Raw genomic sequence first — 141,676 nt, 5'->3', positions numbered from 1 at the left:
GGGCCCACCCTGATGATCCCAACTTAATATCATTTACATCTGCAAAGACCCTATTTCCAAAAAAGGTCATTTTCTCAGGTACTTGGAGTTAGGACTTGAACATATCTTTTTTAGAGGACACAGTTCAACTCATAACAACGATATTAAGTCAAAAACCAGTTAATTTGGATACATTATTGAATAATGCAAGAAAAACATGCAATTGGATTGAGAGAGTATTAATGCTGTCGTCACTGCCATGTGACCAGCAGTGAGACAAAATTCCTGGCGTCTTATCAAGTGTTCAGTAAATATTGGGGACTCTCCACCCAGGCGGGAGAGGAAGGCCCCGATAAATGGGGCTTCACATCTTCTGCTCCAGCCTCAGAGGTGTCACCAACAGAAGCTAGAACTTGTGTCTGGGGTGGCCGTGTCATGATGTCTTGTCAACAGAATGTGCATGGGGTGACACATACGGCTTCCAGGCAAATGCTGGGCACACCTTTCCATACTCATCCTCCTTCTGCCAAAAGGTGCAGACACGACAAGGGCCAGGCGCAGGGTTCTTAACCTAGGGGCCATGACTTTGGGTGGGAAATAAATTACGTGTTTATTTTCGTTAGCCCCCAGCACCTCCCTCAATTATGAACACAGGCCACCACCACAGAAACACGTTAGCGGTACCCGTGGCTCCGTCACAGACTGAAATAACACGGATCTTCACATCAAAACGTGGCAATTGGAGAGACAAGAGCTGCTTCTGTCCTCCTCACTTCAAAGCCACGTAGCTGCTATACCTGCTGCCGTTCTTTGACACGTGAATAAAGAGGCACAGACATTACTATCCTGCACATTTGTTTCTTAGTATTTTGATAACTGCATCTCAGCATAATTTATTTCCTTTGTAATATTACATATTTTACTTCATTCATTTTTAAAAACCTTATTTTGACAAGGGGTCCATAGACTTCACCAGGCTTCCTAGTGTGTCCATGGCAGAAAAAAAGGGGAAGAACCCTGCACCTAGGGAGCAGGAAGCGAGGAGGCAGAAGGAGCCGGGGTCCTGCGTTGCCGTGTGGAGGAGAGCTGCCACTGACCATACCACCGCACTGCACTACTGTGGGGGGAATAAAAGCAAACTCGTGTAAACTCACGGACGACGTCAGAGTTTATTTGTTACAGCAGCCAGTCTCCCTAACCTGACTGATAGATGGCCGGACACAGTGACTGCACACAGCTCCCACCCACAGCTAGAAGCCACCACGAGTATCCTCGTGGGGGAGGCTCTGACGCTCAGTGCACCAGCTCCACTCAGCCCGGGGTCCCAGGACCCAGGCCCAGGGGCTGCCCCAGAGGCCAGACCAGTCCTGGTCTCTCGAGGGCTTCCTGTGCTGGTCCAGGTAACTGAGGCCAACTCTTCCCTCGAGCCTGGGACGAGACCAGCAGCCTTAAGGGACCAAGGGGCGGAGGCTCGGGAAGAGGAAAAGGCCCCCAACAAGTTTCAACATCATCCTGAGATGCCTGTGAATCCCAGCCCCTGAGCCAGGCCAGAGCGAGAAGACCCTGCAGCCCCCAGAGCGAGTGTCCCCAGGGCCCAGCTGTTTTGTAGCCGGTCTCCTACATGAGTGTCCCTGCGTTCTCTGAGGGCTCCTGCTCCCAGTGGCTCCTTGTCTCCTTTGGTCTTCACGTCTCTCCACGAGGAAGGGACTCATCCCTGTGAAGCAGATCAGAATATGCGCCCCCTAAATAGGCCACTTTGGTAGAAGGATTATTTTGGGCTGAAGACAATTAAGCAACAGTAAACACAGAAGGCGCTCTCTGTCCTCCCTGTTTCTGCAGAAAAGTAGGGCATACATTTCCCTTTCATAAAGGAAACTCACATTTGTAAAGGAAATTTCTGTTTGTAAAGGTGTCCTCCTCTCTCACACCAGGAGGCGAAGAAGGACTCCAGAAACAACTGGTATACTTGAGGTAACTTGAGTCTGTAAGACAAACCTTACTAAACAACTCTTATTTACCACACATATCCTAGTACCTTCTCACAACTTAACCTCCCCAGGAGCCCAAAGCCCCTTTTCCTTTGTCAGTCTCTTCTCCACACTTTATCACCCTTTGTTGAGTTAAAATGGTTAACCCCAGGTCCAACTGCCTCTACGTTTTCGCTTCTTTTCTATGAAGCTCCCATGTACATCCATAATAAGCATTTTCCCCTGTTAATCTGTCTTTTGTCAGTTTAATTTGCAGGCCTCAGTTACTTAACCTAAGAGGGTAGAGGCAAAGGGATTTTTTTCTTCTTTCCATACACCTGCTTTGCAGGTGGGAAAGCAAGGCTTGGGAAGGGTAAACGACGTGCCCAGGGCTAGACAGTGAGTACAAGACAGAGGCTGATTTCAAACTCTTGCCCCAGAAGTCTATGCTCTTAGCCACTCTGGTTTGATCAGGGACCCTTGCTCCTCCGAGCTGCTGCAACAGTTTAGCACTTGCCCATAAGCTGTCTTGTACGAAATGCTTTAGTCTCCCAAGAGCCGGTCTCCAAAACTCAGATCTAAGTTCCTGGGGGAGGAACCAGGATTACACCTTCTTCCAAATCCCCGCTGTTCCGTGTGTGGAGTGGAAGCTGCCAGGCACCCCACCAGCTGCCAGGTCTGGCACCTCGAGAGCCCGGCCTCCCTCCTCCTGCCCCTGACTATGTGCTGTTGCCACAGGGCCGCCCCCAACAGGGTTTCCCAAAGGTGGGACACACACCACGGCTGGTAACCGAGGAGATTTTAGGTGGTCCCCACTACGTGTTTTTATTTTAAAGGCTGAAGGTTTATTCTCACATGTATTAGAAACAGTACGTAACTAGAACGTCAGTCCTGTGATTTCAAGGATGTTCCTTAGGACAAGGCTAAGGGAAAAAAGCGGGCTGGAGTGGGTAGGAGCTGATAGAAGTCAATTTAAAGGAAAGCACCAAGTGGGACGGGGAGGCATGGACATGGCAAAAGCACGACAGTGGCAGAGAAATAGCTGAGGATGGAAGGCTGGCTCTCGGGCAGACCCCATGAGCACCCAGCATCCTTCATCGAGCAACATCTCACTAACGAGAGGAGCTTTGTGCAAAGAAGGGGGTCTGCCCTGACCAACCCGCATTTAGGTTTCAAATTGCCACATTATTTACATGAAGGAACACAGACTAAAGGAAGAAGTGTTGACAGGGCGAAGTATTAAGAGCATTTTACATCTGATAACAGCAAGTGCAAGCCCTCTCTGAGCAGCCGGAGAGCGCCAATCCTGATAGGGTACAGGGTAGCCACCGGCTCGTCCATACGGCCCGCTGCTCCAGGAGGACCTGTGCACCAGGCTCTGCTCGCCTCAGCAGGCGCCGGGGCCCCAGACGAGGTCCCTGAGGCTGGCTGCTGGCCCTGCTGCCCGAGGGTGGCAGGCAGCGGGCAGATCCAGGGCTCTCTCACTCTTCCCAGGACTCGGGTCCACAGAAGGAGCTCCGTTACATTGTTGCGGTTTGCTGGTCTCACTTCTCTGCTTGTTCCACGATGGCAGGTTTGTGCCATCCTGATTCCAAGTCGTGCATCATGAGCTGAGGTGGGCATGGGCAGCACAGGGATGTAACGGTTCAGCCACTGGAGGCGAAGCCCCCTAGAGGGGTTTTTGGAGCCAGACTGACTCAATAGGGGTCTAGCCAGGGCAGTGCCGGAGGTTAGCCCTGCAGGGTGAGTCACTCCAACAGGAGTCTGGGCTGCAGAGGCCCCAGGCTGCAGGCTCCTTCCCTCACAGAGTGGAGGTTCAGGGGTCCCTGTCCTGCTGGGGGGTCTAACCTAGACAGGTGTTCCCATCTTGGAACGGAGGTATCTTCTTTCCTAGCAGCCCACCTTGCTCACCCTCCCCTTCCTGCCTGCCAAAAAGCCCCTTCCTGCCTGAATCCTACCAGCCAGCCTCAGTACGCCCACAGGCTCCCCAGTGGCCCACCCCTTGTGGGGGACCCGGGAGCTGCCCCCACTTTTTTTCTCTGAGCTGCTGCCTCCAATGTGGAAAGGGGGGCACCAAGAACGGGCAGAGAGGAGAGCTAAGCCGCTTGCTCCTGCCCTGCGCACTGTCCCCGCCCACCTGCCAGGACCAACATTCGCATTCCATTGGTGCCTCCATCATGGACAGAGCTATGGGTCCCCACACCCGGAGTACTAACAGGTTGCTGCCCAGCCCAGGGTGTCAGAAGCTAAAACACACAGCCACCCTCACCTCGGTTTCCTGTGCCCCCTGGCACTGGCATCATTCATTCATTCAACCCTCACCACAAATGTACAAGGTAGGAACTATTGTCACCCCATTTTTCAGAAGAGGAAACCAAAGACGGGAAGTTAGAGACTGACCCAAGATCAGTTTCTCGCTAGTGAAAGGAGAGGCAGGAGAACGCAGACACATGGCTGCCCAGCCCTCAAGAAAGTGGCACAAGGTCCAAGACTGGTCAGAAGAGGGCCTGGTCCAGGCCCTGTACAGCACTGGTCCTCTGGCTGCTCTCCTTCTGCATTTGCCTAGGACATCATCTCCCACTGCCAAATCGAGGGTCAATCTGGGCCTGCCTGGGCCGAGCTTTGCCCTGGGGAGGTCCTGGGACATCCAGAGCCTGTGTTCCTGGCCAGGCGGGAAGGTGGTCATGGTGGAGAAAAGGGTGGTGGAGCACACAGAGGTGCATGTGCTCATCCAGGAGCCTGATGACGGCCCAGGCCAGGCCCACTGGGGAGAGGCAGCCACTCCTAGCCTCAGCCTGTGCTTTCCTTCAACACACTTCTCACAACAGTGAGCAACTAACTAATCACGTGATGAATTGTTTAGACTCATCCTGCCTGTTAGACCCAGAGCTCCGTTAAGGCAGGAGCCACATCTGCACTGCACATCACTGGATCCCAGCACCAAGGACAGTACCTGGAGCATGAAAGGTACTCAATAAACATGTTGGAATAGGTAGATGGATGGATGCATGCATGGATGAATGGATAATGGATGGATGGATGGATGGATGGATGGATGGATGGGTGGGTGGGTGGATGGATGGATGGATGTATAATGGATGGACGGATGATAAGTGGATGGATGGATAAATGGATAATGGATGGATGGATGGACAGATGGATGGATGGATGGATGATGGATTGATGGATGGTGGATGGATAGATGGGTGGATGGAGAATGGATGATGGATGGGTGGATGGATGATGGATGGATGGATGAAAAAATGACAGTTCTTCACTCTTACCCTGTTATGGGGTAAATTGTGTCCCCCAAAGATTCATATGTTGAAGTCCTAACCCACAGTATCTCAGAATGTGACCTCATTTGGAAATAGGATCATTGCAGATGTAATCAGTTAAGATGAAGTCACACTGGAGTAGGGTGACCCATATCCACTAGGACTGTGTCCTTATAAGAGGAGGAAAATGCCTTGTGAAGACACAGAGACACAGGGGAGAGGCCGTGTGATGACAGTGGCAGAGATTGGAGTGATGCATCTATAAGCCAAGAACACCGAGGATTGCCAGCAAACCACAAGAAGCTAGGAAGAGGCAAGGAAGGATCGCCTACAGGTTTCAGAGAGAGCACGGCCATGCTGAAACCTTGATCTTGGACTTCTGGCCTCCAGAACTGAGAGAAAATAAGCTTCTATCGTTTTAAGCCACTCAGGTTATGGTGCTTTGTTATGGTGGCCCCAGGAGGTGGTACCTGCCCCCACGTCCAACCGACAAACCAACATCTTCCACCACCTGCAGAGCCGTAATAATTCTAATAACAACACTGACACTCGTACCGACTGCCCAGGGCTCTTCGTCAGTGCAAAGTGCCTGCAGATCCACGACCTCATCCACGTGCTCATTTACTGCAGCTTCTGAGCACCAGCTACCTGCCCAGCCCTGTGTCGGCGACGGGGACATGGCGAGCTCCCAGCCTCATCTTTATCACTTGTCATTGTCACCCCCACATTCCTGATGAACAACTGAGGCTCAGAGAGCTTCCATGACTCTCTGTCTCAGTCAGCTCGAGCCGCCGTAACAAAAACACCACCGACTGAGGGCTGAAGCCACAAACACGTATTGCTCACAGTTCTGGAGGCTGGAGGTCCAAGATCTGGGTGCTGGCAGATCCGGTGTCTGGTGAAAGCCCGCTTCCTGGTCTGTAGACGGATGTCTTCTTCTTGTGTCCTCACATGGCGAGAGCAGAGAGGAAGCAAGCTCTGTAAGGGCACTGACCCCATTCATGAGGCTCCACCCTCCTGACCTGACCACGTCCCAAAGGCCCCCCTCCTAACGCCATCACTCTGGGGGTCAGGATTCCAACATATGAATCTGGGGGGCACATGAACATTCAGTCCAGAGCACAGTCCCCAAATCACCCCGCTCCGAGGGCGACACTGAGGGGTACTGTTTACGGCCTGTGCACGGGGACGCCAAGCTGGGTGTTGCACATGTTAACTGAGACCAGCCAGGAAGATGAACAGTGTCGAATTTCCAAATATTTTGAATGTTCTTAAAGAACGTATTCTCTTCCCATTCCTTGTTAAAGAAGGCAGTGGGTTATAGCAAAATCACCCCCAGTGAGGGCTCTGAACCCCGAGCACTTGCTGTGTGGCTTTGAGGGACACACACATGCTCTCTGAGCCGGAGCAGTCAGGCCTGTGAACAGAGGCTCATGACCCACTGAGCCCCCGGGCCGGCTGCACTTTGTGAAGAGTGCGGAACCCGCTGCGGGAAGGGCCACGTCTGTGTGCATCTCAGCGGCCTGGGGGCTGGGGCACATGCATCTTCAGGTCATTATAGAAGCCACCAGCTTCCCCACGAGTATCTCCCAGCACAGGCTGCTCCAGGACAGGGGGTGAGGGAGCCTTTGGTGGGTGCTGGAGCCTGCTCACTCCGCCTCGGAGGGGCTCACATTAAATTTCCTGGGATTTTAGGGGCCAGATGTTAAACATAGCCGTTATTACAAATTAAAGTATATAAACTCACAATCAAATAAATTATAATAAAAACGAAGGTAATAAGTACTCGAAATTCCTCACTCCCTAATTGGTTCATCACATTTTACTATTTCCTGTGCCCTTGAGGTTATTTGCATCTGTCTTGTCCATATGGGGGACTCTGCGACCACACCTCACTGCCCCTCTCTTCTCAGCCCTGCTCTCAGCGATGTCAAGCTGGAGAACTCAAGACCAGCCAGGCGAAGAGTGTACAGACCACGGAAAGAGACAAGCCTATAAATCAAGGTTTGATTTCTTGTCTTGCAGATTGTCTGGACTTAGAAAACGATAGAGAAAACACTAATAATGCAGATTCAACTTAAAAGCGTGTTGTGTCTGTAGCCATTAGTTACACTGCAAAGAACACAAACAATTGAGGAAATCATCTCCTAGTGTTTGAAAACCAGCATCCAATTCAGCACAGAAGTTGCTCACGTCGTTGACAAACTGGTGAAGTTCAGACATACGTCTTTGTTGTCTCGCTTCTGTCTTGCTCCCCAACATAAACAGAAGCACAAGCTAACATTCACATCAGAAACACACGCGTCCGTCAATGGCAAGCATTGGCTGACTGTGACAAAGACAGGAGTTTGGCAAAAATCAACAAAAGCAATCTGCGAGAATCAATTGACCATACGGAGTTTACAGTAGAGTATCGTCTGCTTTGTTACTACTTGTCAACTGCGTGCTCTGTATCCTTTATGCCGGTAGAATGCGTACGGACTCACGTGCACGTGTGTGCACACATTCTGTGAGAGAGCCGGCTGTAGACAGCACCAGCACACCGCTGACTCTGAGCACTGCCCACCGTGGCCTTCTGCAGCCCTCGGCCTGTCCCACACGTTCACTCCAGGTGGCCGCATCTCAGCGCTGGTCCTGGAAAATACCACCATCACTGGCCTTGAGGACAGTCAACTTAAAAAGCAAATTTTCTTGTTATTTTATCTTAAAATCAGTTTATTCAGGAATAGTCAAAAGAACTGCAATTGGGAATGTGTACGCTATCTACAACGAACCACAGGCAAATCCAGGTAAGAAAGGAGGGAGCTGCTTAAAGAGGAAAAGGGGAAGTAGGGGGCGGTTTTCTAAACGAAAGGCCACTGGGGGAAAGCAACAGTTCTTGGGGAACCTCCACACTGTCTTCCACAGCAGCTGCACCGTTTTACCTTCCCATCAACAGCGCACAGGGTTCCAGTTTTCCATGTCCTCGCCAACACTTGTTTTCTGTTTCTTTGATGGTAGTCGTCCTAATGGGTGTGAGGTGGTGTCTCACTGTGGTTTTGACTTGCATTTCCCTGGCGATTAGTGATGCTGAGCATCTTCTCATGTGCTTGTTGGCCATGGGTATGTCTTCTTTGGAGAAATGTCTATGCAAGTCCTTTGCCCTTTTTTTCAATTGTGTTGTTTGATTTTTTATTATGAGTTGTAGGAGTTCTTTACATATTCTAAATATTAACCCCTTATTCAGAGACATAATTTGCAAATATTTTCTTCCATTCTGTGGATTGTCTTTTTACTCAATTGATAGTGTTGACGATTATCGAGTAGTTGATCTTTGATGCACAAAAGTTTTTTATTTTGGCGTCGTCCCGGGAATTTGGCTTTGAATGTCAAAGCACGATCATTTCAACAAGCACTTGGAAGCATCCAGGGCCAGCCCCGAGTTAGGTTCCGGGGACACAAAGAAAGACCCAGAGCCGCCTGCAGTCTGCAGGGTGGCCAGCCTCACAAGCAGACAATAATAAATGGTCACATCTCGGTTACGGCACCGAACAGACAGCTGTCTGGAAAACATGCGTGCACACATGCACTCTCGTGCACACACACACACACACACACACACGTGTGCACACAAAGAGAGGAAACCATGACAAAAGCTGCCTGAGAGGTCAGGGCAACCTCACAGCAGAGGAGTCATTTGAGAGTTCTCGAAGCTCCTTTGCACAATGGAAAGGAATCCTAGGACAGCCTGGGTCCCCGGGGAAAGGGCGGCTCTCTCAGCCCTGCCTGAAAGACAAAAGTCACAGTGAAGGCCCTTAAGAGGCAGGGCCTGAAAGGACTCTGGCGGAGACCCCTGTTTCTCCACCAGGGTTGAAACCCCAGAACCTCACTAGGGCCCAGCGCCTGTCACTCCCTGACGCCCCACAGCCTGCTGGGGACGTGACCACACTGGGAGCCCATGGCTCTCCCGCACTCTCCCAGCCCCATCTGTGGAAGGGAATAATGATCCATTTGTATTCGTAAGACTATTGTTCGGAAGATTAATTAAAAGGCGAGAGTATTTTTACCATCTGTACTAATTTGGGGGAAGAATCTAGAAATATAATTGTATTATCTGTAACTGAGGAATTCACACAGATCCCTCTTGGAATCAGAATATTAATATGTCTCCCAGAGAGAGGCAGCAACACTACTGCTGCCGTTCCTCCTAAATTAGCCCAATTAAATGAGCATAATTTTAAATGTTTGGCTTGGGGGAGGTGGGTAACGGCAGTCATGCACCAGCGAGGAGCAGACCGGGCCTTCTCCCTCAAGTTTGGGGAAACCACATCGACAGGCAGGCAGGAGGCCAGCCCACCGCCACTGGCCCCCCGCAGGCCTGGGCTGCTGCTCTGGGCTGGGATTCGAGCAGAAGGGGCGGCACGGATGTTCTGGGCATCAATAATGCAGCAGGGAAATCAGGTCAGCAGCAGGGTACGGGAGGGAGGTGTTCAGAGATGCAGCCCCGGGCCAGCATCCGCTCGCTTCCACCTGAGCGGGTCCTCAGAGCTTGGAGTTGGTGACCCAAAACCTCTGTCCCCATGGGGCTCAGAAGAAGGCCCAGCCCTCGGTGCAGCCAGACTAGTCACTATTAAAGGACACAAAGTAATAAACAATCAGTCAGGGTTGAAGAAAGGGTGGTTGGGAAGGCGTTGGCTGGCAATGGTGCCTGTGGAGAAGAGAAGGGTCCTCTGCAGACCCCAGGCTGTGCCGTCTTGCCTGGACTGGGGCAGGCAGGGGAGCCAGGCTTGGGGACCCCGCTCGACCCTGGGAGGTGGTGAACTCCCACACCAGGTCATGGGCTCTGCAGTAGCCCCAGGCCACTGAAGGGCTGGGGAGAGAGAGATTTCACAGATGCCAGGTCCTGGGGCAGTGAGGGGGAAGGAGCATGACACTCAGGAGGGTACACATTCTGCCAAGCTCCTCCTGCTCCTGGAAGACCTCCCTGGAGCGTCCCCTCAAGGCCCTCAGGACTCAGGGGCTTCATTGAATTTCTTAATCCACATTCGTGTATGTGCTGCTGGGTCAGCTGCTCACTGAGGGATGCTGTGCTACGAAGGCAGTGTGATCTAAAAGTGCATACACACGTGCACATGTGCTGACACACGCACGTGCACAGGTTTGTCACACACATCAATGCATATGCGGGCACGTGAATGCACACATGTGCACATGGGCTTTGAAAAGAGGGTTCAAACCCTGGTGCTGATGCATACCAACAACGTGACTTCGGGCAAGTTTCAGAACCTTTGCTGAGCCTCTAATTCCTCGTTGCAAAGTGTGGGCAATATGTCCGCCCCACGGGGTGGGGGGGTGACGGAATACAGATTCCAGGGGCCCATTCATTTCAAGACAGCACAGCTGACAGACAGGATGCTGACCCAGGAGACCCTGTCCTCTCTCCCCATCCCCCGAGGTAGGGATAGACAAACCACTCCCCCCCCATCCCTCCCAGAACAGGGGAGGTGTCCATCAAGCATCTAAGTGTTGACTCATCTCCCTAAAGGACCAAGGAGATAGGAGCCCAGGTATAATAAAGCGCGGCTGGCCGTGCGTGCAGGCAACGTCCTCCCCGGACAGAGCTCACCGCAGCCAGCGTCGGGCACCGTCCCGGCACTGCGAAGGTGAGCCTCCTCCAGGAGATTTCCCCAGGTAAGCTTTATGTGCGGAGGAAATGAAAAGAGAAGCTGCGTCTGAGGCGCTCTCCGAGACACTCAACGCAGAGGGAGGGAGGATTAAAGGATGCCACATCCTCTTGGCGCACTTGAGAAGAATTAGGTCATACTAAAGCGTGTTTATCTCCCTGCACCTTCCTGCGGAATGACGAGCTCCCACGGGCTCCCAAGCAGCCACTGCTCCATTATAAATTTGTCCTCCCCGGCTTAGCCGTTGTCTCGCAGTCGTGGCTCTCAGAGTGAACGCACATTCTTGATCAAACAGCACCACCACTCATGCACTGAGCACCCACTGAATATAAGACCCTGTCCTGGGCAACAGGGGGAAGCCTAGGTCATGACGAGATCGGGGAAAGTGGAATGTAAGCAAGGCTGCAAGGCAGTGCGTAGGTTCCTAGACCATCAGAGATAAGGCAAAGAAATTCCGGGACTGGGGGCAAGGCCCAGAATCAAATAATTTGGGGAGCCCCTGGGCCCCCTATTTTGTTATATTGGGAGAAAATGAAATGAGCAATTGCAGTCGGGCCCCTGCAGACACTGGGATGGGGGATGCAAGGCCAGGGCTGCAGTTCCCAGACACACAGGGCTCGGAGCTCTTCCCCCAGAGCATGGCGGGAGTCAGGGCAGGGTGGACGCCACATTAACACAGTACCATCAAGTCCCAGATGGGCAAACTGAGGCCAAGAGAGGAGAGGAGTCCAGGTCATGACCCCAGACCCACCCTTCCAGTCTCCTTTGAGTTCTGGAAGCTGTCCGTAGAGAAGGCAATTCCCCAGTTGGCCACCCCTGGTCCCAACTTCTTACCAGGAAGCTCTTCCTCCACCCACGAAGGCCCACCAGCTGTGCCTTCGCTGGGAGCTGATCTGCAAATCTCCCCGGGGACCCTGGCCCTCAGGGGCAGATCGTGCTGGCAGCAGAGCGACCCCGAGAGCACTTTGCCTCTCCTGCACTCACACTTCGTCCACCCACCACGTCTATTCTTCCAAGCAGTGCACCAGGGGCCGCCAGCATCCACCCATCTGTTCATCCAACAAAGACTCTGAGCATGTCCTCTGGGTCGGCCTTCAGGCTGGACCTGGACACAGCAAAGAGCTAGCCTTGCTTACTGCTCTCCGTAAGGGAGAACCCTTTAGCCTAAGTCTTGAAATGCTTGCGGACCTTGCCGTCACAACATTTTGCTGTTACGATAGTCCCTCCCCCATCACAATAGGCCCCCCATCACAATAGGCCCCTCCCTCTTATTACAATAGTCCCTCCCCATCGTGATAGGCCCCCCCATCACAATAGGCCCCTCCTTCATTGCTAGAGTCCCTCAATGTATTACAATAGTCCCTCCAACATCACAATAGTCTCTCCCCATCACCATAGGCCCCTCCCTCTCGTTACAATGTCCACTCCTCCATCACAATACGCCCCTCCCTCATTGCAATAGGCCCTTTATCCCCTTACAATAACCATTTGGAAGAAAGTCTCCCCTCACTAAGTCGGATTGTTTTCTATTTGACAGTAATCACAGAAGGTCTCTCTGGGGAACGGCCCGTGGACAAGAGCAGAAGGACGAGAAGCCAGCTGTGTAAGGATCTGAGAGGAGGACATTCCAGGCAGGGGCCGGTGTGCCCCTGGGTGGAACAAGACACAAGAAGAAGCGGGTGGGAGTGGAGCAGAGGGGAGAGGGGAGGGGATGGGAACGGGCGAGAGGAAGGGGGAGGCCCTGCGGGCACGGTGGGAGTGTGGAGAAGCTCCAGCAAGCAAGGCCAGTGGGAGGCTGTTTTGACAGTCAGGTGGGGGTGGGAGCAGGTGGAGGCACGGAGAGGCAGTGGTGTGGAGACAAACTCAGGAGTCACTTTGAAGCAAAGGTGGGAGGGGTGAGAGGCAGAGGAAGAAGCAAAGACTCTGCAGTTTTGAAATGGCAAACAGAAATGGAAAGATTGGCAGAGGAGAAGTTATTCGACGTTCGCCACAGCCTGGATATGCAAAGTTGTGCTGCTGTAACAAAAAAAAGGAAATAAAGAAAGCCCACTGCTTAATGCATTAGTCAGCTGTTGCTACAATAATGCTGTGTAACAAACCACTGCAAACCTCAGTGCTTACAACACAAGCATGGAAGTTTCTCAGCCTTCGGTCTGCACATCTGCTGGGGCAGCTCTACCGGGGACAGCCTCACCGTGGGTTTCCACCCTCTCCTTGGACTCACAGCCAGGGGCATGCTCTCCACACGGCAGATCCCAGGAGCACACTGAAGGCCTCTACTGTGCAACGTCTGATAACATTTCCTCCGCCAAAGCAAGTCCCACAGCTAAGCCCAACGTCAACAGGCGTGCAGTACATCTTCGCTGTACTTCGGTGTATTGGAAGGTTCCGCGGCAGAGGGAGACTGAAAGCTGAACATGGAGACGAGGAGAAGACTACGAAAATGGACACTAGGCAGGTACAGCCCAAGAGGCGGGAGGAGAATCCGCGACCTGGGGGCTGGAGTGGGTATGGGCTGCAGGGATGAGGACACAGGCCCAGCGCAGTCAGTCGTCCAAGGACAGTGTCCGCCAAGGGGAGCAGAGAACAGGGCACAGTGGCAGGGGCAGGGGCAAGAGAGGTTTTTTGTTTTTGTTTTTGTTTTATAATTTTATTTATTTATTTTTTCCCCCAAAGCCCCAGTAGATAGTTGTATGTCATAGTTGCACATCCTTCTAGTTGCTGTATGTGGGACTCGGCCTCAGCATGGCCGGAGAAGCGGTGCGTCAGTGCCCGCCCGGGATCCGAACTCGGGCCGCCAGCAGCAGAGTGCGCGCACTTAACCGCTAAGCCACGGGGCTGGCCCAAGAGAGGTTTTCTAAGACTGGATGTTACCACGGACGAAGCTGATGGGAGTGACCCGGAGGGGAGATGACTGAGGAGGCAGGAGACGGGAGATAATTGCAAAAGCAAAGTCCTTGAGTAGGCGGGAGAATGGAGGCAAAGCCAGGACGGCCCACACGGGGTCGGGAGCGGGGGAGGTGGCTTGGCTCAAAATGTCCAGCCCGCACCCCCAGCCCACTCCCACTTCAGACACAGCCCCACGCAGAAGTCGTGGCTGGCAGAGTGGATCCCTTCAAGACGGTGAAGGCCCCCGTTAAGAGGTAGATGTTATCTGGGGGGAAACAAGTCATTTTCAACACTTCGTTTGTAACAAATTTGCCAAGTCACCGGGTCCCTCTGCTGGGGTGAGAGAGCAGGCAGGTTGGGTGGTCTATTTTCAGTTCAGCATTGTCTCTGTCACCTCTGCTTTCTCCCTGGTTCCCCAGCTCCCCTGCCAGGGTTCCAGGCTAGATTCTGCCCAGCGGAAGCAGCAACGGGGGGCAGCCTCACGTGGGGGTGGCAGAGGAAGAGAGGCATTATTCTGTGGAGGCAGCTGAGGTGGTCGGGGGTCCAGGGGTCCTCTGGGAATTGCTCACCTCGGTGCTGTGGGCAGCCAAGGTCACTCGTGGGGCTTTGCTGTCATCTCTGCACTTCTAGGTTTCCTAAACGCACCTCCCTGACCTTCACAGCTCTCCTCAGATGTCGGGGTGAGCCTGAGATTCCCTCAGTTAAATACCTCACTCTCTCCTTTCCCCTCAAAATACCTGAGTAGCTTCTATTTTCCTGCCCAAGTCTTGATTAATACTTGCTGTATGGAGGGGAGGAAGGGGGAGAGGAGGTGCTGGCTGGCAGGAGGGATGCTGAGCATCCTGTACCTATGGCGAACACACCTCCAAGGTACAGGAGAAAGATACAGGAGGAGCAAAGAGACACCGTGGCACTCCACTAGTTGTCATTCTGCAATAACAGCAATTTCAGCTGGTAGCGAGGCCAAGTAGCTAAAGACTACATTTCCCAGTATCCCTTGAAGCTATTTGTGGCCATGTGACTAGATTCTGGCCAACAGGACATGAGCAGAAGTGATGTGTGCAACATCTAGGTCATGATGACCTTAACCAGAAAGGCATAAGTTCTCCCCTTCCTCTTTCCCCCTGGCCACTGGCCGCGGGTGCAGAAATGATGGCAGGAGCTGGGGCAGCCATGTTGTGATGGAAGCCACCTGTTGAGCATGGCACAGCATTTAGATGAAAGGAGAATGGCTCCTTGACATTGTGGAGCTGCCATATAAACACTGGACTGCTTATGCTTGGACTGTTATGCAAGAGAAACTGATTTCGCTGTTGTTTCAGCCATGGTGATAGTCTTCCCCTCTTACAGCAGCTGGAGCCTGTATCTTAACTCATGTTGACTCTGAAGAGAAGCTTCATCCTCTTGGGAGGGCTCAGTGTTAAAAGCTATTTGCAGAGGCAGAAACTCCAGCTGTTCTAGGTCTGAATTTCTTTTTAAATCTAGTGTCCTCTGGCAGTGAGGTTGCAATTTTCTATTTCAGGAGGAAAAACAGTGCATACCATCTAGACCTAATGAAAGTCTCTACTATTATATTAGTTAAGGTAATGCTAACTGTTCTAATCAAACAAACCCAAAAACATATAATGGCTCAACACGACAGTACTTTATTTTTTGCTCAAATAAAGTCCAAATGGATGTTCCTTATCCTGATCCTCCAAGCTGTGACTTAGGGACCTGGGCTCTTTCCATTCCTGGCCAGTGGAGTCCTCTACTGGATCCTCTCATCCAATCACTAGATGAGGAGAGAGAATGAAATAGTGTGAAGGTGACGGCTGGAAGTAGCATCCATCCCTTCTGTCCACCTTCCTTTGTCCATAACTCAGTCACTTGATCCTGCCTAGATATACCAGAGGCTGGGAAATGTGACCCCTGCCTGAAAAACCAATTCCCAGTGACAGCTCTATGGTTTGGAAGGACAGTAGAGGTCTTTGATGGACAGCCAGCTGTCTCTGCCGTGACTACCAAGAATCCTAGGGTGGTTCCAGCAATTTATAATAAAAACAAGGGTAAACTTACCCGTGTGGACATGAACAACCATCAGCTCTCCATTTTCTGCACTAAGGAGACAAAAGCAGAGACTGAGAAGTAATCCAGACACGGTCCATTTGGCTGAAAGATCAGAGCCTGTTTCTTTTGCAGCCAACTGACCATTCCAAATCTGTGGTTGTCCCCCCAGGGGGAGGGAGGGAGGGAATTTTCTTCACCAAGAGCCCCAAAGGTTTCCTGTGAGGAGGGAGAAGCCAGACTGGGGTCACCGTAGGACAGTGTTTTCAAGCCAGAAGGGGTTCTCCAGTTCACATAATTCCTGTATGTATACCCTGCCTCTGACTTGTCCAGAAGCAATTCAATCTAACTTGCAAATTTAACCCAGATATAAGCTGGGACCCCATGTGTCCAATCTCTGAGAAATGGCCTTCAAAGAAGAACAGAGTCACAGCAAAAGTACCTTCAGCCTTGCTTGAATCTCTTGAGAAAACGATCATGGATCTGATTTAGAGTCCATAGCTGTACCTCTCAGAAGCTTCTTTCCTCCCTTTTCTGGTTCTTTCGCTTCTATATCTGTGCCAGAACCTCTCACAGGGAAAATTCCAGAAACCCTCCCTGACACCGAGCCCATCCAGCTTTTGCCTCTCTCCCCCTCCTCCTCCTCTTCGTCTTGTGTTTGTTATAGAGACCGACTTAGCCTCTCAGATGCATCATCCATCTTCTCTCTGCTCTAACGTTTCTTCTCCTTCAGCTTCGCACCCAATCCAGGAGCCGACATGAAAAAGACAGGACCCCGAGTCCGTCTGAGAGGGCACCGACCTGAGCAGGCCAAAGAAAATCCCTTTAGTGGGCAGGGTGGGGAGAAGGCTGGGACCCTCACACATTAACAGTCTTATCCTGTCACCTGAAATATATACGATTCACCGGGACAGCGGGCACGAGTGCATGGGAAGACTGGCAGAACGAAAGCCTAGGAGAAGCTGTAAGATGGAACTAGAAATTAATTAGTCCCCAAAACCTGTGCATTGACTCCTAAGCACTTGCTATGGCGGGTCCTCAAAATTAGCTCCAAACATGGACAAAGGACCCCGTAGAGCAAAACAAGTGCTCAGAAAAAGCACAAAGCGTGGTTTTTACTACTGCCGTTCAGCGAGCACTTACTATGGACCAGACGCTACGATGGGCTGCACACGAAGAGCGGTATTCAATCCTCCCTTTGTCTTCTCTTTACAGAAAAAGACAAGCAGCATTAGCAGCGTGTCTCGCTTCACCTGGCAGGCAGACGGCCGAGCCGGGATTCAAACCCAGATCCATCGACTGCAACAGCTCAGGTTTTTAGTCATTCTTCTAAGATAAGAAAGACACAAACCCATAAAGAGGAGCCAGTGTGACAGACTCCTAGCCTCTGCACAAGGACCCCTTCAAAGGGCCATCTCTACAGCTAATTCACTGCCATTAATCCAGACCCAAATTCCCAGCACTGGCTCCAGCTCACGGGGAAGAAAAGCTCTCAGCCAGGGTGTGAAGCGGCTTCTCTATCTGTGTGGCTTCACCTGGACTCATGCAGGTCCCGGGGCCCAAGCTTGGAGCCTCTGCCTCCCCGTGCAGCGCGGGAATCATCTCCCCCTTTATGCGAGACGCCATGTGGGGGAAGACACGCGGGCGAGCAGGAGGGACCTGACGCTTGGGGCTGAGATTAACATCCGGATGATGTACAACTAAGAGGCAGCGTGGTTTTCGGAGCTAAATCACACCCTGCATGCTGCCTATCGATTTTTGCTTCTCCTCAGCTGTAGGAGTCGGGAAGGCTGCTCTCGCCGTGATATTTCTGGCATTCTCGTCCCCAGTGAAAAGAGGAATTGCGGTGTTTGCTGAAATTAAAGGTCAGGTGGGAGGAGTGAGCAGGGCGCAGGTGGAGCTGGTGAGTGGAAGTCAGGGAGGAGAGGAGATTGGGACTGAGGCCGTGGGGCAAAGGACAGAAGCAGGTGGACCTGTGTCACTGGGGGAAACGACCCCTCGAGCAATATCAGAACCTGGTGGAGTTTATGTGGGGCCCTGGGAGCCACCACAGAGTGAGGTTTAAAAAGTGAGCGGAAGCCCGTTTGCCTTAGATCCCAAGTCACAGAGCAGCATGACGTAACAAAAGCAGCAGTTACACTTGTAAGTTAGGTTAAATCGCTTCTGGACAAGACAGAGGCAGGATGTAAAGAAAGAAATTACGTGAGAAACTCAGAGGGGAGCAGCGTTTGAACGGAGGCTGGAATGAGGAGCCGAGCAAGCCTGGGGGCAGGGAGAGACGTGAGGAGAGGGTTCCAGGCAGAGGGCGTGAAGGGCACACGGGCTGCACTTTCATCTTGTGGGGTGCTAGGGACCGAACGGTGTCCCCCAAATCCCTTGTTGAAGCCCTAACCTCCAGTGTGACGGTATTTGGAGGTGGGGCCTCTGCGATGTCTGAGGTTAAATGAGGTCACGAGGGTGGGGCCCCGTGATGGGACTGGTGCCCTCATAGGAAGAGGAAGAGACACCAGGGCTCTCTCTCTACCATGTGAGGACGCAGCAAGAAGGTGGCTGTCTGCAGTCACGGAAGAGAGCTCTCACTAGAACCCAGCCCTGCCAGCACCCTGATCTCAGACTTCCAGCCTCCAGAACTGTGAGAAATAAATGTGTGTTTCAGCTACCCACTCCATGGTATTTGTTATGGCGCCTGAGCTGAGTAAGACACGGTGTCTTTATCTGGCTTTGGTATCAGAGTAACACTGGACACATAGAATGAATCAGAAAGTGTTTTCTCATCTGCTATTTTTTTGGAAGAGTTTATGAAGATTTGCTATTAATTCTTCCTTAAATGTTTGGCAAAATTCAACAGTGAAGCTGCCTGTGCAAAGGCCTGCATAGCGTGTGTCTGGCATGTTCGAGGCACAATAGTGAGGAGGTTGGTGTCACTGCGGGACAGACACGGGGAGCAGAGGGCAGCAAGCCGCGTGCAGGGCCCCAGGGCCATGGTAAGGAGCATGGCATTATGCAGGGGAGGTGATAAGATCTGCCTCATGTGGCTGCCAGCACGCAGTGGGAAGGCTCTGGCCGGACAGGGATGGAGGCAAGTGGTTATTGGGGGGTTGGGCTCTCGCCACATCGCACACAGGAGCTCTTCATGTTGGACTCTGGGATTTGGGTCCCCTTGGTGGAGTCCAGGGTCGGGGCCCAGAATCAGCCTGAGGTCACCTTGGAAAAATGCCATGTGTCGGGCGCCTCTTCCTCCTGCCCACCTGGCTTCCACTGCCCACCCCAGACCCCCGTCTCTGGCCCCCAGAGGACTCCAGAGGGCGTGTGTTTCATGCCGTATGGAAAACAAGCCACACTCACTGCAAACCACACAGCCCCTTGAAGTCATCAGAGCCGCTGCATGTGGAGTGAAGAGGAAAAGAACACAAAATTTACAATTGCAAATTGGAACTCCTCTCTCGGAGCCCGCACGGTAATCTAGCTCACGAGCAGATGGCGAGGAAGCGTTCCAGGAACGTGTTATAACACATCACTGAGCAGCAGAGAGCAGACGGGTTCCAGAAGGGACCAGCTGCCTGTCATTCCACCTTGAGGGGCTCCTGGAGGGACGCTGGGGACAGGGCCTGGGACAGGTGGCAGGAGCTGGCCCCATCCGCCTCGCTCTTTCCTTCTGACCTTCCCTCTGCCCTTGACTGTCACCACTGCACAGGGGGGTCAGAACCACGACGTCAGGGCCCAAAGACCCACAGAAACTAAGTCACATAGCAAGCAGCTGAGTACGGGAGGCAGGGGGACCAGACGCTCCCTCTGCCCTGCGTTTTAAATTCAGGACAGGGGGGACAGAATGTCCAGGAGGCAGCCAAAACACACCCCAGTCTCTACCACAGCAAACAGCCCGAGTCGAGTGGGGGACCCGAGGGAGCGGCGGGAGAGGGAGAGAGAAATGCCCCAAGAGGGAGGAGAGAGGAGCCAGAGAGGCTTCTCTACTTTATGCAAATGAGAACAGGTGTGCATGCAACCTGGCGCCGTGCCATCACAGACACACGTCCTTGATTTCGCCAATGCCAATGCCGCGAGCAAGGCCTCCACACTCCCGGTGCTGCTCTTTGCAGGGAAAAAAAGGCATCGCTCCATGAATGGGTTTTCTTGTAACCGTGCTGTCATTCCTTCCTCCCAGAGCTCCTTCACTGACGTGGAGATTTGAAGGCTCGTCACCCACAAAGACCCAGGGCAATGGCAACGCGAAGCCAGTACAGATCCTCAGACCCTCGGAGGGAGGCCGCAGTCCAGTGACCCAGCCCTGAGAAGTCAGGAGGACTGTCAGGGCCTGACAACAGCTCGACCCAGTGCTCTGGGTCTGAGTTGGGGGCCAGGGGAGGCTGGATGAGTGAAGGACAATGAGATAGCCGGGCAGGACCCCAAAGCCCAGGCGGGACCCCAAAGCCTAAGTAGAGCCAATCGTGGGGAAACGGGGTGTGGAGGGAAACACGTTCCCTGTAGCTGGCACTACCTGAGCAGAAGCACAGCAGAAGGACAGCACCAGATACAGCCAGGGGACAGCTTGAGTTTCGGTCAGACCAAAGGGACTCCAGAAATTTCTATGGCTGAGTCTTTGATGCGAACTGGAAATTTTCAACGAGATGCTGACAAAAAGTGTCTCTGAGCAGTAAAAATTAAAATACACACATACATAGAGATTCAGTGGGGTGGGGAGAGCCAGCTGGCTGGGAGTGAAGAACGCAGAGAAAGGGGCAGGACCTTCGGCCCCTGCGCTGGGACCTGCCTTTTCTGGTGAGGGCTTGGCTCCCACTCGCCGTTGGAGCATTCGTGTCCCAGCCGGAAATCGGTGAGAACAGAAGCACCAAGGATCCTGAAGGTTCTCAGGACCAACTGCTCCTCTGTGAGATGTTAAACGTTTTTAGCATAAATCCAATAAATTTCACAAAGAGTGTTCTTAATGCACTGCCTGCTTCTCCCTGAGAGAAAAGAAGAGATTAATAATGTTAACAACGGAAAAGGGAAACCCCAGAAAGATGGTTTGGGACCGTGCCAGGCCGCACTTGGGTTGAATCGGGCAGCAGACTTCATTCGCTTCATGGGGAAGGCCTGGGAGGGACTCGAGTCCCCGCAGAGCTCCAGGCAGCGCGTCCCCTCGTCTGCCAGCAGAAACCGCCCCCGGACCCAGGACTCTCCAGGAGGGCAGAGCCCTCTGTTTCTCAAGGCTAAGGGCACACACGGCCTCCCCCTTGGAGCGCAGCCCCGTGGCCACGCCAGGGCTCTCGAGGAGCTCCGGGGACATGGCCTGTCCCTGTCCCCAAATGCACAGGGCCAGCATCAGGAACAGCATTGTGTTTGGGATGTCGTCCCGAGCAAGCGAGTCTATTTATTCATTTGTGAATTGCGAAATTAATTCCACAAATATTGACGGAGAGCTTTACTGAGCTCTTTGAACGGAATAAATGAAGGTGTTGGCAGAGTCCCTGTTTAAGCCTCTGTCTTACTGACTCTCGGGCTTCGCAGGACATCTTAGGGCCATTTTGCAAAGTGTTCTCCTAGTTCCTCCGACCTGAAGACACCGGCAGGCTGGACACTGAGGCCATTAGTTCAAATCCCACTCTACTATTTTTGAACCTTGAAAAGTCACTTCATTGCTGTGTTAGTTTCCTAGGACTGCCATAACAAAATACCGTAGACTGGGCAGCTTAAACAATAGAAATTTATTTTCTCACAATTCTGGAGGCTAGAAGTTGGAAATCAAGGTGTCGGCAGGACAGGTTCCTTATGTGGCTGTGAGGGAGAATCTGTCCCAGGCCCCTCTCCTTGACTTGTAGGTGGCCTTCTTCCTGTTCAAGTGGCGTTCTGCCTGTATGCATGTCTGTGTCCAAATTTCCTCTTTTTATAAGGACATTAGTTCGATTGGATCCGGCCCCACCCTAATGACCTCATTTGAGATCTTTACTTCTATAAAGACCTGTCTCCAAATAAGGTCACATTCACAGGTCCTGGGGTGAGCACTGCAGCATGTGGATTCAGGGGGCACACAATTCAACCCATAACAGTGTCTGAGCCTTCATCTCTGGACACCTGCCAGGGTGCCTCCCAGAGCAGATGTGAGGACCTCCTAGGTGCGGGCCTAAGAAGGCGCCTGGGAGCTTTAAAGGGCTGTGCTAATGGGACAGGGCATGCATCTCCAGCACCCTGAGGAAACCACAGCTCTCAGGAGGGCAGGAGAGGATGTTAGTACACGGCCTCCCAGTAGAGAGCATCCTTTAAGAAAAGCCAAGTTTCCTTGAAGAGATGTGAGCATAAGGCCGGAACCATGGCGCCAGACCGATCCGTTTCTGCCTGCTAATTACACTGCCTGCCTGGTCTGGTGGCGTTAGATGCTAATCAAGACCAGCTATTCAGAGGTAACAGAAAAAAATAAAAATGAAAAGAGGCAGTCCCTTGGTGGGAGGGTTTTGGCGTTTCATCTGAATTCCATAATGAATAATTTATATAAAGGCTTTATTGGAGCCCAGCATTCCACAATAAACGTTCCATGAGAACATACGCAAATATTTCAGCATCAGTTTCTCTCTGGTGGATTCGGCTGACAACCCAAACCAGATTTGAGTTGCTACGTTGCTTATTTACGAAAAATATCATAACCTGACTTTTATTTGCATTTTTCCAGACATTCAAGGGGTGATGGATTTGAGAGGCCCAGGCGGCAAATGCAGCTGCTCCTGTCAGATCCAGCAGGGAAGGGAGGCCCTGAATTCTGGAGCAGGAAGTGAGGACAGGGGCTCAGCTGTCTGCATCTATTCGCCTGCAAAAAGCAATGAGGAGAGAGACGAGGAGGGGAAGAGCCACCTGGTTTCTGAGGTGCTATGTGGCCACATGTCCTGGGCTGTCCCTGAGTGAGGTGGGGTGTGGTCACAAGAGGCTCGAGAAGTCCCCATTATTCAGCTTAGGAAGAGGGGTCCAGAGTGTAGCCGTGGGGACAGGAAGGCTGGTTCAAACCCTCCTCCTCGCTGGGTTACTTGGCCTCTCTGAGCCTTCACCATCTTCCTTTATAAAACGGGAAAGAGAGAACCTACCCTCTGGGACTGTCACCAGGGTTTAATGAGATGATGCAGGCAGCCTGGCCGGCACATCATCATTCACGCCCAAAAAACGCTTGTCGAATGGACGAGTGCATGTTCGTGTGTGGCCCAGAGCCTGGAATGAGCAGTCCACCAATGAGAACCGTTATTTTTGATGTTACTGTTTCCCTGGCAGCGGGGAGGGGTGGTCCTGACTCAGCTGCAGCGTCCAGGGATGCAGCGCCCCCCGACTCGCTGCCCCCAGAGTTCACGTAGCCTCAGCTTTAATACTTTCTTAATATTTATCTTCCTCATTCATGGATTCATTTCTTTTTACTGTTAGATGGCCTGTGTGTGCTCAGCAGGAGCTTTCACACAATCAGCTGCACACGATGTCCTTCTGAGGGTCTCCAGGTCACCCAGCCCCATGCAAGTCTAGAGGATTAAATTGGGGGCCAGAGGAGGGAAAGGCAGTGGAGGAGACCCCCGGCTCTGGCTCTGCCCCTCCCACCCCAGCCAGGTGGGCAAGTGGTCCTGGTTTCCAGGCTGTGAGGGCCACCTGCATTCTGAGAACACTTGGATGCGGCCACGGGTGCCTGAGCAGCCATGCTTTCTGCCTGCTGAGGATGCTCGGCCATGGGTGGAAGGGTAGGGGCAAAGATGGGGGGCAGAGAGGGGGTAGGATGGGGTGGGACCCGGTGCCCTGGGAACCACAGAGAACACCTCATCTTGAAAAGACCTTGGTGGTCATCCTTAGGCATAATGGCCTGTCTTGTAGATGCAGGTGTCAGCCCCCAGTTCCATCCCTGATCGGCTGGGTGACTTTAGGCAAGTTTCTTAACTTCTCTACACCTCTGTTCTCCCATCTTTAAAATGGAGTCATTATAATCCCCTCCCAAAGGGAAACGGGGAGGGTCCCGGATGGGATTGTGCCCATGCGGCCCAAGGCACAGCTGATGTAGTGCCAAGTGTGCACTCAAGAAACGTGAGTTGTCTCGTACAACCTGCTAGTTTTGGGGAGAAGAGAGGGAGATGCAGGGGTGGGGGACTTCCCGTCGTCCCTCAGTGCATCGCTGGCACACAGGTCACTTGTGCCCTTCCCCACTCCCTCCTTCCCCACAGGACCCCATTTTTGGTTTCGTGTCCACCCCTCCTCTGCACTGCCTGTGGACTTGGGAGGCCAATCCCATCTCTCATTCTGGATGGAATCTGATTAGCCAATCACAGTATGCCATCCTTCTTGCCAGTGCTTATTTCAGCCAATCAGCACATGGAGTTTCCTGGTGACTACTATAGGTCCAGGAGCAGACATGGGACCTAGGCTGGCCAATCAGAGGGATGAGACGGACTCTCCATCTTTCTCCCTCTGGGTGTGAATGAGCAGCTTGATGTCCCATCAGCAGCTGGCAGCACCCACCTTCTGCCTGAGGGCAAGAAGAGGCAGAGTCAAGGGAACTGGAGAACAGTGGACCTGGAGCCCTGATGGTGCTGTGCCTGCAGCCCATTCGCCTCAGAATCTGTGCTTACATGCAATGATGCATCTCTTTATGGTTAAGCCATCTCAAGTTGGCTCTTCCTTTACTTACAGCCTGAGGTGACCTTGCTGGCACAAGTCTGAGAGTCATTCATTCATTCATTCATTCATACCATCTCCGTGAGAACCCAATATAGCTGGGCACTGCCCCCAGTGCTCACAGTCCAGGAGGGGAGACAGACAAAGGAACAGACACACACCACCAGGGTGAGCATAGGACGACGAGGAAGGGTCTGATAGGCACCTGAACAAACCTGGCAGGAGGGGTGGGGCTGAGTGGAACAGGGTCAGGGAAGCTCCCTGTGGAAGCAGAACAGCTTCTGCTGCACCAGGCATCTTGTGAGACCGGGGTGCCATGGTTGGGCTGTTTTCCTCATGTCCCTTGGATGGACCATCTGACTACTGAGAAATGCCCTCCTTTTATAAAATTAAAGGGTCTCAATTGTGGTGACACCTCCATCGCCCCTAAATGTCCAAACCTGGGCAAAATTGAGTCAGTAGAGAAGCACACAGTGGGATAAAGAAGAAAAAAGGTAATGGCCAAACTAAGGTTTTCACCAAATCGTATTCGAAGCTTCTTGAGAAAGGTCACCTCAGTTTTTGAAGACCCACACAAAGTGCTATCAACTTTAATTCAAACACTGCCCTCCTGTCCTGCACAGGCCTTGAGAAGAGCCTCCTGGAGCCCCCTGTTGAAGCATAACGCCTGTGCTCTAAGGGTGCAGGGCGGCAGGCTGGCCGAGCCCAGCTGCCTGGGATCAACCTCGCCGCTCACTGGCTGAGTGACCTCTGCGAGGCTCAACCACCTCCTGTGAAAAATGGGGTAACAATGGTGCCCACTTTCATGAATTAATGTGAGAATTCTACAGCTAGAAATAAAATTTTTAGCACTGCTTCTGGTTGGCTCATGCAATAAGTGCTCAATAAGTGTTAGTATTATTTTCTAGACATTTTAATTCTAATTAAACGTTCTACAGGCAGAGACTTATGCTCCTGGCCAAGTAGAATAAGGAAATGGATTTACCTTGTCAACCAAAATAACCAAAAAAGGAAAAATATATGAAACAATGGTTTTCACACCACAAACATCAGGCAGCAAAGGACAGTAATACCTGAGACACAGGAAATAAACAAGGTGAACCAAAGATCATCCCTCTTGCTGTACTCGGGGGGTTTTCAGACTGCAGGGGCAGGGAACCCAGATGGAGCGCAGGGGACCCCAGATGGAGGAGACAGAGCTGAGAATCTGGTGAGACCAAGGCATCCAGAGTGCACAGGAGAGAGTATCAGAGAGAGGAGAACTGCAGAGAGAACTCTGGAGATCTGCAGAAGTTCCCTTCAAGTATTCAGCAAAGAAATGATCAGTGCACGCAGCTGAGGAAACCATCTATGGCTGGGGAAAGAAGTCCCCAAAAAGATTAGCGGGAATAGTGCCCAGTGCCCACACAGGGCTGAGAATTCTTACTGTTCCCACCACCAGCCTGGGAAGTCCCATAATTCATGAGGCATTGGGTAGAGTACTCAGAAGGGTCTTATCTCAGTCATGGGGATGAATTACCTCTCGACCAAATGCTGATCTGGTCCCACCTAACAAATCTTAAAAGCAAGGTCTGACAGGATCAAAATGTTCTCAAATAACTTAACTACTTCTCAGAACAAAGCTCAGGAATATTTTAGATCTATAAATATTATCCAGCAACCAGCAATGTAAAATTCCAATGTCTGGCATCCAATCAAAAACTTCTGGGCATGCAAAGAAGCGTGGAAACATGACCCATAATAAGAAGAAAAATCAATCAAATCAGAACTGACATAGATGTTAAAATTATCAGACAAGGACATTTAAAAAGTTATTACAGCCAACACAACATTGAAGGAGAAGTACAAAGTGGGAAGACTGATGCTACTCTACTTCCAGACTCTCCATAAAGCTACAGTAATCAAGACAGTGTGGTATTGATGATAGACTAGACAGATAGGCCAGTGGAACAGAATAGAGAGTCCAGAAATAGACCCACATAAATAGAGTCAACTGATCTTTGACAAAAGAGCTAACCCAATACAATAGAGCAAAGATAGTCTCTTTAACAAATGGTGCTGGAACAACTGGACACCCACATGCAACAAAGCAAATCTAGACGCAGACCTCACACCCTTCACAAAAGCTAACTCACAATGGATCATAGACCTAAATGTAAAACGTAAAGCTATGAAATTCCTAGAAGGTAACATAGGAGAAAACCTAGCTCACCTTAGATATGGCATTGACTTTTTAGATACAATGCCAAAGGCATGATCCATGAAAGAAATAATTGATAAGCTGGACTTCATTAAAATTAAAAACTTCTCCTCTGCGAAAGACAATGTCAAGAGAATTAGAAGATATGCTCAGATTGGGAGAAGATACTTGCAAAAGATACATCTGATAAAAGACTGTTACCCAAAATATACAAAGAACTCTTAAAACTCAACAATAAGAAAACAAACAACTCAATTAAAAAATGTGCAAAAGACCTGAACAGACAGCTCTCCAAAGAAGACGTATAGATGGCAAATAATCATGTGAAAAGATGCTCCACATCATATGTCATCAGGAAAATACAAATTAAAAAAAACAAACAGTGAGATACCACTGCACACCTATTAGAATAGCCAAAATCTGGAACACTGACAACCAGATGCTGGCGAGGGTGCAGAGCAACAGGAACTCTTCACTCATTACTGGTGGGAATGCAGAATGGCACAGCCACTTTGGATGACAGTTTGGTGGCTTCTCACAAATCTAAACACACTCTTACCACACAATCCAGCAAGCATGCTCTTTGTTATTTACCCAAATGAGTTGAAAACTTATGCCCACACAAAAACCTGCACATGGATGTTTATAGCAGCTTTGTTCAAAATTGCCAAAACTTGGAAGCAACCAAGATGTCCTTCAGCAGCGAATGGATAAATAAACTGTGGTCTATCCAGACAGTGGAATATTATTCAGTGCTAAAAAGAAATGAACTATCAAGTCATGAAAAAATATGGAGGAAACTTAAATGCATATTTCACTAAGTGAAAGAAGCCAATCTGAAAAGACTACGTATGTATGATTCCAGCTACATGACATTTTGAAAAAGACAAAACTATAGGGACAATAAAAATATCAGTGGTTGCCAGGGGTGGAGGAGGGAGAGATGACTAGGCAGAGCACAGGGGATTTTTAGAGCAGTGAAAATACTCCGTATGAGATTATAATGATGGATATATGTCATTATACATTTTTCCAAACCCACAGGATATAAAATACCAAGAGTGAACTCTAAGGTAAACTGTGGACTTTGGGTGATTATGATGTGTGGATGTAGGTTCTTCCTTGCTAAAACAAATGTACCATTCTGGTGAGTGATGTTGATAATGGAGGAAGCTATACATATGCAGGGGCAGGGGGCAGGTGGGGCATCTCTGCACTTTCCTCTCAGTTTTGTTGTGAACCTAAAACTGCTCTAAAAAATAAAGTCTTTTAAAAAAGAAAAAAGCTATTACAACTGTATCCCATATATTCAAAAAGTTAGAGACATGGAAAATATAAAAAGACCCAAATCAAACTTCCAGACATGAAAACCACAATATCTCAGATGAAAATACACCAGATGGAATTAGTAGTAGATTAGACATGGCAGGAGAAAAGACCAATGACAAAGACAGAGCAATAGAAAGTATCCGAAACAGAACACAAAGAGAAAAAATAATTTTTTTAATTAACAGAGAATTAGTGAGATAGTGGATAACTTCAAGCAGCCTAATATACATGAAATTGGAATCCCCAAATGAGAAAAGGGGAACAGAAAACTTATTTGAAGAAATAACGGCTGAAAATATTTCCAATTTGATAAAAACTACAACCCACAGATTCAAGAAGCTCAATGAACCTCAAACACAAGAAACATAAAGACACATCATAATCAAATTGCCTAACCTCAATGATAAAAAGAAAGTCTCAAAATTAGCCAGATGAAAAAGACGTGTTACATAAAGAGAAACAAAGATCAAAATGAAGACAGACCTCTTACTGGAAACAATGTAAGCAAGAAGACAGTAGATCAACATCTTTAAAAGACTGAAGGAAAAAAAACAAAAAAAAAAAACCTGTCAACCTAGAATTCTGTGTAGTGAAACTATCTTTAAAAAATAAAGGCAAGGATTCCAACTTCAGATGAGATGAAGTAAGTACACTCCACCTCGTCTCTCCCACTAAACACAACTATCATGCCTGGACATGTGCAGGGACCAGTTATTTGAGGACTTTGAAAAGTAAATAGTAGAAGGCAGATTGAGAAAGAATACCAGATTTTTTTTTAAGCACCACCAAATCAGCAGTGAGTTCATCATTTTTTTCGTTCAGTATCACCTAGCCTGAACAGAGTATAGCTCAACCCCAAAAGTGGGCTTTGGCACGAACAGAGAAAGCTTCAGGAGAAGCCTTCTAGTTCTGGTTCAAGAAGGAGGAACAGAGCCTCCTAATGCACAGAGAAAATGTGGAAATCCCACATCTTTTCTCTTCTGTCTATTTTCTCACACCCCAGCCCCTAAGTAATCCTGCAGCAGTGTTGGCAGGACCACCACAGAAACCCACCAGAGCCAAAACTCTGAGGGAGGGAAACTTCCTCTCCGGTTAGTGGCTCTGTGGTCCCCAGAGGGCAGGGAAAACCCCATCGCTCTTTTCCTCTTTCTTCCTCCACCATTTGGCGCCAGACAATGGTGTAGTCACAGAAGTGCACGTCAGAGCAGGGTCCCTAGAGCCCTAGGTTTCTGACCAAAGGATCAAAAAGGGTCAGAGGTTATGAAGAAGATTGCAGAGAGGGAAAGCTTTGGAAAGCAACCCCATAAAGTCGTTTATGAATTCCTGATCTCACCTCCCAAGCTGCCTGTGCCATGAATCTGATCCTAGACAGTACACCAAAGACTTTGAGAACTGAACCCCCTCACAGATGGAAGGCTGGCCCCTCAGGTGCATGTGCAGGACAGATTTGAATAGCACTCCAAAGGCTTTGAAAACTGAACTGACATTGGAACTACAACCCACAGAAGATGGGTTAGAACATGTGGCTTGAACCTAACCAAGTTTATTGCTTGCTAAAACAAAAATAACACCATTTCTCAAAGAACTTAAACAAAGCATGGAGTTTCATAACACAATATTCACAATTTCCAGGATATAATCCAAAATACATGGCATATAAAGAACAAGTTTTTTCTCAACTAACATGGAAAAAAACAATCATTGCCAATGCCAAGATGACACGGATGCCTGACAAAGACTTTAAAGCATCTATTATAAAGATGCTCCAAAAGGCAATTGCAAACACTTTTGAAACAAAAGGAAAAATACAAAGTCTTGGCAAAGTAGAAAACATAAAGAAAAACCAAATGGAAATTTTAGAATTCAAAAATACAACAACTGTTGGGGCTGGCCCGGTGGCATAGGGGTTAAGTTCATGCCTTCTGCTTCAGCGGCCCAGGGTTCGCTGGTTCGGATCCTGGGCATGGACTGACACACCGCTCATCAAGCCATGCTGAGACGGCGTCCCACAGAGAAGAACTAGAAGGACCTACAACTAGGATATGCAACTATGTTCTGGGGCTTTGGGGAGAAAAAAGAGGAAGATTGGCAACAGATGTTAGCGCAGGGCCAATCTCCCTCAAAAAAAAAATTTAAAAAAAAATACAACAACTGAAATTTTAAAACTCACTGGATGAGGGAAAAACCCCACTGGATGGGGTCAAAGTAGATGAGAAACAATAGATTAAAATGTTAGTGAAGTTGAAGCTAGATTGATAGAAATAATCAAATCTTAATGATAGAATAATAATGGGAAAAATAGAGATTCAGGGACCTATGGGATAATTTCTTATAAAGGTCTAACATTCGTGTCACTAGAGTTCCAGGAGGGGAGAAAGAGTACAGTGCCGAAATAATACTTAGAGAAATAAGGCCTGAGCAGCTTCTCAATTTGGTTAAAGACATAAACCTACAGGTTGAAGAATCTCAGTGAACCACAAACAGGACAAACCCAAAGAAATGCAGCTCTCCTCCGTCAGTCACTTAGAGACGGGGCACCGTGATCATATAACACAGCACGTCAGTTACTACAATACATCCAGATGCAGAGGGAGCAGAGGCAGGGCATCGAATGGGTACAAAAGTCCACTCCTTCAAAGTGACTTTGACCTTTCCTTTTCTTTACTGCAATTCTCTCTCAAACCATATCAGTTAAATTCAGCACTTCAAGAGTTACAGTTGTGCTTCCAGGAGATCATGTCACCGCAGGTAGTGGGTGGAGGAGGGGAGGCTAACTGAGGGAGATGGAGAGAAGGCTGGAGCAGCCATAGAGGTGCTTTCCACTTTGGCTCCTCATCCCAGGGTCCGCCTCCACCCTGTGCTCTCCCAGCATCGTGGGAGCACCCTGGACTCTCTCTGCCCCGTTACATCCACCATGGCTTCATCCTTGGTACCACCAGCCACACCTGCATCCAGGGTCCCTCAGGGCCATGCAGGGTGGTGACTTGGGTGCCTGTATCCAACAGAGCTATAGCAATTTGATCCCTCTCCTCCCTGAAGTTCCCAGGACATTTCAATGAGCGTGTAGGGCCTTTGCTTCCGACTTGGGGCAGAGAGACCTTGACCCCACCCCTAACCCTTAAAGCAGCTGAGATCCGGCAGAGGGGGATGAAGGATCTGGGAGACGCAGAAGAAGTGTCTCCACACCAGTAGGCAGGACACATTTACTTTCCAGCAGCGTGGCAGCTGCTCGTGGCTCAACAGCCCAAGTCCAGCCCACCGAAAGCCCTACAGCAGCTCTGGGACCTGTTAAACCCTTTCTCCTCCTGGCTGGAGGGGACAGCAACAAACAAACTTCTCATCTTTTCAGCCAACCTACAGTCCTGTGTCCGCTGTGGAGCCCCTGGACCTTTTCTCCTCCCGTCTGGAGGAGAGAGCAAACATCAAAAGCATATTTCGGGCTTCTTGTTTCAACCCTACCTGCGGATATCCAGCCTTCATCCACCTCCCCAGCCCTCCCTCACTTACAGGCAACAAAGGAGAGGACCACGTATTGCCCAAGTGACCACACAGTTTGCTCTGCTAACAACTTCCACGGGATTGCTTCAAGCACATGAACCAACCCCCAGGGCCCTCATGTTTCTCCTCCAGGGGCCACATCACTGACAAAATCCCACCCTCATCACCAATACTGCTAAGTCAGAAACTGTGATGGGTCTGAGGTGTTGCCCTACTTGCAAACTAATAAATCAGTCTGCCACAGTTTTACAGACATATTCTGGCAGAAAAACACAAGACTCTGGCTAGAGTCACAGGACAATTATTACCCCCAGCAAAGATGGCTTCCAGAGCAGCATCTTAACACGAGTTCCCCAAGCCCCAGCGCCCCCAGGCCGTGCAGCTAGAGCAAGCTGTTAGCTGCATGTGCAGCAGTTGCAACACAGGGAGGAATCTCACAACTATGAGACCTGGAGCTTCTAACGTGGCCAGCACATCTGCCCATCCCTCCCTCCCAGAAGCCCTCATCTCTGCTCTGGAATGTAAACAAATGCTCTCCAGGTGTGGGAGGGGAGGCCTGGGGGTTTATAACCCGAGAATGTGGGCTGCCGTCTCCGTCTCCGAGGAGAGGCACGTCTGCTGTTCCAGCAGCTCGTTAGTGCCCTCTGCTCAGAGGGGCAGACTGTGCAGACCGTGAAATAGTCACAGAGATTGTCTCCTATAGCGGACTGACTGGTTTGGAGGGGTCTGCTTCTAGCTGGCAGGTGAAGCGGAAGAGGCAGTGGGAGGTCCCTTGTTCCTGGGTGGGCTCCTCTGGAAGCCGAGCATGGGGAGCTATCCACATGGGCAGATGCACTCTGCTAGAGGGACCTCAGACAGAGTGGAATGACCTGGCCTGGAAATAAACAGGAGTCTCACACCAAGGCAGTCACTGGTCTTCTTTCTCGCCAGGAAAAAACTAGGACCTGTGTGGGTGGGGGCCCCAGCGTGGCCTCACCCTCAGGGCAGGAATAAGTGGGTTCTGTCCCCAGTGTTGCCCACAGTGCCACACTGCACCGGACCACTCTCCAGGTGAGTCAGGGGCCGCAGAGCCTGCGGACCATCTGGACCACTTGGCTTACAAGTTGCCTCTGCCTCCCGAGGCAAGCAGTGTTCTCGGAGGCCTTCTCTACTCTTCCCTGCAAGAACGTGGTCCCCAGAGTCGAACAGCCTGCATACAAATCCCAGCTCTGCCATTTCCCAGCTGTGTGACCTTGGGCAAGTTCTCAACCCCTCTGTGTCACTCAGGTGGGGAAAATGGCAGTGCCTCCACCACCAGGCGGTCTGAGTGCTGAGTGAGCTAATAGAGCGCTTTGGATGGTACTGGGTACATAGACGATGCCCAGTGCTGTTAAAAACCACTGACCTACACTTGGCGTCTCGACCTCAGAGGTGCTCCTCAAATACAAACCAGCTCTCCCCGCTCCCCAGCCACTATCACCAAGAACAACTTCCTCTCCCCACTCCTTCCCTCCCAGAGGAACAAAATATGGCTGTTTTGGTTTCCTGGGGCGGCTTAAACAACAGAAATTTAGTCTCACAGTTATAAAGGCTGAGGTCCGAGATCAAGGTGTAGGGTGGGTTCCCTCTGAGGCTCTAAAGGAGAATCTGCTCCGTGCCTCTCCCTTGGCTTGTAGATGTCATGTTCAAGGCAGAAATTGCTCTTCATGCTTGCAGCTTTGGGGGGAGAAAGTCGGGGCGAGAAGGGGCGTGGAGAGCCAGTGATGGGCGTCCTGTGTCCAGGCGCCTCTGCAGCCTCAGATCCAGACACACTACAAATGACTCTCAGGTGCCCCCCATCGCCAGCACACCACCGGCAGCCATGGGGCACCGCCAGCCTCCACACACCTGCGAGGATGAGCAGGACAGAAGCTGAGTTCCCAGATTATCCAAGTCCTAATTCCCCTCGCCAGGAAAAGCAAAATCAGCAGGCAATTGCTCCCTGGGTATTCTCTCTGCTTATTGTACGTTTCTCTGGCTCCTGGAATTAGCCACCGTGCTGGGTGCTGCGTCAGAGGGCAGCCCTAGGACCCCAGGGACTTGAGCCTGGGCCCAAGGATGACCCCAGCAGGCCGTCTGCTCACAGCACGTTGGTGCAGCTGGGAGTGGGGATCCCCCCAGGTCTCCCAGCTGAGACCCTTGGAGGCATCCAGAGAGGTGCTGCTGGTGGGAACTTCATAAACTGCAGCATGAAATATTTATCCACTTACACTCGCTTAAGTAATTTCAGTTTGCTGGAAATCAGCATCGTGTTTTCATTTTTAATGAGCCTTCTGTAGAGCAGCCCCTTCTGTCACTGTCAGGTGTTGGGGGCAGGAGCTTCCGCAGGGCAAAGCAATTTTAATCTCCCTCCACAAACAGTGCTGAATAATGGACCACGTTGGCGGAAGGCTCGCCCGCAGCTGGGGGAGGTAGGCCTTTTAGTTTAAGCAAGCGCCACGGTTGCTACGGCGGCTCAGAGCCAAGTGTCTCCCCTCTGCTCTTCCCACTCTCTGAACACCGAGGACACTGGTCACTGCTTAAGCAGAGGCCACGGGGGCTGTAGTCAGCTGAATGATGGCCCCCTAAGATGTCCCCAGAACCTGTGAATATGTGACCTTACATGGCAAAAGGGACTTTGCAGATGGGATTAAGTTGAGGATCTTGAGATGAGGGATTATCCTAGATTGTCTGGGTGGGCCAAGGTCATCACAAAGTCCTTTTAGGAGGGAGGTGGGGGGGTCACAGTCAGAGAGAAGGTGTCAGCTGGCTTTGCAGATGGAGGGAGGGGCCACGAACCAAGGAATGTGGGGGCCCTCCAGAAGCTGAAGCAAGCAAAGAACTGGATCCTCCCCTAGAGCTTCCAGAAGGAGCACAGCACTGGGGACCCATTTTAGACTTCTGGCCTCCAGACCATAAAAGAACAAATCTGCGTGGCTTTAAGCCACTACATTGTGGTAATTTGTTACAACAGTGACAGGAAACTAATACAATGACCTCTTTTCCAACTTTCCCCAAACAAGTTGTTCAATACCAGCCACCAGGTTCTCCAGGCCATGGGGCTTCTGACCCGCCTCCACTGCCTCCTGGCCCTGTGACCTTGGGCGGGGGCCTGAGTTCCCCTCTCTAGAATCAGGACAATGGTGTATCCCGGGCAGCACGGTATGGACCGTGAGTGGTTGTGTATCCACAGCCCTGCCCCTCTCAGGGCTCTCTGAGGATGGCGCGAGTTACATACACCACATTCAGAAAACGCTGACCGCGGTGCCTGCATGTGGGAAGCCCCACGTGAAGGGGAATGTCTTCCACGTTAGCATCGCCGTGTGGCTGAGACTGTGCCTCCAGGAAGGTTGAAGTAAGTAGCTCCCACGGCCCAATTAGGAATAATCAAGGCTGAAGGCAGCCAACTTGGCGCTGGGTGGAGGGAGAGTCTGGGGTGGCAAAGTCGAAGCCAGAACTCTGTGACTCAATGCCTGGGACAATGACCTTGGAGGGCCCGAAAGACAGTGGAAATGCTCCCACCTCCCTCCCAACCCCAGCACCCGCCTCAGAAAGAGAACCGAGCTCCCTGAACATTCCCATTTGCGCACCCCACATTCTGACCCCAGGGGTACACGAGAAGCAGTTGCAGCCCCTGCCCTCTCTTCAGAAGCCCAGGGTCTGGATGGAGGAAAAGAGCTGAGCAGGGAACCAAGATCACCTGGAGCAAGCACTCTTGGAGGGGGGGATGCAGGGAGATCGCATCTCCCCGGCAGGGAGGGCTTCCAGGAGGAGAGTGAGCAGGGCTCAGCGTGAATTAAGCACCTTCTGGGTACACAGCACCTGCTTACAAACTGGTCCAGATGGTCCCGGCTAGGAAAAAGGCGTTTGTCATCTAGCTGGAGACAGACGTGCCCACAGCTCGCTGAAACTCAGGAATCCATGAGAGATGCAGAGGACCACCCAGGGCCAGGAGGCTGCAGGGGAGGGGGCAGACCCAAGGGCTGTTTCGGAGGCAGACAGACATGACTGAGTGACTCCCTGGGGGTTCAGGAGGGAAAGGGAGTTGCAGGCGATGCGGCTGGTTGTGGCCTGGGCAGCCGGGAGGATAGAGGACCGTCGTCCAAGATGAGGGACGCGGCCAGAGTAGGGATGGGGAATGCAGAGTGGGAACTTGGTTTGGGGCTGCAGACTCGGAGGTCCAGCAGAACCTCTGCGTGGAGGCGCAGGTGGCGGCCACGTGGGGCTTGCTCCGGAGACAAGGAACAGTCAGAACAAGACAGACAGAGGCAGCCACTGGGCTGAGCGCCCTCTCTGAAGAGTGGACCCGTTCCTCCCACCCCGTCCCTTGTTCTCCTCCCAGGTGCTGCCAGCTGGGGGAAGTTACCTGTCATTCTCCTCGCCCACGGTGACAGGGCAGCGCCAGTCTCCAGAAATCGTCCGGGGACTTTGTGGGGGCCGTTTCCCCAGAGGAGGCAGGTGCATGCAAGTTAAGGGCCTTTTCCAGGTGATGATGGGAGGGCGGGGCCCTGAGGAAGGAGGCGGGAGGGCGTCCTGTTAGTCCCACATGCAGCATTCCTGGGCTGGGCAGCAGGGCCCATCCAGCTCCTCGAAGCTGCCCTGAGGTCAGTCTCTTCAGCAAACCCTCAGGAGGGCGAACTTCGCCAAGGGCCTCATCGGAAAGCCCATCTGGGGCTCAGCCAGCAGCTGTCAGAGTGTCTGCAAACTTTTTCTTATTCCTTCCAACTCTGCAAGCGCCTTACATAATCCATCCGTCTATCAGCAGGCGAATGTGCAGTGCAATGAGCAGGACTGTCCCCAGATGACCGGCTTGTCAGGACCAGGGGCCAGCTGGGAGAGCGGCTCCCCCAACTCGGCCCAGGCCACAGGGCTGTGACCCCCACAGGCCTCAGGGCCCTGAGTGCTGGGCAGCTGGCATTTCCAGACCCCGGCTGGTGCCAAACAATGGACAAGGCCGATTCTCTCACGTGCCCTATAAAAAGCTGGGTGTCATGGGCAGCGCTGTCCCTCCCCTGGGACAAGGACAGGCCTACACACCCGCTCACTGACTGGCTCCAGGCCCGGGTCTGTGTCTCATTCCTCCCGTCAAGCCTACCCACGGACCCACATTGTGGGACGTGGAGGGATTCCTGATATGTCCCCAGGGAGAATGTGGACCCAGGTGGGCCCACCTGGCCTGACTCAGGTTCTGGCTGTCTCCAGGTGTGTGATCTTGAGAAGATGCAGCACGGGGCAGGGGTTGAGGGGGTGGGTGCCAGTGTCCGAGGGCCACGGCCTGAGTCCAGGCGTCCTGAGGGCCGTGTGGCTTGGGCAAGTTGCTCACCCCTCAGTGCCTCACTTTCTTTAGCGATAAACTGGGACAACACTCGCTAACCATTTCTGAGCACTTCCTATGTGCTGACACCATTCTAGAGGCTCGTGAGCATTAACTCCCCTCCTCCTCGCACCACCTCAGGTGGACGATAACACTGCCCTGCTTTTACTGATAAGGAAACAGGCATGGCGAGGCTGAGTGGCTCGTCCCAGGTCCCCAGCTGGCAGAAATGGAACTGGAATCCAAACAGCTGGTTGCCAACTTCTGTTCCGTGTTGCCCCCCAGAGCGGCAGCAGCTCCACCGCTGTGGGGACCTGAAGACCAAATCCAGGTGTGGGCGGGGCTGGTCCCGCTGGAGGCTCCGCGGGCGAGTCTGCCCCAGGCCTCTCTGCCAGCTGCTAGAGGTTGCGGTAATCCTTGGCATTCACGGCTTGTATGCAGCACCCTGATCTCTGCCTCCCTTGTCACGGGGCCTTCTCCCCGTGGGTGCCTTCATGAGGCATGCTCCTTTCTGTGTGTCTGTGTCCAGATTCCCCTCTCCTCACAAGGATGCCCGTCACTGGGTGAGAGCCCGCCCTAATCCCATACGACCTCATCTTACCCTGATTCCATCTGCAAGGCTCTATTTCCAAATAAGTTCACATTCACAGGTACTAGGGTTTGGACTTGAACACAAGTTTTGGGGAAGACACAATTCAACCCACGAGGGCTGCTGACATCAGGAAAGAGTGAAACCAGACAGATGTGCCTCCTGAAGAAAGAACCCAGCACCAGCACCACCTGTAGCCTTGCCAAAGGGACCAAACTGGAGTCTGATGGAGCCTTTCAGCTGCCACTTGCCAGGAAGTCCTGAGGATGGAGGAACATGGTAACCAGCACATGAGGATGCAATCAGCAGACCCCAGAGTGAGGGCACCCCACAGCCCATGTCCTTCAGAAGATAAAGCACAAGGGAAGGAAAGGGAGAGAGGTGGGACTGGTCCATTAAAAGCCACTTGCAAGATACACCAGGTTTAAAATAATGGGAAAGACTAAATTAATTTCCATGTGTTGATGTGGGTGGTGGTAGCAGGGGTGTTTGCCTGAAAATAATCCATCAAGCTAAACATTTGTTTGTGGTTTTCTGTGTGTTATATTTTAAAATAAAAAGGTTTTAAAAGTTAGCTACCATAATTGCTATTAAAATTATCATCACCTTCATTATCATTATCCTTACATCATTCCACAAATATTTCTAAAGAGGTCCCTGTGTCAGGCACTGTGCCGTGTGCCGAGCATTCAAGGATGAGAAAGACAGACTCGCTCCCTCACTCATGAAACTGACCACCTGGGGCAGGCAGGTGGCAGGCAGGTGAAAATCTGTCCCCACAAAAATCACACAGTAATGGCATTATTCCAACATGAGCTGTGCAAGGGAGAAAAGAGGACCTGGGTCTGGGATGGCACATGAAGCCTTCAGGAAAGATGGATATTGAACCAAGATTCTCCATTTCCATCGAAGACAGAATGCATTTCACTTCAGTGGGAAGGAAACAGACCGATTACTAGGAGGAATAAAAAGTGGTACTAATGCTGACAGCTGCCTTTACTGATCAATTACTATGTCTCGGACCCTCTACCAAGAGCCTGACATGGACAGCTCATTTAATTCTCACAACAATCCCCATTCATACATGAAAAAACAGAAAGATCCACTAGCTGGTATGGTGAAACTTTTTTAATTGATGTGTGATTTACATACCAAAAAAACGGACAGTTCTGAAGTGTTTTCCAGGAGTTTTGGCAATCGTATGCACCATGTAGTCATCACCACAGAGAAGAGCGGCAGTAGGACTTTTCCATCGCCCTAGAAGTTTCGCTCGGCCCATTCCAGCCCATCGCCTGTCCTCCAGAGGCCTCGACTGTTGTGAAAACCTGATGGAGGCAGCTCTGAAAGCCTTTCTGCCATAATTTGGCTTGGCTCTCCCTAAGGGAGAGGCCAGGGCTGGTTGCCATCAACAAGCCCCTTGGAGCATCACTGCTCACAGTCACCCCGAAACCTGCAGAAATGGGCAGGAGACAGTGCCAGGCGGTGAACACCTGGGGAGGGCGTGGGGGCGTGGCATGCAGGTACCTCTCAGCCTGGGACTAGCAGATCTCACCCAGCCCAGCTGTGTTTATGGGGGTGAGGACCCAGAGACCAAGACAGCCCCCAGCAGCAGGCTAGGAAGATTCTCAGAGCAATTCCTGGAAAGAGAGAGGATGAGGGAGCCGTTCCTGAGTGGCCAAAATTGCCACGGGCACTGGACAACAGGGAGTCTTTCTCTCTTTCTCATGGGCCCCTGATGGGCAGAGGAGCTGGCAGCAGCCCTTTTCAGGGCATGGTAGGCAGCTTGCATTTGGCTCTTTCTTGATAGATCTCTCTGTCGGTCGAAGCCTCCCTGGAATTTAGGCAGACACACAGTCCCTGGGGTCACCTATCCCCAACTTCCTCGTGTCCCAGCCTGCCACCTTGCCAACACGTGCCTGGATCACAAGGTAAAGTAGCCAAAGTGGGGGTCTCAAGAGAAGCCCGGTCCTCCCTGATCCTTATCCACGCCCACTCACAGAGGATCGCTTCCTCAAACAGGGAAGAGCATCACCATCCGCTGCCACAGTTCTTAAGAGAGGGGTCGCGATGCAGGAGACTTTTATGCCCTATTTGGAAAAGGAAAGAGATTGTCCCTGCAAAAGCAGCTGATGTCCGTGGGCGGGGATTAAACGGCAGGAGGAACCAGCCCCCATGGCTGGCCTTCCTGGCACACAAAGGCTTCCTCCGAACCGAGTAGGAGACCCACGTGAGCAGCGAAGCCACAAATAGCCCAGGAGAGGGCGAGCCCTTTGCAGCTGGTGAATCGCCTGGTGGGGTCCAGAGGCGCGAGGGAGGCAATCAGGGGCATCTTGCTGGGCGGATAAGGAGCCCGTAGGTACCCCGTCTTCTGTGCCAGCCGCACTGAACAGCCCTCTGCCTCCTCTTCGGCAAGTCCCAGAAGTGGTGATCCTGGAAATAAGTCCCCGATCCCATTAACAGCCCTTCGGCAGGGCTCTCAGTCTCAGCTGCCTGACCACGACCTCTCATCACCCCAGCACCCTGGGCTCTCTGCAGTGGGTGGTTTGGGATGAGAATTCTGCCTGGAATTAGCTCAAGAGTTTCTCAGGAAATCCACTACATGAAGTGACTCCAGAGGCTGTTTTTCCTCCCCTCGCAAGCAGAAACGCATGTGCTCATCCCAAAAAAGGAGGTTAAGTACTGACTCCCACTCCCAGGCAGAGACCATGATGTAATCCAGATGTTTTCCTGTGCACCCTTCACGTGGCTCTGCACAGAGAGAGCGCCCATCGGAGGAACCCACCTGAGCTCCGTTACACTGGCCAGAGGGCCTCCTGCAGAGCGCAGGCACCCCATTCACCTCTGCACCTCCGACTTGGCCTGGTTACCCCCAAAGAGCAGTGGCCCTAAATGGGAGGAAAGGAGGGAGAGGAGAATTCCGTCTGCTGAAGTCCACCGTGCGCCAGGCCCTGTGCAGAGCGCGGCACGGGCCTCGTCTGTGTGGAAGCAGGCACAGCGGACTTTGATATTTGGGCACCCAGCACACAGCCCTCTCCCCTGGGGACCCCCTATCTCCCACTCACATCTGGGGCCTCCTGGGGCATCCAGAGGGGCCCGTGACTCAGGCCTGACCCGTCAGCTCAGCCATCCCCTGGCTCGCGGTAGAGCTGGGACCCGATCAGGGCACACGGGTGGTGACGGACCAGAAGCGAGAAGACACGTTCCCAGGTGGCTGGACCTGGGAGGACCGGCGCTGAGCTTCTGCCCTCATCCTGCCCCACACAGAACACGAGACTGAAGCCCCCACGGAGGGGAAGAGAACCAGAGGCAGGGGCCAAGCCTGGATGTGCCAGATCTGCGGTCATTTCCTGGACTTGAGCAATTTGAGTGACTTCTCCTTTTCACCTGCAACCCAAAGAGTCGTAACCCATATTATCCCCATTCTCGGAAAAGGAAACCGGGGTGCAAAGGGGTCAAGTAACGGGGTCAAGTTCACACAGCTGCTTACTTGCAGAGCCAGGCTTGTAAATCAGACCTGTCTGAATCTGCCTGAAATAAATGACAGATTCCATCAAATCCATCGCTCTATGGACCCCAGGAAAGAACGAAAAACTTCAACACAATGCTTTCTTATCGCCTATCATTTGATTTTAGGATTCTTGAAAAACCTCTTTTAGACTTATTTAGGGATTTCTTTTATATCCTGCAAAAAGGAAAATGTAATTGCTAGAAAGAGTCAAAGGAATGATTTTGGCCACAACCAGGACGCCAATTCCTTCCTCAAAGGGTCCTTAGCGGTCTGTGACCTGGGGTCTGGAGGCTGCAGCTGTCCGAAGGGCACCAGGAACAACCACCAGGTCACACGTGAGCCAGCGGGGACGATCGCAGCCAGACTGCCCCACCTGCTGTCGCCGCATCCTGAGTTCAGAGACACTGGGACAGGAAGGGATGTGTGTTAGATTCCATGAAATGGACCCGTTTGTAGATGGCACTTTGGAGTTTGCAGAGCACTTGCTCGTTCACTCACCCTCTCATTTGATTCTGAGAGCGTCAATGAAAAGTATTTTTATCTGCATTTTACTGTGAGGACCCAGGGATTTGGAAGTGTTCCCAGGCCACATAGCTGGTAAGTGGCAGAGCCCGGATTCCAGCTCAAGCTTTCTGGCTCCAGAGCCAATGGTCTGTTTAGCGTGAGGGAAATACCAAGAGGAGGAGAGACAGTTGGGGCCTTTAAAATGGTATTGTTGTCCAGGTCTTTGTGGAGACCCAAACAATCTCACCCTCTTCCCACCCAAGCTCTGAACCAAGTAAGAAATAAGACAAATGAGGCTGTGAGTGGAGAACTGAAACCTCGCTGTTGTCATGAGGCACAGCTGTGCAGCTGTGCCAGGCAAGATCCCTGCCCTAGAGCAGACCCGGTGGGGACCTCAGAGGGGAAGACCTGAGTCAGCAGACAGACACACTCACCTGCTGGCTGCCTCACCTGCTCTGGGCAGAGAGGGAGGAGGAGTGACCCATCCCTTCAGCCCAGACGTTTCCTATCTCGTCTGCACCCTGTTAGCAAAGGAGGACCACGGGCTGCCTCCGCCCACCAGGATGTTCACTCCGCCATGGAGAGAGGAGAGAGGGCACAGGGCAAGAGGCTAGGAGCCTGACGTGAACGGACATCCTTCCCCGGAAGGAAACGTCGAGAGCAGGCAGTCAACACCCACCCGACACCCCCTTCTGTCCTCTGAGCTCCAGGGGTGTTGGAGCTTCCATCTTGGGAGCACCGCTCTCTGTTTGGTGGGGAAATCCTGCTGACAGGCCTCAGGGCGTGCAGAGGGAGCGCCCGGAGGGGATGCGACATGCAGGAGGCTGGGAAGGAGGAGGGAGACTGACCAGTGCAGAGCCCTGGGCTCCTCGTGGGCAGGCCGCACCCTGCCGAGAGCCTACCGTGCGAGCCCTCTGGGGCACTCAAGAAAACAGGAGCACTCCGCAAATCCCAGGAAAAGGAGTTTCTTACAGGAATTATGACTTTTATGGATGTGGGGCGGCTGGGGTGAAGGTCTGGAAGGGGGATGGGGGAAACGCCCCTAACTCCTCCAGCCTGAAGCATGGGAGCAGGTGAGGAACCGAGTCCCACGAGCCAAGGCCACGCCATCTGGACCCCCAAGCAGTACCACATCGTGGGCTCTGTGGAGGGCTGGCTGAGCACTGCATCTGCCACCCCACGGGGCCGATGAAGCCACTGTGCCTGACTGCTACCCCATCTGGCCACGAGGACCTCCTGAGGATCGCAGCTCCCACTTCACCTCCGCTCACAGATTCCTCTCACTGGCTAACTGCGCGCGCGCGCGCCCACACACACACACGCAACACACTGAGGCAGGAATGGTGGTGAGAGTTGACAGCAGGCCACCCAGCCCTCCAGTGGGGATGAGAGAGGTGAAGGAGTCTGAATTCTCGGGAATGAGGGGGAGTCCGCTGTAGGAGTTGGGAGGGCTGGCTGCAAAATGGTGGCAGGCTGGGGATGAGGGGAGAAATGCAGCAGAGAACGCAGCATGGACAGAGGACCAATGGGCTCTTCAGAAGGACAACACTAAGAGTTCCTCCGCACTTCCCTTTCTGGAGGGAATCCTGAGTCAAGGGAGGCCAGGACCACTGTAGAGTGCGTGCAGCATCCGTCCGCCAAGGGGGAGACGCCAGAACAAGATGACCAGCTGCCCGAGCCAGGGCTGAGGGCAACGGCCAGAACAACTTTGGGGGAACCAGAAGCCTCCCTCGGGGGTCAGATGGAAAGGTTTTGCTGGGGATGGTGAGGTTCCGTTGACCCCCCCCATCAGCTGTGGGCTAACAACTGAAACATTCCACTCCAGCAAACTGTGACGTCACACACTCGCACATGCACCGTGGTACCCTCCGATGTTACCACGCAGAGCTCCCCCATGCCCATGAGGGGCGCTCTTCAGCCCTCGCTGGCTGCTGTTTCTCAGTCACTATTTCTTCCTTCTTCAGTCTTAGGAAACTGCAATCATGCCCAGGCTTGGTGTATGAGTCAGGGTTTTCCAGAGAAACAGAACCAAAATGATGTGTATATATGTGGAGAGAGATCTAGTTCAAGGAATTGGCCTAGGCAGTTATGGAGGCTGCAAGCCCAAAATGTACAGGGTGGGCCAGCAGGCTGGAGACCCAGGAGGAGCCGATGCTGCAGTTCAAGTCTGAAGGCCTCTGCTGCAGAATTCCCTCTTGCTCAGGGGAGGCCAGTCTTGTGTTCTATTCAGGTCTTCAACTGATTGGATGAGGCCCATCACTTTATGGAGGGCAATCTGCTTCACTCTAATTCCACTGACTTAAATGTTAATCTCATCCAGAAAGAATGTTTGGCCCTGTATCTGGGCACCTTGGCCCAGCCTAGTGGACACAAGAAATGAGCTGTCACAGTTTGTCTTGAGATGGTGTCCATGTGTTTCTGTCTTTGCCAGCCCTTTGCCAAGCTCCAGAATCAGGCTGTACACCCCAGTGGCAGGATGGGTAGGGGTGGGGGTAGACTGCCCTCGTTTCTCCCTTTTTCTCCAGTAGCATGGCTGCCACCCAGCAGCCACTTTCAGAGGCCAGGAAACTCAGTCACCCCACAGGAGACGCAGTCTGCTGGTTCTCACTTCCCTGCAGTGGTTGCCATGGCCGTCCTCAGCCTTACACTCAGACACGGACCGCTGGCTCTTGTTGTGTCAACTATTTTGTACTGGCATGGCTAAAGTTACAGCCTCTCCCCACACCTCTGGTCCCCCTACCTGCCCCATCTTGTCTCCTGTCGCCCTCGGCATGCTCTCACTGCTGTGTAACTTGCTTAGCTGCATTCTTATTCTTTATTTTCCATCTCCCTGGACTCTACCCTTCACTAGGGCAGGAATTTGGGGCCAGTTGTGCACACTGCTGCATTCCCAACACTGTCTACGTCAATGTCAGGCACATAACAGATACTCAACACATACTTGTTGAACGAATGGATAACCAACACTTCAAAATCGTATTCTAACCTGAGTCTGTCCAGCTGAGGCCCCAAACAATACCCGCTGGTTTCTGTCTACCATCCTCAACAGCAACACAACTTTACTGTCAGTCCTTCCCTTGGCATCATTGGTCAGCATCCTCCAAATACTTTTAGAGCCTTAACAGCAGAAGGTGGACTCAGATCGAGGGCATCCTTTGGGGGGAGGCCTCAAGGCAGGGTCACCAGGCAGGGAGTGAATTTCTGAGCCACATATGAAGTCCACAGGATTCCAGTAAGAAGTGCCATTGATGGGCCTCCATCCACACTGACTGGGTGGTCTGCACCCAAGAGCCAAATGGCCTTGTTTCTTAAAGATGCTGGCTTACCTGGGCCTTGGAGCTTGAGGTGAGAGGTCAGGCTCAGGTGAGCACGGCTGGGGCCAGACAGGAGATTGTGCCAAACTTCAGAGAGACAGGGTGACTCCTTCACAAGCCTCCCTGCTCCTCAGCCCCCTACAGCCCCCTGGCCACTTCCCACAGGAGAAGGTCCCACATGGGGTCACTGAAGGCTCAGACACAGTCCGATGGCAGAGGCATGAACTCTGTGCAACAGGGGTCTGGTCACCAGAGAGATCCATTTCCCATGGCTCGGGGCAGGTTCAGAGAGGAGGGTCTGGGGTAGGAACAGAAATTCACCCTCAGGGAGCTGTGAAGACCTGCGGTTGAGAGTGGGGGTTAGAAGTTGGGGAGTCTGCACCGAAACTCCACGTCTGCCTCCAAAGCCGAGGAGCTTCGCCTCTCTGCCTGGGGCCCCTCTTCAACCCCACCGGGCCCCGGGGCATAGAGAGTTGGCGGAAGAGTCATGAATGATGACTCAGGACAAGCCTCAGCCCCGCCCCAGCACACCCTGAGCGCCCAGTGAGTGTGGCTGCCCTCGCGAGCACCACCTTCCTCCTGCGGCCGTCGTGGGAGCTGAACAAACAGGAAGCTTACCCGCAGGCAGCACAGGCTGGTCACAGTGCTTTCCGGTCAGGATGCATGAGAGCTCTGCCTCGGCCTGCTGTGAGGATGAGGACGTGAGGCTGCAGACAGGCGGCCTCGAATGCCAGCCGGGGCCCGGGCCAGGACAGTGCCTCTCAGAGCTGCGACTCCAGTCCTCCGGGCCCGGCTGAGCCTGCCCGGTGACATCTCCCGGCATCTCGAGGCAGCAGCTGCCATCTGGGCCTGGGACAACCGTGCCCCATCTGTGTTTGCGTTGGCAGCCAGGCCACCCCAGCCCCACGGCCCACAGCTGGTCCCGGGAGGGCGGGCCAGAGAGGGATCTCCAAGCCTTTGCTTTGTTTTGGTTCCGCTCGCCGCCCGACACACAGGCTGTCCTGCAACCATCGGGGCCACAGACTCCCTCTCGGGTCCCCGTGACGTGGCAGCAGCCCTGAGCCGCACCCTGGCAGGCTCAGTTCCCAGAGGAAACCGGTGCCTGCGATGGATCTCTCTGCTCCTGCAAACAGAGCCAAGCAGCGCTCGGTGACGCCTGTGGCTGCTGGATGATCTGACAGCAGATCTGCATGTTCAGTGCCAACTCTGCTTCTTTGCCCTGCTTAGTTAAGACTCGGGGAAAGGTACCGAAGCGCATACCCGGAAGATGCCTGGAAACACCCGAGGCAGAGCATTTGTGGGGGCCGTCCGTGTTAGATCAAGACTGGGGAGCTCTGAGGCACAGCTCCAGACACTCTGGGAGCCCATTAGCCTATCCCGGGCCCCCCAGACCTATTGCCACAGGAATGCAAACAGGGCTGGTGAAATCTCTCCTCCTGCTGGCCTGGGGGCTTGGATGTGTGCCCTGAAAGGAGCAGAGGAAGGACCAGGCTTCAGACAAGAAGAGAGAAAGGAAAAGCCGGGGGTAGAAGAGGGGGATAAATAGGAGTGGGACTGGGAAACAAGGGAACAGGGCTGACGCCACAGGCAGAACATGGCCCTCCCCACGGGGAGATGGACGGACACACACAGACACATAGTCACACACACACAGACACACACACACACAGACAGACAGACCCCCCCCGGGAGCCAGCCCAGCCAGCGATTCCCAGCCTTGGTCAGGCCTGAATCATTCTGGGCTGTGTTTCCTCCTCTGTGAATGGGGGACTTTGACCAGCAGGCCCCTCAGCTCCCTCCAGCATGATTCACTGGAGACCCCACAAAGCAACAGGTGTTTTCTAGAAGAAGTCCATGGGAGTGTGGGGTCAGGGGAGGGAGGGAAGTCAGACGAACCTCCCCCCGAGTCCTAAGTCCACCTTCTGCCTCCAGGGTCCCCTCACACAGAGGCCCTGTGGATGTGGGAGCCCAGCTCAGCCGCCCGGTGGGATGGCCTGCACCGGCAAGCACTGCCCAAAGAACTCAGCAGAGGAGCTGGGCTCCCGCCAAGGGCACAGGAAGGTCCCCCGGGGCAGCTTGAAGGAGACGACCAGCAAAGGGTGGAAGGGGGGTGAGCCGGCCCCGGGCTGGAGGCCACTCTCCGGGCAGCAGAAAAACAGCACCCACGGCCTCAGGAAAACCCCACCCAGCACAGCACCTGTGAGGAGCCCAAAGACTAACACCCCTCCAGACTAGAGGGCAGGCGGCGGGCTCCGGGCTCGGGGTGTCCCGTGGGTGGACCTGGGGCGCCACCCGGCACGTGAGCTCCTCTCCTGATGAGCCCCGCAGGAAAGCAGCTGCCGCTTCTGACTGCTAACTCACTTTTAATTCGCTGATTTCACTCCCTCGTGTTCACCAAGGTGTTGGGAACCCGAGAAGCTGAAAATTCATGTTTTCTAAAGAAGTAGCCTAACAGAGGGTTCTCAAGGTCGTTAGCAAAGGAGCCACTTTCTCTGCCCCTCACTGCCCACACCACACACCCTCCCTGAGAGCAGGACCCGCCTGAGCTGGCCTTCCAGACAGCTGCCCCTGGCCACCCGGCTGCCCGTTTCCTGTCTCATCCTGCCCCCTGGTGTCGAGGACCAGGGACACCAGACTCCATGGGGTGAGGAGGCCAGGGAACGGTTTTGCAGCCGGCCACCCTCCACTCAGGGCTTGCTCAGCTCCCAGCCCCCTCCCTGGGAGACGGGGGGGCCTCTCCCCTGCAGAGACCCACGTGGTGGTGAAGGAGGGGGCATCTAGGTCCAGATCCTGATGCTACCGCCTCCTTGCTATGTGGTCTTGGGCAAGTTACGTCCTCTCTCCATGCCTCAGTTTCCCCAGGTGTAAATGGCACAATGAGAGGACCCATCTCGTTGGGTGGTTGTGAGAATCAAATAAGATAACCCCTGGGAGAGGCTTAGATCAGTGCCAGGCACAAAGGGCGGTGCCCTCCAAGCAGCTGAGCCTCATTATGCCCATCCCCATCACGTGGGGACTCAGATGTCCCCAATGTCACCTACGGCCTGGTTATTCAATCATCGGTTACGGGGGATGCGCTCCTGTCTCAGCATGCCCCATCCCCTGTCAGCCGCCTTTGCAGGCGGACCCCCTATTCTCCACAAGAGTGAGACCCTCGCGCTGGTCAGAAGTTGGGGTGGCCAAGTCTGCAAGGCTGGAGCGCCCCACTCTTCTGACACCGCTCACCCTGCCGCTCCTGCCGTCCTCGGGAGACCTCCTCGGGCCCCGCAGCCGGGCCTCCGCTCGGCCCACCTACCCGTCTCAGCACCTCCAGCCCCGGCCCATGAGCATGGCGCTGCACCACTGACCCCACGGTTCAAAGTATCCTCAGCACAAAAGCTGCCCAGGCAGGAAGGCTCGGGAGGTAGATGGATGCTCCAGGCCCGGACCACGGGACCTCAGCAGCAGCCCTGCTGTCTCCGAGAGCTGGAGGCACCTGACGCGGAGCGTCCTGGCAGCAGTTTAAAAAGCAATTGCTAGAGAAAGCCCCGCTGAGAATCTCAAGCGGAAAATACCACCATTTGGACACAGTGCTCTGCCCTGTGGGTGACGTTAAGTACCACCAACTCAGGGGCTGCCTCACATGGAACCATCAAAACTTCACTCACGAAAACTCAGGGTAGTAAATGAACAGTAAGAACATCATCTCTACGGGGACACAGATCATTAATTTCTCACCACACTGGGAAGGCCATGTGGTCTGGACAAGCGGCCATGGTCATTCTGGGTCAGGCCGGAGAGTGGAGCCTGGCTTGGGTCCCTGTGGTCTTGAGGAGGGACAAGGTTGTGCTCTGCAGCCTGGGGACCCATTTTTGTCACCACAGCGAGACAGCGGGAGTTGTTTTACAAATCACGGTGGTTTGGCGGCCCCTGGGCTTTCTCCGGCCTCGCTTCAGAGCAGGGCAAATATTAAAACATTGTTATCTGCGCCTCTCCGCTGGATGATTGCATCCTCACAGCAATAGAATCAAAAAATTTTAGTAAATTAAAAAATTATTCAAAAGAACATTTCTCTCTCACTGAGAAAAAGGCAGGGTGCCTCTTTTTTTCCTGAGAGGAAAAATGTTCTATTAAATCTTTGCCTGTGTAATCAGGTACATACAATAGGCACTAGTTCCAGGGAATTCAACAGAAATCAAGAAAAAAGAGAAAAGAAAGTTCCAACCAGCCTATGAAAAAGGGAGTTACAGACCCACCACGCAACGTTTTATTTCACTTTCTCCTTTTGTGTGTACGTGTGGTAAAGAATTTAATCTGGCCTTTGTCCCCCACTTCTGGGCAGGAACCCCTAAGATGTCGTGCCTGATAGGAGTGTCCTTGTTTTCCTGGGGCCTTGGGTCACCCTGGGTTGTCCAATAATGTGATGTAGGGTGGGAGACAGCCACGCCCAGACGTCTCAGGGTGGGACTGGCCATGCCAGAATGACCACCCACGTGATCTGGGTGGGGGGAGGCTTTGGGTTCTGGGTATCAGTCAACCTGGAAACTGAGATCAATGATGTGGGCAATCGACCATCAATCAATCATCAATCGATCCATCATCAATCATGCTCTGTAGTGGAGCCCCACCTATTAAGAATGTGAGACACCGAGGCTCAGGAGAGCTTCCCTGGTTGGCAATACTCCATGTGTGTTGTCACATGTGGATGCAGGAGGGTAACGCGTCCTGACTCCACGGGGAGGGGACAACGGGAGCTCGGCTTTGGGTGCTTTTCCAGGACTCCACCCCACGCGCCTCTTCCTTTGGTTGATCTTCATCTGCGTCCTTTCCCTGTAAGAAACCAGAACCATGAGAATAACAGCTCCCAGTGAGTTCTGTGAGTCCTTCTAGAGAATTAGCAAATCTGAGGGTGGTCTTGGGGACTCCCAAACTTGCAACCGAAATGAGGTCTTGTGTGGACTGTGTCCTCGAACTTCATAGTTGGTCTGAACTCTCTTGGAGTGTGTGTGTGTGTGTGAGTGTGAGAGAGAGAGAGACAGAATGAATGGAGAATGAATATCCTTCCCCCAGCTCCTGATCTGGTATGAATCAGTCTTCTGGAATTCTGAAGCTCCACATCCTGGGACTGGCAAAAACAGGGAAAAGAACATCCCCCACCATCCCCCCTTTTTACCTCTAAGTTCACACCAACTGCACTAGCTTGAAAATGTCCAAGAATACCAGATGGCTCAGTCATAAAACCCTCAACAGGGCACAAACCTTGTTAGCTGCTCCTTGTCCCTGAGCCAACACCCCATGAACAAAGAGTCGTGTGTGGAGACCAGATAAGGAAGCAGGTCCCGCCTTGCATTTTCCAGACTTGGAAAAGGAGGCGGGTTCAAGTCAGGACGGGAGCTTACGTGGGAGCAAGGCAAGGTGAAACCGTTTCATTAAGCAGCCGGGAGAGACCTGGGGAGCCAGCCAGCCCTGGCAAAGGCACCACCTGAGAAGCAAGGTTATGTCCACGACATTAGCTCACACCTGTTAGCTGCTGCGAAGGGGCCGCAGGTAACCCTGGCTATGCCACTTAAATTTACGTACGGTGCCATTTATCCAGCATTTAGCTGCCTCGGAACGCGCTGACCTGAATCTGTTCTTGATTCTTAGGAAGCAGCATGACAGGGATGCCAGCCGTGGGGACACGAGAAGGCAAACGTCCTTCAAGGATATCAGGGATTCCTCCGTGCAGAGGAGCCAGCCGAGTGAGCAGAGGCCAACCATTCGCCATTCTGCTCTCTGTGCCCACAGAACAGGGCAGACCCTCACTGACCGACATGCGGAGTGGAAGCCCTTCTGGGCATCCCTTATGACCCGTTTTACTCAGAACAGCTTTCCCTGGTAGACCTGCAGAACCACCTCCCCCATTGAATACCTTTCTCCCCACCCTGAGGCCAGCCACATGGTAGGGGAAATAGACAGGGGTCCTCCCACCTTGCCTTGTTTCCGAAGCAAATGCTGCTGGTGCAAAACCTCTCCAGTCCCCATTTCTAAAAGCAGAGGTACGCGTAGTAATGGCTCACCTTTCCAGTGGTTGAAAGGCTGCCAGGAGTAAGGGCTTCTTCGTGCATTGATGGGCCATCCAGGGGCGGGCACTTCTGCCATCCTGCCCTTGTTCTCCGCTGTCTGCTCTGCCCACTGCCTGTGCCCCCTCAGAGGGCCTTCATCACCTTTAATGACAGCTGGGGGAGGATGTGGGCGCCTTCTAACATTTCTGCAACCCAGATGAATGAAACTCGTGTGATTTAGAATCTGATGAAATTGAGCTCTGCGAGGCCACAGGCAGTGGGCAGGGCAGACAGTGGAGAACAAGGGCCCTTGACTTGAGGTCAGTTGTTGCCGGTCCTAATTGGGTCTACTCCTGCCAGAATGTCACATCAGTGAGCACCGGCAGAGCCACCGCTGTATCTGTCCTGGGTGGCCTTCCCCTGTGTCATTGGTGGCAGGATCCTACCAACTGATGCTTGTGTTTCCATGAAGGTGACGCCTTGAACAGACAGTTCCTAAAGAACTTATTACTCCTGTGCACAGCATGCCTACCATTACACAGCCACGGAGGGAAAACAACCATCAGTTAATGATCGTCACATTTATGGGCAAAATTCATTTCTTTGGCAGCTGTCCCTAACGTGTCACTGATGTTTAGCCAAATGAGCCAAAAGGGTGATGGAACACGGAAGCATTTGTGAGTGGGAGGCAGAAATAAGTCTGCTGTGAGAGACTAATTTACACATTCTGTTTCTGAACCTCGCTTCTTGTTTAATATGATCATAAGCTGATTTCCACCATCACCACCACCTCCCCTTGCTTGAGGGCAAGGCAGCTCTCTAAATAGGGCTTTTCATCTTGGTGGTTTTCTCCTGCCTGCCTAAAGGTTCTCATAAAACGGCATTTCCTTCCTCTAGCTGGAAATTCAGCCTTTTCCAGGCTCTGCCAATCCCAGGCTTTTTATTCAAAGGACATTGCAACTGCGATTCCCCACTGAACGTGCAGCGAGGAGCTTCCACGCAACGTAGCCAACCGCTCGGGAGTGTCCGTGCCGGGATGAAGTCGGAGGTCGTGGTTTGAATGTTCCGTTCTGATTGTGGTTTCATTGATACCCAAACGGAGTGTGTTCCTTGTGTTGTCAGGGCAGACTGAGACGACGGCGGTTCCCAAAGTTCAACTGCCTTGCAGTATTTCTCTGCTCGCTTCCAGTGTGCATTTCTGACTCTCTGAGATCACAAGCCCCTCCTTAGCAGGAAGCACACCTTCCGCATGTCAGGGCCCCAGCCATTTGATATGGCCTGCAATATTTCTTACGGTGCCGAAGCACACACACAGAGCTCAGTAAATGTTTGATGAATGAAACGAATGGATACCGAGAGCAGTTACAACATGTTGAGAAGGTGTCAGGAGACAATTCTTGGCTTATTGTCATGTATTTCTACTGGTCCAATCTTGGTGGAACAAGGAGGCATTATAAGAATTTTCCTTCATGTACGTTTACATCCTGACTACTAACGAAAATGATTTTGAGTTGCTATCAATAAAAAAAACAGGAGCACAACTAGATTCTTAGAACACACACAGATTAACTGCAGACTGAAGACAGAAGCCAAGAATTGAAAGCCCAGTGAACGAGGAAAGATAGTATCAAGAACTTCTGATTAAGGAACCCTCTGAGTTTCCTGCCAAGGGGCAAAGAGGAGGTGAGAACAGCTGTGAGCTTAGGTAGAGCACCACCATGCAGGTCTCTGGTCTCCGAAAGAGCCCTGAGCCCGTTGAGTCTGGCCGTGATAATAACTTTCCGTTGATCACGAATTTACTGAAACGTGGGCATATGTAATCGACCCACAGTTGTACCCTGTTCCCAGCAGGCTGCAGGAGATTTGAAGCAGAAAATGGCCTATTGTTCTCAAACATTTTAATGTCACAGACTACTTAATTAGTCTGCAAAGGAGGCTAGAAAAATTCCATTCACATTTAGCCACTAGTGAGAGCTCTGCGAAGGGGCAGCATTGGGTTCCCACCTGCAAACGCGCACACATGCGTTCCCGCTACCCGCTTCTCCTCCGTCTCTGTGTGTTGATATTTTCTACACGTTTAAAGCCCAAAGCCAGTGCCACCTCCTCCTGAAAGCTTTTCTTGATCAGCCCAACTCTACAGAGACCGTTACCTGCTCAACACCAGCAGCCCTCTGGACCTTCTTTCTGACTCCTCAGCAGGAGCTCTGCACATCTCTCTGTGCCCTTCTGGGCTCTAAGCTCCCCCATCCTTTTCAATCTCTGTGTCCTGAGGATGACTCACACCTGGCAGGACCTTGGCAAGTTTGTGTGGGACTGACTCACGTGACGAATAAGAGCTTCTCAACAGCGGCCAGCTGTCCTACTCTAGGGTTATGACTGCCCGGCCCAGTCAGGGTGAGCTACTAAAGAAGTTTCATTCAAGTCAATCAAGACAGAACATTAAAAAAATCAGGCTGTGAGCTTTTTCTTTTTTTAAAATCAATGCTGAAATTTATCACATAGTTTTTAAAATAGACTTTATTCTTTAGAGCAGTTTTAGGTTCACTGCAAAATTGAGAAGGTACAGAGATTTCCCATACAACCCTTGCCCCCACACATGCACAGCATCCCCACTATCGACATCCCCGCCAGAACGGGACTTTGGTTACAGTCCATGAACCTACACTGACACGTCATTATCACCCAAAGTCCACACTTTACATTAGGGTCACTCTTGATGGTGACCATTCTACAAGTTTGGACAAGTTTATAATGACACGTAGCCATCATTCTGGTATCGTGCAGAGTATTTCCACTGCCCTAAAAATCCTCTGTGCCCCACCTATTCACCTCTTCCTTCCTGCTAACCCCCAGCACCCACTGATCTTTTTACTGGCTCCGTAGTTTTGCCTTTTCCAGAATGTCACACAGTTGGAATCATACAGCATGTAGCCTTTTCAGATTGAATTCTTTCATTCAGTAATATGCTTTTAAGGTTCCTCCATATCTTTTCATGGCTTGATAGCTCATTTCTTTTTAGCACTTAATAATATTCCATAGTCTGGATGGACCACAATTTATTTATCCATTCACCTACTGAAAGACATCACAATTGCTTCCAAGTCTTAGCAATTATCAATGAAGCTGCTATAAACATCCTTGTGCAGAGTTTTATGTGGACAAAAGTTTTCAACTCCTTTGAGTAAATACTAAGGAGCATGATGGCTGGATCATACGGTTAGAGCGTATTTAGTGTTGTAAGAATCTGCCCACTGTCTTCCAGAACGGCGGCACCATTCTGCATCCCGCCAGCAGCAAGTGAAGGTCCTGATGCTCCACGTCCTACTGTGAGCTTTTTTTTTGCTGTGGTTTTCTCTTGCTTTTTAAAAAACTATTACATCTTTCTTTTAAATATAAGGGTGAGCGTATAAGAGACAATCCCTCATTATGTCGGCCACAATCTGTGGCAGGAATGAGACAAGCTCCAGACCGGGGTGGCCCCAGTTAATGAATCTACCAACTATTGATCAGCTGAAAGTTCTCCTCAGCTTTCTCGCCAGCCCCGCAGTGTTTGTGAAAGGCAAACACTGAGTTGTGGACACACCAGTGTTTAAGCAGTGAATTTGCATCATGGGCAAGAATACCAAGTTTCCTCGGAATCTTCAACCTTCACTTTCTTTGTATGTATTGTCACCACCATCCATCCATTCAACAGATATTTTCTGAGCGCCTCCCAGCCTGTCCCAGCCACCGTGCTGGATTCTGGGACCACGGTTCTGAGCAAAACACAGTCCCGCCTTCAGGGAGCTCACAAGCCACGTGGGGGACTGACCACAAACAAGGACTGCACAAACGTCCCCCATTATGAGGACGCCCCTCATTGTGCCCCTAACTCTGGAAGTAAGGGGGTACAGTTGATCAGGAAGAAAAAGAGAAATGAAGTGCACGTGAGGAAGCCAAAAAGACATGCAGAGGCGTGAGCTTTGGTTCTGGGTGAGCTGCGTGCCCTCCACGATGGACTGCATCCCAGCGTGGCGGCCTGGGAGGCGGGGGAGAGTGAGGGAGTCGAGAGCGGCTGCTTCGCTGGGTCAGGTGCCCCGCCTCGTTGAGGGGACTCCACTGGACATCAATACTTACTGAGTTTCCGCCTGCTTCCTCCTGCTGGGCTTGCAAGGAGCTTGGTCCTGGAAGGAAGAGGTGAATCCTGACAACCTCCAATGTCACTTCCTCCAAGGAGCCTTATCTGACCTCCCTGAGCAGACCTGGCGTCCCCACCCCACCTGCGTGCTGTGCCCTGATGTGGCTTCTCCCTTGCGGCTCTGCTCACTTAGGCAAGTTTACAATTCCTCCCGTGATTATTCCACCAACGCCCGGCCCCCCCAGGACTAAAAGCACTAAAAAGGCAGGGCCCCGTCTCGCTTGAGCCCACCCACTGTGACCCCGGGCCTAGCTCAGCCCTAGGCACACAACGGGAGCTCAGCAAACACATGTTGAAGGAGTGAAGGAAAGAGCCACGCTCCGGGAGAGGGAGAGAAAAGAGCCCCACCCGCCAGTCCGTCCTGCAGGAAACTGCAGAATGCTCAGAAAGCTCTAGTGAGCCGACTGAATTTGGGGCATGGGGGGCATCTGGTAACGTCCCCCGAGGACATAAAATTGAAGCTGAGTTGAGGTTTGAAGAGTGGATTCACCAGGCAAAATGGAGGGGTGGCTAGGGAGACAAGGTTTCTCAAGCAGAGAGAACGTCGCGTGCAGGCAGGGAGGAGCTCTGCTGTGATCCGGGGGCTGAGAGGGGAGCAGTGTGGACAGCAGATGGTGAGGCGAGAGGGCAGCGGGGCCAGAGGAGTCTAGAGAAGGGGCAGTGGTGGGCAACCTCACAGGGCTTCCTGTACATTCATTCAACATTCATTGAGCACCTACTGTGTGTCAGGCACTGTGCTGGGCCCCACAGGTCATATGAAGACAGTTGGTCTTGATCCTAGAAGCAGTGGGGAAGCACCAAAGAGCTTTAGCAGGGGGTCAGGCCACCACTGATAAGTGATCACCCAGTGCCACGGGCATTACAGGCCAGAGGAGAAGGGGGACCAGCTGTGAGGCTTTGCAGTCTACAATTAGCAGGAATGGTCTCCGATTGGATGTGGGCAATGAGAGAGTGAGAGAGAGCTGTCAAGGATGGCCCTGCGTGTCAGGCCTGAGCAACTGGGAGGCTGGAAAAACCATTCACATAAACTAGAGGTGGGAGGGAGTGGGGAGCAGAGCATATTTGTGAGGAGAGGTCAGGAGTTCCCTTTGGGATGCTGAACTCTGGACACACTGAGAGACCAACCCAGCACGCGGACGCAGTGCAGTATTTATGGCAACTGACACTAACCATAAACAGCTGCAGAGCCAAAAACTGGCTTGCAGCAATCAACTCCTAGTTGATGAGAACTTAGAGAGCTGAAGAATTCCAAAACACCAGTGAACTCAGCTTATTATGAAACCAATTTCAGTGAAAATGGGGCAAGTTAGGTGTTTAATACAGTATCACTTTGGTTTTTTCTTAACAGCTGGCAGTGATTATATTAGTTTCCTTTTCAAATGGATTTCCTGCCAGTCCACATTCGTCTTTTCCCTTCTGTGTATGCCATGGAAAATAACACGGTGAGAAGCACAGGCCGGGAAGGAAGGAGGATACAACCGCCAGGTAAGTGAGTGTGTGCGTGTATGCGTGTGTACACTAACACTGCATGTGTCTTCACTTACTGCCAAAAGCAAAACCCCTGGTGCAGTCTAACTGCAGGGCTCTACCCAATTACCCCCGGATGCACTTCTAAAGAGAGAAGGCAGTCTACACAGCAGGGAAGAGCTGGAGGGATCCTTAAGTACTCTCGCTTTTTATGCACTAAAAAGAGGCATCAACTGTATTTCCAGGCTTTGAGGGAGTCATTCCATAAGAGGAGAGCACACTGATGCTTTGGGAAGAGAATATGAATCCCCCTCCACCATGGAACACTGCACGGAAGGGAACCTCAAGGGGTATGTTGAGGCTGCAGCATAACAGGTTCACTTTTCAACCTCTACAGTTTAACTGGAAAATCTAATGCATCTGACAAGACTGCTTGATTTAAATGTTCTCACCTGCAAAAAAGTAACAAAAAAAGGAAACAGCACTCTGGTTTCTTTGCCAGGCAGCCTGTGGTTACTGAGTGTGTTTATGAGAAGCAGCTCCGCGTGGTTGCTGGAGAGGTGGCCAGCCATCTGAGGTTAGAGGGGAGCACTGGGTGTCCCCCAGCCTCGAAAGGGTTCGGTAGCCCACCACGTCCTTTTCTGAGGCACATGGCCTAGAGCCAGAGAACTGGGGGCCTGCAGTGTTTAAGGACAAGGCTGGATTTCATCTTTATTTCTAACACTCTCAAAAACTGAGACACGGTCGTCTGGCTTTAAGTTACCTCCCTGAGATGACAAGGGCCAGGTCGTTACCAGGGCCTTTGGCAAGGGGATCAGGCAGCTCCCCAGGAGCCCGTCCTCACTGTAGCAGACGAGGGACGCAGAGAGAAGCACGGGTCCAGGGGCTAAATGCCACGAAGAACGTGGCCGTTCCTAGCGGAGCTCGCCAGGAGAAGGAAGAGTGGCCAGCTGTTGTGCATTCCATTCCCACCGAGGGCAAGGAGCCTTTCCAAGACCAGCAGAAGAGGGACAGGGTCGAGGGCTGGGGTTCAGCCGTGCAGCCACACTCATCCCAGGCCAGGCCCCACCCCACACCGCTCCGGCCGGGCCCCCAGGACCTCCACCCGCCCAAGGCTCAGCCCTCGCTTGCATATTGGGAGTGCAGTGGAACCACTGCACGGGCGGGCAGCTCGGCCGTTACAGAGGGTGATGAGGGCAAAGCCCCCCGGCAAGAGACATAGCGCACCCCGGGGCCTCGCGGCCCCACCTCCAAGGGCAGGGGGCTTCAGCCAGCCCCTAGGCCGAGCGGACTCCAGCACGGCTCACAGCGCTCGGAAACCAAGGCTGGGCCTGGAGAAATCGCCTCTCCGGCCAGCTCGAAAGATACCACCGCGGACAGTCACTGCCCGCCCTCCTCCAGACACGTGGCCAGGGACTGCAAGGGAGGTGCCCCTCACAAACATGGCCGCCGCCCCTCTTAAACGCGGCCGCCAGACGCAGCGAGGGTGGTGCCCTTCACAAACATGGCCGCCGCCCCTCTTAAACGCGGCCGCCAGACGCAGCGAGGGAGGTGCCTCTCACAAACATGGCCGCCGCCCCTCTTAAACGCGGCCGCCAGACGCAGCGAGGGTGGTGGCCCTCACAAACATGGCCACCAAAGAGGCAGCGACCGAGGTGCCCCTCACAGACATGGCCGTCGCCCCTCTTAAACGCGGCCACCAAACGCAGCGAGGGAGGTGCCCCTCACAAACATGGCCGTCCGCCCCGCCCCCTACGTAAAGCGCCAACTTTGTTGGGGTCACATGCCTGGGGACGCCGGACTGTGGTTGGTCAATTCTCTGGTGACGTCAGACGCCGCGGCGTGGGCCGAGGGCGGCTGGTTGCTCCTCTGCTGTAGAGCGTTAGGCCGGGCGAGGGGCTTGGCGGCAGCGCTGGGGGCGGCAGCGCGCCGCTCACACTCATGAGGAGCCGGAAGGTGAGCGGCCGAGGCGGGGGCTCCGGCCGCCGGTTTTCTGGGGAGCTGGGGAAGAGCCACGGACGCCTCGGGCCGAGGGACGGCCTCTGCCGGCGCCTCGCCCGCGGGATGGGGGTTTCGAGGCCACGCCCCCGGGAGCGGCGTCCTGGACCCCGTCCCCGGGAACGGGGGTTCTCGGACCTCAGCCCCAAGAAAGAGGTCCCGAGTCACGCCTCTGGGCTGGGGGTCCCAGGTTACCTCCCGGGATGGGGGGCTCTCCCCCAGAGCTGGTCTGGACTCCCAGGTTTCCAGCTGCCAGGCCAGGGCTTGGTGTCATTCCACTGCCACCACCGAGTCCCAGGTCGCTCAGCATGTGACCTCAGCTTGGCACCAGTTACCTCGTGTGCCCGGGCGGTGATGAGGGGTCCACCGCAGAGGGTGGTGACGGATGAGGGAGGTGCCAGTTCCTGGCCTTCGGTGGCTGGCGAGCGGTGTGACCGGGCCACCGAGCACCCCGCCCAGGGAGGGTCGCGGCCGCGGCGGCCTGGGCTGGCGGCCTCCTGGGGCGTGCGCGCTGCACCCGGGCTCTCCTGGTTTGCTCGGGAGTGAATCTCAACTCCTCTCCTTTTGCCGTTTGCAGCTTTGAACCTACAGCGTGTCTCCTGTGGGCAGCATACGGTGGGGTCTTGGTGGTGGTGGTTTTTCCCCCGTCTGACTGACATCTCTGCCTTGGGCTTGAATTGTTTACCCCCTTCGCATTTAATGTTATTGACATAGTTGGATGCACATGTACGACTTTATATTTTGTTTTCTTTATATGTGTCTCTGTTTAGTTCTCCTGTTCCTTGTTTGAGTGGATTAAAGTGAATATTTTCTAATGTAGCATTTTAATTTATTGATTTTTTTCACTAGTTTTTCAAAATTTTTTTTCCAGTGGTTGCTCTAGATTTAACATAGACATTGTGACTTAGTGGAATCAGCTTCAGATTTGTACTAGCTTAATTCCAGAGAGATAGAAATGTTACTCCTATATAGCTCTATTTCCTTTACCTATTGTTTTGATATGTTGTTGTAAATATTACGCCTATTATTGTTACAAATCCAGTAATATGTTGTCAAGATTACTTTACCATCTGTAGTCATTTCCTTCGCCCAGTACAGCTTTGCTCCCACCCAACTCCTTTGCGCTGCTATTGGCAAATATAGCACATTCCTGTATACATTGTATACATAATATTGTATACAGTTGCTTTCCAAGTCAGTTAAGAGAACGAGATAATATGCATGTAAACTGTCTTCTGAAAGGAAGTCATGACCTTTACTGGTGCTCTCGTTTTTTCTGTGGATTTGAATTGCTATCTGGTATCACTTGCTTTCAGCCTCAAGAACTTCCTTTAGTGTTTCTTGTCAGGTGGGTCTGCTGGCAACGAATTCTCTCGGTTTTTGTTTATCTGGAAGTGTCTATTTTGCCTTCATTTTTTGAAGGATAGCTTTGCTGGATATAGGATTCTTGGTTGACGGTTTTATTCTTTGAGAACTTTGAAAGTGTGTGAACATACCCACTGTTTGTGTTGCTAAGTCAGTGGTTTGTTGATCGGGCTTCCCTTATAAGTAAGGAGTCACTTTCCTCTTGGTGCTTTCAAGATTTTCTCCTTGTCTTTGGCTTTCAGTATTTTTACAATGATATCCATTTGTGGATCTCTTTACACTTATCCTACTTGGAGTTCAGTTCTTTGAGATTCCTGGATGTGAAGGTAGTTGTTTTTCAGTAAATTTGGGAAGTTTTCAGCCATTATTTCTTTGAATGTTTTTTCTGCTCCTCTCTCTCCTTTCTTTCTGGTACTCCCATTACACGTGTGTTGGTACACTTAACAGTAACCAACATTTCTCTAAGACTCTTCATTTTTCTTCATTCTTTTCTCTCTGTTCTTCAGCTTGCATAATCTATCAATCTGTCTTCAAGTTCACTTTCCTTCTTCTGCAACTTCATGTCTACTGTTGGGCCCCTCTAGTGAATGTTTTATTTGTTATACTTTTCAACTCCAGAATTTCCATTTGGCTCTTTTTTATAATTATATATATATAATTTTTTATAATTATATATAATATATCAGTATTTTTATTGATATTTATTTGACACAATGTTGTCATCAGATCTTTACGTCTTTAATGTCTTTAATCATAGTTTCTTTTCGCTCTTGAACATGTTTATAAAGTCTACTTTGTGAAGTCTTTTTCTGATAAATCCAACATCTGGTCACTCTCACAGGCAGCTCTCTCTTGCCTGCTTTTATTCCAGCATATGGGTCCGCTTTCCTGTTTCCTTGCATGCTTCATAATTTTTTGTTGAAAACTGGACATTTTAGGTAATATGTTGTAGCAACTCTGGGTATGGGTCCCCCCCACAAGCCCCCCTGGGGCTTGTTATTGTCAATATACTTGGTTAGTTATTAGTAGTGACTGGCTGGATTATTCTGGTGGAGTCTGTTCCTCTCCCTCAGTGTGCAGGTCTGGTGGCGCTCCTCCGGGGCACCATTGAGTCCGCCCATGGTCACCCTGGGATGATAGGGGTTTTAGGAGAGGGCCCTCCTCCTCTCTTTCTCTGACCACACCCTGCTGTTAAACTCCATTAATTGCCTGCTGATTACTCACTTGTTTTCAACAATGACCTGGGGCATAATTGCTTTACAAACTAATGCAGTCACAGTCTGGCTTCTTTAAAGGAGTAGTTTCTAAGGTCAGTGTTTGATATTTGTTCTGAACCCAGGAGGACGCCTCCAGCTGTGTTATTCCCTGGTTCCGCCTGCAGACTAGCTGGCCTACTGTTTATGTTGATTCTCCTCCCAGCTGCCTTTCATCACAACCTCTACTGTTCTTGAGAGCCCCCTTAGGCACAAACTTCTCCATACTCTGCTGCAAATGAAGTCATTTCATTTGGGAAGAGATTAAGAGCTCTCTGTTTTGATGCTCGCCTCTCCCCCAAGCAAAATCTCTGAACCAGGATTTTGTAGCTGGAGACGGTGACAGACTTCTCTGTATGACACTCCTGCTCTAGGAGCTGAGTGCTCGGGGGAGGGTGACAGTGGGCAGTAGCCTGAGATCCGCTCAGCTTGCCTCTCCTGGCCTGGAACCACTGCCTCACAAGCAGGGGCAGGGGTGATGGGGCCCCCGTGGAGCGTCTATTCCACAAGAGAGGTCTGGGCAGAAGGGCGCCTCCTCCTCTCAACCACACTCACTCAGGACAGCCTCACAACAGGCAAGGCGAGGGCAGGATGAGAAGCACTGCTGTTCCACTCCCCTGGGAAGAAAGCCCTCCCACTGGGAGTCTGGGGGAGGTGCCCTGTGTTCTTGGCTTGGCCTTTCCGGAGTTCAGATACCACAGGCTCGCGCCTTTGTTCTGAATTTTTGTAGGTGTTCTTGAGCAACTTTCTTCATTTGTTGTTTGCCCAGAGGCCCACTTCCAAAGTCTGTAAATGGTTGTGGTGACTACACTGCACCGGCGTCACTGGGAGGGTCCACAGAGTCCTCATGCTGTTGTGTGGGAAGTTGCTCTCTTCCTGCCCTTTTTGGGAAACCGTATTTTTGTCTTTGACGTCCTGGTTTTTAAGCAGTCTCTTGGAAGGAAGAAGACCTCGATGATGGAAAGTTTCTCATTTGGGGATGTTTACATAGAAGCAGTCAGGTTGCCCAGCTGAAGAGCAACACCTCTCCGAGTTAGAAAAAATGTACTAGATTCTTGACATTTTGAAGCTGGCACCTTGAGATGGTTTTACCCATGATTAAACTAAAGCCAAAATGCTACCAGATTCGACTCTTGCAAATCTAGAGTAGATGACAGATGGCCTCCTCAGGTGCCTGTGACAACCGCAGCTCACGAGCCTCAGCCCAGACCCACTGAGTTCACCTCTGCAGAGAGGCCTGTTGCACCCTAAGATTTCAGGACCACTGTTTCAAAGGTTATGGTAGGAAGCATCTAGAAGGCCACTGCTACTAGAGAAGGATCTGTCTAGTTTAGAACCTGTCGACTCAAATAATCCATAATCAATCTATAAATCAAAATTGGGGTGAGTTTATTATGAGCCAACTTTTGAGGACCATATAGCCCAGGGCCTTCCTTCCCCAAGGAAGGAAGGGCACCAAAGTGGGGTGTACAGAGCTGTTATATACTGTCAAAGAGTGTGTATCACATATGATTGCAATGTCACAATGACAACAGTCACAAGATTGCCCTGTCAGTATAGCTATTGATGGACGCAGCGGGTAGCAGGTCTGTTGTCTCGATGGCCGTGGCAGGTAGCAGGTCTGTTGTTTCAAGTTGGGTGGTCACAGGATGAGCACAGCAATCAAATCCTAGCCTAGGGAGAAATGCTTATCCTTAAGGAAATGCCAATGTGGGGGAAGTTGCATCCTTGTCTTAAGGGCATTTACTCTTCTCTTTGGGACATGGCAAAGCAGATACACAATGCAGGCAACAGGCCCTTTTGGAAAAACAAACTCAGGCCAAATTAGTTTTACACCAAATGGCTTCCTCTTATGCTCCAGTACATCCTATTGCTTGCCATTTATGTATCAAACCACAGAGCCAGGAAGACAGTCTCTCTGTTCAGTCCCTCTGCAGGCAGCCCAGCAGCTTCCTGTGGGCGGCTCCTGGAGCTCATATCTGGGGAGAGCCATGGGTGATGAAGCAGGGAGAGAGGGACTTGGAAGCCAGACATCACTTGTGTGACATCAGACAGTTTCTCGCCGGAGCCGTCCTCATCTAAAGTGGGGGCACTGCTCCTTTTAAAGCTGTTCAGGTGCCAAGCACAGAGCCTGGTGCATCACCACTCAGAGACAGCACAGCTGTCGTCAGGACCAGTCCCCCCAGAGAGCCGAGCACACCCCGGTACAAACATGTTTGGAGTAGGACCCGTAACAGGAAGGAGAGGAGAGTCAGGGGCCTGGGACCAAGAACATCCATTCCCTACCATGGAAGTGACAGTGCTGCGGGGGCTAGGTGGTAGCATCTTGTCCCACGAGAGAGGTTCAGTAACCTCTAGGCTCAGTTCCTCCAGTGTGATGGGGCTCCTTCAGCACACCCCAGCTCTTGAGACAAAGCAAGCCCAACCTGGGTGCACCCACAGCAGCAGGCCCTTTTCCTGGCCCTGCGCCCCTTGTTGGTACAGGCTACAGCTGGGTGGGGCCTGCGCCTTCTGCAGGTGGCCGCGTATTCTTTCCCTCCCTTTTAAATGCTCTCCGGGAACTGCGTGGTATCCCGCAGCCTTGGTGAGCTGCCCCCTCCAGGGGCCTCTGGAGGCATCACAGGCCACGGGCTGCAGGTGGGAATGGATGAGACGCCATTGCCAAGATTTCTAACTAGCTGCTCTCCTTTTTGATTTCTGTTGCACGCGGTGTCCTTCATCCAACCGCTCTGGGGTCCCAGTTCTAGAGCCTGTCCTGAGAGCTGCTGTCAAGCCCTTCACCTACAACGTCTGCCCGTCTCTTTATCACTCACTGTCACTATTTTCAAGTTTTAAGTTAAGCTTTAAATGTATTATTTTCTAAGTGTATGTGGTATCCATTCTGGAACAGAAAAAAGGAATTAGTGGAAAAACTGATGAAATTCAGATGCAGTCTGTCGTTTAGGTAACAGTGTTGCACCAACGCTCATTTCTCAGTTTTGACAGATGTACCGTGGTCGTTTAACATTAGGGAAGCATGTATGGGAACTCCCTTCACTATTTTTGAAAACCTAAAATTATTCCTAAGTAAAATTATGTTAAGTTTTCTTACTTTTTTATTAATTCCTTTCTTGTTATGAGAAGACTTTGCATTCAGAATAAAATAGAGATGGACCAATTTGTTAATGTTAAGATTGGTCAGACATGGGCTGGCCCCGTGGCTTAGCGGTTAAGTGCGCGCGCTCCGCTGCTGGCGGCCCGGGTTCAGATCCTGGGCGCGCACTGACGCACCACTTCTCCGGCCATGCTGAGGCCGCGTCCCACATAAAGCAACTAGAAGAATGTGCAGCTATGACGTACAACTATGTACTGGGGCTTTGGGAGAAAATAAAATAAATAAATAAAATCTTAAAAAAAAAAAAAGATTGGTCAGACAGACGTTAACTGCTTTAAGCTAATAGAATTAGGACTGGTTCCACCTATAATTTGAAGAAGGGAGTTAGGAGGGCAGGGGTTGGATTTTGTTTTTTCATGTTACCTTTTATCAAGAACTTAGACACGGGGCCGGCCCCGTGACAGTGGTTAAGGGCATGCACTCTGCTGCTGGCAGCCTGGGTTCAGATCCCGGGCGCGCACCGACGCACCGCTTGTCAAGCCATGCTGTGGCGGCGTCCCATATAAAGTGGAGGAAGATGGGCACAGATGTTAGCCCAGGGTTGGTCTTCCTCAGCAAAAAGGAGGATTGGCATGGATGTTAGCTCAAGGCTGATTTTCCTCACAAAAAAAAAAAAAAAAGAACTTAGACACAATATAAAAAGTTCAAGAACTTCTGAGACAAGATATGTGCTGCTGTTCTAAACACATTTGAAGTTGACCTCATATTCCTGGAAATGCATAGGATGAGGGGGACAAGTTGCCACAGGCTTCCAAGATCATGGGAAGAGTAGATCTTGCATCTTAAACCCAGAGTTTTGTTTCAATTTGCACATTTAGGCCACAGGTGTCTTTCCATAAATATGATAAAACCATGGTCGGTGGGAGGGACTGCCTTGGGGTTTTTTCTGTAGTTAGGAAACCTCCATTTCCATACTCGTGTTCCTTTCATGAGAGCATGTTCTGACTGGCCTTTGGATCTGGTCTAGCTCGCAGGTGGAGTGCGGTCCTCAGCACGTCTAAGAGCCCGAAGTTGCTCAGCCAGGTTGGCCTCTGCTCAGGAAGTCAACATCACCACGTCTGCCAGGACAGTATGTCAGGTGAGCTTGTGACCATGAAGACACCAAGATCTTGACTGTGTGTGCGTTTGTATACAGACTTTTCACTTCAAGATGTGTTGTGTTAGAAGAACATTGAGTGTTGTTCATATGCCAAGGAGAAGGTAACAGTGCTGTCACTGCTTTCAGAGAAAGATGTTTTCCAATCCAGAGGGTTGCTTTCCAGGTGTTGGCCCACAGATGGGTGTGTGTGCGCCTCCGACTCAGTCTCCAAGGGCACCTTTGCATCGTTCTCCTTCCAGTGCCATCTTCTGAGTGATGCTGGCATGGTGCCATGCTCTTCACCCTACAGGCTTTCACGGAAAGGGCGAGTGGGCTGGGGAGAGGAGCCCGTGTCTGCCGTTCAGGATGATGCAGCAGTGGTGGCCGGGCAGGCCTAGTTCCCGAAGTTGCTCATAAGGTCCATCTGCTTCAGGGAGCCCCTGCTCAGGGGTGTGGTTGGGACTTGGTTTTACACCAGCAACTAGCGGAGTTTCACTCACAGTCCACTGCTTGTTCAACTGTGTTGAAGTCTGTTTAACCAATACTTGTTGAGCACCTACTCGGTGCCGTGAGGCACAGATCCTTGCCTTCACGTGGGTCTAGCAGAGAGGAATGCAAACTGGATGCTTTGTTATAATTTTATCACGTCACACATGCTTCTGAGTTTGCCTCGGGACGTATGGCCCCCCAGGGCAGCAGCAGGCGTAGGAGCAGTGCTGGGTGTGTCCAGATCCCCTCCCATGTGGATTCTGTCCCTTTGGTGGGGGACGGTGAAACGACCCTATGGTAGACGGGTGGTGCAGCGTCTCCATTGTTGAGATGTGAGCGGAATTCTAGGCTCTGGGGTTGAGACTTTTATTTGCTGTCCTCTTTGTAATCCCAGATGTGTCTGGTTTTCCCTCACCTTTTTCTTCCTGACAGACTCCCTTGTCACACAAAGCCGCCGACAGGCGAACCTCCAAGAAGTTCAAGTATGACAAAGGTCATCTTGTGAAATCGGAATTACAGAAACTGGTCCCTAAGAGCCATAGCGCCGCTTTGTCCAAGGCCCCGCCTGAGAGCACCTGTGAGAACGAGCCTCGGGGTTTTGCCGAGGCCGGCGCCTTGTGTCCCGGAGAGGAAGCCCGTGTTTCCGTGCAGCAGGAGACTGCAGGCTTTCCCCTTGGTCACTGCAGAGTCATGAGTGACGCCTGCTCACCAGAGACTGGAAAGGGCCTGTCCCTGCCGAAGCACAGCACCCTCGCAGGAGAAGAATCGAACAGCAGCTCCACCGTGCGGGAAGAGGCAGCGCTGGAGACGGAGCAAGTCCAAACGCCTCCTCTTCAGATGGACAACAGCGTCTTTCTAGACGACGACAGCAATCAGCCGATGCCAGTGAGTCGATTCTTTGGAAACGTGGAGCTCATGCAGGTAAGATGGAGGGTGCTCCTCAGCCGGCTGCACGCTCACGGTGTGTGCTCCCAATTTACTGCACGGTCAGTATTGCCTCAATACCAAGTCTGTACAATCATAATTTTAACTCAGAAGGAGAAAACAAAACATTTGCTAATCCAGGCCCTCCCACTCTCTCCCAAGCTGAGACTTGTCATGGTGAGCAGCTCCTGTGGGGCGTGGTTGGGTGTGGACGGGCGTGTGTCTCCGGACTCCATGCAGGGTTATGAATCGTGTCTGTGGTTTTGTGAACAGCTACCCCGTGCTTGCTGGGCTCGCTTTTGTTTTTAACCCTCTGTCTTTCCCTCAATCAACCTGATGGGGAATAAACCCTCATCAGGAGAGTGGTGCTGTGACTGAGTCACTTCCCTGTCTGCGGGGGGAGGGACCTGGCCCTGCGAGAGGGGACGAATTACCAGTGCAGGTGCTAACACCGGTGGGTTACTGTGACTGAAGCGAATGTTTTCTTCCCCCCAAGGACCTTCCACCAGCGTCTTCATCTTGTCCTTCAATGAGCAGACGAGAATTCAGGAAGATGCATTTCAGAGCCAAAGACGATGACGATGATGATGATGATGCAGAAATGTAGACAATAAAATATCCACGATGATTTCTTTGCATATTTAGTATAGTTAACAGTGTGACAATTGAGCAAATTATGGGATTTATATAAATCCCAAATTTATCTTCAAGAGAACATGTTCTTAAGCCAACTTCAAACTAACTCATAAAAGTCAATAATAGTGCAGGGCCAGCCCTGGTGGCCTAGTGGTTAAGTTCGGTGTGCTCCACTTTGGCAGCCCGGGTTCAGTTCTTGGGCGAGGATCTACACCACTCGTCAGTGGCCACGCTCTGATGGTGGCTCACATACAAAATAGCGGAAGATTGGCAACAGATGTTAGCTCAGGGCAAATCTTCCTCAGCAAAAAAAAAGTCAGTAGTGCGGAACACCAGATACGTATGGGGAGGTTTCCACATGTGAACTAAAGCAATCTTTGAGTTGAGTGTTAAGCTGCTGTCTCCACGTTGATGTATTTTCTTATATCTGTACATATATGATGATGGTTTGAGTCCACTGAGGGAGCTTGGGGTTAAATGAGAGATATCTTTGTAAAGAAAACTCTTCACTTAAGCTCTTTAGTTTTGATAATATGCAAGTTTTCCATTATCAAAATTTGATCATTCTTGTGATTGATTCAATGCCCGTTCTTAAAGAACTCTCCTTTATTTCTGTATATGGAGCTAATGTTTACCTTGGAAATTTTGCAAAATACATATTGGAAAGAAATAAATATATTTTGAAAATATTTTTAAAGAAGTCTTATGTCCCTAAAGCTGTATTCCTTTCTAAAATGGTTGAGAGCCAAGTGGAGAAAACGAATCCTGTCCTATCGTCTACTTTTGAGGCTGGGTCAGCCTGTGTACCTGCTAACCAGCCCGCGAGTCCAGAACACGGAGCTGTGACCCTGAAGGGATATGGCCCCTCCTCTGGTGTAGGGTGTGGGATTTCTGAGACGGTAGAGGTGCTCAGCACGTCCCTCGCCCTGTGGGGTGGGGAGGCTAGCCATCCAGCAAGGGCTGTGCTCCCCTCCACGGTGTAGAGTGTTACAGGCGTAGCTGCCACACCGGAGACTACACTTCCCAGCCCTCCTTGCGTCGAGGAGCGCCTTGTGATGCGTTCTCACCAGTGGACCGTGGAGAGCAGTGTGGGTGTGCTTGTCCACTGCCTCTTACTGCCACCAGCTCTCTGCAGAGGACACTGAGGGCCTAGGACTGGGGAGCGCCCAGGAGGGAAGAGCGTCCCGGAGGGGGGAGCGTCCACGAGGGGGCAGTGTCCACGAGGGAACAGCGTCCAGGAGGAGGGGAGTGTCCAGGAGGGAGGAGCGTCCCGGATGGGGGAGCGTCCAGGGGAAGGGGAGTGTCCCGGATGGGGGGGCGCCCAGGAGGAGGGGAGTGCCCAGGAGGGGGGAGCGTCCAGGAGGGGGCAGCGTCCACGAGGGGGCAGCGTCCGGGAGGAGGGGAGCGTCCAGGAGAGGGGAGTGTCCAGGAGGGAGCCAGGTCCCTAGATGACCCGCCACAGAAGTAAAACTGCATGCAATCCAGGAAGACCGTGTTGGATTTTCAAGAGTGAGCAACAGAGTCTGGTTTTGAGCTGTTACACATTTCTGGTTTAGTTATAACAGCCAGTAGATGTACCCCATTAAACTGTGAAATACAGAAGTGTTTTACATAACAGATAATTGGGGGCAAAATGCAATTGGAGTGCCCTGTGAGATGTTTTGGCTCCCTGACAGTTCCAGCCCGCCCTTCCTGAGAGGGACTCTTCCCCGCTGTCGTCTCTGCTTCCAAGGGGATCATTTTCCTCTTAGCAGCCGTGACCTTCTCCTACTCTGAATAACTTGGTGATTTATTGATTGGTGAACTACTCTATATTTAATAATTTGAAAATGTTGCTTGTAAAGGCATTTTCATAGCAGACGGGAAATAATTTACAAGTTGAGATGACGCAGGAATGACTGTTAATCACTGTACCTGGATCGGTGGTGCTCACGCTGCCTCAGATTTGGGAATTTTGTCTTCCTGTATGCTGGCTCCCAGGAGAAGCATCGTTCTGAATCTCAGCACCCCTGCAGGAGAGATGCCAGGTTATGTTCCCAGCAAAATGTGAAATGAAAACTGTTCGCTCCTAGGATGGCCGCCCGCCCTCCCTCGAAGGTTTCAGCCTGCCCTGACAGGAGTGTTACCGGGGAGAGAACCTCCCCAGCTGGCCGAGGCTCCTAACCGTACGTCCTGCGGAGGTCCCGGGCTCTGCTGGGCGTTTCCCTCTCTAACTAACTCACCACTTAGAACTCGGCGGGGCGTCAGCTGGCTCTGCTGAGCTGAAGCTCTGTCGTTTCTCGTGGCAGTTGAATCATTTTGAGGTGCAGAAAACTCCATGTGGGATCTCGAGGTGTTGAGAAGGTGGCAGAGGTGGCAAATCCGTATCCCTGACGGTCACTCTCAAGTGAGCGTGAAATGCTCCCAGGAGAAAACACCACATGGAGACGCACAGGCAGCATGGTGCTTCAGGAGCCTGTGGAGCACCTGAGGAGACCCGCTCTGCTCACCCGTGCCCAACAGCACAACAGCAATGTCACGGCGAGGCCGGTTCAGGATGACGTGAGGACCAGCACTACAAAAGGAATGTAGGGTAAGCCCTAAGGACAACATTTCAAAAAGCATATTAAAGAACATGTTAAAATTGCTCTGACGGTGGGTACTCTGATGATACATTCTGCCAGCGTTTGAAGTGAATACCTGACCCGGGCCACTGTCAGAGGCCAGGCCGTGTTACAGATGTGTATTTTTGGAAGCACTGTAATGTTGGTCTTCAGGAAATGATGTACGAGTGCTTGAGCAGCGTAGAATACGTGGATGCACCCTGAACCTCTGCGCGTACAGGACTGATGACCACAGTGAGCTGTAGGCGTCTCCCTGCTCCCACGTGCACGTCTGTGTAGGGTTCCTGAGAGCAGCCTCAGGCTCGATGATTCCCAGAACATACAGGACTCAGGAGAGCCGTCACACTCACGGTCACCGTTTATTACCAGGAAAGGACACAGATTGAAGTGAGCAGAGGGACAAGGCACATGGGGCGGAGCCCAGGAGAGCCCGGCACAAGCTCCCAGGTGTCTCTCCCTGTGGAGGCGTATGGAATGGGCAAGATGGGGGACAACATGTGCAAAGTGTTGCCAGCCAGGGAGGCTCACCGGGTCCAGGGTTTTACTGGGGTCAGCCATACAGGCATGGAGTGCCCATCTGAGGACCTTAGCCACTCGGACTCCAGTGCCCAGGTCACTATACAGAGGGACTGTGCCTGGGCACACAAAGACAGGCACTCACCAGCTCACTGATAACATGAGCTCTCTGGTCAAACTGTGGGGCCCAGGGCCTTGGGCGTTCAAAGGGCGTTCAAAGGACACCTCAAGGTGTCCAAGGGCTCAGAGGCCCCCCAGGAGGAATCAAGGCAGTCCTGAAGACAGGCCTTGCTTTGGAATGGGCAGGGTTTGAGGAGTAAGTAACCCCCCCCCCACCAGCCAAAGCCCTTCAAGGGCTCCTAGGGCATCTGGAATTAAACCCACTCCTTCTCCTGGCCTCGGCATGCACCGTGGCCTGGTGTCTCACCATGGACGCTCATCCCCCTTGCTCACACCCTTCAGCCAGCAGCCCCTCCCAGGACTAACATGTCTCATCTCGACCCTCAGCTCTCCAGATGGCCAGCTCCCTCCTCAGGCCTCCTTTTGCATAGGTGGTCTCTGTCCTCGCTCTCCATCTCAGCACCCTGTGCTCCCTCACAACTCCCGTCAGAGCCTGGCTGCCCGGCTGCCTTCCTCCTGGAAGGCGCAGGAGCCCAGATCACACAGCCTGGGCACTGAAGAGAGCTGGCACTCAGCATGGTGAGGCCCTCTGAAGGTCACCTACCCCACTGGGCTTTTTCCTGCAAAGCACATTCCAGGGCTTTCCAGCAGTGGGGGACCTGCTGCCTGGATCTCACAGGAGTTTCTTCAACAGCCACAGATCACACGACTATATGCTCCCAGCTCCTAGATTTTTCTTCCCTCCTTTTCTTGAGAATGGACAGACCATAAGCCCATATTTTGCAAACAGGTTCAACTACCTTCTCTAATCTGGGAGTCTGAGGGTTTGGGTGACATAACTCCTGACTGGTGACCCCTCTCTCACCAATCACAGTCACCCAGCACCCAAGCTGAGCGCCCCGAAGCAAGTAAAAAACAACGTCACAACCGGGAGAGCCTTGCAGCTCCTGCTCAAAGTTGACTCTGCAGAGCTTCGGTAAGGTTGGATTTCTGGTTTCCCGCCTACTGCAGAAACGGAAGTGCAGATGAGGAAGGTGAGGAGGAACAGGTACAGGAGCTGACGGCAGTGTAGGAGGCGGGAGAGGTCCTAACAGATCAGATCTCATAGAGCCTGGCGGTGGGCGTGGCACCCGGCGCTCGCTGGTGGAGGGACGGCAGCCCTGCATGTCCAGCGGCAAGGCAGGGGCACCGTCGCTCATCCGTGCTGGAGAAGGAGTAGAACTCCACCAAGACTGCTGTCAGGAAAGCCTGTAACAAAGACACGCTGTAAAAGGTGGACTTCTGGCCCCAGAACACGGAATAGCCTTTCCTCAAACTCACAGTGACCGAGCCGGAAGGACCCTGAAAGCTGTCCAGTCTGGCCTGGCCCCCACTGCACAGATGGCATCTGCTGACCTCCAGAGAGTTCGGCCTGTGCACAGGAGACATGGGAAGAGGATCCAGGCGTCCTAGTGCCCGGGCCCCGACTCTCCCTGCGTCCATACTTCCCAATCAGAAAGATAAACACCACATAATGAGAGGGAACTTCTAAAATTCTGCAATAGAACTGACTCCTCCTAAGGTGTTTCTATATTTCAGTGGAAAGAATTGAACGATTTGGGTCAATTTTTAAAAAATCATTGACCTCTTATTTTTATTCTTATTTTCATCATTATCAATCAGCAAACTCTTTTGACATGTCTGTCTATGAAAAATCTTTATTGCTTTTTCTGATTATACAATAAATGTAAAAATTCAAATATTATAAAATGTATGACTTTAAAAAGTAAATTTTTAAAAATTGTGAAATGCTCATTTCAAAAACTTCAAGTATCATAAAATACATGATTTAGAAAATTAGTCCTTTATAATCCAATTCCATCCCCACCTTGTCCCCCAGGATTATTGCTGTTCAGATAGTGTTTCCTTGCAGACTGTCTCTGTACATGTTAACACGTGTGTGGCGCATACTGTGAGCCTCTGATAAAACCAACGGATCACGCTCTGCAGTTAAGCCACTTGCCTTGTGCTTTAACAGACAGCTTCCCACTTCTCTGCATAAACACTTAAAACTGCTACATAGTTTTGCATTCTGTAGATGTATTAGGTTGAATCATGAAATTAACGATATCTGACCATTTTTAACCTACAAAAAGCAGTTTCAGGGGCCGGCCTGGTGGCATAGTGGTTAAGTTTGCGCACTCCGCTTCAGTGGCACGGGGTTCACAGGTTTGACTCCAAGGCGCAGACCTGCACACCGCTCATCAAGCCATGCTGTGGTGGCATCCCATATAAAGTAGAGGAAGATGGGCACAGATGTTAGCCCAGGGCCAATCTTCCTCAGCAAAAAGAGAAGGATTGGCAACGGACGTTACCTCAGGGCTAATCTTCCTCAAAAAAAACAAAAAAACAAAAACAGCAGTTTCATGTGGTTCAACGTAATACCACAATCAGCCTTTCCCCACTGACAGACATTTGGAGGGTTTTCCACTTTTTGCCATTATAAATAATGTATTATAAATAACAGCAGTGAATATCCTTGTACTTTCTTTTGGAGTACAAACATTTTACCCCAAAAGGGTCACAGCTCTTTCTTGAGCGTTTAGAAGAGTCCAGAGGATGGCGCTCTCCAAGGCAGCTGGAGACACAGCAGCAGAGAACTGACGCATAAAAAAACCTGTCCCTCCAGCGAGAGTGGCCAGGTTTGGCCATGAGGCCGTTTTAGGATGGAGACTGCGCTACACGAGCATAGAAAACAGCGGTGAAGTCGGAGGAGAGCATCCCTGAACGAGGACAGCTCCCGACCCTGCCAACCAGGACTCCCAGGACCCGTGGGCGCCCGGGAGCGCACCAAGCCTGGCCTCTGGCAGTTGGGCTCTCCGAGGGGCAGAAGACAGATGCAGGAAGGTACTGAAATCAGAATTTGTGGGAAGATTTTTTTTAAGTTTTTTCCAGGAACTATGGAGTGACCAAAATAAATTAGCGCCTGTTAAAATTAGGCACACACTGTCCTGCTGCGAGAGGTGGGGAAGGTGTGCACCCAGGTCACGGGCACTTCCGCGCAGGCCGCTTCCTCTTCTGCCTCGCTGGGGGTTTGTAGATCCTGTGTGGGTCGCAGCTGAGTTTGTGGGTGGTTTTCTTATGGCAGGCGATGTGAACTAGCTTCAGATTCTCTGAGGTGAAAAGCAGGCTGTAAAAATACTCCCAGTCTACTTCTCTTCCAGCTTGTTCCTTAATGGCTTCAGCCAGCGTGGGGACAATGGTGCGCTTCTTCTCTATTCTGCAAAGTAAGCTTAGAGACGGTCACTTTCTGTTGTCACGATCCCACAGCGCCTGCCGAGGCTTGTTTCCCACTAAACCACAGAGACAGCAGAATCGAGTTTCTACTTGGTTGTTGTAGCTAAAACATAAAACAACGTTTGACTGCTTACAGGAAAAGACCAGAGGAAAACTGTTAAGATTTCAAAAGGAACCACCTTGGAAACCCCAGAGGGAGAAGGGCGGCAAGGACACGGAAAGGCCTCCTGAGCCATCACAGGACGAGCACTGGGGACTTTCTTTCAGGCGTCATCACTGAACGCCACCACACCCACCGGCCAGGACTGTCTGGCAGAGCCCAACGAGAGCCACTTTGCTTGTCTTACTTTTTAAAATTGGATTGGTGCGTGTGTTTTTTAAATACAGAAAAGTACACAGGAAAAAATGGGAGTCAACCATATTACCATCACAATTACTCACCAGCAGCAATCTGGCTTGCGTGCTTACACACTTGGACCTATGTGTAGGTTTACCCAAACATTACACGATGCTATGTGAACTTTTTTTAAATAGAACCTCACAGATAAAGCCACAGTTCCCTCTGACTTCCACCTTTAACCTCACTGCCCCCTTCCCTGCCCAGGGACAATCTCCAGTGAGAGTTGATACGTCTTCCCGGTCCTGATTTTACACTTGTATATGCATAAATGTGTGGCTGTTTAAAACGGTTCTGATATTGCTTTGTGTAAATTCGTTTCACCTACAATTCAAAAGACTGTGCGATAACAAGTGTAAAAGCTCGTAACCTGCCGAGATGGAATGGGTGGGAAATCCCACAGCTGAGAGGGCTGGTGGCAACAGCGTGGACCACACTGATTCAATAAAAGGCACCTTTTTATTAAAAAATACACCGATCCGGGGGGCCGGCCCGGTGGCGCAAGCAGTTAAGTGCGCGAGCTCCACTGCGGCGGCCCGGGGGTTCACTGGTTCGGACCCAGGCGCGCACCGACACACCGCTTGGCAAGCCATGCTGTGGCGGCGTCCCATATAAAGTGGAGGAAGATGGGCATGGATGTTAGCCCAGGGCCAGTCTTCCTCAGCAAAAGAAGAGGAGGATTGGCAGATGTTAGTACAAGGCTGATCTTCCTCACACACACACACAAAAAAATACACCGATCAGAAGAAAGGAGGAGGCTCTCCAGCTGCCAGAAACAGAGAAAGCGGAGCTTGATCCAGGGGGCGAGCCCCACTCCAGCTGCTCACCAGGGTTCTGGTCCTGAGAGAGGCCCAAGGGGCCTCGAGAGCCAGGGCAGGTGGGACTGAGACCCCCACTCCCATAATTAAAGGGGGAATAGAGAAGCTGCAGGGGAGTCCAGGACTTTGGGGAGGAGGAAGGAAAAGCCACTATATCAATTACCTATTGCTGCATAACCAGTCCCCCAAGACTTAGTGGTTTCAGTGGGTTGGCCTGGCAGGGCTTCCACTGGTTTTCCTGGCTCACCTATGTGGCTGCACTCTGCTGGATGGCTTGCGGGGGGCTGGCCTTCTCCCATGGGGTCTTTTGTCCTCAAGGAGGCCAGGTCAGGCTCCCTCGCATGGTCATGGCAGTGTTCAAAGAGGACAAGCCCCTCCAAGCATGCACTTATCAGGCCCCCAACTGCGTCCTGTCTGCTGGGGTCCCACAGTGAAGCCCGATTCAGTGTTCGGAGGGGGCCCAGGGAACACACAAGGCAGGGACACCAGGAGGTATGATTCACTGGGAGCCATTAGCTTAACGGTCTGCCATGGTCACCGGAAAAACAGGACCCTGGGCTCACCTCTCACACAGGCACATGGTACAACTTTACACTGCCACTTGGTATGGGAACCACAAGCAAGAAATTAATATGCAGTTGTTTCAGAACCACTGAAAGCCCTGAGCATTTGGCAGAACCAAATGCAAAACCACTCTGTAGGGATACTTTGACAAGCCAGCACACGAAGGATGTATACAGAAAACACAGCTCCCACTGAGGATGAACTCAGACTCCAGACACACAAACAGCATAAGGAACACACTGCAATGGGCAAGAGAGGTGCAGCCAACGGCAGGACCCCAGAACCACCCAGGCTAGGACCACCTGAAAGAGACCATCCCCCAGACCTCCCTCACTCCTGACACCAACTGCAACTGGCTCCCTGAGACCACCCCCAGGTTCAACACTTTGTTAAAAGGGCTCAGGAGCCCCTGAAAGCTGTGATACTCACAGTTATGGTTTATTACCTCGAAAGGATGCAGATTAAAATCAAGGGAAGGGAGGCAAGGAGCAGAGTCCAGGAAAGTTCTAGGAGCGTCCACTGAGGCGTGGACAGCGCTAACTCCTCTCAGCAACAGTGGCGACCACATGTGGAGTATCGCCAGACAGCAAAGCTCCCCAAGCGTCAGTGTCCAGAGTCTTCACTGACACTGTCACATGGGCGTGGTTGACCACCCAAATGGCTGACCTCATCTCTAGCCCCTCCAGAGGTCAAGCTGAAACACATGGCCCAAAGCCCCCGCCCTAATCATACTGTTAGACTGTCCAGTGAACCACAGCCACAGGTGAACAACAACACTAACAGGCAGGACACTGCAAGGGCTGGGAGGTGACCTCCCTGGGTCGGAGGCAAAGGCCAGACCTCTCTTTAGGCACAGTTAAATTCTTCACTCAAGACCATAAAATAAATATGCTTAAAATGAATGAGTAAAGTGACTTAAAAGAAATAGAAATAATGATGAAAGCAGACTGGTATGAAAAGGCTTGTTTTAAAAAGAACCCAAAAGCACTTCCAGAAAGGAAATATATACACATCAGAGCTGAAGAGAGAATTAGTGAACTGAGCGATATAGGAAATGTATCAGTCAGCTCAGGCCGCCCAAACAACACCACAGACAGGGCTGCTTAAACAACAGAAATGAATTTTCTCACGGTGCTGGAGGCTGGCAGTCTAAGACCAGGGAGCCAGGAAGGTCAGGTTCTGGTGAGGGCCCTCCTCCTGGCTCCTAGCCGGCTGCCTTCTTGCTGTGTCCTCACATGGTGGAGAGAGAGAGCTCTCTCCCTCTTCTTACAAGACTATCATCCTATGGGATCAGGGCCCCACCTTTATGACTGTTTAACCTTAATCTCTTCCTGAAGGTCCCATCCCCAGATATAGTCACATGAGGGGGTTAGGGCTTCAACATGTGAATTCTGGGGACACAATTCAGTTCAGGGCAGGAAGTCAGCAGCAACGTAGCAGCAGAGCTGGAAACATGACAGAGCAGGTACAGCCCACAGGGACAGAATGAGAAGGTCCAACACACAGCCAGCGAGAGTTCCACATAAACTGAATGGGGAGAATCAGGGAAGCAACAATAATAATGCTGAAGAATTTTCCAAAATTAAAGAAAAACGTGTCTTCAGAACAAAGAATGCATGTCCCAGTCAGAATTTAAAATAAAGACCTATACCTAGATGCATCATGTTCAAAGAGAAAAAGAAGATCTAAAACTGTCATAAAGAAGGCAGAAATCAGACTGACAGCAGACTTCTCAAGCACAGAAGACAATGGGATCATGTCTTGGAAGTTCTGACGGTAGAATTCACTCTCAGTGAACGGCTGCTCACTGGGGAAGACTGACCCCTCACAGACCCTCATGAGAGAGATACTGATGGCCGCATATCCGACTTGAGAAAGGAAGCCAGAGTCAGAGACACGGGCCAACGTGTTGGTAAAGGTAGCCGAGTACTGACCACAAAACACACACGCATTTTGTGCAGGGCTACCAGTCAGCCAGGAACCGAACAGTCCCCATGACAAGGTGCAGGATGGGGAGTGAGGATAGCAATGCCAGCCTCAGACACTGCCCACGTTTAGGGACCTCACTCAGGGGACAGAAGTAAACACCCATTTTCTGAACCACTGAGGGTGGGGTGATGGGCCAGGGGATAAAGAAAACCCTGTCAAGCCCACAGAAAGCACAACGGAGAACAAAAAAGTAATGAAATGGTGCGGCGAATAGGAAACCCAGAAAAAAATGGTTAAAATAAATCCAGATACACCATTTACCCACCAAATGTTTACTGAATGGCCACTGTGGCCAGACACTGTCCGGGACACTGGGAATACAGCAGAGAACAAAGGGAGGAGCCCTGACCTCGCAGAGTTCGTGCTCAGGCAAAACAGAGGCAGTGGGTCTAGATGCCTGCAAGCCAGAGACTCTCAGATTCCACGAAAAGAGAAGGTGGAGACAGGCCCAACAGGAGATCCACCCCAGCCTAATGGCACAGCAAGGTCGGAGACAGAGGGGTGGGAAACGCCGCACTCCCCCAGGGAAAGCTGCAGAGCCACTTCCGATCCGGCCAGGGGACGCTGAGACAACAAGCGTCTACAAACGCCGCCATCGCCCAGGCTGAGCGGAGACCTCGACACTCCCCACAGTCACAGACCACCAGGAAGGAGAGTCAGGCATAACACAGGACACGGAAAACAAACACAAACACAGGTTTGGAAACTAAAAAGACTTCTGAAGAATTCACGGATCAAAATAAAACCACAGTGGAAATGATAAAATCTTTAGACATGAATAACAAGTACCCACGTGGCAGTGGTGGGAAGCAGCTAACGCAGCATTAGGAGACATTTATAGCCTTAACTGTATACATCAGAACGCAGAAGACATACAAATTAATGAGTAAACAGAAACCCAAAAAAGCAGAGGGAAGAATAAGATAGAAAGGCAGAGATGAATGAAGTTTAGTACAAGGCCAAAGACGGTCTTGAGGAGGACCGAGGACTGCCCGTGCCAGATAGGAGACTTGTCAGGTGCTGCAGCGACCAAAGAACATTCGGTGTTGAAGGAAGTGTCCTCAGCCCCCAGGAAAAGGGGCCCCACTGGGGGCAGGACGCTCCGGGCCGAGGAGCCATGGCCACCGAGCCCACATGGACACCCCGCGCCACCCGCCCAGACCACACTCCCAGAGGCCCCCAGCACTGCTTCCAGGGCCTGCACAGGCCTCCTCGCAGCCCTTCCTCCCAGGACAGGCTGTGCCCGGGGGGCTCACCCCTACGCCCAAGGGGGTGGTCAGAGCTTGGCTATGCAGGTGTGCAGGCCCTCGTGGTGTGAGGGGGCAAGATGGGTGGGAGAAGAGGGGCAGGCTGTGGAGCACAGGCCACGGGGGCGGGCACCAGGGCCAGCTCCCCTGCACAGCCACGTTCCAGAACTCTGAGAAGTCTGCAAATCCGAAACAGGAACCTGGCCTTCCAGGCCACGGATATACTAGTCCAGGTAGAAGGAGAGCACATATTTTATTTAATAGTTTGTTACTTTTGTGTGTGTGTGTGTGTGTGTGTGTGTGTGTGTGTGTGTACGTGAGGAAGATTAGCCTTGAGCTAACATCTGTTGCTAATCCTCCTCTTTTTTGCTGAGGAAGATTGGCCCTGGGCTAACATCTGTGCCCATCTTCCTCTACTTTATGTGGGATGCCACCACAGCACGGCTTGGTAAGCGGTGTGTAGGTCCATGCCCAGGATCTGAACCTGCGAACCCTGGGCCTCCGAAGCGGAGTGCACGCACTTAACCACTGCACCACCAGGCCAGCCCCAATAATTTGTTACTTTTTAACGTTTCACTATTTAAACATGGGGCATGCGGCTTCAAGCCACATAAGAGCCAGGCGCAGGCCTGTGGCTATGGCTCAGGGAAACAGTCAAACCAGCGTTCTCAAACTTTTGATGCCTTGTCGTAAAAACTACATTTCTTTTTTTTTTTTTAAAGATTTTCTTTTATTTATTTATTTTTTCCCCCAAAGCCCCAGTAGATAGTTGTATGTCATAGCTGCACATCCTTCCAGTTGCTGTATGTGGGACACGGCCTCAGCATGGCCGGAGAAGCGGTGCGTCGGTGCGCGCCCGGGATCCAAACCCGGGCCGCCAGCAGCAGAGCGCGCTCACTTAACCGCTAAGCCATGGGGCCGGCCCAAAACTACATTTCTAATTAAAACCCAATATCCCTATCTGTGTGTAATACATAATATATATATCGTGAGAGAGAGAGAGAGAGAGAGAGAGAAAATGTAACTAAAACATACATTTCATGAAACATTGCTCTGGCTCCCGCCGTGCATTCTGCTGTTTCATCTGCACTCTGTTCAAGGCTGGCCTGTTTCATTTTTCAAATGCCGGCAGTGCCCCCTAGATTGATGTCACCACCCCCTAACGGGTCATGAAAAGTCCAGAAGCAGATGGATGGCCTGAAGAGCCCAGAAATCTTTGGGTGTTCAGTGCACGTCAGAAGGGGCTCAGCAAACCAGCAGAGAAAAAAATAGAGTATCTTTATGATAACAGGAAAGGGAAGGATTTCTTAACACACAAAAAGGAAGAGATACATCTCAGTACATTAAAATTTAAAACCTAGGGCCGGCCCCATGGTTTAGCAGTTAAGTGTTCACGCTCTGCTGCTGGCGGCCCGGGTTCGGGTCCCGGGTGCGCACCAACGCACCGCTTCTCCAGCCATGCTGAGGCCGTGTCCCACATACAGCAACTAGAAGGATGTGCAGCTATGACATACAACTATCTACTGGGGCTTTGGGGGAAAAAATAAATAAATAAATAAAAGTAAACCCTGTCATTATCAAAGACATCATAGAATTAAAAGACAAGCCCAAACTGTAAAAAGATATCTGTAACACAAATAGCCAGCAAAGAACTAGTATCCAGAATATGTAAACAATTCCAACAAATAAATAAGACCAAAACCCAATAAAAAACAAGCAAAAGAAGCAACAGCCACTGAAGAGGAGGCACAAATGGCCAATAAACATATAAGGAGACACTCAGCCTTCCTAGTAATCAGGAAGAGGAATTAAAACAGGAGAATCGTTCTCATCCATTAGATTGGGAAGATGCAAAAAAGTACAACGAGGGGCTGGGCCAGTGGAGTAGTGGTTAAGTTCGTGCGCCCCGCTTCGGCAGCCCAGGGTTTGCGGGTTCAGATCCCGGGCGCAGACCTACGCACAGCTTATCAAGCCATGCTGTGGCGCCGTCCCATATAAAGTAGAGGAAGATGGACATGGATGTTAGCCCAGGGCCAGTCTTCCTCAGAAAAAGAGGAGGATTGGCAACGGATGTTAGCTCAAGGCTAATCTTCCTCACCAAAAAAAAAAAAAGACAACGATACCAAGTGGTGGCAAGGACACAGAGCATCATGTGAACTCACACGGTCAGCAAGCGTGTCAACTGGGCCGCCCTGGAGGGCAACCGGGCAATACTCAGAGAGGGAAGATGGGCGTCGTTGAGACCCAGCACCACCCCCGACGGCAGCTCAGGCACCAGAACGGCCCTCCCCACCCTGCATGTGCACCCCAACCCCCGGTACCTGGGTAATGGCGGGCGGGGCCTGAGAACCTGCGGTCCTGACCAGCCCCAGGTGCTGCTGATGCTGCCGGTCCACAGAACACACTTACGAGTCCCAGAACCAGGGGCCCACATGGGTTCCTCCCAGGTGACTGCTCATCCCAGGGTTTCTTACAAGAGTGGAAAATTAGAAAAAACCTACATGCCTCCGGGCGCGCACCGATGCACCACTTGGCAAGCCATGCTGTGGTGGTGCACCATATAAAGTGGAGGAAGATGGGCACGGATGTCAGTCCAGGGCCAGTCTTCCTCAGCAAAAAGAGGAGGATTGGCAGATGTTAGCTCAGGGCTGATCTTCCTCACACACACACACACACACACAAAAATAATTAGAGTCTATTCAAAAAGTGAGGCACTCGGCACTGGTAAAACAAATGCCGCAAACCTGCAAATGCACCACCGTCAGCACAACGGGGCTGAAAAAGCACAGCGCAGACCAGCAGGGAGGTTCCGCTCATGTGTGTTTTAAACGTGAACACGAATGGGAAAGGTGCATCAACAAGTATCGGAAGGACACTCACATCTCAGGACAGCGGTCCCCGGCGGGGGGAGGAAGGGGCCGGATACAGAGGGGTGAAAGGGGGCCTCAACTGTATACTTTCAAAAACACCTGATTCCAAAAAGCAAGAGAGCCATTTTAGGGGCATCTGAAGATCTCTGTCTTCAGAAAGCAGAAGCATATAATTACAGTCCTGTGTCGCTTCACGATGGGGGCGTGTTCTGAGTAATGCATCGTTAGGTGACGTGGTTCTGCAAACATCACAGCGTGTACTCTCACAAACCCAGATGGCAGAGCCTGCCACACGCCTGGGCTCTGTGGTACTAATCTTATGGGACCACTGTCGTATATGCGGTCCATCGCTAACCAAAATGTCGTTGTGCGGTACATGACTATATATTCAAGGAAACTGTCTCAGTTAAAATAATAAAGTTTTCCATTTCTGCCCTTTGTATAGAATGAGCTAGTATAGATATAAAAACAATCCTCTTGGCCAAGAACTCATCCTGGTTCAAGCAGGAGACACCCTACACATTCCAACAGCCCAGAACTCCCACTTTCTGAGCTCGTCCTGGTTGAGGCAGAAGATGCCCTCACGGTGCAGTACCTGTGACAGCCGCTTACTGGGCCCTGTGAGGCCCAGGCCCAGGCGAGGCTCCTCCTCCCGCAGCCCGGGAAAGCAGGCAAGCACCAACTCCATCCACAGACAGGAGCTGGAGGTGAGAGAGGGGACACTCACGAGGTCACATAGATGTGGACAGGGATCTGGGCCAGCTCCTGTCAGAGTCACCCGCCACAGTGGATGGCACCCAGTCACACGGGTGAGGGGCAGAGGCACAGTGTGCGCCCAGCAGCCCCTAACACACTGCACACCCATGACATCTTTGGGTCCATAACCCACAAGCTCGGCACGTGAAATGCAAGGTAGCCGGGGAGCCGGGACACCGTGGAGGGACAGGCCCTGGCAAGCGCTCTCTGGGTCTGTGAATGTGGTTCTCAAGGATGAACACTCCTGACGTCTGCGGAACATGTACTCACACATGGTCCAGGTTCCAGGTGCTGAAGAGGACGCGGCTCTCCCTGTTACCATAGGGGTTGATGGAGTGTTTAGACGCACAGTCGTCCACGTCAAAAGGACCCTGGGCCGAAAGAGAACAAGGCGAACGCGGCCATGAGTGAGCCTTTTACCTGTCCATCTCGCATCGAGCTGGAGGATTTGCCCAAGAAGAAGGCCCCACCTAGGAGGGGGTCAATCCCTGACAAATGGTCTGCTGTTTGGGCGATTGGGAATTCTGCCTTTGGAATGGCGCCCCCCCTTTGTCCTTCATTACCCCAGCATGACATTCTGCGTTTGCCAAGGCGACAAGTTCATTCTTCCACTGTTAGGAACGCCAGCGTCCTATACTGTGCGCCTCCTGTGTGCGTCTCCACGCCCGGACAGACCCATCGTCTCCAGTCCTCCCCACACCCTGTGATCACACCAACACCCCACCTCGTGGAAGACGGAGGCCCACACCAGCGGGGCTGGGGCCAGGACCCACGCTCAGGCTGCTCCCTTTCTGTCTTTTCCATGTGGCTGCCCCACGTTTCCCTGTCATCCCAACACAGACTGGGCCAGTAGAAACGCCCAAACAGAGTCGGGGCTGCCCTGCTGAAGGCGCCCTGAGAACTCGCTTCAGTTTCCCTGGCCATTCATCGTGCTCACCCATTCGCAGACATCTGTCCAACAGGTGCCGCAGGCCATGACCCCAACCGCCACCCTACACGTAGTCACCCCACAGAGCCCACTGCCTCCCACCTCCGTGCCAGTGCCCACCCAGTCCCCTCGCAGGGTCGCTGCCCACTCCCGCCAATCCCCATACATCCTTCAACTCGGCCCTAAAGCGTCATTTCCCCATTGAAGCCCCAACTCCCCCCTACCCGAGAGGACTGGCCAGTTCCCCGGGGCCCTCACAGCCTTCTGCACAAAGCCCACCGCCCTCCCTGGCACACGCCTTTGACCCAGAGCCTCCTGAGGTCAGGGCGAGGTCTGTTGTCTTTCTCCCCCTCCCGCATGCCTGGCTCAGGTAACACCCACGGAGGGTAAGTGAGGTCATTTGAAGTCCACATTAAAGCTACTGGAAAGGAGAAATGTTTTGATTGCCAGAGCCTGCCACCCATGGAAAGAACTGCCCAGGCAGAAGCACGAGGAGACTGTCGGTGGGAGGGAAGCCACGCCCGCCCCAGGCCCTGCTCCATAACCGCTCAGCGGCACTACGAAGGCCACCACAGGGGAGAGGATTTTACTGGAAATGCAATTTGCAGCTTGTAAATGCAAGAGGCGCCACTTCAGCTGCTCTCCCCAGCGCAGCGGGACTGGGTACTCTCCAAAGCCCTGGATGCCATCAGCACCCGAGGCCGGACCACACCTGACCATCACAGCAGGGAAAGCCAAGAAGGAGGCATGCAGCAGGATGGCCTCTGCCCGTCCTCGCAAGGGTCACTTTGAATGTGAGCTGTTCCCCAGAGGGCTGCCCCTCCTCACGAGGCCTCACCCACGCAGGCCAAGGAGGAATGTCCTCACCCGCCTCCCCATGGGGGCGCTGGCTCAGTAGCCACCCAAGGGGCCCCAGGATAAACGGCACACAGCTCACCTGGCAGGAGAACCAGCCTTCCGGCGTGCAGAGCCGGCCTGCCTTAGCTCCTCTGTCGAAGTAGCCACCGTTGTACTGCACGGCCCTGAGCTTCCGGCACATGGCATCAACGACCCGCACATACTCCTCCTGAGCCTCCGTGCCCACCATGGAGGAGTAAGAACTCACCTGGAAGGAACCAAGGGACACCGCTGAGCACTGGCGCACCATGCCCTCAAACCACAATCGGCTCCCAGTCCATTCAACGCCACGGCCCTCAGAGACCCTGCCGCCTGGGGTCCCAGCGCAGCCCTGAGGATGGGGGGTCTGGACCCTGCCACCTGGGGTCCCAGCGCGGCCCTGCAGTCAGGGGGTCTGAGTTCACACAGACCATGGCTGTCCAACCCTGGGAAATTTCTCTGGGCCCGTGAGATGGAGCATGGGTCACAGTTGGGCAGATAATGAACTGGCAGCCCCATCTCCCCGGCACTCGCCAATGCTGCTTGGGAAGAAACTCGAGAGAAACAACCACTGCACCGCCATCGCCCACCCTGCCTCCCATGCTGCTCACTCGACCGCAGGTGGACACTCGCATGGATGGGTGCACCCTAGCCGGTGCGGAGCACCAAGACAGAGGCGGAGACCACTGTCTCCTCCCCGAGGGGCTCCTGGGAGTGACAGGGTAGCAGACATGTTAACACAGGACAGAGGGTTGACACCCAGCAGAGTTTGTGAATGACGTCCTGGAGACAGGCCAGGTCAGCCAGTGCAGAAAGCTCTCTCGGCAGCAGAAGGAGCCAGAGTAAGGCAGGGGAGTGGACACAGGTGGCCACGATCAGGCAGAGATGAGAGGCAGAGGGGAGGGAGCTGGGCCGGGACACAGGGCCTGAGACACCCCACTCCTGAGGTTTCCTTCTGTGTAACAGGATCTCAGGGGAACACTAGCTGTGGGCCGTTTTCCACCACAAACATTCAATTTAGTCCAAGATACGTGGCTGGGCGTGGAGAGTCAGGGCGTAGGAGGTGGGAGCTGTCTACAAGGTTAGGGAACGAGACAGCCACATGGCCGACTTTCAACCCCCCGGGCCCAGGGGCAACAACGCTGTTAAAACAGACGAAACCCCACAGGCCTCCCCTGGGAGTGCCTCGCCCCCACCCCGGCTACGCAGGGCCCAGCTCAGGAGGAGACAGGGCAGCCGGGCAGACGAAGCAGCAGTGGACACGCGGCCTCAGCTCCGGGCTACAGCACATTCTGAGGAACTGACACGTGTGTACGTTGATCTTTATAGAGGTCAGAGCCCGGACACCCCTTCTGGAAGCCGCCCCAAACCCACCCCTCCTCTATGTGTCCTGCGGTAAAGGGTCTGGAGGAGCTGCCCGGAACTCGACCGCGTGAAAAAGCACAAGCTGCCCCCGACAGGCCTAGCCCCCTCCACTCACCGGCAAGCCCAGCGCCCCGCAGCCCCTCTCGCCCCGCACCCCACCTGTCAGCAGGGCTGCCTCTTGCTGAAAGGGAAGCGGAACAGAGACCACGCGGGCCTGGACCCGAGGACTGATTCCGTCTGGGAGGTAAAGAGCCATTCCACTGGGAGCGTCCCAGCTGTAAATCCACGTCAGTCTGCTCCTCCCGTCTCCGGAGGAGGAAGCCCGCAGACTCACAGCTGCCAAGAGCCCCTTCCAGCCCTTCCCAGAGCTCACACCACCGCACTTCGCCACAGAGAGAAACAAAATGACAGCTCTGGGGAAACGAGAAGCAGCTGCCCATCCATCTGAGCTAACAGGGACAAAGAGAAGATGTTTCTTCCGGATAAGCTCACGTCAAAACTGAACCACCTGGTGGTGAAAGATACTCAGAAGCCAGCTCTGAGAACCCATGGGGAGAATTACATGCAAAATGGAAGGGGGACGAAAGTTCCTCTGGCCTGGGCCCCGGCAATCCGAACCACAGGGCGGCAGCCGGGGACGGATCCTGGCACCACACTCTGAGGAGAGGGGAAGTCAAGTGCGAACTGTGCCAGAGACACACCAGGGGGCCGGCATGCTTTGGCCAGGCAAGCACTGAACAGCGGTGCTCCACCCACTCCACGCCCCCACAGGGGACCCACCTTGGGAACTGGGGCTTCCTGACAGCAGAGCCGGCTTCCTAGACTGGCCCAGCGCACCTGGCCGTCGACATGGACCTACCTCTCTCAGGTAGCCCCGGATCCGGCTCTCACAGCTGTATCTCAGATAGCTAGACTTGCTTGTAAATCGGGACTCCAACCCTGCCAGGAAGAAGAGAAGACCTCCAGAGTCCATGCCTGTCCTCTCCCAGGCGGGGCAGAATGGGTAGATCAATTTGCTTCATCTGAGGAATATTCTGGTAGTGCTGTGCACAGTGTCGGGTTGCTGTTTGTTTGGGGAAGGTTCTTTGTTTCACCAGCATGGAGCATCTCAAACACCACTGAGGGGCTTCTGCCTGTAGCACTGCAAGCCCGCCTTTCGCAAGAGGGTTGCAGACTCTCAGGTTGCCTCCAGCTGGCTCAAGAGGCCAGACCGAAAGGTGGAAGAGCCCAGGTGTCCCTGGACACACGAAAGCTGAACAGCGTGTGGTCCCTCCGTACAGTGGGATGGAACTCAGCCTCACACAGGAAGAAGTTCTGACACACGGTAACACGGATGGACCCTGAGCACACCACGCTGAGTGAAACAAGCCAGTCACAGGACAAATACTGTGTGATTCCACCCATACGAGGCCCCCAGAGGAGTCAAATCCACAGAGACAGACAGCAGAGTGGGGGGTGCCAGGGGCTGGGGGAGGGGAGGGGGAGTGAGTCTTTAATGGGGACAGAGCTTCAGTTGGGAAGATGAACGCATGGACAGTGGTGACGTTTGCACAACAGTGTGAATGTGCTCAACACTATTGAACTGTACACTTAAAATGGTTAAAATGGTAAATTTTGTATTATGTACACTTTTCCACAATTAAAAAATAAATAAAAATAAAAAGGCCAGTCCCAGGGCTGCCTGGATTCCGGCCTGCCACAAGCAGAGAAGCCAGGCAAGCCCCTTGTTTGGGGAGACCCTCGCTTTGGGAACTGACACAGAACCCGGCTCCTCCCAGCGAATCGGGCTCTGAGGAAGCCCTCCCATTCCCAGGTCCCTCCCAGACCCCGAATCTACGAGTACCTTCGAACCACGTCGGGTCCTCGGCCCTGGTCTCGGCCGAGATGTTCTCACTGACGGTGTGCAGGAGGTCGGCCAGAAGCTTCTGCCGCAGCGGGGCCTGCTCGCCAGAGAGCAGCTGCCGGGCAGCCTGGATGACCCCTTCGTGCGGCTTGTGGAACACATTGAGGAAGTGACTGATGTCACTCACATCTGCCACCAGAACGGGGGACAAATGGAAAAGCCAGGAGTCCTTGGAGCACTTTGGGGAAGACACACGCTGCCCAGCCGGGGACAAGGCTCCCCCACGCCTACGCCTCCTCACCTGCAGACCGCCACACCTCAAGGATGTCCCGGGCCCCAGACCCTGTCCTGACACCAACCAGCCCATCCCTCTGGGCCTTGGGCCTGGCCGCCCTCCCCTCAGGGTGGTGTGAGGACCATGAGGAGGGGCAGGACACACTTTGCAAAACGAAAGCACCCCCCAAAAAAGCTGCCCTTCCTCCTAGCTTCTCCCCTCCAAACGAAAGCACCACATCTTTGGACCTCCTCTCAAGACCTCGCTCTCCAGACCTTCCATCTCTTTACTGCTCTCTCTGGGAGCCTGTGCACGCGCGCGCCCAGCCACGGGACTCCGAGCAAGCACTCAGTGTCGCGTGGAGACGAGGTCGGCCAAGGCCTCTCACAGCATCTCACAAGGAGAAGGCAGCAATGCACACAGAGAACTGCGCCCCGGCCCAGCGGTCCTTCCAGCACTCGAGGGTGTTCAGTGTTCAAGCATCCCTGAGCGGGGCCAGCCCTATGGTGTAGCAGTTAAGTGCACGTGCTCCGCTGCTGGTGGCCCGGGTTCGGATCCTGGGCACGCACCAACGCACCCCTTATCAGGCCATGCGGTGGCGGCTTCCCACATAAAGTGGAAGAAGATGGGCATGAATGTTAGCCCAGGGCCAGTCTTCTTCAGCAAAAAGAGGAGGATTGGCATGGATGTTAGCTCAGAGCTGATCTTCCTCACAAAAAAAAAAAAAGAATCCCTGAGTGTAATGCACCCTTAACAGGCTAGAGAAGAAAAGCCACATGATCACAGCAACTGATGCAGAAAAACAGGAGAAAACCTTCAGGACCTTGGGCTCGGTGAAGAGTTCTCAGACTTAACCCCAAAAACAGGAACATAAAACAAAACAAATGGACAGGTTGGGCTTCATCAAAATTAAAAACTTTTGTTCTGTGAAAGACCCTGCTAGGAGAGTGAAAAGACAAGCTACATAGAAGGAGAACATATCTGCTAACCACTTATCTGACAAGAGTCACATCCAGAATATACCAGAAAAAAACTCTCAAAACTCAACAGTAAAAAAATCCAATCAGAAAATGGACAAGACATGAACAGACATTTCACCAAAGAGGATATACAGATGCAAATGATCACGTGAAAAGATGCTCAACATCGTTAGCCGTTAGAGAAATGCAAATTCAGACCACAATGACACACCAGGGCACACCCATCAGAATGGCTACCATAGAGAACAGCAACAGTACGGAAGCTGGAGAGGCTGCCGCACCTTCATATCTTCACACATCCGTGGTGGAAATGGGAAATGGTGCAGCCGCTCTGGAAAACAGTGCGTCCGTTTCTTTTCTTTTTTTTTTGACAAGTTTATTGAGATTTAATTTCCATTCCTTACAATTCGCCCATTTACAATGTACAACTCAACGGTTTTTAGTTATTCACCGAGTTGTGCAAGCATCTCCACATTCAATTTTAGAATATTTTGTCACCTCAAAAAGACAGCCCGCACTCTTGCGCTATCCTCCTCCTCCCTCCATCCTCCAAACAGCCAGTAATCTATTTTCTGTCTCAAGAGACATCTCTGTTCTAGACACTTCATTTGGGTGGAGTCATATTATAAGCGGTCTTTTATGACTGGCTCCTTTCACTTAGCATGATGATTTCAGGGGTCGTCCATGTTGTAGCATGAGCCAGGACTTTGTTCCTTTTCATGGTCAAATAATATTCCACTGTATGAATACACCAGATTTTGTTTGTCCATTTGTCCATCAATGGACATTTGGGTTGTCTCCACCTTTTGGCCATTATGAATAAAGCTGCTATGAACATTACTGTACAAGCTTTTGTGTGGACATGTGTTTTCATTTTTCTTGGGTATATAGCTAGGAGTAGAATTGCTGGGTCATGTGGTGATTCTGTTTAATAGTTTGAGGAACCACCAGACTGTTTTCCACAGCGGCTGCACCATTTTACATTCCCACCAGTAGTGTATGAGGGTTCCCATTTCTCCACCTCCTCACCAGCACTTGTTATTGTCCTAGTGAGTGTGAAGTGGTATCTCACTGTGGATTTGATATGCATTTCCCTGATGACTAATGATATCAAGCACCTTTTCACGTGCTTATTGTCCATTTGAATATCTTCCTTGGAAAGACGTCTACCAGATCCTTTGCCCTAAGCACCTCCATAACCCCACTGGCTTCCCCACCAATCTCCAAGGCTCTGCCACTTACAGCCCTGCCAAGACTGGCCCTCGGTGAGAAGCACAAGTTCCGAGTTGTCAGGAACACTCCAGAAGTAATCTCCAGTCAGCTCCGTGCCATCTTCGTAGAGGCACAGGCGGGAGCCAGGAACGGGGAGCTGGGGGAGAGAGGGGAGAGCAGGGCAGTTCGCTTACTTATCGGGTCTCAGGCAGGCCATGCTCGGAGTAGCAACATGAGGTCTTTTCATCTGCAATCCTCACAAAGAACAAGAACGAACTGTGTTTTAAAGAATCATGCTCAAGACACCCTCTGTATGCTACAGCGGGGTGAACACCTGAGACAAGCACTCAGTGTCTAAAGAATCAGCGTGTCGAATCAAGGGCACCTACCACAGGTCGTTCTAAATACGAAAAGTCGCATAAAAATATATATACAGCGGTGACTGCTTTTTAGGATCCACCCTATGGACCTTTTCAAGATGAGCTCCTCAAGGCACTTAAAATACAAGCCTGTTTCTGAAAATGATGCATGCCTGCTTCCACTAAGCCTGTAAACACATCCCCATCAGTGAGGCCCATCGCCCGACAGGTGTTTCCTGAGCACTGATTAAGTAAGGAGAACATCTTACTGCAAATGACTCATTGCTTCTGTGTACACTGCTTCTGTGTGAAGGGTGACCAGCACACGGTACCACTAATCTGCTGCGGTTTGGTTCTCTGTTGCTCGACCTTGATCAGTTTTATGAATTTTTATAGTACCTCCTCCACCCCCTACCCAACACATGTACACACTCCCAACCCCAGCGCTGGTCTAAGCCCAGTCAAGGAAACTAATACAGTGAGAGTAAGAATGACGGCTGAAATCCCTACATTAGTGCTGGAAGGGCCTTTAGAGGCCTCTGAGCCCCACCCCTTCATTTCACAGAAGGGGAAACTGAGGCACAGAGAGGCCAAGTGGCTGCACCCGGGAGCAGGCAGCAAAATAGCAGATGTGCACTAGAACCAGGTCCCTGAATCTCAGGCCAGAGCTGTCATGTCCTGCACAGTCAGAAGAGGGAGGTGTTGTTCCAGATTCCCTCCACAAACCCCTGTGGCTCTGAATGGGGCTGAGGAGCTGGAGGAAGAAGTTCTCGACTCAAGGGGTTGGGCCCACTACCCGTAGCACATGTAATGGGGATTCCCTGGACCTGAGACATCTCCCACACCCACTGGCTTTGAAGCAGAAAAGCACCACCACCTCTTATTCTCCCAAATTTCTCAGCATATCAGCACCTGAACACTAGGGCCAAGGCTTCACTGAAGCTGTTTGCTGAGATGTGGCACCTCCAGGTGCACCAGGCAGCACGGAAGTCCCAGGAGGACTCAAATGCCACCCACTTGCAGCAGCCCTATGCACCCTCAGAGGCTCTGCTAGGATCCCGGGGAAGGGCTTTGGGCTTGGGCTTAGCCAGTCCTGAGTGGCTCCATGCCTCAGTTTCCTCGACTGTGAAATGAGGGCGTGCGCACCCGATTCACAGAGTTTTGTCGTGGACTCCGTGACAACCCACGTAAATAGCCGAGAGAATACCCGCCTAGAGTCCGGCTTCGGCGGGGGTGGAGGGATGGGAGTGCGGATCAACCGTGGTCTTGCTCGGGTTCTCCGCTCCGTCTCCCCTGTGGGGGAGACGTGGACAGCCTGTCAGGGCGTCTGTCAGGACTCGGTGACACACTGTTCGCGCTGCCGTGGCCTGGGCTCGACCAGTCCCGGTGATAAGAGATGAACGGTCAGCACTGTCCCATCTCACCCGTAACTCTCTGGGCAAGCTCGCACAGCGCCCTCGCCCCCGCCCGGCCACCTGTGAGTGGAGGCACCCAGTCCCCTGTCCCCCGGCAGCACCCAGCCCTCTGGCCCGGCCCGGGGCACCTGCGAGTGGAGGCACTCAGTCCCCAGCCCAGCCCCGGGCCCCGCGGGCCACCTGCAAGTGGAGGCACCCAGTCCCCAGCCCAGCCCCGGACCCCGCCGGGCACCTGCAGGTGGAGGCACCCCTTCCGCAGCACCTCCTCGCAGCTCCTGCCCGCTACCCCAAACTTCTTTTGGCTGTGCAGGGACCGCAGCTTGAACGTCTTGGGCTTCCGAAACACCGCAAACATCCTCAGGGCCTCGCCCTGGGCGCGGGGGTCTGCGCGGGGTGGGCTCTGCCGAGAGAACGAGGGCCTCTCGCCGTTCCCGGAAACTACATTACCCAGAAGTCCCGGAAGGCGGAGGCGCGACCTCGCCTTGTGCGCAGGCGCAGCCCCCCGGAAACTCCTTTACTCAGACGGCCCGGGAAGCGGAGGCGCGACCTCACCTTGTGCGCAGGCGCTGTCCCCCTGAAACGGCATTACCCAAAAGGCCCGGGGAAGCGCAGGCGCGGGCCTGCCTTGTGCGCAGGCGCAGGATGGCGGGGCGGGGTCGCGCACGCGCCAAGCCCGGGCCCCGCCGGCCTGGTTGTCATGAGAGCGGCGCCGCGGCCCGGCTGATGGACACGGGTGGCCGGGGCTGCTACTCGGCTGCCACCGCAGCTGCGGCTCGGGGGTGCGGGCCGGCCCGGGACGGCGGGCGAGGCGCCACCTGAGCTCTGCCGAAGGCGCGGCGCTGCCGACGGGCGGCGGAGAGCCCTGGGGTCGTGCGGGCGCCGAGGTCCGGGCGAGGCCTCCGGTCCTGACAGGTACCCGAGCTGGCCGGGAGCGCGGGCGGGGCGCGGGCCAGGGCACAGGGGCCCAGGCCTCGCGGGTCTGGGCGCGGACCTCCCGCCGGGGCGGGGCGCTCACCCCTGGCCGGTGGTCCGGAGCGCCGGCCCCAGGGTGGGCGCTCCTGCACGCTGCGTCACAGCCCCAGGTCCGCCCCTCGTTCGCCTCCCTCGGCTCCTGTATTTAGCGTCGGACCCTCTTCTCGTATCCCGACTGCTCCGTCTGGACGCACAGCTGTAGTGACCCAGAGCTCCGTGGCTGACCAAAATGAGGGAAGACTGTGGCTCGGCCCCCGTGCAGTTCAATGCTGATCCCGGCCCCCTTTTTTGGTACCTCCTAAATTTCCGATATTCTGGGAGTCCCTTTCAGTCCTTAAAATTATTTGACCAAAAATCATTTAATTGTGTAACGTTTATGTTTTTTTAGAAAGAAAAGTGGAAGCAAGTTTTGTCTCCTAGTCTTGTAGCAAAATGTTCGGAAGTTGCTAATTGTTTCCATTTAATTTATAGATGTCAATGCCCCTGATACATATTGACAAGTAGACTTCATAGAAGGAACTCCAGAGTTCCCTTTTTCCATGCCGGTACCAGCATGTGCAGTAAGGGAGCAGTGGAGAGGGAGTGACTGCGGACTGGGGAGAGATGCATCTGGGGCTTGCTGGGGGTGGGGTCCCGCGTGCTAATAACTGAGCGTCCAGCAGAGCCTTGGTTCTTCCAAAATGTTAACGGTGATTTTTGTAGAGCCTAATGGTAGTGTCACCCTTTAGTGACACCCCGAGTATCTCACGTAACGCTTGAAGGTTTCCGCAAAGAGGACTCTAGGCTGCAAGGGGGAAGGGCTTTAGATGGGCGTGGCTAAGAAGGAATCCTTTTCAAATACCCAAACTGGGGTAACAACGTTGCCATTACACTCCCACCTGGTTCCTAAATGCCAGCGCTTTGTTTTGGATTTACTGAGGCAACATAGTATAGTGGACACATCTCTATTCGGATTTAAGAGGTCCTGTGTTTAAATCTTAGCCGCGTAGCAGAGGGTATTGGTCAAGGTCAGACTCTGGAACCTGACCACCTGACCAGCTGAGAACAAACCCTGCCTGCGTGGCTTACTAGCTGAGTGAACCTGGGCACGGGCCTCAGTGTGCCTCGTGTTTCCTCGTCTCTAAAGTTGGGATGAGATGAAACCTACATCAGAGTTGTTAGGAAGGTATAAATATGTGTCTGGTGCTGAAGACAGTCCCTGGCAGCCGTGAGGGCTTTAAAGGCACTGTCCGTCTACAGGCGAAAGTACTGCATGAGGGAGTGAGTCTATACACTTATTGGGTAATATGAATAGAATTTCACATTTTAAGATATATAATCACATTCAGTTGAAAATGTTAAATAGATACCTACTATTTTCAAGGTGGGACAGGAAGTAACAGGCCCTGCTCTTCAAGATGATCAAAGGATTTGGGGCATTCAGAGCAGAGGGATGGACTTGAGACCTCAAGATAAGAAATGAGGCTTGAAACTACAAGAAGAGTCAGGACACAGAGTCAGCCCTTCAGCCCTGGACAGGGAGCCCATCGAGGATTCTTGAGTTAGGGCATAGATGCCAGTGACCTGGCTGGGCTTGAGGGGGGTTTGTCGGCAGGAGCATAGGGTGGGGGCAGTGCTCCAGGTGGGGAGACCTGGCCGTAGTTGTCGTCTAAAGACAGTGGGATAGAGAAGAAGGGATGTATCAAATCGCCATTCCAAAGGCAGGACCAAGGAAACTTGGCACTTGATGCCTGGGGAGGGGGAGATGCCGAAGTAGATGGAGGGTGGGGAGGGCGAGGTGCCAGGAGGAATTCCGTTCCTGCACGGAGAGCTGGGACCACAGGTGGGGCTGTGTAGCACACTGTGGATTAAATCACACTCGTCCATTTTTTGTGCCTACTTTTCGTGATTTTCTGGGTTAGTCTACTTTAGTTTTCTTCTACTATTCTGTGACATCTGCAGTGAGCTTTGTATAAAAAATAACTAGATCTTTAATGATGGTTTATCATTCTATTTTTAATGCTTTTGTTCATACATTCCAAGAAACATTAGGTGCCAGCCAATAATTAATTTATTGATGTGCTCCTCTTCAGGTTCTCAATGAAAGTAAAAGAAAGATCTAGATCATGCTTCCAGCATGTTTAAAAAGCAAAATTTCATGTGGGATGTTTATATGTTACCTCCTGTTGAGAATTTCAGTTAATAGTATGTCCTCCAGAAAATTTTCTGGAAAATTGTTTATCCTTTGTTTTAGTGAGGACTCTTTTGGCTGCCAATACTTAAACCTAACTTAATTCCTAACTGGAATTTGAATTGAAGAGGAATTTGATTGGCTCAGTGACTGCAGAGTAACCGAAAGTCCCGGAGTAGCCTGGGCTTTAAATGTGAACCCAAGGCTCACAGGGTGTCTGTGCCTCTCAGCACTGCTTCCCCAGTCAGCCCCCCTCTCCAGCAGGTCCTCCCACCTGGTAGCCTCTAGCAGCTCCAGGCAAATATCCTACCGCCATAATCCCAGCAGGAAGAAAACTTCTCTTTCCCAGTAATGCCAGCACAGTCCTGGGATTGAGTCTCGTTGGTCCAGCTGAGTCCTGTTCTCATGTTCCCATCCCTGAACCGCTTCCTGAGGAGCCATGTGGAGCTCATGGACTGACCAAGCCAGGGAAACGTGCCCGCCCCAGGCAGAGAGCTGAGGAGCACAGGGTGGGGTCAGCAGCCCCGCAGATCTGGGTGTGGGGAGGGCAGAATCACCCAGAGAAATTGCAAGTGAGGTGCTGTTTTCAAACGAGCAGGCAAAAAAGATGTCACAACATCCACCCCAAAGCGATGATATTTAACTATGAACAAAGTCGAGTTCACTAAAAAATCATTCAACTGGTGTTTAAATATCTCCTGTGAGTCAGTCACTCAACCAGGCGCTGCATGCACATTTCTATACTTAGTGTGTCTGTCTGTACTTCTGCTCACCCTTCTCTGGTCATGCATTTTCATTTATCAGTTACTATTATACCATTGATTAAACTGCCCTTTTTTTGTATAACTTATTAGCAACTGATTGTATTAGTTTCTTAACTAATATGAAAAACTTGGTATTTTTATCTTAGCAAAAAACACTTTTGTTTTTGCCATAACAACGTACCACAACCTGGATGGCTTAAAATAACAAAAATTTATTCTGGAGGCTAGAAGTTGGAAATCAAGGTGTCAGTAGGGCCATGCTCCCTCTGAAGGCTCTAGGGGAGGGTCCTTCCTGCCTCTTCCAGCTTCTGGTGGTTTCCAGCAATCCTTGGCATCCCTTGGCTTGTAGATGCAATGCCCTGATCGCTTGGCCATTGTCACATGGCCTTCTCCCTGTCTGTGTGTCTTTTCTTGTAAAGACACCAGTCGTATTAGAGTAGGGCCCACCCTACTTCAGTATGACCTCATCTTAACTTGATTACATCTACAGAGGCCCTGTTTTCAAATAAGGTCACATTCACAGGTACCAGGAGGTAGGGCTTGAACATACCTTTTTGGGGGACACAATTTAACCACAGCACTGGTCATGCTTTTTGGACATGTGTTTGGGAAATGTCAAGATAACTTAAATGATACTTTAAGTAGAAGTGGAGCCTCCTGTAAAAAGTGCTTAAGAAAAAACCAGACTCTTTCAAAGTGATGGAAAAATTCTCACTACGTTGTGAATTACTTTGTGTGTTAGCAAAGCATGAACTAACATTTTCAATGTTATAATATGGTGATAATATGTTACTAAGTTCCTTTATTCTAAAGAAGGCTTTCCTGCTCTTGTAAACAGCCCCAGCTCCCAGAATGCCCCACAAGATTGGATTTGTAGTTGTCAGCTCGTCTGGACACGAAGACGGCTTCAGTGCCCGGGAACTGATGATCCACGCACCGACCGTCAGCGGGTGGAGGTCACCCAGGTGGGCCAGACAGGGGCCTGTGGGCTGCGGGCAGCACTGGTGCTGAAGGGCACATGGGCTCCTTTCATTCTAAGCTTCTAATTGCATTATAACTCAGACATCAGAACCCCAGGATCGTCAGCTTGTGCTGCCGTGTCATCTGTCTAGTTACATGATGGATTTTTGCCTTCTGTTTATGTTTTGAAGGAAAATTTGTTGGATCTTTTTCCCTTATAACATTAACCCACGCTCACTTAAGAAATGCACAAGTATGGGAGAGTAGAAGGAAGAAAAGTGATCCCCGTAGTTGTTTAGCCACGGTCCCTGATCATGTGTGGGTCTCACATTCTCGTCTGTGTTCTTGGCAGAGGTTTGTGTTTGCAGATTTCTTGGTTTCATGGTTGTGCTCCTGGGTAAAATATTTTGCACCTAACTGCTTTTATATAATGCCAAACTTTGACCAAAAAAGTCTCTTTCAAATTTATCTTGAATATTTGCACACCTTCTTAAAAATGTTCATTACTTGAGTAATGTAATACTAGTTAGTATTTCTCTGACATTTAAGTCTTTTCCTGAGAGATCTTCACTCTTCACCAAAGGTAGAGTCATAGTTGTTGAGTAGCCAAGTGCCCAATAGGCTCCGTGCACTTCATCAGCATTGGTCGTATGAGGCCGGCTCACTCCCGCTGCCATCACCTCCCCAGTGTCCCTGCTCCTCCTGCCACCCACCCGGTCCCATCACCTCCCCAGTGTCCCTGCTCCTCCTGCCACCCACCCGGTCCCATCACCTCCCCAGTGTCCCTGCTCCTCCTGCCACCCACCCGGTCCCATCACCTCCCCAGTGTCCCTGCTTCTCATGTCAGCCACCCGGTCCCATCACCTCCCCAGTGTCCCTGCTCCTCATGTCAGCCACCGGGTCCCATCACCTCCCCAGTGTCCCTGCTCCTCATGCCACCCACCCGGTCCCATCACCTCCCCAGTGTCCCTGCTCCTCATGTCAGCCACCGGGTCCCGTCACCTCCCCAGTGTCCCTGCTCCTCATGTCACCCACCCGGTCCCATCACCTCCCCAGTGTCCCTGCTCCTCATGCCATCCACCTGGTCCTGTCACCTCCCCAGTGTCCCTGCTCCTCCTGCCATCCACCCGCTACCGTCACCTCCTCAGTGTCCCTGCTCCTCATGTCACCCACCGGGTCCCATCACCTCCCCAGTGTCCCTGCTCCTCATGTCAGCCACCGGGTCCCGTCACCTCCCCAGTGTCCCTGCTCCTCATGTCACCCACCCGGTCCCATCACCTCCCCAGTGTCCCTGCTCCTCATGCCATCCACCTGGTCCTGTCACCTCCCCAGTGTCCCTGCTTCTCATGTCACCCACCCGCTACCGTCACCTCCTCAGTGTCCCTGCTCCTCATGTCACCCACCTGGTCCCGTCACCTCCCCAGTGTCCCTGCTCCTCCTGCCATCCACCCGCTACCGTCACCTCCTCAGTGTCCCTGCTCCTCATGTCACCCACCCGGTCCCATCACCTCCCCAGTGTCCCTGCTCCTCATGTCAGCCACCGGGTCCCATCACCTCCCCAGTGTCCCTGCTCCTCATGCCATCCACCTGGTCCTGTCACCTCCCCAGTGTCCCTGCTCCTCCTGCCATCCACCCGCTACCGTCACCTCCTCAGTGTCCCTGCTCCTCATGTCAGCCACCCGGTCCCATCACCTCCCCAGTGTCCCTGCTCCTCATGTCAGCCACCGGGTCCCATCACCTCCCCAGTGTCCCTGCTCCTCATGTCACCCACCCGGTCCCATCACCTCCCCAGTGTCCCTGCTCCTCATGTCAGCCACCGGGTCCCATCACCTCCCCAGTGTCCCTGCTCCTCATGCCACCCACCTGGTCCCGTCACCTCCCCAGTGTCCCTGCTCCTCATGCCACCCACCTGGTCCCGTCACCTCCCCAGTGTCCCTGCTCCTCCTGCCATCCACCCGCTACCGTCACCTCCTCAGTGTCCCTGCTCCTCATGTCACCCACCCGGTCCCATCACCTCCCCAGTGTCCCTGCTCCTCATGCCATCCACCTGCTACCGTCACCTCCTCAGTGTCCCTGCTCCTCATGTCACCCACCCAGTCCTGTCACCTCAGTGTCTTTACTCTTCATGACTTGTTTTCCAAGTCTGAGTAGAAGGTACTGTTTACTCCTAACTCGTAAATGTGTAAATATGTATGACATTTTAAATTCAGTATATATACTTGTGACTTGCTTTTATTCAGAAGATGTGTTGCTGAAAAGTTGACTGTAAATCCCATTTAAAATTAAAATCTATTTTCCTTTTGGAGTTTTTGAGAGGACCCAATAAACAAGACTCCCGTTCCCTGCCCGAGTTTTGAATGAACTGAGAAATGAATCAGAAGAGTGAGGCAGATGGAGACAGATGGCCCCTTTAGTGCTGATGAGACTGGTATTGGGGAACAAGGGCATTATGTGCAGGCAGGTAAGCTTCCCCGGACTGAATCTGCCGCAGCTATGTGCCTGCCCAGCCAGGGCAGCCTGACCCGGTGGAGCCGGGCTGGAGGGGCAGCACCGGGCTCGCCTGCACGCCCCCCCAGACTCACCAGTCCATGCACCCGGTCTCTCGCCCAGCAAGCGGGACCACAGTTGCATGCAAATGCACTCCCCCCACACACACATCTCCCTTCAGCAGAGTCCTTTATGCTGGCTGCATTTGTTCTGTGCTTGCTTATGGATTAAAGATACTTACAGACAGCAACAAGGTACCCTGTTAGTAATATTCATCAAGGTAACACTAATATGATTCTTTCGTGCATTGACATGCATCTCTTTAAGACATAAGCTACACTCGTTTTAGTAGTAAGCTTTCAGACTACACCAAAGAAAGGGATATATGTACCTTGGTCACCACAGACTCAACCTGGGTTTGGCTCCAGGTCTTCTGACTTCAACATAGCGTGTTCCCCAAGGTCACGCACAAAGCAGGAAGGCAAAGGAAAATACCCTCCAACCCCGTTCCTTAAAGAGAGGACGGGGCCCTCTGTTACCCCAGGTTCAAGAGGGCGTGCTCCGGGACCTGGCAGACACAGCGCCGGTGGGCCGGTCCTCGGGCCGTACCAGGGTGCGGGGAAAGCTCCTCCAGTACCCCTCCCTCTGCGACCTAGGAGCTCAAAGAGCCTCGACTCTCCAGAGGGCAAGACACACGTCTCTAAGAGAGCAGAAAGTTTACACCAACAACTAGAGCCTCTGGGCATGAATTTTTTATTGCCAAATTATTTTATTTTTATTTATTTATTTTTTCAGTGAGGAAGATTGGCCCTGAGCTAACGTCTGTTGCCGATCTTCCTCTTTTTGCTGACAAAGATTGGCCTTAGGCTAACATCTGTGCCCATCCTCCTCTATTTCATATGTGGGATGCCTGCCACAGCATGGCTTAATGAGCGGTGCGTAGGTCTGCGCCCGGGATCCGAACCTGGGAACCCCAGGCTGCCGAAGCAGAGTGCGAGAACTTAACCACTACACCACTGGGCCAGCCCTGCCAAATTATTTTTATTTAAAAAGAAATCTAAAGCTAGCACTTTTATCTTGAAAAGGTAGATACATACTAACCCTTTTAAATGTATTGTTTCATTTTATAATCAGCTTGAAAGATATTTTTGATTCATCTATAAACTCTTTATAAGCCACATTTGAGTAGCTAAATCTTTTTTTTGAAGGATTTCAAAGTATTGGAAAGATTGAAGGATTGGAAAAAGTATACAATTTCCAAATTTTGTCAGTTGTCTTAGTTTTCTTTGAGTTTTGGAGGTTTTTTTAAAAAATAAAGGATCTTTTTCATAGTATATTACTAGGTGTCCTTATATTTAGAATGATCTCACCACAAGTTCTAATATGTGTGCCCTGCATTTAAAAACAGTAAATGTCTTAAATGTCTGAAGCAGCACTTGACTGCCATGAGGGATTGACGAGTATCTGTGTCGTGAGTTGCCTGGTTTCCCAGAGCTTCCCAGCTGCCCTCCTGCCCCAAAGGCATCCCTCTTCCAACCTTTGCATTTTTGAAAACTCAGTATTAGGAAATACCAGGTGATCGTGCCCCCAGAATTAGAGTCCATTGCGTCTGTAGTCACTGGCCCCGCTTTCTCATCACACCCTCTCCCCGTCCATCCTTTTACGTCCCTCGGAGTTAAACATAAAGGTTTCCACAGAGTTGCATCCGTCAGCCTAATATTTCTTTCTATACTCTTCCCTCTTCTTTTGTTCTGTCCCCGAGGGTCGGGGAGCTCACCACGTGCCTCATGTGATGCCGGGAACTCATTACATATCAGCAAGCCAGGAGGAGGCCACAGATAGCCTCACCATGGATGGTGGATGAGGAGGAGGCCTAGTCATCCTCTTAGAAGCTGAAGGATAGCCGTGAGCCACTGGGTGGGTGGCAGTGCCACTGCGGAGGTGGGGAAAGCTGCAGGAGGAGGAGACTGGTCCCGGCAGGATGAGGCAGCTGGGGTCAGGAGTTTGTTTTGTCCGTGTCCCATCTGATGTCTTTCAGATGCCTGTATGGAAATGACAAGTCACCAGCTAGGTTACAGGATCAGACTCAGGGCCATGTTTAGTTGGGGTTCCGTGATAAGCAGGATGCTTTTAAAGCCAGGGGGCTGATACGATCCCCCATGGTGAGTGTAGATAGAGAAGGGGGCCTGGAACCTAGCTCAGGGGCACATTCAAGGCTGGACAGAGGGCAGGAAGGCCTGAGATAGGAAGAGGGCCAGGATGGGGTGGTCATGTGGGCTCAGTCATGTGGGCTGAGTGAGGTCAGGACCAAGAAGTCCACATCGCACTTGGCTTCATGGAGGGCAGTGGTGGCCTTCACAAAAGTAACTGTGGAGGTGTGGGGCAGAAGGCGCCTGGGGAGGATTGGGACAGGGGGGCTTGAGAAAGCTGCCATGGTGACTGCAGATGGCTCCTGCGTGATGTTTGCTGAGGAGGGCAGCCAGGAAATGGGGTGGGCACTGGAGAGGGATGCAGGGTCATAGGAGGGTTTTCTAAAAATGGGGGTTTCTAGAATGTGTGTGTGTATTGATTCGAGTGATCGGGTAGGGAGAAAGGCCAGGGTGCGTCCAGTGCTGGGGCAGGCTGGCTCTGGTGCATTTCCGCCAGGTGAGTGGGGGAGGGTGGGGCTGCTGGGAGGAGAGGTGGGAGAGAGGTGATGAGAGGGGCCGGGCGTGGCAGGTGGGCAGGAATGTGCACACTCACGGTGTCACTGAGCTGACAGAGGGCAGTGACGCTGTTGGAGGAAGGGCCTTTCTCCACTCACCATCCTCAAAGCTGCCCCTGCTCAAGGGCACTCAGTGCCCCGCTGTTCTGTTAACCCAGCACTTGCCAGCTCAACACATGTACTATCTGCTGTCTTTAAGGACTGTGCTCTGTTGCCTCGGTCATGACCACGTATTGCAATGTGAGGTCTTTGCTAACACTGTGTTTCTCTACCCGGTTCTCATTTAGGTTTTTAATGTGCTTTGTCACTTCTAAGCAAAATTAGAAGCTCCAATATGGACAGTTTTGGGCTTCTCCTCCAGATCACTGAGCACACGTGGTCGGCACTCATTAAATATCCATTATTGCTTTTCACTCATAACTCAGGATTCTGTAAGCATGTGGCTTTCCTGAAGTATTTAGCTTCCTGTGGAAAATCCTTTGGTTCTGTCTTGCCCTCTAGTACAACCCGTTAAGACTGATGAGTTGGGGCCAGCCCGGTGGCATAGTGGTTAAGTTCACGTGCTGCACTTTGGTGGCCTGGGGTTCGCAGGTTCCTGGGCGCAGACCAGCGCACCACTTATCAAGCCATGCTGTGGTGGTGTCCCACATATGAAGTAGAGGAAGATGGGTACGGATGTTAGCCCAGGGCCAATCTTCCTCAGCAAAAAGAAGAGGATTGGCAACCAATGTTAGCTCAGGGCTAATCTTCCCAAAACACACAAAAAAAGACTGATGTGTTTATCCCATAATAAACTTCAAGTTTCATTTCAAACAATTTACTAGCTGCCAGAAGTGTGATTCACGTTGGGTGGCAGGCGGATCAAGTCAAATCTTAACTCTGAGCCTCAGCTCCGACCTAGAAAAGCCAGAGACAGCAGGAATAGCATCGTGGTCCCCTTATATCATCAGTACCTACAGACCTACCATATTACATGGAAGAGTGGGATGCAAACATCTAGAACCCTCTGCAGTAATCGTGTGAAAAAAACAAAAATGTATTTGCTTTCAGATTTTGCCAGTTTCCACAAGAAATTGTTCTTCAAATGGTGGAGAGATGTCGAATAAGAAAACTACAGTTACTTGCTCACCAGTATATGATTTCAAGTAAAATTGAGTTCTACATCAGTGAAAGCCTGCCTGAATATTTTGTGCCGTATCAAGCAGAGAGATTTCGAAGACTTGGGTAAGAATGAAATTTAAAATTTATCATGGTCACTCTTAACCTGACCAATTGCCTCAAAGCAATTAAAAACTAATGAATTGCCCCTTGCCTTGCTCTTGAGGAACTTGTCTTAAGAAGAATACTAATTAGAATTTGATTTCTGGGCTTTTTTCCTAGATTTTTTTTCATTCTAGACTTAACTTTTATTTAAACCCATTGAGTTCAGTAGGAGCAGAGGGGCAGTTTTATTGACAGCATGTTTCCATATCAACATGATCCTTGAGTTGCATCTTCCCTTTTAGCTATGTCTCTCTCTGTGACAACGAAAAGACAGGCTGCAAAGCCCGGGAACTCAAATCCGTGTATGTGGATGCAGTAGGACAGTTTCTTAAGCTGATTTTTCACCAAAACCACGTCAACAAATACAACATATATAATCAGGTGAGACTCACACACCTTTGCCTTTGACAGCCCCCACCTCTTTGCTGGATTCCGTTGTCCTGTACCTCTTCGTAAAGGCGTCTTCCAAGTCTTCTATGGAGGTGGTCTCCTTCATGGAGAATGTTAAGCTCCTCTGGAGCTGTGCTGTGCCATCAGGAGCTGCTGGCCACACGTGGCTGTTGCACACTGGGAGCGTGGCTGGTCCAAATGTGATGGGCCGCACGTGTCAACTAGACACTGGACTTCAGACTCAGCACGAAAAAAGAATCAATTACATGATGAAGAGATAATATTTAGGATATGTTAGGTATAAATATAATATTAAAATTAATTCTATCTATTTTTAATTTTTTTCTGTATCTACTAGAAACTTAAAATTACATATGTGGCTTGCATTATATTTCTGTTGGACAACACTGTTCTAGATAAACCCACTAAACTTTTACAAGATAAATCCCATGGTAGAAATTGGAAATGTGGTTTCATGTTGCATGCAATCCAGAATTTCTCCAGCTCCAAGCTACTAGTTCTTAATCTCTTCCTCCTTCCCTCTCATTCTTTTCTTTTTTTTCGCATGATTAACGTAGTGGAAAAAAGTTGTGTCCAAAGCAATCTTTTAATTAGCACAAATATTTACAATACTCCCTCCCCTCCAAGAGGAATGCCAGCATCCCAGCGTGTGAAAGCTTTATACCAAACCAGTGAGTGGAAGGAGAGCTCTGAGTTATGTTGCTCCGTCCGTTGCATCAGTGTTTGACAGTAAACTGGAGGAATGATTCTTGACCGTTTTCTTCCTCCACCCCATCTGCATGTATCCACCAGTAACATCCCGGTTACTTAGTTCAGTGACCGTGATGCTCAAGGAAGGGGGGGGTATGAGAAGGTGACTCCTCCCCTCAGGTGAGAATCCCTGACTTAGACAAACCGAGCTGTGTTCATTTAGGTTTTCTTTTCGTTGTCTAATTTACCAAGATCATATAGCTGTGACCCCATATTTAACCTTGAGTGAATGGTTCAGTGCGAGGCTATGTTAAAACTTTGGAGGTTTTTCAGCTGTCATTGTTTTAATATCCTTTAAACATTAAAATAGCTGTTTGGTTCAATATTATATAATTTATAAAAATTATTAATAATAATTCTATAATTAACATGACATTTTACACTTAATGCGCTTTGATATACATTATCCCATTTGATGACAGTATGAGTCAGCAGTTTGTTATAAAGGAGGTAAGTGATCACAAACATTTTATACTTAATTTCTGTTCATTTAACTCTTTCTTAGGTTGCTCTGGTTGCAATAAATATCATCGGGGACCCTGCAGATTTCAGTGATGAAAGCAATATTGTAAGTTTGGGAAGCTTCCTTCCTAAAGAAGAAAATTTATTTCTAACAGGAGGGGATCATTTATTTTTGTCACAAGAAGTGTCATCTTAAAAATCTTTGTAAAATTGGCTGGTGAATAACTATCAGATAATTTTTAGCAGCTGGTGTATTAAACTTTCTTTTACTCAAGAATTTTAGTTGTCCCGCCAAAAGACTAGGATCATTGAAGCTTGCTAACATCTTTGTATCAAATCGTCTCTTAGTTAAGGTTTTGTGTTGTTCCTTTTTCCCTCTGAGACACTAAGCAGAACTCTTTGCCCCCAAAGACCTCTAGAGAGAAGCTCATTGATCATTATCTGGGGCACAACACAGAGGACCCGGCTCTGGAAGGAACCTGTACGGGGTAAGAGTCCCACTCACCCGGGGCAGTAAACTCCACTAACTCGCCTTAGAATCATGGAAGTGTGAGTCGTTTCCAAAGGATTCTGGATTTGAGGGCCTCTACATGCAGTTTAGAGCTGGATAAGCCACCGATGGGATTGTCTTAAATATACTTGAGGATTAAGGTCACTGTTTTATTTAGCACATCTTCATTTATTGCCCTTCAGGGATGACTTCATTTCTTGTGTGTTCAGGTATTGCTAGAAAGTTCCTAAAATGCATTCAGATAAAAGATCCATCAGCCATCCTTTGATATTTTATTGGCACAGGCAAATTCATAGGTAATAATTAAAGGTGTTAATTGACCGAAATTATCAGTTACTAGAGACTTCATCTTATGTCTGTTTTAAAACTTTATTCTTTAAGGGAGTGAGAAATACGTATCATATCAGTTTTTATAAGTACAATTTTTACCAATTCCTCTTTACATTCTTCACATGAACAATTTTATATACTTATTCATTTTACTGCCTCTTTTTTTAGCAGTATAAGGACTCTTGGTAGGTCAAGAGTGGAGGGCAAGCTAAGGAGCCCTGGTTTGCATGGTTTCCTGGTTTTTCATCCTCTCTGTTCCCTGGGGACCTCTTTGGGATGGAGAGCTCCTTCAGTGCCCTCGTCATGTGCCCGCTGTTTATTAAAGCAAGGGGACCCCATACAAAAAGTGCCCGGCCTAAAGAAAAAGGAATTCAAAACGATACCCAGTTCCCCTTCTCTGACAGCTAGCTGCCCGATAGCGAAAAGGTAAAACACTTAGATTTTAGTAGACGTTTGGAATTTGTGCAGAACTTTTGGTTGGTCACTGCATATAGTCAAAACTTCTGACACAAAGTAATTAATACTTAAGCCAGGCTCTTCTGTTGGCATAAAATACGGAGTAGATTCTCTCTGGGGTTGCTCAGAAGCCATTGGCTCTGCTCCCCAGTGGACAGTGAGCCTTGCTTCCTGCAGAGGCCTCCCCTGACCCCTGCGGGCCTGGTCTTCCTGAGGACTCAGCCTGCGGGAGGCAGACCAGGGGCGGTCATGGGGTGGTTGTAAGTGTGGAGTGCTTAAAAAGTGGAAGCCGTTCTTACAGTGGGTATAGAAACTAATGATAACAGTGACTTATCTTGCCTACACAAGGTCCTCAGTCTCTACCTCAGATCCTTCCTGTGCCCAAGGGAGTGAGAGCAGCACCCTCCCTACCTTTCAAGCCGGGGTTGGAAACACTGGGGGAAAGCACTGAAGAGCAGATACTCGCTCTCCACCTCCTGTCACTGTGACACACCGTGGCTCTGCCCTCAGTGAAGCTCAGGCCAGAGAAACAGGGACAGCAAAACTCGCTGATAGGTTTCAGTCTCCCCAGTAGCCGGTCTTTGGGTCATTTTGATTCTGTTTAAGTCGCTTCTTTGTCCACTTAGTCAGGGGGACAGGAGACTGCAGCGTGCCTATCCTGCCTCACCCCGCTGGCTTTTTCTGCAGGTGAGGTGAGGTCTGTGAAAAGATTCTGGACCAGAGCTGCGAGGTCCTAGACGTGAGTCCGCTGGTTACCACTAGGGGGCCTTGTGTGGAAAGTGGAGAGGCTCGCGCCTGACGCTGCTGACTGCCCTGGAATCCTCACGTCATTTTTTTCTTTGTGGGATTTTTATAATAAAATAAAGTCCTTGTTTTCAACTCTAGGACTTCACAGCAGAGCAACTTAGACTTAAAAGTGTAACATATATTTAGATAGAAATAGTTACCGTGATCTTGTAGACACACTAAGATGTGCTGCTGTTTAGTCATCACTGAGATTAATTGATCTTGTGCAAAGCTGCCAGAGCCATCCCAGCCGCCAGCCTGGTGCTGTTGCTGTGAGCAGACTGCCTGAATTCAGGGAGTAGGAAAGTGCTGGGGGACACTGGCTCATTTTGAAAGGTAGTGTTGTCCTATGTCCTGTTTGAATTTCTTATACAACCACATTTTTTATGACAAATAATATTTTAATAAAATGTACCTATATGTAAAGATACCCAAGTCACAGCTCACAACTAGCTTGTTTCACGATGCAGCAGACTGGGAGACTCTGAAACTTGTCCTCCGTGGAACATTGTGTTGAGTAGTTAGACTAGCATTATTGTTCTAAGTGTTAGACCCAGAAGAAAGCTACCGGCCTACTATAGAATTTAAAAGAAAGAATAGAGGTGATACTTAATCAGAAATGGGTTATTCAGATAACTAAAAAGATCATTTATTCCTGGAAGAATCTGATCTGCTACAGGACTTGATGGTGATGTCATACAGGTTGACCCCCAGAGGGAAAAGCCCAGTAGTAGCAATTCTCCATCTTTAACGTTCATCACCATTCCTGTGGGGCTGGTGTGGAATATGGAGGCCTGGGCTCCACCTGGGCCCACCACGTCAGACTCTGGGAATGGGGCCTGGTCATCCGGGGGCTTTGATTTTGGTTTTCCCCATCTGTAAACGGTTCACATGCACCGTTCTGTCCTCTGTGCCTAGAACAGAGCCTGCACAGATCTGCATTCTGAGTACTTGTTGAATGAATGAATGAATGAATGCAGCTGAGGCTCAGAGGCCTCAAGTGCAGTTTAATTAATGCTCAGGAGCATAACCTGTGGTGTCAGAAAGACTCACTTGCACTTCAGAGCTGTGTGATCTGAAGTCTGTTACTGAGTTCTCTGAGCCTCCGTCTTCTCAGGCAGGAAACGCTCCAGGAGTGGCTGTGGTGGGTGCAATTTTCACAACTGCCCGTGTGTCTTCAGCACTGAGCCTGTAGGGCTCCCTCTACCACTGTGATATCACATAGATTGAAATTGGCTCTAAATTATTCATTTCTTTCCTTTAGGAAATCCGACTATATTTCTCCACTAGATGACTTAGCTTTTGATATGTACCAAGATCCAGAAGTTGCACAGATTATACGCAAATTAGATGAAAGAAAACGTGAAGCCGTCCAAAAGGAACGTTATGACTATGCCAAGAAACTGAAACAAGCTATTGCCGATTTGCAAAAGGTACGGCTTCTGGAGAAAACAGCTTTTCTTTCATGCCTAGGTTTTCTAATTACCATAGTACTTATCTTAAAACAAATGAGTGGGTTACTAAAAGCTGTGGGAGTTAGTGTGGGTTCAGAGATCTAAGCAAAATAAAGTGATGGGCAGATGAGGCCTCAATAAAAATGTCAGTGAAACCATGTACTGTGTCTCTTCAGACTCACCTCCGACGTCATCCTCAGGCGCCGTGTTGCTATCACAAAATGATAGAAAAACACGAGATGTTTAAAACTTACCATGAACTCACGGGGCTTCTTAGAGCTGCTACAGCAACAAGCAGCACGATCTTTGCCGGCGAATCTGGTGTGTTCCCTTTGTTTTCCTATGTCGTTCCCTCCTCCCCACAGGATACGTAGATGGTCGTCGCCACTGTCGTTTAAGTGTCACTTTACACACTGTTTTTGCCCTTGACGTGAATTGGTCCATACCTGAAACAAAAAGCGAACGCTTTGTGCTCCAGGTTGGCGAGCGTCTCGGGAGGTATGAGGTGGAGAAGCGCTGTGCGGTGGAGAGGGAAGACTACGACCTCGCTAAAGAGAAGAAGCAGCAGATGCAGCAGTACCGCAGCAGGGTGTACGAGCAGCTGGAGCTGCACAGCCTCGTGGACGCCCAGCCCATGGGCGCCAAGGTGGGCGTTCCAGATGGGCAGACGAAAGCCTGTGGAGAGGTGCCCTTGTGGTGTTCTCGAGTTGGGTGTGTATTCCGTAAAATGGAAAGTGTTTGTAATGCTCAGGTGACAGTGAACAGATAACTCAGCTCTCGTGCACCTACCTCAGGCAGGTTTTCGCCTTGGCGTGCTCTTGCAGGAGGATTCACAGTCAGGGAGGAAGGGAATGAGTCAGGGGCCAGGAGGATCCCAGGGAGTCTCGTCATCTCCATGGCTCTCGGTTTCCTCGTTTGTAAAATGAATTGATGACAGCCCTGCCCCATGGACCCCTCAGGAGCATCGTGAGAGAATAATCCTAACCACTTCAGCCTGTTGAGAATGTGTTTCGTGGGAGGCGCTGTGCCTCTGATCTTTAGAACCCACCCAGGCAGGTGGTATGCATCCCACACTACAGACTGGGAAACTGAGACCAGAGCCACAGAGAGAAGTGGTTAAGAGTACATACTCAAGCCGAACTGCCTGGGCTCAAATCCTGGCCCTACCATTCTAGTTGTGTGATCTTGGATTAATTCCTTATCCACTCTGTGTCTCAGTTTCCCTGTCACGTTTACAACAGGGATAAAAATGGTGAGCATTAAATGGATGTTCCGTCTAAAGCGCTGACCACCACGCCCGGTGCGTAATAACCACTACGTCAGTTTTACTGGTTATGATGACACAAAATAACCTGCTTTTGCAGATACAGAGTAAATAGCAGTGCCTAGTTTTGAACACAGTCTATTTGGGGTCCAGCCCAGGTGCTTCCTGCCCCATCTGCTGCTTCTCCATGGCACGTCTGCCTGGGTGTGCTTCCACACTGTGGTGACCCATGCACTAGTGCTCATGATCACACTAGTGCTAGTGGTGTGTGGTCACCTCTGCAGTCCACACAGTGACATCGAGAGACAGGTGGAGGGATGTGACGGGACTGTGGGCATCTTCAGTGTAGATTGTCACTTTCCGCCTCCTAGACGATTGCTCACCTGGGGAATGAGGTGATGGCTCTGGTGTGGCGGTGGCACTGGGAATTAAAGCTCCTGTTTTTCCCCAGATGCGAAGGCCTTTTGACTCACCTCTCCAGCCCCTGGTTCATCCCAGCAGCCCTTGCCACCAGCCACCAACGCTCTTGCTTCCACAGCAAGAGGAAAGAGTGACGGAAAACCGGTTTGCAGACCCTTTCCTCCAGGAAAAGCCTTCATCACATTCCCTGGACGTTTCTCCTCAGCACCTCACAGGAGACCAGGCACTGCCCACCACAGACCCTCATCCCAGGACTCATGTAGGTAACTCGGTTTCAGATTGTGTGCAGTTTATTCAGCAGACGTGTAGTGAGGTCCTGCACTGTGCTAGGTGCTTTCCCGGTGCAGGGATGTATCGGGGTACAAAACAGCCACACCACTTCCTGCCCCACGTTCCAGGAGTGGGAGGTAAACACTGAAGCCAGAACATGATGATGTAAGCAACCAGCGCATGGTCCTGCCCCATGAGGCCCTGTCTGGAGCAGACATGCCGGGCCTCCCCACTCCCTCTGCCCCGTCAGCCAGTGATCTGGGACACACTTCATCCTTCTGAGCCTCTGCTTTTCTCTCTGTAGAAATGTACAGTCATCTGCTTAAAGGATTGTTTCCAGGAATAAATGAGACAGTATTTGTAACATGCCTAACATGAACTAACCTCAGTAGAACCTCAGTACAAGTCATGTATAGTTACTATACCTCTTAGAACTTTCTCTGTTGTAAGTAACAGAAAACCTGGGTCAAACTGGGAGGTTTATAGGCTTTTGTAACTAGGAACTTAAGAGATCATGTGGCTTTCAGGGTCGGTTTGATTCAGTAGCTCAACAGAGTCATCAAAGACTGGTTTCTTCCTATCTCTTAACTCTGTTTTCTGTGGTTCCAAGTCACCCTAGGGCTGGAACTGTCATGTGGCCCTCAGCTTCAGCTCTGTACGTTGTACCATCTGAGGGGGAGAGCATTTCCCATTCTAAGCCAGAGTCCCAAGTTCACCCTGATTAGATCAGCCTCAGTCATTTGCCAGCCTCTGGAGTGATGACGAGGTCGAAGGAGGGAAAAGAGCCTATTGGCTTGTTAGGGCCTCCCTGGAGCTTCTGCTGATGTGTGTGGTCGTATGGCCAGTGGACTCTGGGGAGGAAGGAAGGAAGGATGCTAAGTGGGCAGAGGCAAGTGTCTGCTGCAGCCAGAGGCCCAGGAAAGGGCGAAGGGACTGCTGCTGCCACAGCAAACTCCATGGCACTCATGCCCCTTACACATCTTTGAGTGTCACATTATCCCCACCAGCAATATCTTGTCTATAACTTAATTGTTATGTTATATTTAATACTTCAATTTAAAAATACTCTAATTTCTCCTTTTTTAGCATCTCAAAGTGTTCTGTTTTGCAACTATGAGTACACTTTAGAATATGAGAAACTGATTCTCACACATGGTATGCACTCAGTTAACATCTCAGTGAGTATTAATACAAATAAATAGTTACCCTCGTCTATTCAGTGTCACAGTGACACCTGCCTCACAAGATGACTCAGGAATTGCTCTCTCTTTCTATTCTCACTTAATTACCCGAAAGTCTGCTACCTATTTACTTGTTTAATTATGTATCTCTGTCTCCTCGATGAGAATGTAAGCCCTTGAGGATGGGAAGTCCATCTGGTCCATATGGGGCGTGAATTAGGTGCACAGTAATATCTGTTGAAGGCCTAGATGGACAGAACAGACAGCTGCCTGTCCAGAGTTTCAGCAGGCACTGCACAAAAAGGTTGTTTAAAGATCTTTATCATTGGCTGCCTGTTTTCAGTATAAGGCTGCTGCATAATGAACGTTTGAAATGAAGCTTGATATTTATTTCTAAGCCATAAACTAAGAAAATATCAGAGGTCTTGTCAGAAAAAAGTGTAATAACTTTTACTTGAGATCTATAATGAGTTTAGAAAGGAATAGAAACCCTGATCTAATTTTTTTAGTTGCATCCTATTGTTGTATAAATTATTCTAATAAGACTGATAGTTAGCAAAATACCATCGTTCAGACCAGGTGAGTCCAGAGCAGTAAGCCTGCGGGTGTAGATGCGGTGTTGGCAGGTGGAGGAATCCTGCACAGAACTCTGCAGCCGCCCTTCCTCTCCTGCAGCTCGAGCCCCTGCCCTACGACGAGCGGCCCCTTCCTGCCATCCGCAAGCAGCCTGGGGCAGCAGCTATGGAGCCGGAAAAGAGTGATGGGGACATCAGCGAGGCTCCCAAAGGAGGCATTGCGGGCGAGCCGGAGCCCTTAACAGAGAAGGCCTTGAGAGAAGCCAGCTCTGCCGTGGATGTGCTCGGGGAATCCTTGGTAAAAAAGAAAATACCATCTAAACGTGTACCTGTAATATAGCAAGGAAGCAGGTGGGAAAAGCTCCCAAGGCTTCATACTTGTGATATTGTTGATTTCTTTTTGTCCTCATTATTCAGTTGAAAAGTCTTTTGATAATTACTAATTATATGAAACAGCAGAAACCTAAGCTAGAAGTTAAGATTTTATGAATGAGTATTTTATTAAATGAGTATTCATTTAAGACAGGTGTTTGTCTCTGGTATTGACAGAGCTAGTAGTGAGAATCAGCTCCCTTCTGTGAATAGCTCATTCCAGGGAAAAAGGATGACAAAGCAAAACAAAAGATGGAAGTGTCTCCCTATTGAAATGAGCCCACTGGATTTTTCCCATAGTTCTCAGCCTCAAAATATTTCTGAGTGGAGCTTTTAATACTTTCCATATTTTAACATGGTCTTAAATTTTCCATGTTAGAAAAAATTATTTCTCTAAATACACATATTTATTCTGTAGAGGTCCTGTTATTAGAAAAGATTTTTCCTCATTTGAGACAAACAAAGGCTCGGTTGCACAGTCTTGGAGGTGGTGACAATGTCATTGAAACGCCCACTCTGAGTAAAGTGGTACTCTTGGTCTGTGGTAGGTTGCTGGGGCCTATTCCAAGACGTGGTCATACCGGAAAGATGCACTGCTCGCCTTGTATAAACAGCTGATGGAGATGCCTGTTGGAACCCCAAAAGAAGATTTAAAGAGCATGCTGAGAGCATCGGTCTTTCTCATTAGAAGAGCCGTCAGAGACATAGTGACCCCGGTGAGTCCCCTGTGACCCTCAGTGGCCCCGGTGTCTGCAGATGAGATGTATGACGTAGCCCAAGAGGTAGCCTGGTCAGCGGTATCATCGTCTACCAGCGCGATAACCAGGGATTGGGGTCTCAAGCAAGAAACGTCGTCAGTGAAGAGGCTGTGAGGTCTGTCTGTGCTTGGTCATTCTCTCTGGTCCTGAACAGCATTAACTTTTTCCATATGCTCTTCAAAGCCAGTGTTCACAGAGGCCTGATTCACTATGACTAAGAGACATTGAGTTTACATTTTTATTTTTCGTGAAGCCTGAGGAGCTTGGGAATTACTATGGAATTTTTCTAACTCAGCAGGGGCCTTAAGAATGAACATTCCACAATCACACATTGTCTGCATTTATATAGGAGCTTATCCAGTTAACAGGAATGTCAGATATTTGGCATCAAGGGGAAATGTTGAGTATTGTATGACACTGTGAAAATAAGAGCATGTGCCTTCCATGTGCAGGTACTGTGTTTAGAAAGCAGTTTTCAATTTGCTGTTTTCAGCCTTTCAGACAACATGTAATTTTCAATATAATGTCCATATTTATTACTAATAGTAAATTTCATGTTCACTTTTGGTGGAATTCAATTATGGTAGCTCATCTGTTGTTATTGCTTTTTTCTTAGGTCTTTCAGGCTTCTTTGAAATTGTTGAAAATGATAATTACACAATATATTGCTAAACATAAACTGAGTAAACTTGAAACAACTCACTGTGTAGAAAGAACCATTCCCATTTTGCTCACCAGAACTGGAGATTCTTCTGCTCGCCTCCGTGTTATAGCTTCAAATTTTGTTCAGGTATGAACATCACTGTAAAATTTGAAACCGTAGATAATAAATATATTCCTACAGATATTTGACTTTGTTAATGCCTTACAAGACTCTGTCTCTACTCAAGAGCATCCTGACTCACTCTCATACTTGCCTTGTGCTCCACAAGGTAAGTTCTGCCTTAGACATCAGCTTTGATTCAGATACACAGTTTGGTTTTTCTAGGGGTCCTCTAATTCAACATATGCTATTAATTTTTTCAATAAATAAAAATATATGGAAAACTGAATATGTAAAATTTGGGGGTAAAGAAATAATAAATGTATAACTGTCTTGATCTCAGTATTTTTGTTCTTTCAACAAACATGGAGTAAACGCATGTGAGGTTTTTGGCACACGCTTATATCAAGCAGTGTGGAAATCTATTTTGCTGTCTTTAGCTAATGAATTCATCTAGTCTAGGAGTTCTTAAGTTTGGATCTGTGTTTGAGCTTCACAAAGTCTGTGAATTCCTTAAAATTTTATACAAAATTTTGCGAGTGTGCACACCTTTCTCAGGAAGGAATCCAAAGTTTTCATAGTTTCTCAAAGGGATGATTTTTCCAATGTGAAGAACCACTGATCTCGTTTCATTTAGTAAACTTAAATTTTAAGGGAAAATCAATAAGGAGAAATAAGTAATACTAATTAGAAGGTAAAATAAGTAATACTCGTGTCCTGCAATCTGCTCCTCGTTAATATAGCTTAGGATTCGGGGAGATGCCGTCTTTCAAAGGGTACCTTGAAAACGAGGACATGTCATTGCTTCCTTCAGTCATTTTGCAACCCTGTTGATGTCTGAGTCGTTTGGTGGTGCTGAAACCCCCTCCCCACGTGAGGTCCTAGAATACAGTCCCCGCACGGGGGGCGTCCTTGCTCTGCACCTGCGTGCAGTCAGCTGACTCTGGGTTCTCACGTCCTCGCAGCGTCTGTTTGTCGTTTAGATGTTTACTGTTCCTCCAACTCTGAAGATCGCCCTCACACTTCTTTTTTCTTTCGTATTTGTGCAGAGTCACTCACAGCCCCAAATATCAAGTTAATTGTGTGGCAAAATGAGAGGTTATTTTAGGTGGTATGACCTGTAGACCTATTAAAAATGGATTTTTTTCTATATTGCAACTCATATGCTTCAATATTTTATCATTTCTTTCTTTTTCTGTGTCTGGCTAATTCAATGGTAAATATCTTAATTACAGAAAGACTTGTTTGTTTAGAGACATTAAAATATGTAGTGGTACTTACATTCTTTCATCTTAACCCATCGGTAATCTTATCAGCTAGAGTACTGTACATTGTTACACTCTTGGTTGACATTTAATAAATACTAAAATGGTGATTTTTCACAGCAAAACTAATTTCTTTTAGAATTTTAGACGTTAGAAAACCTTTTTCTTGAGGTTGGGAAATCCCAAGAAGAGAAACCTTAAGTTTTCGATCACGTTTTCTGTAAAGCTTTCATTAGTCTCCAAGTGATCGTGGTGTTATTTCTTACGCTTCAGGTTTTTGTTTTTAATTGTTATTATGTTTTAAAAGAAATATGAGCTTCCAGATAATGATTTTACTGCTATTTGTCACTGTCATTTTTTATTCCCTATTCTTTCCTTCACTGTTTACTTTGAGGATCATACTAAATTGTACTAAATTGCCTCTAGCATTTTCCAGTAAAAATCAACAAATTATGTTGGTTTTTACAGGAAATGGCCTTGTTTAAGGAAGTTAAGTCTCTCCAAATTATTCCATCTTACTTGGTACAGCCGTTAAAAGCAAACTCTTCGACTCACCTGGCAATGAGTCAGATGGCCCTCCTGGCCCGGCTGCTGAAAGACCTGGGCACGGAGAACACAGGCTTCACCGTGGATAACGTGATGAAGGTAAGCGCACCTTGTGCCCTGCGCCACTGTGGCCTTGGCACTGAGATGCTGCCTAGAGCATGGTGAGTCTGGTTTGTGTGTATTGGATGAAGGAAGGTGTGATCTCAGAAAAGTTATCAAGGTTTCGCCTAACAAACAGATGCACCTAAGGTCTTCCTGCTGTTCCTTCTTTCACGCGTTGGCACACAGTATGTACAGGTTTTTGTCCGTGGCAGTGAACAAGTTATAAAGAACGTTTGTCCGTAAGAGGCAACTGCACTATAATAAAGATTGTCAAGTATGTGGAAGTATGTACTTTTTGTGCTCTGGACAACCTAATGAAGCCATGGAAGTTACAGGAGAGACATCTCCTGCCAAATCAAAAATTCCCTACTTCCTGATTTCAAACGTGTTGAAAGTATAGCTCTGAGTGTGTAGCCAGCGTCTTGGCCAGCTGTGCAGATAAACTACTGTCACAATGTTATGTGCCCGGTCCAGCCCATGTGTCAGTGGAGGAGGTGGAGGTGGTGATTTAAACACCATCTTCCTTCTCTGTGGATTCCACATATCCATCAACTCAGAGACCTGGATTTGGACCTGACACAATTAAGTTTACAATCAGGAAAGGCAGGATCATATAAGGCCATTTTTATTCATCTGTTTTATTCACAGAGGTATGATTTAGACACTGAAATAAATAAAACTTTTGAAATACTTTCTCCACTTGGCTTCCAGAACCCCACACGCCCCTGGTTCTCTCAGAGCGCTCAGCCTTCTCGTCTCAGTGCCTTACTGGTTCTTCTTCATCTTCCTGACTTTTAACTGTGAAGAATCCAGGCCTTATTCCTCTCTTATTTGTATACACATACTCATCCACACCCAGTCTCCCTCTCCAGCCCGTTTCCTCCCTGACCGTCTCACTCACCTCTGTTGCCCACTCAGCATCTCCCTGGGACTGTCGGTGAGCCACACTCTCACCACGTCCACATCAGACTCCTGCCCGTCCACTCCGACCTGCTCCTTCTCCACCTTCCCCGTTTCCGTGAATGGCACTGCCGTTCTTCTGTTTGCTCAGGCCACACATCTTGGGGTCGTCCTTGATCCTTCACTTTGCCTCACACCTGCATCAGCAGGTGCCGTGGGCTCTTCCTTAAAATACATCCAGAACCTGACCAGGACTCACCCCTCCACTGCTACCACGTAGGTCCCGCTGCCACTGTCTCCTGCCTGGGTTGTTGTTGCAGACTCCTCAGTGGAATTCCCACGTTCGTCCTTGCCCCTGCAGTCTGTTCTCAACCAGCACTCCGAGAGGTCCTGTTAACACAAGTCAGATCAGGATGCTCCTCTGCTCAGACCTGCCATGCTCCTCATCTTACTCAGAAAAACAGTCTTTTCATTTCTGATTGCAAACTGCCAATTCTTTCCTGAGCTCATCTCTTTCTTTTGTAAAAAGGCCAAAGGCAGCCTGTTGTAGCTCGGATACACCAACACTCTGATTATTTCCATGCACTTCTAGCACCGCCAGCTCAGTAGGCTCCTGGTTTGCCTTCTGAGCTGTATTAGGCAAAGTTGTATCTACTATTTTGCTGTGTGTAACATGGATCACCATCCTTCCTGCCTCCAAGTTCAGTTTTCTTGTTCCCGCCACAGAAGCACGTTCTTGTTATGGCAGCACCCCACTTCCAGTTACCAGCGTAAGCATTAGTTACAGTAAGCTGTGCTGCAATAACAAACGCTGCAATTTCGGTGGCATAACACTAAAAGTTTATGGCTCTCCCTTGTCCTGGTCCAGTGCAGTTTGTAAGGAGAGAGGGTGCTGCTCCATGTGGGCACTCAGGGACTCAGTCTCCTCCAGGTATGATGCCACCAGCTTTTACACATGACCTCTGAGATCACTGAATAAAGGAACGTGACTAGAGGGTTGTGAGGGGGAGGTTTCTATGGACAAGCCACTCCCACCCACATTTCTGTTGACCAAGATGGCCCCATCCTAACTACAGGGGCCGGGAACTGTAGCATAGCTGGGCAGCAAGGAAGAGCAGAGGACTGGTCGTTGAGCTCATAGTCCTGTTGTGGACCATCTGAACGCTGGTGGGATTGACCCAGACAGAGGAAAAGGAGGAAGGAGAAATAAATAAAAGTAGGAGCTTGGGGCCGGGGTGGCAGGAGTTAACTGCAGTAGCAAAGTCCCTGAGTAGCCAAAGGGACTGGGCTGCAGTGCACACACGGAAGGGTCGGCTCATGGAGCAGGGACCAGTCATCCTCTTAACGGGAGGAAGTCAGCTCGAAGCCCAGAATGCGTAATGGAGGTGTGAGAGGTGAGGGGAAGTATGAAATGCTCCCCTTGACATTGGAGAGAGTAACGTTGCAGGTCAGTTTACTGTGCAGTGCCAAGGGCCCCAGGATATCTGTGGCTGTAAGTCTAGTGTGAAACTAGTCAGCACGATTCTCAGGTCTGCACTCACATTCCGCTTCACTTGGTGAGTACAAAGAAAGAGAAGGGGTCCCGGATTTTCAGGGTGTGCATGAGTGCCAGAGTGAGTTATAACGATGGACCGTACTGTCCAGGCTGACACGCGGGGCAGTAAAGATTTGAGGGAGATAACAGATGGGAGAAGACAGTAGTGGGTGGTAGGAGTGGACTGAAGGTCCCAATGGGGTTGAGGAGGGAGTACGAAAGAGTGAGCTGGGAAGGTAGGGGGTGATCATCAGAGGGCAGATCCTTAAGTTCTGTGCCTCCAGAGAGGGTGCAGCGATTGGAATGACAAGGTCTGGGGTAAAACCTAAGAGTGCGTGGCAGGCTGAGACCACGGGAATGAGGATGCCCAGGAAGTGAGAGGCCGGACACCTAAATGACCGTTGGGAGATGTCGATTTATTTACTAAGCATCCTAACATCAGTCTGGAATGGGATAAATATATTATGATAGGTTCGTAAGACAGAATACCATAAAGCAGTTAAAATGGATGAAATAGATCGTGGTGAATGAAGGTACACAGATCTTGAAAAAGGAATGTTGAGTAGGAAAAAATAAAGTTTCAGAATGATAAGCACAGTATACCATTTATAATGTTAAACCAAAAAACTACGTGTACATACACACGAACACACACACTCACGGATGTGTACGCTTTGTAGTAGACCAAGTCTGGGTGGGAGCGTGCGTGCCAGCTTCAGGAAAGCAGTGCCTGCAAGCAGGACAAGAAGGCAGTGGGGCCAGGGAGATCTCCAACGGGGGCTTGCACAAGAGCCGTAGTGTTTTATTTCTTAACAACAAAAAGGTTGGGAACAAACGTGGCAAAATTATAACATTGGTAAATCTAGATGGTGGAGGCATGAAGTTTATGATATTTCCTCTTCTCTATGATTGGAATATTTTGTAATAATATCGAAGTTTATGGAAGGATATAACCTAAAAGATGCTTGTTAATATGTTAAGTGGAAAAAAACAAAACACAAATTATATATACAACATGAATTCAACCTCGAATGTAAGGTAAAGGAAGTGAGAAAAACTCTCTGTAACTTAATAGCTGGAATTCTTTGGATGTTGTTTTCTTTTTTGATATTTTTCAAATTTTTATAATGTACCCATATTTCTTTTATGCTGACAAAAATAAACTTCGTTGTTTTAAGAATCAATAACAACAAGAGCCCCTTCCAATTTTATTTTCAGTTTTCAGTGAGCACCCTGGAGCACAGAGTGTATGAGGTTCGAGAGATAGCGGTTGGAATTATCTTGGACATGTATAAACAGCACGGGGCTTCTGTTCTTGAGTACCTCCCTCCAGATGACAGCACCACGCGCAAGAACATTCTCTATAAAACAATTTTTGAGGGATTTGCTAAAATAGATGGCAGACCTACAGATGCTGAAATTAGGGTAAGTTAATTTTTATGAAATTATGCTCAATCCTGTATTGAGTGAGTTATTTGTTACATGAATAAACTGACAAATTGTTCAAGGAGCCGTGTGTTCAGGAAACACAGCATCCTGGGAATCTTGGCTCCCTGGGTTCAGGGCCTGGCTCTTCTCTCTGCCTGTGATCTCGCAGTTTCCCCATCTATAAGTAGGAGGATGGTAGCTGTGAGGACGTTGGCAGTTTTATCTGTCAGTGAACATTTATTCAGTTAATCTGGTGAATTTACTTTTAACCCTGGTTTTAGTAGTCTTAGTGACTGTTATAATGTATAAGAAACATAATTTATATGCTGTAATTTGTCTCCCAATTTCTAAGACCACCCTAAAAAGCTATTCTAACAGAAAAATAATTTTCCTACCAGGCACAGAAAAAAGCTGCCACAGAAGAAGCAGAAAAACGAAAGAAAGAAGAAATTAAAGCTTTACAAGGGCAGTTGGCAGCCCTGAGAGAAGCGCAGGCCGAAGTCCAGGTTGGGAAGGTTAAATGTCTTGCATCAATCAGTATACTTCAAGTTGAAATCCTGTGACTGTTTATTTCGTTATGTAGATGTGCAGTGTGCTTGACTTACTTCTTGTGGCGTTTTGCAAATGGGCATCTTTATTCTTTGTTGTTGTTTTTAAATTGGTTTTGGGGTAAATAAAAGGAATCCTCCATTAGATGGTTTGAGCTCGCTGGCAGGTGATCATCCAGGCTCCTGTATCCCGTAGAGACAGGGTGAGCTGCCGTAAGTGTTTAGAGAGGAAAGAGGGAGCGACACAGAGCTCCTCTCCGCCCCTCCCCTCCTTCAGAGGCTGGGGGAGAATACGCTGGAGTCTGCAGGTCTGACGTCCATGCACTAAAAAAAGACTTTCAGGTAAATGTTGCCTGGAATGTTGCACAGGAAGCCCTTGCTCCTAAGCCTGTGGAGACTCGAGTATGGGGGTCGGATGGTGTTGAGTGTGAACATGTCCCTTCCCAGCTGCCTGCGTCTGTGATTAAATTGATTTCGTGGCACTGATTCTGTAATGAAGTTCCTTAAGTTGAAAGAAAATTTCTTTTAAAAAGAAAGAAAAAGGGCGAGGGAGTGGGGAGTTGCTAATCGAGGAGTATTCAGTGTACGAGATGGATAAGTTGCAGAGCTCTGCTGGACAGCGCTGTGCCTGTAGTTGACAAGATCGCCCTGTGCACTTAACAGTTAGAGGGCACATCTCATGGAAAGTATTCTTACCACAGTTTTAAAAAAAGGAATAGGGGCGGGCCCGGTGACATAAGCGGTTAAGTGCGCGCTCTCCACTGCGGTGGCCCAGGGGTCGCCAGTTCAGATCCCAGGCGCGCACCGAGGCACTGCTTGCCAAGGATGCTCTGGCGGCGTCCTATATAAAATAGAGGAAGGTGGGCGTGGATGTTAGCCCAGGGCCAGTCTTCCTCAGCAAAAAGAGGAGGATTGGCGTCAGATGTCAGCTCAGGGCTGATCTTCCTCACAAAAAAAAAAAAAAAAAGAATAAAATTATTTTAAAAAGAAGAAAATATGACTGAATATATGTTGAAGTGCCTGTGGCAAAGAGTCACAGTAACATTTCAACTAAATGCTGGCATGAGAGAATAACGGCAAGAAGAGGAGAAAAGAGGCCACTGAGGGGGACGGGGCGGGGCCAGTGCCCTATGCCCGTGAGAAATGGGGTTTAAGACTTTCACTTTCTATTTTTTTATTGTGGTAAAATATACGTAACATAAAATTTACCATTTTAACCATTTTTGAGTGTATGGTTCTGTGCCATTAAATACATTCGTTATTACAGTTACCACCACCATCCATCTCCACAGCTTTTGTGATGACAGAATATTTTTAAATTGCCTCATTTCTCCTGACTTTTAGGAAAAAAGGATTTAAAATTTATTCGTCTGTTTTCTAAGTTGTTCAAAGCATAGGTAAGGTAAACTAAAATTCTGAAAACTAAAATTCAACCTTTGGCATTGTTTATATTGTCTCCCTGTAAAATATACAAAGCCATCTCTCATTAGCAAGAATTTTTTTGATGCCTAGAATCCAATTATGTTAAGTTTGCTTTCTTTACTCTTAAATCAGGTGAACCCCCTTTGCAAGTTTAATGTTAATCTACTCAGTCCTCATCCAGTTCTAACATTGTAGTCTTATGTGTGTTTTTCATATTCAGTGATTGGATTTGATAGAAGTTAGTTATTGTCATGTAAAATTTAATTTATTTATTTTTTGTGTGTGTGTGAGGAAGATTGGCCCTCAACTAACATCTGCCAGCCCTCCTCTTTTTGCCGAGGAAGACTGGCCCTGGGCTAACATCTATGCCCATCTTCCTCCACTCCATATGGGACGCCACCACAGCATGGCCTGACAAGTGGTGTGTCAGTGCACACCTGCGATCCGAACCAGCGAACCCCGGGCTGCCACAACGGAGCACACACACTTAACTGCTTGCGCCACCAGGCCGGCCCCTAAAATTTAATTTTCTACAAATGTAGTAGACAGTGTCTGTGTTTGTAACATATCACTTAAATGCTAGTTATAAGGTGACCCGCTGTCCCTGTTCTCCCATAAAACTGAAAGTCCGAGAAGCCCCTTAGGCCCCCAACCCCCCAGGCTGGGATGGCTGGTCACCCAGACAGTGTACCTTTAACACATGTTCAGGTTTTCTGGAGACTATAGCAGTATTTCTGGTGGTCTAGTGGTTAAGATCTGGCGCTCTCACCGCGGCCCGGGTTCGTTTCCTGGTCAGGGAACCACACCACCGGTCTGTTGTCTGTCGGTTGTCATACTGCAGTGGCTGCGTGTTGCTCTGAGGCTGAAAGCTCTGCCGCTGGGATTTCAAATACCAGCAGGGTCACCCATGGTGGACGGGTTGCAGCAGAGCTTCCAGACTAGATAGACTAGAAAGAAGGACCTGGCCACCCACTTTTGAAAAAACTGGCCATGAAAACCCTGTACATAGCAGCAGAGCATTGTCTGATGTGGCTCTGGGAGGTGAGGGGTTGGTGCAGAAAGACCAAGCAGGGTTCCCTCTGCTCTCCATGGGGTTACGAGGAGTCGGATCGACTCGACGGCACTAACAACAAAAATAGCAGTGTTTAGAAGGCTGAGTGGTGAGAAAAACTTGATGAAGCGTTTCCCAAAGTTTTAGGGCAGGGACAGCAGGCTGGGAAGAGCGCTGGGAGGCAGCTTGGGAGCTGCAGCCGGAAGGCCCGGCCCTGGAACCTACCGTGGGCCATATGTCCCACCATGTGCCGAGGCTGAGACCCTCAGCCAGCGGGGAGACTCTGCTGCCAGTAATTAACCTTTTTCGTCCAGTCCACCCATGTCGTTAACACACTTGACAAAGAAGCAAAGGAGTTTGGGGGAGAAGAGTGTGACAAATCATTGCTCATGCTGCCGAGAGTCCACCTTGCCATAAAGAACTTTGTGACACCTAAATTACTCATTTAGTCAACCAGTATATGTTAAGCACTTACTGTGTGCCAGGCAGTGTTCTAGGTACTGGGGATACACCAGTGAACGGAACAGACAAAATCCCCACCCTCGTGGACCTTTGCTTCCCATCATGGAGACAGACAGTACACGAGATCAATAAAGAAAATACATCATGTGAGAGGGTGGTACATGCTAAGGAGAAAAATAAAGCCGAGAAGGGAATTCTGAAGGGAGGGGAGCAGCAGGCTGAAAGCGTGTGGCAGGGGGGGCCTCATGGAGAGGTGGTCTTGAGGAAAGATCTGGAGGAGATGGAGGAAAACCTCCAGATCATTGGTGAGCAACGTGGGCATCGGAGATGAGTTGAGAGAGTGACTTGGAAGGCTGTCCAGGGTTTTGAGCAAACACCTTATGAGCCATAAATGGGGTCACTCTGGCCACTGTGCTCGGGGCCTTTGGAAGCAGTGGTCACAGTCCTGATGAGAGACGATGGTACTGGCGGTGGAGGTGGGGATAAGTAGTTAGACTTGGGGCATGTGTTGAAGTCAAGCCTACGGGATTTGCTGACAGTTCTGGTGTAGGTTATATGGGGAGAAAGCGAGGAGGGAGAGAAGTCAGCCATCTCCCCAGGTTTTGTGGCCTGAGTAACTGGAGGACTGAAGATGCTGGGATCTGCGACAGAGAAGACTGAGAGGAGCAGGCTTGAGGGGAGAGCGGGAGTTTGGTCTGGGTAAATGAAGGTTCAGATGACTATTAGAGACCCGAGCAGAGATGCTGAGTAAGCAGAGAGGTCCAGGCGGAAGGCTTACCTGTCTGGTTCATGAGCACAGAGATGGTTTCAAGCCTGGGAACTGGGCGAGAGCAGCGATAGAGTGGGTCCAGGCGGCTGCATCCTGGAGAAGGGGCCGTGGCGTCAGGAAGGTGCAGCCAGTGAGGCTGTAGGATATGATGCGCGTGGGGCGCCCTGGGAGCCAGACTAAGAAGGGATTTAAGGAGAAGGGCAGTGACGAATCCTGTGCTGTGAAAGCCCGAGGGAAATGAGGGGGGACATGATGATGGGTGAGCGACTTGGAGGAGGGCGGTGGCCTTGACAAAGAGCCATCTCCAGGGAGAGGGGGGACAGGATCCCAGAGGAGGGAGACTGCAGGCATTTGAGTATCGATGACTCTTTCCAAGACTTGTGTTATTTGTTGATAGAAATTCTAAAATAAACCTAAGAACATACTTTCAGGGTCACAATGTATCTTGGATAGACTCTCACTCACACTGCCGCCATTTGTCCCTGATCTCTGTTTCTGTGTCTTAGGAAAAAGAAAGTGACGCTGCGAAGGTAAAGAACCAGGGTACGTAAAGTGTGCATCATGCCAACTACCTGTCCATCCACTCTCCTCATCCAGCAGGGTCTGTTGAACACCTGCCGCCCCTCAGCCACTTCAGGGCAGCTGTGCAGCACTGCTGCCTTTATTAACGCGTGTATTTTTAAAATGTGTGTCACAGCAAACTGGTTACTAAAAAGTTGAAAATAATTTCTACAAAAAGTTATTTAAATTGCTTTGTTTTTAATTTCTGTAGACAGTCAAGGAAGAAAAGCAGCCCCACCTAGTGCTCCAGAAGTTCCAGATAATCACTATTTGGATAAGTGAGTAAAGTTGTCTTTAACCCATTATAGAATGGCTGGAGGGACCAACCACACGACAGCACTATGAAATAAAGATATTCCCCCAAGTTCGCTGTGATTATGTAAACCCTAATTGGCTCTTTTGGCTAATTGTGAAAGCTAGGAAAACGGCCCTGTGAACTGATCAGCGTTAACTCTGAGTCGGATCGCGTTCCCTCTCTTGACCCAACAGAAGGTAGTGGCCTGCTTGTCAGAGTGCTGTTACAGGCACAAAGTTCACAGCGATAAAATACCCTTTCCTGTGCGGCAGCTGAGACAAATCTACAAGGAATTTAAGGGAATTGTCTGTGTCTTATCTTTCCTTGTGACTTAAATATCCTTTCTGCTTGATTATGCTGAAAAAAGTTAGAATTTGAAGACATCTTAAGCTTTTCTCTCCAACGCCTCCTCTTCCACAGCACTTTGACAGAGGAGCCACCGGCCCCTCGTGAGTCCCCCAGTGAGGTGGGAGCCCGCCCCCGGAGCACACTGGGGGTAGGGGGGATGTGGCCGGGGCCTGCTGGAGTCCGGGAAGCGGAGAAACTCCGCCGACGGTCAGAGCAGCGTGGGTGTTTCTAAGCCAGCTCTGCATGGTCACGCACTCCTCTTCTGCTTTCTTGCAGTTTGTGTATTTTCTGTGGGGAAAGGAGCGAGTCCTTCACAGAAGAAGGCCTGGATCTCCATTACTGGAAGCAGTGTCTCATGCTGACGAGATGTGACTACTGCAGACAGGTCAGGTGCTGGGCGTGGGTGGCCAGGCAGGCACGTGAGCTGGACGCACAGTGCTTGAAAGGCCGAGTCACAAAAAAAACCCCGAGTCTGAGTACGTTCAGAGGGAAAGTTGTGGGAAAAGGAATTGAATGTATGTCACCCCATTTTGTTTTGGGTCGGTTTTTGTTACTTTCTCATTGACGTATACACACATATATAAACGTGTACACGTCATACCTGTTACAGCTCCCCAAATTATCACAAAGTAAGCACCCCTGTGTGACCACCACCCAGGCCAAGTACCCCTCAAAGTACACCACCTCTGCTCCCTAAAGGCATCGCCGTCCTGGTTTCTGACACCACAAATTAGAGTTTCTTGCTTTTTGAGTTTTATATAAATGGAGTTCTACAATATGCGATTTTTGTGTGTCATGTTTGTTTCCTTGCTTTGCAGTATTCTGTTGTTTAAGTACACCATGGTTTATCCATCTGTTCTATTGCTTTTGGAGTTTGGGGTGTCCAGTTTGAGACTGCTACGAGTGATGTTGTTGTATCCGTCTCCTGGCGTGCGTGTGAATGCACTGTGGTGGGTGCACACCTAGTTGTGGAATCGCTGGGCGTGCCAGTGCTCACTGTAGAGCTAGGGCCAGCCGTGCTGCGGAGTAATCGTGTGTTCACACTCCCACGGGGGCGTGGGCCAGCTGGTCCACTCCCTCGCCAGCCGTGCGCCATTAGCCTTTCTGGCGGCGCTCATCACACTCAGTTTGCATCTCCCTGTGATGGTCTGCCTCTTGGCCATGTGGCTGCCCTTGTTTGTAAAGCACCTTCTAGTCCCCCGCCCGTTTTTCAACTTGGGTCCCTGATCTTGTCTCACTGATGGGTGGTCATTCGTGACATATCTGGGTGTGAGTCCTCTCCAGTGTATGTACTGTGCCTGCCTCCTCCCACTGTGTCTGGCCTCTTCATTGTCCTGTGTATCCTTTTTTTTTTTTTTTTTTTTTTTGTGAGGAAGATCAGCCCTGAGCTAACATCCATGCTAATCCTCCTCTTTTTGTTGAGGAAGACCGGCTCTGAGCTAACATTTATTGCCAATCCTCCTCCTTTTTTTTTTTCCCCCCCAAAGCCCCAGTAGATAGTTGTATGTCATAGTTGCACATCCTTGTAGTTGCTGTATGTGGGATGTGGCCTCAGCATGGCCGGAGAAGCCGTGCGTTGGTGCGCGCCTGGGATCCGAACCCAGGCCACCAGTAGCAGAGCACGTGCACTTAACCGCTAAGCCACGGGGCCGGCCCCATCCTGTATATCTTTTGATGAACAGAAGCTTTTAATTCTAATGTTGTCCACCTCATCAACCTTTCATATAGTTAATGCTTTTTGAGTCTTGTTTAAGAAATCTCTCCTACCCCAAGTTGTTCATCTCTTCTGATGCAGGAGGCCTTCCTCTTAATAAAGGGGAGAACTGAGAGGAAAATGGCTTCTTCCCTCTGCCTTGGGACTCTTTCCCAAGCTCTGTCTTGCAGAGGAGAGCTCAAATGTACACCCTCCCCCCCGCAGCCTCTGCCATAGTTGCTCCTCAGCCTGGCAGTGTAGATCCCAGACCCAGCGAGAATGGTTGGCCTCCCCAGCAGTGTGTGAAAGTCCAGGGCATGAAGTTTTAGGGCATATATACGTCATCCTGTCAAAGACATCAAAGTGACAAGAGAATCCCGTGACACTCTTTGTGATCCTGTTTCTGTGCACATTCTCACAAATGGCAGGGAGCCGGGATTTGAACCCAAAGGCCACGGGTTTAACATCTGAGCTATTCTGCCCCTGAGACAAGTACCACACTGGCACTAACTGTAGCTTCCCCCATCCCCATCCTGAGCAGTGGCCTTTACATGCCACTGAGATAACAGGACGAGATGGACGTGGGGTCTTTAGCAAGTATAATAATGACTGCAGAAGCCCCATGGGGTAAGTGCCAGAGGCAGCAGGTGTGCAGGCTGCCTTCACGTGTGAACGACCCAGGAAAACCGAACTGATCTTGATGGGCACAGGAACGGGGCACAGGCTGTGCAGGGCGGCCAGGGCAGGACACGCAGCTGTATTCTCAGCTCAGTTCTGTATTTTGGAATCCAGGTGGTCGAGATATCCAGCTTGACGGAGCACTTGCTGACAGAATGTGACAAAAAAGATGGGTTTGGAAAGTGTTATCGCTGCAGCGAGGCTGTCTTAAAAGAAGAGCTGCCCAGACACATAAAAACAAAAGAGTGTAACCGTGAGTGCCTCCTGGGGCCCCTGCCAAGAGCCCTCAGTGCCCCGTGTCCCAGTGTCCTCCCTGGGGAAGGCCCAGCTGCAGATGGGGTGTTAGATCAAGTGTCTGCCAGGCCGTTGGTTGACACATCGGTTTTTCTGCCCTTTTCGAGTTTCACAGAAATAACTAAATCTTGTTTTATTGAAATCATTTCAGCTGCCAAATCAGAGAAGCTGGCAAACCGGTGTCCTTTGTGCCATGAGAACTTCACACCTGGAGAAGAGGTGAGGGGCCCGGGGCAGGGATGTGACCTGACACGGAGGTAACTAGCTCACTGCTAAGGGACGCTGGTGAAGTCCTCATCAGTGCTGGACCGCGACCGGAGACATGCTGAGCCCTCAGGGAGTAGATGGGTCCTGCTTTAGACCTGTTGAACGGTTCTTCCATTTACCTACCTGGTCACGCTGTCTCCTGACGGAACATCTATAAATGTCTCTTGGAGGAGTCTCAGCTCTGTGGGATATAAGCGTGAAGTGGTTTTCTTTTTTTCCGGTCATTGCTTTCATCTATATATTGGGGCCCTAAATGGCATCTTGGCCAGATTCTGTAACACTCTGGCCCCTTTTGAGTAATAAAGCTGAGCCCAGTCAGGTTTGGAAGTTCTACTTCGTCTCTGACCCAGGCTCTCCTCCTTCCCCAGCGTGAGCTACGCTTGCCACTCAGCAGCTTGGGGTGGGGGAAGGCGGGTCTTCCATTCCCGCCCTCTCCCTCCTCACGTGCCCTGCTCCTCCGGCATGGGGGTGGGACCACAGGGAGGGACCACAGAGACTCCGTGTTGGTTGTACTGGCTAACATGATGGCAGGAGATGCCCTCTGCGTGCCAGACAGTGATGCTGAGGCCCTGTGGGGCCCGCCGAGGGCCCGGTTTTGGAGACCTGCCTCTGGCTCAGCCACTTCCGCTCCATCCCCTTTAGCCACTACTACGCACAGTCCATTTGCTGCATCCTGCTGCTGGGCTCTCTTGTCCCAGCCCTCTGGGATGTGGTGCCAACAAGATGGCTCAGACCCAGCAACGGCCTGCAGCTTCCTCCTGACCACAGAAAACCCACATACAGAACAGCCACTTTCACCCTTCATCCATGCAGCTGCCCAGGGCTCGTCGCTCAGAAAACGTCAGCTACATAACAAAGTACACCGAAGAGCAGAGGAACCGCAGGCGCCCTCCTGGCCCCGTCTCCCTGAATAACTCACTCATAGACCCCTTGTTGCAGCTCCCCCCCCCCCCCCCGCTCCCCTCTCATCTGGTATGGAAGCACATTGAGACAGCAGGTCACTTCCTGTGTAAACGTCCCCCGACAGAGCTCTGACGTAAGGCCTTCTCCACGTAGCCACAAGAGCGTCACCTTAGCTTTGCAGGCGGTGCTCGCACTGCCAGTGACGTCATGATGTCAGGGCGTGTGCTCACCAGGACCCAGAGAAGGCCCACTCGCCCACACATTGAGATCGGTTGGTATGTTTTTAGATAGCTTCCTTCTCATACTCTCTTTTCTTACAATTTGATGCGGCGGCCAGTTGTCCTGTAGGGTTTTCCGTAGTGTGGATTGGCTGATTGCACCCCTCACGGTGTTGTTAACACGTGTCTCTGTCCTCTGTCGCTCCTGTGAATTGAAGGTTGGATCTATAGCCCAGTCAGATACAGGAGTGACTTTTCACACCTTTCTCTTCCTGAGGCTGCTTCACAGACGGTGGTGGGCTCTCCGGAAGGAAGCACGTGACGTGTGTGTGTGTGACGTGAGCAGCTGCTGACTGTCGAGGCCAGATCCACGGGCCCACTGGGGACTCTGCATAGTCTAAACGTCCTGCTTCTGCCTCCGCCTCCTCCTCCAGTAGCTGGCATGTTTCTTTAGGCAGAAACTTTCCCTCTTCTGCCCTTCAGTCTCCCTGGGCTAGACTTAGTACTGGAAAGGCGAGATAAATGTTTAATTCTCCTCCATTGTGGACTGGTTTTCAAGATAACAAGCTGGGTCACTACCGTGTTCCGGCAGAAGCTTGTCTGTCTGTTTTCGTGTTGTGATGAACTCGCGGTTGAGCTGCTTGACGTGCTGCAGTCAGCGTCCCCAGTGATGTGTGAGCTGTCCCGCTTCCAGCCGGGCAGCCTCGCCACATGGGCGCCACACACTGTTGAGAGGACCCTGCCAGGTGCAGAGCCTCCTGGCTGCCTGGTGTAACAAGGTTCCTTAGACCTGAAATCTGCCCTTTCTTCAGGGAGGCCGGGTCCCTCTGAGAGGAATTTGGTGTTTCAAGACCAGCGTCCAGTGCCTCAGATGCTCCCTGCTCCTGGGTCAGTCACGTTGCTGGCCTCTCCGTGGACAGAGCCGGGGAAAGTGTGAAGACAGATACGTCTTAAGTTCACCCTAACGTTTCCGATTCAGATTCCGACCTGCCAGGGTTTTCTCCAACCTCTTCTGTTTCACATCTGTGTCTCCTTCCTTCCATCCCAAGAATCCCGTTCCCAAAGCCCCTGGAGATGTTAGAATTAGAACATCTCAAATTACGCATCAGTGTTGCCCCCTTTGCACACAGGCCAGCTCAGACCTGCCGGCAGTGAGACGACTGCTGGGAATCCTCATCCCAGTTCTTTCCGTTTTGACTGGGCTCACCAGTGACGTAGGGTCCGATGGCTCTGTTTACAGTCACTCGGAATCATCCCAGCTGGTTATGTCCCCAGCTGTTGACACATTTAGGTTCAATAGTTTCATCTTCATGTTCATAGTCAATTTTTAGGGGATTTTTGTTTGTTTGTTTTTGGTGAGGAAGATTGGCCCTGAGCTAAGCTAACATCTGTGCCAGTCTTCCTCTATTTTGTATGTGGGACACCGCCACAGCATGGCTGATGAGTGATATGTAGGTCCGCACCCGGGATCCAAACCAGCAAACCCCGGGCCACCGAAGTGGAGCACACAAACTTAACCGCTACACCACCGGGCCAGCCCCTAGGGGATTTTTTAAAATTAAGTTCTATAATTATATAGAATACTTGCATGGTTCCAAAATCTGTAAAATGAGGCACATGCAGAGAAGACCAGGTAGGAGCTGCTGTCCTGCCTCTGCTCACCGTTCCCTCCGCTTAGAGAACAAATTGTTTATGGTTTACCTTTTTTCTTTAATATAAGCAGCTCTCATATGCACACCCACATTCTCTCTCTCCCTGTTTATTTTTAGAATTTAGGAGCCTTTCTGTTTTTGTTCTGATTGCTACCTTTACACCAACACTGTCATATGCTGCCCGGTCCTCTGTGTGGCTGCTGTCTGTTGGTTCCCTACTCTGAGCAATGCAGACGTTAGCTGGTGGCCGGCCTCCTTTCCTTCCTCAGCATCATGTCCCCCAACGTCTGATTTGAAGTGGTGGTCTCTGACCCACAGTAAACAGCTATGAGGCAGTCACAGGCTTGTTCCACTTTCTGTCTGCTGTCTCCATGTTTTAATCCTATGCTGCATAACACATTACCACACATTTAGCAGCTTAAGCACCCGTCTGTTATCTCACAGTTTCTGGAGACTCCACCCAGGAGTCTGGGTACGACCCACCTGGGTCCTCTGCTCAGTGCCCCACAAGGCTGCAGTCACAGCGTCAGCCGGGCTGCATTCTTATCTGTGGGCCCGCCTGGGGAAGGATCCACTTCCAAGCCCGTTCCAGTTGCGGCAGAATTCTTTTCCTTGTCATTATAGGACCAGGGTCCCTGTTTTCTTGCTGGCTGTCAACCTGGGGCCACTCTCTGCTCCTAGAGGCCACCCACGGTCCCCTGCCCATGTACTCCCTAAATTCTATTCCACATTTGCACACTGCTCTGTGACAACAGTCTGAGACGTTGTGCTCAGAGGTGAGGAGAGCCAAAGTGCTGTCTGCAGGTAGGGAGTGACATGCAGGCCACCTTACCAGACCCGGGTGCTCCTGAGACGTGCTCTGCATACAGTGCTCAGCAGCTGGGTGAGGTGCAGCTCAGGACACATGGAGAGCTTGGGAGCCTCTCTTCCTGCAGCTGTAGCCGTGAGGCTGCCTCTGGTCTCGTCTTTGACGTGGGTTGTCTCAGATGCTGTGAGAGCCGCCCAGGTCCCTCTCGGTTGCCTGACTGACATACCACGTGCCTCCTCTTTCATTTCAGGCATGGAAAGCTCACCTCATGGGCCCCGCCGGCTGCACAATGAACCTGCGCAAGACACACGTGCTGCACAAGGCTCCGACTCTGCCGCTGGGTGAGGACCGGACCTCCCTGCATGCCCTCCCTGCTCACCTGGTCAGAGGAGCCTCCCACAGCCTCCTTCTGCCCTGTCTCTGGTCCTGAATTAACGAGCAGGTCAATCGTGTGACCAAAATTCTTCTCATTGGCACCGAACTCTTGCCGAATGCTCTTTCCTCGTGACCCTGCTCTTTCCCGAGGCTCTGTGGGTGGCATTCATTGAGTTAACAAACCAAACCGACCGGGTGTTCTTAGGGGGCACACCCTGCTTCTCGGTGTCTTTCTGACCCCCACTCCAGAGGGTCTAGAAACGTGAAGTTAAATAGTGACCCATAGGTAGTGCTGCTACCTGACTGATAAATAATTTAAATTTAGCTATTTTATGCCAGACTTAGAATGCCTTACAAGAAACTATGATATTTTTCATTAGAAAATTATTCCTGACCAGAAGACCTTTGGATACACAACTTTAGTTTAGCGATGTCTAAGAAACGAGAGTGTAGGGAAACGTGTGATTGTGCTCCATCTGTGCCGTCTGCGCTGAGGGCTGGGCGTGGCCGACATGAGGCCGTCCTCCACGACCTCCTCCTGTCAACAGGGAGGGCCTGGCCCCGGCCACCCAGCATGAAGGAAGCTCTAGTCACATGGCTGTTTGTTTTCCTCATTTCTGGAACCGAACTTTGAAGCTAATAATTAGGGAGATGGCTCCGTTCTCTTTCTTTTGACCCTCATGTCAGGTGTTCCTCCGAGCACTTAGTGCTTCCTCTTCTGCTGTCGCACGTGCATCTTCCTCGTGGCCCGTGGCCGGCGCAGCTGCGTCTCACACTTGCCCCGCTCAGCCCTGCCACCTGGGGGCTGAGTGATCGCTGTCCACTGTGCTGAACCTGCAGGTTCAGGCCGACCCCTAGATGAGTGATGAGAGTGTCACAGCCCTCGTGTCCTGTTCCTCCCCCGGTGTCTGATGATGCTGGCCACGCGTCCTGTCACCAAGTTTTGTGCTCTGACTCGTGTGTTAGTCCCCTTCTAACCCAGGGCCCGTGTTCTGTGTGTTTGTGTCCACTGCAGGTAAAGGCCCAGCCATGACCAAATCAGGGAGCTCAGGACCAAAGGCCGGAAGCAAAATCCCTACCCCAAAGGGAGGCCTGAGTAAAAGCTCTGGCAGGACATACACAAAGCGATGACGCACACACCGTCTGTCTCCTTGTCTCCACGAGGGACTGAGCAAGTTTCCTGCTTGTGAACCATTTCTCCTAAAAACGATCTTTGGATGTGGCACCCCCTGTGCCCCACCCTGCCTTCCCTCCTGGCTGTGCTCGTCCTTACTTGTCGGCACCATATGTGGAACTGACCACAGAGCAGGCCTCCCAGCGTTAGGGCCTGATCTCCCTGTAGTTTCAAGCTGTCAGGTTTCTGCCTTCTCAGGCCCTGTGTCAACAGAAGAGTAATCGTTCTGTTGGAAGAGAATCCGAAATCCTGGCGCAGGAGCTCACTGAGCGCGGTCGCCCGGGGCGGGTCAGCATGTGAGGGACGAGGGCGAGCGCAGCGTCCTCTTCGCACAGTTGCTTGGAGTGATTTCCATGGAAGCCTCACTGTAAGCCTCTGCGTATGGTCTCTCCCATGTGGGAGAGGTCCTGCAGGCTCTGCTCACTGCTCAGCAGTGATGAGACAAGAGTGACAGTGTGCACAAACTTCTCCCTGTGCCTTCTCCTCCCGCAGGCGCTGTCTGCTCAGCCTGCTGCCCACGGCGCCTCCTCACGGAGGAGGGCTGTCGGTATCTGCACAGCTGTGTTTTCCACTAGAACAAAAAATAAAGGTGGAAAAGCAGGAGTTCCTGAGACGTGGTCCCTTTCAGCACTCCCTTGCTAGGTGCTCCGTATGGAGTGCTCTCTCTCTGGCAGACCTCCCCTGGTGGCAGAGCCCCCGTCCCCAGCCCTGCAGTCAGTCCCAGGGGGAACTGAGGTCCACACCCCAGTGCCATGCCTTTCCCGGGGGCTGCACCTTCTTTACATGGGCCAAGTCCTAACCACAGTGAAGTGACTTCAGCTGGTCATCCAGGCTCGCCCGGCCGCGTGTGTCAGAACAGCCTGAACCCCTCGGGGCAGACGCGGCGTTGTTCTCGCTCCAGCACGTGCTACCTTCTCCTTGGTTTAACATTCACAAGTGAGCCTTCCACACGGACCCGCAGACTCAGGCCATCGGGCTTAGGCTGTCACCCTGTCCCTCTCAGATCCACAGTGTAATCAGAACTGTGAGTCCGCTTTTCTCAAACACTTCGTATGACACTGAAAACACCAAAATGTCACTTAAAATGATGAAACCAAACCTCAAAACCCAGTCTCCTAACCAGCCCCTGCGCAGCCCACTATGCCCCGGAAGTGGTTCCCTTGCTTCACGTCCAGTAGCGGAAGGAAAGCTGCTGTTTGTCTGAAGTCGGCTTGGAGACGCTAGGTTCTCCCCGTCCACGCCTCTTCCCCCAGCGGCCAAGGCCACTGCAGACCAAGGAAGTTGGCCCTCCCGGTCCCACCCTGTGACCAGGGGTACACTTTCCTCCTGAGCATTACACAAGCAGGCTTTCTGAATGCCAGCTAGAGATGCGTGGAATTGATGAAATTTATACACAGTGTATAAATATTTTTAATTCCTAACCTTGTCAAACAACAAAATATATTTAAAAAACTAATAGCTATTTGAGCAATGTATGCCCTGAGTGTGTTAGTGACCATCAATTTGCACTAATCAATCTCCATTTTTGGTAAACTAATACCTTCTCATATGGTTGACTCAAAATACAGCAAGAATAAGGCTGATCAAGAGAAGTACCTTCAAAAAAATGCTCTATTAAAAAATAAGTATGGAGGAGAAATAATGTGAACCATTACTAGATAAGCAGGGTACAGATGCCAAGTTAACTGTAAAATGATCCTTCCTGGTTTCACAAAGATGCAGGCCACTATCTCTAATCCATGTTTAAAGTACAGATAACACACTTCTTTAAATAGAACAATAATGAGAAAGGTTAGCCAGGAAATTATTCTCTCTATCCAATTAAACGTAAGAAATATATATGTAATGTTTTCTATATATTGTAACTTAAGATATTTGTAAAAATATTTAATTTTTAGTGACAAAATTGGATGCATTTAAAACAGATTAGACTTGCCAGTTACAGAAAAATCATGCATTTATGTTGAAATGACTCCTGGCAGTGATTAGTGGCTATTAAAAGCTTTACAGAGTTATATGCTATTAAGGAACCAAGAATAAAGGAAAAAAACTGAAAAGGAACTGTAAGAGCCCTTGGTCATTTATAAATAAATATCTAAGTTTGGAACAGTAATTAATAATTGAATTTTCATTCATGAATATGTTGTGGCTATTTAACAATATTTATTTCTATTATTTTCATATTGCAAAATATTAAATTTAATTTAAAAGAATTATATCTATAAATGTGGCATTAGAATACAAATGTAAATACTTTTAATGAAAATTTGAAACCTTCTAATGTTTTGACACAGTTTTCTATTTGTCTTTATTTCAGGCACCAAAATTATAAAATCTCTCAGGAATATATTGTTCTGGTTGTCTTAGGCTCAAGGGTTAACTCACCCTGAGAATGTTCATATAATAAAAACATCACTAAATGTTTTGTCACTTTTATTTCAAGATTATAATTAAGAAGCCGTTTGTAAATTACGTTTACTTTCGTAAACATGGAGGTGTAGCCAGCCTGAACCCCAAGAGTCCACTGAGAATTGCTGAGACCGCCAGTGAATAGATGTTGCCAGAGAGAGTTTGCTTCCTAAAATAAGTTGTCAAAATGGGTTTACTGCTGAAGAAGCTAAAAGATTTTAAGCTACATATAAATTAGAGAAAATTATTGATGAATTTTATCCTGTGGAATAAAATCAGAATGTTCTATAAATGCTCTCGTTGTGCCCATTAGAGGTTTATACTTGATAGTCTCTTCTTGTGTTTTTTCCCCCTTTGCAAGAGGGTGTGTGTATATATATATATATATAGTGTGTGTGTGTGTGTGTGTCAGGAAGACTGGCTCTGAGCTGACCTCCATTGCCAATCCTCTTTTTTTGCTGAGGAAGATTAGCCCTGAGCCAGCATTCGTGCCCATCTTCCTCTATTTTGTATGTGGGATGCCGCCACAGCATGGCTTGATACGTGTGTAGGTCTGGACCCAGGATCCGAACCCTCGAACGCTGGGCCGCCAAAGTGAAGTGCACAAACTTAACCACTACGCCGCCACAGGGCCGCCACAAAAGAGGGTATATTTTTACCAGCCAACAAAGCTATTTTGCTTTTCAAATAAGTAAAAATGCTATATTTTCTCTGTAGATTTGTAGAGTGGTTTTAAGCTTTCATCAGCTTTGATAATTTTATAATTGTTTCCATTTTTGAAGTGATAATGTACCATTTTTTTCCTTTACACAAATATATATTAACTTAAAACATGACATTACAGTTTAAGTAGCAAAAATTACTTTAAACATATCTTACTTTGGTAAGTGGAGTGTACGGGGGGGGGGGGGGGGGGGGGGGCGCTTGCTGTGCGCTGGACAGCACGGGAGAAAAGAGCTCGCATTCCAAAGAAAACTGAGGGTGGTGCTCTCTAGAAAACTAGAGGTGAGCTCTAATTCCATCTGCTGGTGCCTGTCAGGGTTGACCAAGAGAAATCTGGAGTGTGCTACATTGAATTAGTGCTCATTTGTGCCATTGCTTGTTTGCTCTTAAAAATTAGATGGGTTCTAAAAGCAAGAGCTTGCTCGCGCACTGTGCGCTCTTAACCGTGTGGGCGCCATCGCGGGTGTGTCCGCAGCAGCCTGCCTTGCTCCCGCCTCCCGTCGGCCTTGGGGTCTCCTCTCCGCCGCTGCCGCCCACCCCGGACCGGGAAAGCCCTGGGCAGGCCTGAGCCTCCTGGACCTGGAACGCTGGGAAGGCCGCTGCTGGAGGAGAAGGTAACGTCAGTGTTTGGAGCGGTGACCCTGGTGAGCCGCTGGGAGTAATTCAGTGGAGCGCCCTGTGCCCCTGGCGTGGCCGTTCTGGAATCCCACGAGGACCCTGCAAGGCACGTGGTGTCATCCCCCAGCGTAGGAAGGGAAACCCAAGCACTCACCGCGGGAAGGCAGTGCGCCCAGATGTGGACCCTGTGCTGTGCCTCCACCTCCTTGCCCACCCCGGGGTCGGGGTGCAGGGAGCGCCCCCCCAGTACTGTCTGGGTCCTGGCTCCTGAAAAGAACATGTATGGGAGGACTGTGGACAACAACTCGTCTCTGCCTCAGTTTCCCCCTCTGGGGAATGGAGCTGAGGGAAGGGAGGCCATGAGGCCGGCTCGGGTGGGAAGAGGCCCCACGTTCCTTGGGTGCACGATTCGCGCTTCCCACTCTCGGCGTGGCCGGGCCGCCGGCGCCGTCCAGGACAGGGAAGCCGGCGCCTCCCCTGAGCGGCGGAGCACCCCGCATTGCGGCGCGCAGCCTCCAGCCCTCACCCGTGTTAGGCTGAGCCTAGCGGGGGAGTGCGGGCGGGGAGACAGAGGCCTGGCTTCCATCTGCCCAGACGGCCTCGAAATTCCACCGACCTGCCCTCCAGTCTCCGAGGTTCCCCGGGGGTGTCTCCTGGGGAAGGACAGCCACGGGACGTGGGATCAGACCGCCTCGCCTGAGGGGCTCTGAGAGCTCGAACCTCAGGGCGGGGAGTGATGTTCCCACAGGGAAAGCGGGAAGGGAATGGGGTCGGACTCTGGGCGGCTGAAGGCGACTCCCTGGGAGTAGGCTTGCTGCCGGGTCCTCCCCAAACGGAGCCCCCTTTCTCGGCCCTTGTCCCCAGGAGCATGTTCTACAGTCACCTCCAGGCAAGTCACCTCGCCAAGGCCTGTTTGATGCCTCCCGGTGTCCCAGGACGAGTCCTGGAAATGGGGGGCACACCTGCCTGAAGGTGGGGGACATTGCTGGAATCACTGCCAGTGTTCTGGACCGAGATCTTTCTCTCCCCACGGATAAGGAGCACGTTGGGAATGCTGTTTACCAAATCCTGGGATCCTAAACTGGGGCGGGGGGAGGGGGATACCCCGGTGGTTGGAACAGAAGCAGAAGGGTGAGCGCTGCAGGTGTCCGGGGATGCTGGCTCCCGGAGGGCCTCAGCCCCCTGCGGCGTCGGGGTCAGGGTCGGGGACCGGGGTGGTGTCGGGGCTGTGCCCTGCGGGCAGAAGCGGGGAGGCGGTGTAGCTCTGGGCTCCGCCTGGCAAGAAGTGGTCGTCGCCCTGGGGTCTGGCCACGCTGTCCCCAGCCTTCCCCCCCCCACTCCATACCCCCACCCCCTACCCCCACCCCCAGGCCCTGGACCTGTCGCCCCTGCGTCCCTGCTCCCACCGAGTGACCGAGACCGCGGGTGGGGCCGGAGGCGCAGGTCCCCAACCCCGTCCTGCCACACCACTCCCCGGGCGCCCCCTGGAAGACCGGGCCCTCGGACCAGGCAAAGCTGTCCCTCCTGGCGCTGGGGTCCGCGCGTCCGACCGCGGGGAGCCTGGCCCAGAGCTGCCACGCCCGGAGCGCACAGGGACCCGCAGCACCAGCCCCAGGAGCGGCAGGTGCAGAAGGGCTGCTGCCCTCTGCCCACAGAGAGGGCTGAGCCCAGGCCCAGGTTCCCTAATGCATGGCCTTGGGCCAGCTGCAGCCGGAGCCAGGACATCTCCCCACACGGAGGGTCGCCATACCCAAGAGGGACAGAAGGAGAAAGCAGCCCCCCCAAACACACACACACCCCTTTCTAAATGCCAAGCACACACCTGTGCAGCGTGCAGACCAGGGGGCCCCAGGCCCTCCCTGGAATGCGTGGAGAGGTCCCCCCACCCACCAGAACAGCTCATTTTGATCTTCTCACTTTTGCTTATTGGACCCGGCGTAAGATTGCCTTTACAGAAAGTTTCTGTGCAAAAGAAAGTTTGCAACCCCCAGACTAGATCATCTACCAGGCCCCTGCCTTCCCAAAAGTGCCAGGGTTCCTCCAGAAGCCCACTCAGGCCGCCAAGGCTGCACAGGGTTCCCATGGCTCTGCATGGGGGGCTGGCACAACTTGGAGCTGTGAACAAACTTTTGGGACCCCTCTCCCTGGTCTAACAGGTAACTCTAGCAAGCAAACCGCATAGGCTCTAAGACAGCACAGTAACACACGTGCTGTGCTGTGAAGTAGCCAAGCAGGCCATCCTCAGCCTGTGTCGATGGCCTCGCCACCCCACATGACCGAAGACGCCAGCTGGAGAAAACACAGCAGGGAAGATCAAGGGAAACTCACTCTCACATTTCCCAGCGCATTTCTTCGAGACTGAGGGAATAATTAACCACCCTGGTCCTTGCCTCCCTGCATACATAGATAACGTCACCGTCTCTGAACTTGTTTGATGTATAATCAAGACATTCTCGTTTATGTTATGTTTAGTATATAGTCTAGAGAAAAACCAGATGTACCCTGTCTAGCCCTTTTGACGTATATGAAATTTAGTTGTAAGTTTTTTTCTGCACATGCACTGTTTGTAAGGAGATATAAACTGTACTTAAACCCACATACCTCGGAGCACTTCCCCCAGAGCACTCTGTTGGACTGTTTCCTGGGGCTCGAGTTCCTCACTTTGATTATTGAATAAACTCCTTCATTAATATTTATCTGGACTCTTTATTTCACTCAACACGTTAGTGACCAGGGAGGGACCCAGAGAGACTGCCCGGGACCTCCTGGAGCATCAAGAGGACCCAGCGCTGTGGTACCAGCAGGGCCCTTTGCCCTCAACCAGCTTCCCAGAGCTCCGGCCGCAGCAAGGTAAGTCTTTCCTGGGTCTCGGATCTCCCGATTATCGGTTGAAGGCCCTCCAGTTTATTCAGTAATTGTTTATAATTGTCCAGGTGGGGCAGATTATCCTCTGTGTTTGCAAAGAAGGGAATTCCAAACTTGGTGCTCAGGTTTTCTGGCCATTTGAGCCAAGGAAAATAAGAGACAATAGTCGGTAGCTGGCCTCGGAGTTTTCCCCTACTGAGTCTCTTAAACTGGTTCAGCTTGCCAGAACCGAAACCATTCATGAATGAGAGCCAGCTTTGGCTGACTCAGAAGAATTTTCCTCACTTGAGGGTTAGTTTCAACTAACTCTGAAGAAAAGGGACACCTGCTCCCTCCAGGTGGCATTGCCAGTGTCTCTGGGTGACCAGGGGCCAAGAGGAGGTGTCTGAGATCAATTCTTGAGATACACAGCAGTCCCACAGGGAACTCCAAACCACATAATTAAGTAATTTGGCTGGTCTGGGGACGCACTATAAGGTTTATCACCAGTGCTCCGAGCCCCTGTGATTGTCTTAGACAATCAGCAGGAGAAACTGAGACACGTAAGAGGGTGGAACCGACTCATTGCTGACACTTTGAGAAGCTATGCCCATAAGCAGCACACTTCCGATCCACCGCACTAAGTCACTAGTTTAACCTGCTGAACCAGAATGGGAATCAAAACACGAAAACCTGGTACCTGTGGGACAGCTGACAGCGGGCCACCAGCTAGTACTCCATGTTCAAAGCCAGCAACATAGGGCCTGCTTTCCACACTGCCCTCCCTCTGGTTCTGTCTCCTCCTTCCCTCTCCTGCTTTTAAGGATCCTTGTGATTGCACTGGGCCCACAGGATAATCTCCTGTCTCAAGGCCACTGACTATCAATCTTAATTCTATCTGCAACTTTAATTCCCCTTTGCCATAAAACCTAATATAGTCACAGGTTGTGGGGATTAGGACACGGACATCTCTAGGGGCCATTATTCTGCCCACCATACATACTAGAACATGATATGCCTAATGTCTATGTCACATTTCAAAAAGGTCTCCACAACCTAGAAGATATTCAGAAAAAGTTTAACAGAGACTAATGATGGCAATACCATAGAAAATAACAATACTGGCATTTCAGTATTTATTTTACATAAGAACAGTATTTTTACTAAACATAGTTCACAATTTATACGATAAAAATATCAAGGCAACTTAATATCCAATGCATTTAAAATATGTTATAAAACATTAAATAAACCATAAATTCATAAAGGTAAAGATTAAATATAATTAATCAATTAGCAAATATAAGCAGATAAAATTTATAAAAATAAAATATTAAAAAGTAAACTAAACAATATACAAGTGGAAAAATACAATTAATAATACACATTTTAAAATGATACAATATTTTATCTTTTTTAAAGTACAATCTTAAAAGACAAAGTATATCAATGGGTCATCTCTGAGTCACAGTGTATTTTTGTGAAAATTGTACTAACCGCCCAAAATGCTCTTTTTCATTCTACACTAGTGAGTTGGGGGGGGATGATAATTCAGAGAAGCCATCGTGAACATTTTGGGATTTGTGCATGGACTGTTATCATTTTTAATGATAATAAGATGTGTTTTTTGTTTCAAAGGAAATATTTCCAGTGTGTCCTAGGCTTCGTGTTATCAAGAGCCCTTGGAGATTCCATGGCCGAGCCATTGCATCACTTTCAAAACCATCCTGTTGGTTTTCCACTTGCCCCAAGTCTTTGACCAGAATAAGGATTATTCTTGCAACAGAAGCTGTGCTTTGTTGATTAGCATTTTCTTTCTTCTCTTGAAGACAGGCAGGTATACAAGAACACTTTCTGAACAAGTGTATGTCACCCTGTTAGATTAGCAATGCTAATTCAGTGTATAACTTAAATTTTCAGAAATTTAAAAATACCTAAACAACAGTAAAACCACTGGAAATGATCCAGGCTCCTTCCATATTTCTGCTCCTTTCTCTTACTGATTTGGTGATGCTTTCCTCAAGGTCACAAGGT

At 50.8% G+C, this 141,676-nt stretch overlaps 3 protein-coding genes across 7 annotated transcripts; 2 read left to right on the top strand and 1 right to left on the bottom strand.

Moving 5' to 3' along the window:
* Positions 1-58,219: 58,219 nt before the first annotated feature.
* C13H1orf174 (chromosome 13 C1orf174 homolog) lies at positions 58,220-67,958 on the top strand. Its single transcript, XM_058552735.1, has 4 exons — positions 58,220-58,323; positions 65,105-65,215; positions 66,137-66,625; positions 67,125-67,958. The coding sequence occupies exons 1-4, from the start codon at positions 58,309-58,311 to the stop codon at positions 67,233-67,235; spliced, it is 726 nt and encodes a 241-aa protein (XP_058408718.1). The 5' UTR covers positions 58,220-58,308; the 3' UTR covers positions 67,236-67,958.
* Positions 67,959-68,494: 536 nt separating this feature from the next.
* DFFB (DNA fragmentation factor subunit beta) lies at positions 68,495-92,126 on the bottom strand. 4 transcript variants are annotated; one of them, XR_009221838.1, is made up of 8 exons: positions 91,905-92,126; positions 89,929-90,055; positions 87,433-87,621; positions 86,449-86,528; positions 84,286-84,453; positions 82,691-82,791; positions 69,487-69,818; positions 68,495-69,273 (listed from the first exon to the last, which is right to left on the bottom strand). XR_009221838.1 is itself a non-coding variant. In XM_058552734.1 (8 exons), exons 1-8 carry the CDS (start codon positions 92,025-92,027, stop codon positions 73,724-73,726), a joined length of 933 nt encoding a protein of 310 aa, XP_058408717.1. In that variant the 5' UTR covers positions 92,028-92,126; the 3' UTR covers positions 73,641-73,723. The 4 variants fall into 4 exon arrangements, 3 of the variants coding, with proteins under 3 accessions (XP_058408715.1, XP_058408716.1, XP_058408717.1); XM_058552734.1 differs by lacking the exons at positions 68,495-69,273; positions 69,487-69,818 and adding exons at positions 73,641-73,762; positions 82,260-82,365; XM_058552732.1 differs by lacking the exons at positions 68,495-69,273; positions 69,487-69,818 and adding an exon at positions 72,183-73,774.
* Positions 92,127-92,385: 259 nt separating this feature from the next.
* On the top strand, positions 92,386-135,759 carry CEP104 (centrosomal protein 104). 2 transcript variants are annotated; one of them, XM_058552731.1, is made up of 22 exons: positions 92,386-92,584; positions 96,417-96,543; positions 102,780-102,953; positions 103,235-103,373; positions 104,659-104,721; positions 105,027-105,103; positions 107,963-108,131; positions 108,631-108,798; positions 109,868-110,095; positions 111,963-112,160; positions 112,783-112,950; positions 113,609-113,782; positions 115,549-115,665; positions 119,321-119,527; positions 119,929-120,036; positions 124,289-124,325; positions 124,555-124,621; positions 125,263-125,371; positions 127,472-127,610; positions 127,803-127,870; positions 131,750-131,840; positions 132,890-135,759. In XM_058552731.1, exons 2-22 carry the CDS (start codon positions 96,431-96,433, stop codon positions 133,003-133,005), a joined length of 2,730 nt encoding a protein of 909 aa, XP_058408714.1. In that variant the 5' UTR covers positions 92,386-92,584; positions 96,417-96,430; the 3' UTR covers positions 133,006-135,759. The 2 variants fall into 2 exon arrangements, with proteins under 2 accessions (XP_058408714.1, XP_058408713.1); XM_058552730.1 differs by having other exon boundaries at positions 115,489-115,665.
* Positions 135,760-141,676: the final 5,917 nt, after the last annotated feature.

Source organism: Diceros bicornis, chromosome 13 (genome assembly GCF_020826845.1).
Source record: "Diceros bicornis minor isolate mBicDic1 chromosome 13, mDicBic1.mat.cur, whole genome shotgun sequence".
Classification (NCBI taxonomy): Eukaryota; Metazoa; Chordata; class Mammalia; order Perissodactyla; family Rhinocerotidae; genus Diceros; species Diceros bicornis.
Note: the sequence above shows the minus strand (reverse complement) of the source record. Positions and strands in the feature narration are given on the sequence as shown.

Coding starts and splice junctions, on each gene's coding strand:
- C13H1orf174 (XM_058552735.1), top strand. Junction 65,216..66,136: donor CTGCCAGGACAGTATGTCAG/GTGAGCTTGTGA, acceptor TCTTCCTGACAG/ACTCCCTTGTCACACAAAGC. Junction 66,626..67,124: donor GAAACGTGGAGCTCATGCAG/GTAAGATGGAGG, acceptor CTTCCCCCCAAG/GACCTTCCACCAGCGTCTTC.
- DFFB (XM_058552732.1), bottom strand. CDS start 92,027: ATGTTTGCGGTGTTTCGGAAGCCCAAGACGTTCAAGCTGCGGTCCCTG. Junction 87,622..89,928: donor GGGCCAGTCTTGGCAGGGCT/GTAAGTGGCAGA, acceptor TTCTGGTGGCAG/ATGTGAGTGACATCAGTCAC. Junction 84,454..86,448: donor TCCGGGGCTACCTGAGAGAG/GTAGGTCCATGT, acceptor GGTTCCTTCCAG/GTGAGTTCTTACTCCTCCAT.
- CEP104 (XM_058552730.1), top strand. CDS start 96,431: ATGCCCCACAAGATTGGATTTGTAGTTGTCAGCTCGTCTGGACACGAA. Junction 96,544..102,779: donor AGCGGGTGGAGGTCACCCAG/GTGGGCCAGACA, acceptor ATTTGCTTTCAG/ATTTTGCCAGTTTCCACAAG. Junction 105,104..107,962: donor CTGGAAGGAACCTGTACGGG/GTAAGAGTCCCA, acceptor TCTTTCCTTTAG/GAAATCCGACTATATTTCTC.